The following is a 142,043-nucleotide window of genomic DNA, read 5'->3' on the forward strand; positions in this document are numbered from 1 at the left end:
GTTGCAGAAAGGTAGAGCCAGAGAGAGAGGTCTTCCACCCGCTGATTCACTCCCCAGTTGGCCCAAATGGCCAGAGCAGAGCTGATCCAAAGCCAGGAGCCAGGAGCCAGGAGCTTCTTTTGGGTCTCCCACGCGGGTGCAGGGGCCCAAGGTCTTGCACTATCTCCTATTGCTTTCCCAGGCCATAGCAGAGAGCTGGATCAGAAGTGGAGCATCCGGGACTTGAACCGGCTCCATGGTGCTTTTCATAAAAGGACAACTGTGCTAATTGTTCACTGTACCTTAATATGATCTCCCAAAAACCTATGGTTACTGAAGTCCGGAGAATCAGGATTCACGGGAGATCTGAACAGAACATACCCAACATGACAGGTCAAAGGCCGTCCTTAGCTCTGCAAGCTCTGATTGAACTGTATCAATGGTGATGAATACTGACACAACGGACGACAATGCAGGGCAGTCCTTGAAGAAAGAGAAATTTCTACTTAGTTCAATACCTATTTGGCATCCTCCAGTTTCGTTACAACTTCAAGGAAAAAAGAAATAACAAACTAACACAGTAACGAAGCTGTAAAAGACAACACTGAATTTTTAAGAGAATTCAGAAGCGGTCATTTGAGTTCCCAGAATTCATGCTTTGATCTACAAGTGAATGCAGTTTCAATGGTTTTTGTTTTTTTGTTCTGAACACAGAAGGACACACAGACAGAAATCTCCCATTCATTGTTTAGGGCCGGAACAGGCCACAGCTGGAAGCTGGCGACTCAGTCTGAGTATCACAAATGGGCAGCAAGGACCCAAGTACCCTGCCGCCTCGCAGGGTGCACACTAGCAGGAAGCTGGAGTCGGAGGCAAAACTGACTCACACCCAGGCGCTTCAGTGTGGGATGTTGGCATCCCAAGCAGCGTCCTCATCCCGACACCCAATGACGACCCCACAATTTTAGTTTCATTCTTCTTCTCACTATGAAAGAAAACGCTGTGGTGTAGGAGGGAAAAGAAAGGGTGGAAGACATCTTTGTTGAGCTTAGCAGCTCTCAAGTGAGCAAAATATGGACACGTATTCTTCCATCTGCTAGAGCGTAGGTATGTTCTTCAGTGAAGACCTACGAGCAAATAGACCATAGTCATTGTTCTTACAGCTAGATTTTTATCTGCCATTGTTCAAGTCAGAAGATGCTACAATTTGAAAGTGATGCTATCGACAATGATGATTATCTGTCTGAGTGGGTGTTGCTGAAAAGACCGATACTCGATTACTCCACAGTTGGTGGGAGCAGCAGATTTCTTCCAGGTAAGAATTAAGCTTGGAAGGGCATGTCTGCAGCCTACTTTCAGATGGCTCAAGGGAAAAAAGTGCATACATAAACATATAAAGCTATCAAGATATAGTGTTATAATGTGCAATCTGGGAATTCTTTGTACTATCCTTGCAACTTTTCATTTCAAATTATATTTTTAATTTTTTAAATTTAAAATTTAGATTTTTAAATTATATTTCAAATCTGAAATTATATTTAAGCATATATAGGTGGAATTAGGTTTGTGCAAGTAAAATATAGTTTTTATAGTAATAGGAAATTAGAATCATTTCAATTGAGTTATTGTTCATGCACAACAATGAATCCATTATTATTATCAATATTTATTTGTTTATTTGAAAGGCAAAGTTACAGAGAGGCAGAGGCAGAAACAGAGACAGAAGTCTTCTTTTTTTTTTTTTTTTTTTTTGGACAGGCAGAGTTAGACAGTGAGAAAGAGACAGAGAGAAAGATCTTCCTTCCAATGGTTCACCCCCTAAATGGCCGCTATGGCCAGCATGCTGCACCGATCCAAAGCCAGGAACCAGGTGCTTCCTCCTGGTCTCCCATGTGGGTGCAGGACCCAAGCACTTGGGCTATCCTCCACTGCCTTCCCGGGCCACAGCAGAGAGTTGGACTGGAAGAGGAGCAACCGGGACAGAATCCGGTGCCCCAACCGGGACTAGAACCCAGGGTGCCCGTGCCACAGGTGGAGGATTACCTAGTGAGCCGAGGCGCCGGCCAGACAGAAGTCTTCTATCTGCTGGTTCACTCTCCAAATGGCTGCAATGGCCGGAGCTGGGCTAATCTGAAGCCAGGAGTCAGGAACTTCTTCCGGGTCTCCTACGCAGGTACAGGGGCCCAAGGACTTGGGCCATCTTCAGTTGCTTTCTCAGGCCATAGCAGGGAGGTAGACTGGAAGTGGAGCAGCTGGGACTCGAACCAGTGCCCATATGGGATGCCGGCACTGCAGGCCACAGCTTTACCTGCAACACCACAGCACCAGTCCCAAGTCAATCTTTTTATTTAGTTTTTATTTTAAAAAACATACATGCACATATATAATCACATTATTTTATTATTTTTTAAATATTTATTTATTTGAAAGAGTTACACAGAAGGAGAGAGAGAGAGAGAGATTTTGTAGATGGCCACAATGGCTGTGGCTGGGCAAGGCTGAAGCCAGCAGCCAGGAGCTTCTGGGCATGACACCCACATGGGATGCCAGCTTCACAGGTAGCGCTTAACCCACTATACCACAGTGCAGGCCACTGCAGACATTACTTAAAAAATAACATGGGCTGGTGTTGTGATGCAGTAGGTTAAGCCACCACTTGGGACTCCCGTGGCTCATCAGTTTTCAGTTAGAATCCCAGCTATTCCACTTCCAATCCAGCATCCTGCTGATCATCTGGAAAGGCAGCAGATGATGGCCCAGGTGCTTGTGTCCCTGCCACCCACATGGGAGACCCAGATGGAGTTCCTGGCTCCTAACTGGCCTGGTCCAGCACCAGATGTTGCAGCCATTTGGCAAGTGAACTAACAGATGGAAGATCTCTCTCTCCCTCTCTGTCTCTCCTTCTCTATCACTCTACCTTTTAATAAGGAAATCTTTTCATTTTTATTATTTTTAATAAAGATTTTTTTAAAACATTTATTTATTTATTTGAAAGGCAGAGTTATAGAGAGGCAGAGAGAGAGAGACAAATCATCCATCCACCAGTTCACTCCCCAGATGGCTGCAACAGCCAGAGCTGCGCTAATCTAAAGCCAGGAACCAGGAGCTTCCTCCAGGTCTCCCATGTGGGTGCAGGGGCCCAAGGACTTGGGCCATCTTCTACTGCTTTCCCAGGCCATAGCAGAGAGCTGGATCGGAATTGTAGCAGCTGGGACTTGAACCATATGGGATGCCGGCACTGCAGGCAGCAGCTTTACCCACTATGCCATAGTGCTGGCCCCAAGATTCTTTCTTTTCTTTTTTTTAAAAAAATCTATTTGAAAGGCAGAGCTAGAGAGAGAGAGAGAGAGAGAGAGAGAGAGAGAGATCTTCATCGGCTGGTTCACTCCCTAAATGGCTGCAACTTTTGGGGCTGGGCCAGGCCAAAGCCAGGAACATGGATCTTCCTCCATATCCCCCATATGGATGCAGGGGCCCAAGGACTTGGACCATCCCCTGCTGCCTTCCCAGGCACATGAGCAGGGAGCCGGATCAAAAGTGGAGTAGCCAGGACTCCAACTTGTGGCCATATGGGATGCCAGTGTTGCAGGAGGAGGCTCAACCCACTACACCACAATAACAGCCCCAAATCAATCTTTTTAAATACATGAATCAAGATTCACTAAAACATCAATTAAAATTGTTAGATCCAAAATCATTAGGAAAAGCATGCGTTTTCACTTTAATTCTTTTTTAAGGTTGATTTTATTTATTTGAAAGGCACAGTAACATAAAGTGAGATCTTTCATTTGCTGGTTCACTCCCCAAATGGCCACAACAGCCAGGGCTTGGGCCAGACTGGAGCAAGGAGTCAGGAGCTTCCTCTGGGTCTCCCACACGGGCACAGGGGCCCAAGCACTTGGGCCATCTTCTGGTGCTTCCCCAGGCGCATTAGCAGGGAGCTGGATTGGAAGTGGAGCAGCTGGGACTCAAATCAGTCCCCTTGGGATGTGTACAGGCTCCTAATTCTTTATCTTATGTTTAACAACAAAGCTCCCACTAGATTCTCATTAAATAAAATGCTAGGAAGTAATATCTTATATTTTCATTCACTAGCTGGATGGTCAGAAAACAATTAATATCAAAAATGCAAAATACCAGTGGAATTTAACTTTTTGATCTTCAAACAGAAATTGTAGTGACTTTAGTCTCTTGTGAATAGCAAGATTAACTAAATTCCTCAAGTTGCATTCCTGGCCCAACCACATGCAAGCTGTTTGACCTTGAATAAGTCCTTCATCCTCTCTGAATTTAGCTCTCTATACAATTAAGGAATTATATTAAATTTTCTTAGAAGTTCCTCCCAGCACAAACCTTCTATTTTCCTTTTCTCAAATAGGGAAATTCTAATCTTAAGTGAGGCTCCAGAAGTGAGATGCTAAGAGGAAAGCTTAATTTTAAGAGTCTGGATTCGTACAGCCACAAGGAGCCCATTGTAGAAAAGGTCTCTCAAACTTCCAGAGTACATCTGCTTGTCAATGATCCCTCCCGCAGGGATTCGTGGCCAAACCTCACCTCACTCTCCAAGGAGCCGGGGATTCGGAGCTATAAACCCTCTGGCTAGGTCTTGGGCATGTTTTCCGTCTCTTGTAAGACAGCACATCGCCTGGAGACAGGAGTGGGTAGGAAGAAGAGGCCGAGGAGGCAACACCGTCGCCACAGAGATGCAGAACAGCCATGCCTTGGCCCGAGCAGTGTTGCTACTACAATAGGCCTTGTGTTTTGTTATCCCTTGTAGCTACCCAAACATTTTCTGCTAAACGAGAAAACGCGTTAGACTCATTTGAATCCCTGCCCTTTGTGATTGTAGTGATGGGAAAACGCTACAACAGATGGAGCCCTGATCCGCAGGCTCAGCGGTTGTTCCCGCGGTCTTAGCTTTCTCTGGGCAGTTTGACCCTGCGGTAAGGCGACACCCTGGGGTGAAGTGTCTCTTTCTATACAGAGCAGGAGGAAAGAGGGAAAGCCTGCCTAACTGTACTGTATGAATGCTCCACAGGAAGGCAGGCTTTCTACAGAAGGGTCCTACCTTGTTGCAAAGAGGATACTTGAAATTCTAATAATGGCCGACGCGTTCATGAAGCTTCCACAGTGTCACGCTCTGTTCCCACGGCTTCAATACGTTGACTCCCAGCAACCTCACGTAGTAAGCATACTGTTCTTGCCACTTTGTAGACGGGAAGACTGAGGCCCAGGAAGGCGAAACAGCATGCCTAGAGCAAGCATTTAGGAAGTGGTGGAGACTGGTGGGCCCGAGGTCCCAGGCTCTGTGCTGTTTACTGCCGAGTGACTGTCTTCATGATTTATTAGTGCTAGCTTCGGGCAACAGTGCTCAGGCTTAAGAAAGCATCCAGGGGGTTGACTGTTGTGTCTCGAAGCGTATTAAGCCGCTGTTTGCAATGCCAGCATCCCATACGGGAGCAGTTCCGGTTTCTGCTTCCCATCCAGCTTCCTGCTAATGCACCTTGGAGACAGCAGGTGATGGATGACCCAAGTACTGGAGTCCCTGCCACCCACAGGGGAAACCTGTCCACAGTTCTTAGCTCCTGGCTTTGGGCCAGCCCAGCCCTGGCTGTTGCAGTCATTCAGCTAGGGGGTGAACCAGAGGATAGAAGATCTCTTACTGTGTCTCTCTGTTGCTCTAACGAATAAAGAAATTAATCCTCTTTTCAAAAGAGAAGTACAAGCTCTAAGAAGGAAACTGTTGTCCACAGGATGTCGTAAACGGTTTCACATGTTATGCACCGCGCGGCTCAGGGCTCACCACCCCTTATCAACTCTCACATTCTTCCTTCTCATTCGTTGCTGTCCCTTTCATTCCAGCCAACGGATCTGTTGAAAAGCCACATCCTGCCTTGTTTTCTTTCTGCCACCGGGCTTTTGCTAATGGCGTTCGCCCCACCAGGCTGGCCTTTGCTCTTCAGTCCCGTGTGTTACTCCTCCCAGCCCACTCTACTCTAACATGGGTTCATTAAGTCCTCATTCCGTGAGCACTGCCAGGCCCTCCCTCGCTTTCCTAGAACTTTCTGTATGAAGTTTTAAATCATAGAAGTATCGCTTGGATTCGGCATTGGCTTCGTTGGCCTGTGTGTGTCTATTTTTTTTCTCAACTTGATTCTAAGTGCCGTGGGTTAACTTTTGGGGGCTCTTTTCGAAAATGCTGTGTGTCCATTAAAGTTATTGAATGAATGGATGGATTAATTAATTAATGTGAAACCGGTTTAACTCAGAGGACTTTGAAGAAAGTACTTGACAAGAATGTGGAAGTCATTCTCTAGATGGAGTGCATATTTGGCCCAGCAGCCTACATTGCCACTTGCTGTACCCACATCCCACATCAGTTCACCAGTTCAAATCCTGGCTGCTCCCAATCCAGCTCCCTGCCAATGTGTCTGAGAAGGCAGCAGAAGATGGCCCAAGCGCTTGGGACCATGCTACCCCCGTGAGAACTCAAATGGAGTTCTAGGTTCCTGGCTTCAGCCTGACCCACACCGAGCTGTTGTGGCCATTAGCGAAGTGAACCAGCTCTCTCTCTGTCACTCTCCCTTTCAAATAAATAAATCTTTTAAAAAACCGATTAAGGTAACAAATTTTATTTGTAAAAAGAATTTTTTTTCCTTTTTTTTTTTTTTTTTGACAGGCAGAGTGGACAGTGAGAGAGAGAGATAGAGAGAGAAAGGTCTTCCTTTGCCGTTGGCTCACCCTCCAATGGCAGCCGTGGCTGGTGCGCGTTGATCCGAAGGCAGGAGCCAGGTGCGTCTCCTGGTCTCCCAAGCGGGTGCAGGGCCCAAGCACTTGGGCCATCCTCCACTGCACTCCCTGGCCACAGCAGAGAGCTGGCCTGGAAGAGGGGCAACCGGGACAGAATCCAGCACCCCGACCGGGACTAGAACCTGGTGTGCCGGCGCCACAAGGCGGAGGATTAGCCTATTGAGCCGTGGCGCCAGCCTGTAAAAAGAATTTTAAAAGTGCCCCCAATTTTTTTTTTAAGAAAGTCATTTTTGGGGCTAGCGCCGCAGCTCACTAGGCTAATTCTCCACCTTGCGGCGCCGGTACACCGGGTTCTAGTCCCGGTCGGGGCACCGATCCTGTCCCGGTTGCCCCTCTTCCAGGCCAGCTCTCTGCTGTGGCCAGGGAGTGCAGTGGAGGATGGCCCAAGTCCTTGGGCCCTGCACCCCATGGGAGACTAGGAGAAGCACCTGGCTCCTGCCATTGGATTAGCGCGGTGAGCCGGCCGCAGCGCGCCGACCACAGCAGCCATTGGAGATTGAACCAACGGCAAAAGGAAGACCTTCCTCTCTGTCTCTCTCTCTCACTGTCCACTCTGCCTGCCAAAAAAAAAAAAAAAAAGAAAATAAAAAAAAGAAAGTCATTTATTTTTGGTGTGAATTCAAACATCTGTCCAGTCTGCTCTGGAGCTACACCAGCTTGCCATGTTTTAGGAACAGGAATTCACTCAGGCCGCCTCAAGTCACGGGATAAAGGATACTCAGGACAACGGTGGAGATAAGAATAGCACAGGAAACTCAGAACAGCTGGGCATGAAAATGAACCTGGACCTGGTCAGATCCCATGCACACCTCGAAGCTGGGTACAAGCATCCCCTGGGGCTGCAGCGGGAATGCAGGACGTGACCGTGAGGGTGTGTGTTAGTCATAGCTCTGCTTACTCAGAATTCCGGCTTACTCACAATCTTGGGCTTCTCTCTCCACAAGTAACAGGCTGGTTCTCTTTGTGATCCCAGTTCAAATTATTGTAAAGAGAAAAAAAAAATTCTAACTGGCTGAACTGTGTTTCAAACTTGAATGTACAGCAATATCACTCGGAGAGCTTAAACCACAACCTGGTGGGCTGCTTCCCAGCAGTTGGGGTAAGGCCTGAACATTTGCATTTTTAACAAAACCTGGATTTGCACTCTTAACAAACCAGGTGATGCTAACTGCCACGGGCTGGCAATTACACCTGAGAACCACTGCCATGGCAAGGGCATTTGGCACAGTGGTTAAGACGCTGCTTGGGATGCCTGCATCCGACATTGAGTGTCTGGGTTTGAGCCCTAGCTGCACTCTCAATTCCAGCTTCCTGCTACTGAGCACCTGGGGAGGTACCAGATGATGGCTCAAATACTCGGGTCCCTGCCACCCATGTGGGAAACCCAGATGGCATCTGGGCTCCTGGCTTTGGCATGACCCAACCCTGGCTGTTGTGGGCATATGGGGAGTAAACCAGCAGATGGAGGATCTCTGTCTCTCTCTCTGTCTCTGTCTCTCTTTTTAAAAAAAAAATTTTTTTTTTGACAGGTAGAGTTAGACAGTGAGAGAGAGAGAGACAGGAGACAGAGAGAAAGGTCTTCCTTCCGTTGTTTCATCCCTCAAGTGGCCGCTATGGACGGCGCGTTGCGGCCGGCGCGCTGCACTGATCCTAAGCCAGGAGCCAGGTGCATGTGGGTGCAGGGCCCAAGGACTTGGGCCATCCTCCACTGCCTTCCCGGGCCACAGCAGAGAGCTGGACTGGAAGAGGGGTGCCGGTGCCGTAGGCGGAGGTCTAGTCTATTGAGCCACGGGCGCTGTCTCTCTCTTTATCTGCGTGTTTGTGTCTGTCTGCCTTTCAAATAAACAAACATTAAGGAGAGAATGGAAAAGAGAACAAGAGAACCAGCCTGGTTAATTATTGTTGTATCTGTTTGGACAACATGACCTGGGCAAGCTACCTCTCATTGCCAGGGCCATACTTCTGCTCTGACTCTCAGGCTCATAATTAGACAAGGCTCCCACTTCCGCTCTTCCTGGACTCCTCCTTTAGGCAGACGCCCATGTCGTCCTACTTCTTCAGCTGACTGTCTCTGACCTCTCCTTTTTTAAGTTCCTCGGTCACTGCCTTCATCCGGGGTTTCAGTTCCCCCTATCTTAGAATCTCCAGAAAAGCTTCCTATTCTAAGCCACCATACACACACACACACACACAGCTGCCAAATTGCCTTTCCCACTGCTAGCCCACAAATGCTTAGTTGTCTCTCCAGAACTTTCTCCGGCTCCCTGTGGTTATCACATTAATGTGTGGGATGCCTCAAAACTTCCCTTGCATAAATAGTCAATACTATTTAAATATTTAGTTTTCTTCACACTGGTATTTCCTTCCTTCCTTCCTTCCTTCCTTCCTTCCTTCCTTCCTTCCTTCCTTCCTTCCTTCCTTCCTTCCTCAAGATTTATTTATTTATTGGAAAGGCAGAGTTACAGAAAGACAGAGGCAGAAAGAAAGAGAGAGAGAGGTCTTCCATCCGCTGGTTCACTCCCCAGATGGCCGCAATGAAGCCAGGAACCAAGAGCCTCTTCTGGGTCCCCCACATGGGTGCGGGGACCCAAGGACTTGGGTCATCTTTCACTGCTTTCCCAGGCCATAGCAGAGAGCTGGATAGGAAGTGGAGCAGCCGGGACTTGAACCAGCGTCCACACCGTGCTTGTCTTTTTTAAGCTACTTGTTGGGAGGGGGCATGTGGACAGACGTGCAGAAAGCCACAGGGACCCTGATAAGGTAGGCCTGGGAAAGGCCGGCTGGGGCTTATTGACCAAAGCCACTTATTTGCAAAGCATTGTCTTAGCAGTTTGGAATGTCCCAGGTGAGGAGCTTGTAAAAGCTTTTGGGGCAGCAGAATAGCAGGCAATAAAAATTCCACTAAGTTTTAGATGATCTGTTTGTGCTGAATTTCACAGCATTTGAAATGAACTGTTTCTCAATGGCTAGCGTAGTGGTTCTCAAAGTGTGTTCCTCAGACCAGAGCAACAGCAGCAGCTGTTAGAAGGAAAAACCATTGCCATTTCGGCTGTCAAAAAATAAAATGCATTTAAACTGGCGGGGGGGGGGGGGGGTGTTGTCCATCCTGTCCTGTACCAGAAACTCTAGGTTTGGGGCTTAAGTAATCTGCATTTTTTTTTTTTTTGAAGTCTGCATTTTTTTTTTTTTGACAGGCAGAGTGGACAGTGAGAGAGAGAGACAGAGAGAAAGGTCTTCCTTTTGCCGTTGGTTCACCCTCCAATGGCCGCCGAGGCTGGCACGCTGCGGCCGGCGCACTGCACTGATCCGAAGCCAGGAGCCAGGTGTTTATCCTGGTCTCCCATGGGGTGCAGGGCCCAAGCACTTGGGCCATCCTCTACTGCACTCCCTGGCCACAGCAGAGAGCTGGCCTGGAAGAGGGGCACCGGGACAGAATCCGGTGCCCCGACCGGGACTAGAACCCGGTGTGCCGGCGCCGCAAGGCGGAGGATTAGCCTATTGAGCCGCGGTGCCGGCCGAAGTCTACATTTTTTTTAAAAAAGTTATTTATTTGAAAGGCAGAGTCACAGAGAGAGATTGAGCAAAAGAGAGGGAGAGACAGAGCAAGAAAGCAATCAAGCACTCTGGCCATCTTCCACTGCTTCTCCAGGCACATTCGCTGGGAGCTGGATCAGAAGCAGAATAGCTAGGACTCATGGGATGCTAGTGCAGGCAGCTTAAACAGCTCTGCTACAATGCTGGCCCCCCAGGCAACCTGCATTTTTTTTAAAGATTGATTTTATTTATTTGAAAGACGGAGTTACAGAGAGAGGTAGAGACAGAGAGAGAGGTCCTCCATCTACTGGTTCACTCCCCAGATGGCCGCAAGGGCTTGAGCTGCGCCAATCTGAAGCCAGGAGCCAGGAGCTTCTTCTGGGTCTCCCATACGGTGCAGGAGCCCAAGGACTTGGGTCATCTTCTACTCCTATCCCAGACCATAGCAGAGAGATGGATTGGAAGAGGAGAATCCAGGACTAGAACCGGCGCCCATCTGGGAAGCCAGCGCTTCAGGCCAGGGCTTTAACCTGTTGCACCACAGCGCTGGTCCCAACAACCTGCATTTAAATAATACCTTTCTGCTGCTTCAAGCAGCTGTAACTTGAGAATCATGACTCTAGTTTTTGTTTTCTAGTCTGAAGGAGTAAGGGACCAGCATTGCGGTGCAGGGCATTCAGCTGCCTCCTGCCACGCCAGGATCCCATATGGGTGCCGGTTCCAGTCCTGGCAGCTCCACTTCCTATCCAGCTCCCTGCAAATGCACCTGGGAAAGCAGCAGACCCAAGTGCTTGGTCCCTGCCACCCGTGTGGGAGACCTGGATGGAACCCCTGGTTCCTGGCTTCAGCCTGGCCTAGCCCTAGCCACTGGGGCCATTTAGGGAGTGAACCAGCAGGTAGAAGACTCTCTGTCTCTCCCTCTCCCTCTTTTTCTCTGTAACTCTGCCTTTCAAATAAATAATTTTTTAAAAAAGTGTAAGATAGGGATAAAAAAGTTTTCACTGATTTTGAATGGAATATAAACTATTATGTAAGTATAAAGTGTTCATCTTTTAAATCAGAATGTTAATATCAAATGCTCTTTTACTAGAATTCTGCTATTAAATATGTTTTTCAGGTAGCTTTTTCTTAATTTAGAAAACGATTCTAAAGTAAGAGCAAACTAAACCATTTTTAATTCATTTGTCTCCTCCTAGTGGCAGGTGTTTAAATATTGAGCCCAACAACCCACTTAGATTTCTCCAGAAATTATATGTGAGAATTTTTTCATGATTTCTCTTATTAACTACAATTAAATTAATCTTCCCTTCCAAATTATAAATATAGATTTTTCTCTAATAATGCCAAATGAATCTGCTGAAAACTATGTAATTTGTCTCTAGCATGAATTTTTAAAATGATAAATAATATAGTTTTTTAAAAGATTTATTCATCTGGCCGGCGCCGTGGCTTAACAGGCTAATCCTCCACCTTGCGGCGCTGGCACACCGGGTTCTAGTCCTGGTTGGGGCGCCGGACTCTATCCCGGTTGCCCCTCTTCCAGGCCAGCTCTCTGCTGTGGCCCAGGAAGGCAGTGGAGGATGGCCCAAGTGCTTGGGCCCTGCACCCCATGGGAGACCAGGAGAAGCACCTGGCTCCTGGCTTCGGATCAGCGCGGTGCGCCGGCCGCAGCGGCCATTGGAGGGTGAACCAACGGCAAAAAGGAAGACCTTCCTCTCTGTTTCTCTCTCTCACTATCCACTCTGCCTGTAAAAAACAACAACAACGACAACAACAAAACCCACAACTTAAAAAAAAAAAAAAGAAAGAAAAAGATTTATTCATCTGAAAGGCAGAGCTACAGAGAAAGGAGAGACAGAGAGATCTTCTGCCTACTGATTCACTCCTCAAATGGCTGCAACAGCCAGAGCTCTGTGTCAGGCCAAAGCCAGGAGCCTGGAACTCCATCGGGTCTCTCATATGGGTGGAAGGGGCCCAAGCACTTGGACCATCTTCCACTGCTTTCCCAGGCACACTAGCAGGGAGTGGATCAGAAGTGGAGCAGCCAGGACTACAACTGGTGCTCATATGGGATGGCAGCATTGCAGCAGCAGCTTAACCTGCTGTACCACAGCACTGACCTCATGACTTTTTTTTTTCTTAAAGATTTATTCATTTGGGGCCAGTGCTGTGGCATGGTAGGCTAAGCCTCTGCCGCGCCAGCATCCCAAATGGGTGCGGGTTCGTGTCCTGGTTTACCCTCTTCTGATCCAGCTCCCTGATAATGGTCTGGGAAAGCAGTAGAAGATGGCTCAAGTGCTTGGGCCCCTGCACCTGCATGAGAAACTGAAGACGCTCCTGGCTCCTGGCTTTCGATCAGCTCAGCTCCAGCCATTGTGGCATTTGGGGAGTGAACCAGAGGATGGAAGATCTCTCTCTGTCTCTCTTTTTCTCTGTCTGTAGTTCTATCTCTCAAATAAATAAATTCTTTTAAAAAATATTTATTAATTTATTTGAAAGCAGAGTTAAAGAGAGAGAAAGATCTTCCATCCGCGAATTCACTCCCCAAATATCCACAACAGCCAGGGCAGGGTCAGGCTAAAGCAAGGAGCTCTTATCTCCACCCAGGTCTCCCACATGGATAACAGGGACATAAGCACTTGGGCCATCTTCAGATGCTTTCCCAGGTCCGTTAGCAGGGAACTGCGTGTGAAGCAGAGCAGCCAGAACTGAAAACAATGGCTTACATGTGATACCGGTGCTGCAGGCAGTGCCAGCACCGTCACGGCTTTTTTTTTAATCTGACTTGTAAATGCTCCCTCATCTTGTTACTCATAACTTTTTTTCCTTTTTGCATTTGAGTGATAGAGAGACAGACAGTTCCCATCTATTGGTTCACTCCTTAAATGCAATGGCAGAGACTGGGCCGGGTCAAAGCCAGGAAACCAGGAACTCAATCCAAGTTTCCCATGTGAGCGTCAGGAACACAATGAATGACTTGAACCATCATTGCTGCCTTCCAGGGTCTGCATTGGTGGGAAGCTGGAGTTAGGAGCCAGAGTCAGGAATGTAGCCAAGCACTCCGATATGGGATATAGGCATCTTTGACAAGCAGCTAGCTTAATTAATTAATTTGACAAGCAGCATAACTGCCCACCCCACATCCATAACTGCTTAGCAGTTGAGATTCACTACTCAAAACACATTGCAATGAGCTGTCTTCCCTTACAGGATTTCAGCCACATCCATGTGTCTGTGCATAGTCCTCTCACTACCACTGCCTCTGTTGCAAAGCCCCAGGAGCCACATAGGATGTCCAGGGTACAGGGATAGCTCACCAGACCTTCTTTCACAGGCTGTTTCCAGCCCTTGAACTTCCAAATTATCCAGACCTAGTGTGTGAATAAATGCCTTTGACTCTGGGGTCAGCACCATGGCACACTAGGTTAATCCTCTGCCTGCAGCACCGGCATGCCATATGGACACTGGTTCTAGACCTCTCTGCTCTTCTTCCAATCCCACTCTCTGCTGTGGCCTGGGAAAGCAGTAGAAGATGGCCCATGCACCCGCATGGGAGACCAGGAGGAAATGCCTGGCTCCTGGCTTCGGACTGGCCCAGCTCCAGCCGTTGCAGCCATTTGGGGAGTGAACCAATGGAAGGAAGACCTTTCTCTCTGTCTCTCTCTCTCTCACTGTCTGTAACTCTACCTCTCAAATAAATAAATAAAATCTTTAAAAAATGCCTTTGACTCTTAAAACCAGCATAAAAAGGTTTGAATTTCCTCAAGGATCTTACTGATGTGGCACAATAATTCATCTATGGCCCTCCGCAAACAGGCAGCTAGGCCATTTATATAACTGGGAGTTTAAAAAGAAAAGTTGAAGCTACTTGAAGACCGTGCTTTTCTTTGTTTATTGTTAAAGAAATGATGCTAGATGTCTGGAGGGAAAAGAGGAGACCTGCCTTTATTAAAAACCGTGGGAGATGCTAATGCGCCTGGGAAAGGAAGACGCACCCACATGGGAGACCCGGAAGAAACTCCTGTCTCCTGGTTCCAGATTGGCTCAGCTCCAGCCATTGTGGCCATCTGGGAAGTGAACCAGCAGATGGAAGACCTCTCTCTCTGTCTCTACCTCTCTCTAACTCTGTCTTTCAAATAAATAAAATAAATCGTTAAAAGAAAAACTGTAGGAGAGGACCAAGTATTTGCTACAGGGGCTTAAGTCACCATCTGGGACACTCACATCCCGTATCGGAGTGCACGGTTTAAATCCTGGCTTCTTTGCTTCCAATCCAGCTCCCCGCTAATGCATATCCTGGAGGCAGCCCGCAGTGGCTGACATACTTGGGTCGCTGCCACTCACATGGGAGACCCAGATGGAATTCTGGACTCTTGCCTTCAGCCTGGCCCAGCCCTGGCTGTTATGGGCATTTGGGAAATAAGTCAGTGGATGGAAGATCTGTGAAATGAATATGATATAAAATGAAAGTAAGTTTAAAAACATCAAGAAACAAAAACTGTAGGAAAAAAAATGGAGATTTCCTGGGCTTGGAAAGAATGCGGACTGGTGTGTCCTCATTGTCCTAGCAGTGCCTTGGGGCTGAACCAGGATGTAGTGTACCCCACAGAGTTCCCAAACAGAGCAGGCATTCCCAAGCTCTACTGAAACTGAGTCCTTGCTCTTCAGGGATCTGTGTGACTTCAACCAAGTGCATCTCAGCACTACCCGTGTAGGCTGAAGACACGAGCAGCTTCTTCAAATGCCACGCGTGATCTGGGAGTTAACAGTGAACAAATTGCCAGAGATTAAATTTTCCTACCAGCCCGACGTGGAAGAGTTCAGAGTTGAGGTCTTTAAAAACTTTTTCTTGAGCTATTTTTCACTCACATCATTGATCAATCAGAGTCAAGTTTAATCTGATTTAATGGAAATAAAGATGCTTTAGGAGGTGGATGTTGTCATGCAGCGGGTTAAGCCTCTGCCTGGGAGGCCCACAAGGTGTATAGAAATGTCTGATTTGCATCCTGGCTTTTCCTTTTCTGATCCAGCTTCCTGCTAATGCACCTGGGAGGCAGCAGATGATAGCTCAAGGACTTGAGTTCCTGCCACCCACATGAGCGACTCAGATGGAATTCCTGGCTCCTGGCTTCAGCCTAGTCAGCGTTGCTTGTTGCAGGCATTTGGGGAATGAACCAGGGGATGGAGAATCTCTCTGTCTCTTTTTCTCTGCTGTTCTGCCTTTTAAATAAATAAAAATGAATAAATAAAAATAAATAAAAAACAAATTAAAAAAAATAAAAATGGTTTTTCTTATATTCAAATATCCAAGCTTGTGGTTGCAATTCACACACCAGGAAAGAACAAAGCAAAAACAGATGCAGAAGCTGGCACCGCGGCTCAATAGGCTAATCCTCCGCCTAGCGGCGCCAGCACCCCGGGTTCTAGTCCCAGTCTGGGCGCCGGATTCTGTCCCGGTTGCCCCTCTTCCAGGCCAGCTCTCTGCTGTGGCCCGGGAGTGCAGTGGAGGATGGCCTAAGTGCTTGGGCCCTGCACCCCATGGGAGACCAGGAGAAGCACCTGGCTCCTGCCTTTGGATCAGTGCGGTGCGCCAGCCGCAGCGCGCTGACCACGGCGGCCATTGGAGGGTGAACCAACGGCAAAAGGAAGACCTTTCTCTCTGTCTCTCTCACTGGCCACTCTGCCTGTAAAACAAACAAACAAACAAACAAAACAAAACAAACACAGATGCAGAACTTGGCAAGAAGCAAAAGTTCACAGAACAGAGGTTACTGACCCCAAAGTCACGCAAGTCTTGCCCTAGAATGATGTGGCTGACCTGGCCTTGTGAAGGGCTGAACTCCCCAGTTTTTTGTCTCTCCTTGAATTCCCGGGTTGGATGCTTGATCTCACTCCTCTGACCCTCACCAGCCTGCTGCGGGCTTGGCATCTCCAACAAGACAGCAAGGTCTTCCTACTTTCCTAGTAAGCCAGACAGTAACTTTCCTACTCTCCCAGGTCTGTTTCCTAATGTGAGAACTGGAAATTAGTACAATGAAGGCCACTATTTCGCTTCTATGCACTGCTAAAAACTATACCTGCTGTTAAATTATTTTTATAAAATATTTATTTGAGAGGTAGAGTTACAGAGAGAGGGAGAGACAGAGAGAAAGGTCTTCCATCCACTGGCTCACTTCTCAAATGGCTGCAAAGGCTGGAGCTGGGCCCATCTGAAGCCAGGAGCCAGGAGCTTCTTCCAGGTCTCCTACGTGGGTGCATGGTCCCAAGAAATTAGGCCATCTTTCACTGCTTTCTCAGGCCATAGCAGAGAGCTGGATCAGAAGTGAAGCAGCCAGGACATAAACTGGAGCCCATCTGGGATGCTGGTGCCGCAGGCAGAGGCTTAACCCACTGCGCCACAGTACTGGTCCCTGTTGTTAAATTATTAAAATTCTTCCATATCAGTCAGTAAAATGCAACTGCCCCAAACTCACTCCAGGCCTCTCAACTTCAGCAGTTCTAGGGCCCTATTTCACTGTGGCTGAGTGGCTGTGAGCTTCCAGTCAGTCACTGAATAATTCAAACATCATTCTTGTTAATAATGATCTTCCTGGGGCGCCGGATTCTATCCCGGTTGCCCCTCTTCCAGGCCAGCTCTCTGCTATGGCCCGGGAAGGCAGTGGAGGATGGCCCAGGTCCTTGGGCCCTGCACCCGCATGGGAGACCAGGAGAAGCACCTGGCTCCTGGCTTCGGATCAGCGAGATGCACTGGCCGCAGCGGCCATTGGAGGGTGAACCAACGGCAAAAAGGAAGACCTTTCTCTCTGTCTCTCTCCCTCACTATCCACTCTGCCTGTCAAAAAAATAATAATAATAATAATAATGATCATGCAAGGTGCTGTGAGGCTTAAAGTGGGTTCAGGTAAGCAGGCTGCAACCCTTGACCTTTACCAACGCTTACCCCTCTCAGACATGGGTCCTTAGGCCATCTTTTCTTTTTGGAGCAGAAGCAAATTATACTTCTGCTTTGCAGCTACCATGGTATCTAAGCCTTTTCCTGTGTCAGCCCAAGCAATTTTCTCTTCCCTGTTCTGTTTAAAACTAGCCACTAGGGCTGGCGCTGTGGCACAATAGGTTAATCCTCCGCCTGTGGCACCAGCATCCCATATGGGTGCCAGTTCTAGTCCAGGCTGCTCCTCTTCTGATCCAGCTCTCTTATATGGCCTAGGAAAGCAGTAGAATATGGCCCGAGTTCTTTGGCCCTTGCACCCATGTGGGAGACCTGGAAGAAGCTCCTGGGTCTTGGCTTCAGCTGTTGTGGCCATTTGGGGAGTGAACCAGTGGATGAAGACCTTTCTCTCTGTCTCTCCCTCTCACTGTCTGTAACTCTGCCTCTCAAATAAATAAATAAAATATTTTAAAAAATAACTAGCCACTCTAGGGGACAGCACTGTGGTGGGGAGGGTAAAGCCACTGTCTGTGGCACCAACATCCCATATGAGTGCCAGTTCATGTTGTGGCTGTTCCACTTCTTTTTTTTTTTTTTTTTAAGATTTATTTTTATTTATTTGAAAGACAGTTACAGAGAGAGGTAGAGACAGACAAAGAGGTCTTCCAACCGCTGGTTCACTCCCCAGATGGGGGGGCAACGGCTGGAGCTGAGCCAATCTGAAGCCAAGAGCCAGGAGCTTCTTTTGGGTCTTCCACGTGGGTGCAGGGGCCCAAGGACTTGGGCCATCTTCTACTGCTTTCCCAGGCCATAGCAGAGAGTTGGATCAGAAGAGGAGCAGTTGGGACTCGAACCAGCGCCCATATGGGATGCTGGCGCTTCAGGCCAGGGCTCTAACCCACTGCACCACAGCACTGGCCCCTGCTCCACTTCTGATCCAGGTCCCAACTAATGGCCTGGGAAAGCAGTGGAGGATGACCCAAGTATTTCACTGGCATAATGTTCTCAAGTTCCTCCATGTGTAGCATGTATATGTACCACATTCCTTTTTAGGGCAGAGATGCCATTGACTTACCGCATTTTGGGTATTGCTTCTATTTTCAGGTATCAATGTTGTTAAACAACAAGAAAAATAAATTAAACCAGGAGGTTATGAAGGAGAGGCTCTCGTGCACATAGGCCCTGAGAACAAACGCTATTGTTGTTGGAATCCTAGATCAAAAGTCAGGGACCAGGTTCTTTTTTTTTTAATTTTTGACAGGCAGAGTGGACAGTGAGAGAGAGAGAGAGAGAAAGGTCTTCCTTTTGCCGTTGGTTCACCCTCCAATGGCCGCCGTGGTAGGCGCGCTGCGGCCGGCGCACCGCGCTGATCCGATGGCAGGAGCCAGGTGCTTCTCCTGGTCTCCCATGGGGTGCAGGGCCCAAGCACTTGGGCCATCCTCCACTACACTCCCTGGCCACAGCAGAGAGCTGGCCTGGAAGAGGGGCAACTGGGACAGGATCGGTGCCCCAACCGGGACTAGAACCCGGGGTGCTGGCGCCGCAAGGCGGAGGGTTAGCCTAGTGAGCCACGGCGCCGGCGGACCAGGTTCTTTTGAATCTCAGACGGTGAATTGAATGAGGCTCACACCGACAGCAACAGAAAAAGTTTATTACAGGAAAAGCAAGTAGAGTCCTAATAGAATAAGGATGGACCAGTGGATCATAGATGAGGCTGAGACCCGAGCCCCTGCAGATAATTGGTGCAGTAATTTTATAGGAGCTGGTTCCTGGGTGAGGGGCCCAGGTGTGGAAGTCACCTGGTGTGCCGGCCACCCGGCTGTTATCATGTCTATACATACAGCTTCCAAGTGAAGGCTTTTTAGACAGGCAAGTTCTTGACAAGTCATGTATCAAACAAGGAGTTAGGCTTTGAAAGCTTTTGGGATTTGTTTAGCTGTTATCTTATTTATACAAACAGCCTCTAAGGAAACATTTTTTGGAAATTTTTCCCCTTCAGCTTCCCCAATTAGCCCTTATCTGCTTCCTGCCTATCACCAAAGACTGTGCTAGAACTACAACCTTACAGAAAACTCTTCCACGAGAACATCTGTCCAAAAGTGTCGTCCAAAAGTCTGGTGGAGTTAAGATGGCACTTTTGGGGGCTGGCCTTGTGTCATAGTCAGTAAAGCCAACACCTGCAGTGCCAGCATCCCATATAGGCGCCCGTTCACATTGTGGCTGCTCCACTTCCGATCCAGCTCCCTACTAATGGCCTGGGAAAGCAGTAGAGGATGGCCCAAGTGTTTGGGTCTCTGTCACCAATGTGGGAGATGTGATGAAGCTCCAGGCTTCTGGCTTCAGCCTGGGCCAGCCCCAGCCATTGTGGCCATTTAGAGAGGGAACCAGCAGATGGAAGATTGATTTCTCTCTTTCAAATAAATAAGTAAATCTTTTTCTTTCAAAGATTTATCCATTTATTTGAAAGTCAAAGTTACTCAGAAAGAGGAGGAGAGGCAGAATGAGAAAAACAGAGAGAGGTCTTCCATCTGCTGGTTCACTCCCCAATTGGCCACGATGGCTGGAACTGTGCCAATCCGAAGCCAGGAGCCAGGAGCTTCCTCTGGGTCTTCCCATGTGGGTGCAGGGGCCCAAGCACTTGGGCCATCTTCTATTGCTTTCCCAGGCCATAGCAGAGAGCTGGATTGGAAGAGGAGCAGCTGGGACTAGAACCGGCACCCATATGGGATGCCAGCACTACAGGTGGTGGCTTTACCTGCTGTGCCACAGTGCCGGCCCCAGTAAATATTTTTTTAAAAAATATTTCACCTGTAGGGGCCAGTATTGTGGTGCAATGGGTAAAGCCACCACCGTCCCATATGATCATTGATTCAGGTCCCAGCTACTCCACTTCCAATCCAGTTCCCTACTAGTTTGCCTGGGAAAGCAGCAGATGATGTCCCAAGTGCTTGGGCCCCTGCCACCCACATAGAAGACCCGGATGGAGTTTCAGGCTCCTGGCTTTATCGCTGCCATTTAAGGAGCAAACCAGTGTATGGAAGATCTCTCTTCTCTCTCTCTCTTTCTCTAGTTCAGCTTTTCAAATAAATAAATAAATAAATAAATCTTAAAACAAAATCACTTGCAATGCCAGCAATCCATAAGAGAGTGCTGGTTCCAGCCTAACTGCTCTGCTTCCTATCCAGTTCCCTGCTAACTTATCACAAAGACATCACTTTGGGACCCTTACATCCCATATCAGAATACCTGGTGTCTGGCTCTGCTTCTGATTCTGCTTCATGCTATGTGTACCATTGGAAGCAGTAGTTGTTGACTAAAGTGTGTGGGTCCCTGACAGCCACATGGGAGACCTGGATTGAGTTTCAATCTCCTGGCTTCTGCCTGGCCCAGCCCCAGCTATGGGGGAGTGAACCATGCATAGTTTTATCATCATATGCATTTCTTATGGTCTGTTTTCAAAATCCTCCCTCTGGGGCCCGGCGCCATGGCTTACTTGGTTAATCCTCCGCCTGTGTTGCTGGCATCTCATTTGGGTGCCGGATTCTGTCCCAGTTGCCCCTCTTCCTGTCCAGCTCTCTGCTGTGGCCTGGGAGTGCAGTGGAGGATGGCCCAAGTGCTTGGGCCCTGCACCCACATGGGAGACCCAGAAGCACCTGGCTCCTGGCTTCGGATCAGCGCAGTGTGCTGGCTGTAGCAGCCATTTGTGGGGTGAACCAACAGAAGGAAAACCTTTCTCTCTGTCTCTTTCTTGCCGGGACAGAACTTGCGCACCAACCTGGGCTAGAACCCAGTGTGCCAGCACCGCAGGCGGAGGATTAGCCTAGTGATCCACAGCGCCAGCCTCTATTAACTTTTTAAAACTATTGCCAAAAAAAATTTCTCTATATTACTAGTAATAGATTAGAGAGACATTAACTGCTTACTATGTGTCAAATATTGGGCTAAATCTGTTTTATGTGTATTACTTCATTTAATCCTGTAAGAATTTCTATGGTGGACAGGATGTGGGGCCAGGCCGGTGTCCCACAGGAGTGCCAGTTCTAGTCCCAGCTGTTCCAACCCAGCCCCTTGCTAACAGGCCGGGGCAAGCAGTGAAAACCGCTCACGCGCTTGGGTCCCTGCACCCACGTTGGCGACCCGGATGGAGTTCAGCCTCCTGGAATCCTGGGCGTCTGGGGAGTGAACCAGCGGATGGAAGATCGCTCCCCCTCTCAGTAACTCTGCCTTATACATGAGTGGCTGAATGAATCTTTTAAAAAAAGAAAAGAAAATAAATAAATAAAATTAAAAATAAAAAGAGTGAAATTTTACCTCTCTGTCTCTCTCACTATCCACTCTGCCTGTCAAAAAATAAAATAAATAAATAAATAAAATTAAAAATAAAAAGAGTGAAAAAAAGAAAATAATTTCCAAGAAATGTACGCTGGCTTGAGCACAAGGCCTCTGGGTCCCTCTCCTCCCACACCAGGGCCCCCAGCCAGGCCTCAGCTCCTCGGAGCCCGCAGCCCAGCGGCTCCCGGGGGGCCGCGCCTCTCTCCTGAGGGTCGTCCGCGGAGCCCGGCGAGGCCCGGCCCCAAGCTCTCGCCGGCCCGTGGCGCCCTGGGCCGGGACCCCCAGCCGACGCCATCTCGCGTCCTGGCAGCAGCGGAGCCGCCGGAGCCGGCAGAGCGGCTGCCCGGACTCAAGATGGCGGCGCCGGCGGGCGGGACGGCTGACGCGGGCGCGAGGAGGAGCGCGACCATGGCGGCGGCCGGGCGGCGGCGGCGGGAGGACACGGGCGAGGAAGAAGAGGCCGTAAGCGCTGCGGCCGGGCAACCCTGGCGCTCGCCAGTGGCGGGGATGGCGGCGCAGGCTGCGTGTGGGAAGGGAGTCCGGGACGCGGCCGGCGCGAGGGAGGCCCCGCGGCGCCTCCCCGGCGTCCTGCCCTGAGCGCCAGCCGCCTGCGCCCGGCGGCTTCGAACGCGGGGACGGCGGCTTCGAACGCGGGGACGGCGCCTTCGGTGGCCACCGCCGCTCGCGTCCTGGACGAACGCGGGGCCGGGCTCACAGGCTGGGGCTTGCTTGGTTCCTTGCCTCCTCCCGCCACGCTGGCATGTCTGCCCCTCTTTCCTCCACCAGGAGCAGTTGGTGCTGGTGGAATTGTCGGGAATTATGGATTCAGACTTTCTCTCCAAGTGTGAAAATAAATGCAAGATTTTGGTGAGTCTAATGGAATTGGACAGTGGTGGCTTTCCTTACATGGACAGAAGGGCCAAAGACCGAAGTGTGGGCTTGCACCTCACAAAGCGGGGACCCACTAGGGTCCTAAAGGGTGCACAGGCGGGACTGTAGCAGTCGATTTCGGGGGGAGGGATCCGTGTGTTTGCTTGAGTGCCAGAGTGTGTGGCTACAGAGACAGGTTAAGGTGTTGAGCAGGTAACCTTTTGGTGTGGAATAATATGATGTGTTGAAAAAAATGCATTGCCTTTTTTTTTAAGATTTATTTTTTTGAAAGAGTTACACAGAAAAAGGAGATGCAGCGAGGGGGGGGGAGGGAGGGAGGGAGGGAGAGAGAGAGAGAGAGAGAGAGAGAGAGAGAGAGAGAGGTCTTCCATCCGATGGTTTGCTCCACAATTGGTTGCAACAGCCAGAGCTGCCGTCGATCCAAAGCCAGGAGCCAGGAGTCTCTTCTGGGTCTCCCACGCAGGTGCAGGGGCCCAAGGACTTGGGCATCCTCTACTGCTCTCCCAGGCCACAGCAGAGAGCTGGATTGGAAGTGGAGTAGCTGGGACTCGAACCGGCGCCCATATGGGATGGGCAGTGTTACCCGCTCCGCCACAGTACTGGCCCCAGTGCATTGCTTTTTGAAACTTAAGAGCAGTAGGGAAGAAACACTGAAGGGAAGATGATCAGGTGCACACAGAGGCTAACCCGTGGAGAGGGGGAGAAGATGCCTGTGAGAGAAGACTAAATGGACATCACACCTGCTGTTGGCTGGAGCGTTAGCCTCATAAATTACCATCTGCTTCATCCCTTTCGTTTTTTTTTTTTTTTTGACAGGCAGAGTTAGAGAGACAGAGAGAAAGGTCTTCCTTCCGTTAGTTCACCCCCCAAATAGCTGCTACGGCCGGCACACTGTGCCGATCCAAAGCCAGGAGCCAGGTGCTTCTCCTGGTCTCGGGCCATCCTCCACTGCACTCCCGGGCCACAGCAGAGAGCTGGCCTGGAAGAGGGGCGACCGGGATAGAATCCGGCGCCCCAACCGGGACTAGAACCCGGTGTGCCGGCGCCGCAAGGCGAAGTATTAGCCTGTTGAGCCACAGCGCTGGCCCTCATCCCTTTCCTTTAAAACCATTAAGCTGCTGCTGCTGGAATGTCCTCTGATCTTGCCCTGAGCTGGAAGAGGATGCTGCCTGAAACTTTGCTGCTTGGGTAGGAATCAAGTGGTGCTGAATGTGTAGCGGCTGCTTGGAGGAGCAGTTGTGGTTGATTTTGAACTTGCTAGAACAAGATGCTCCTGAGGTGCCGCCCTTTGGGAAGTGTATCCTTGGTAGCAGGGTTACATGGTGGAAGTTTTTCCCTGATAATTTTTTTATGATCTTTCATTCTGTTGCAGGGAATTGATACGGAGAGGCCCATTCTGCAAGTGGACCGCTATGTCTTTGCTGGGGAGTATGAAGGTTAGGAGGATGGCAGTTACATGGAATTCCTTTTTTAATATGCCTTTCCGAGACGGTACCTCTGTAGCTCTCAACAAGTTACCTTCACGTTGTTTCTGCAGACACTCTTGGGACCTGTGTTATATTTGAAGAAGATGTCGAAAACGGTATGTGATTGTTATGCTAGCCCAACTCTTTTGACTATGAACTGGTTCTCACACATAAGCCTGTATAATTAAAATTAGACTTTTCATGTACCTGTTGTCTGGCTGTAACAGATTCTACCATATGCCAAACTTGACTCAGATTATAGTTTAAAAATAATTCCAGAAGCTGCTATATAACCCCTTCCAAACGTGTTTCCTTCCCTCTGGCTTCAGAGGTAATTACTCTCCTGAATTTGGTGTTTGTCTTTCCTTACTGGATTTTATATTACATAGTGGATGTATCTATTCACAGATATTAATCATGTTTTATTTATTTCCAAACTATATATAAATTATAGTGTACTATAGATATCATTCTGTGTCTTTTTTCACTTCTGTTCTGAGATGTGTACATGCTGAGGTATATAGCTGTAGAGGCCGGAGTTGTGCCAGAGCCTGTTAAGCCTTTGCTGTGACACTGTCATCCCATATGGGAATGCTAGTTTGTGTCACCGCTACTCCTCTGATTATCCAGCTTCCTGCTAATGTTTCTGGGAAAGCAGCAGGTGATGGCCCCTGGCCACCTAAATGGGAGACCCAGATGGAGTTAAGGCTTCTGGCTCTGGCCTGTTTCAGACGTGGCTGTTGCAGCTAATTTGGGAATGAACCAGTGGGTGGAAGATTTTTCTCTCTTCCTCTCTCTGTCACTCTGCCTTTCAAATAAACATTAAAAAAAAGACAGCTATAGTTCATTTTTGTTCCCTGCTCTTTAGTATTCCATTTTGAGACCTTACCACAGTTTATTCTCATTTGCTTTTTTTTTTTTTAGATTTATTTATTTATTTGAAAGTCAACGTTACACAGAGAGAGAAGGAAAGGCAGAGAGAGAGAGAAGTCTTCCATCTGCTGGTTCACTCCCCAGTTGGCCTCAATGGCCAAGCTGCGCTGATCCGAGGCCAGGAGCCAGGAGCTTCTTCTGGGTCTCCCCCGTAGGTGCAGGGGCCCAAGCAATTGGGTCATCTTCTACTGCTTTTCCAGACCATTAGCAAGGAGCTGGATTGGAAGTAGAGCAGCTGGGACTTGAATTGGCACCCATATGGGATGCTGGCACTGCAGGTGGTGGTTTTACCCACTACGGCACAGCATTGTCCCCCCCTCCCCCCTTTATTTATTTATTTTTTAAGATTTCTTTTTTATTTGTTTGAAAGGCAGCGTTAGAGAGTAAGAGAGACAGAGAGAGAGAGAGCTCTTCCATCAGCTGGTTCACTCCCCAAATGGCCACAACAGCTGGAGCTGGGCCAGACGGAAGCCAGGAGCCTCTTCCTGGTTTCCCCGATAGGTGCTGGTTCCCAAGGATTTGGGCCATCCTCTTTCCCAGGTGCGTTAACAGGAAGCTGGATTGGAATGGAGCAGCCGGCACTTGAACTGGCACCCATATGGGATGCTGGCACCGCAGGTCAAAGCGTAACGTGCTGCACCACAACGCTGCTGGCCCCCCAACCCCAGTTTCTACTTCAGGTCTGGAGCCTGGCTGTCATGTCATGCTGAGCTCTGTGATTTTGCCCTCTAGAGATGTTGTTTTTGAATTTAGTCAGTCCTTGGAGTGGTATGTATTTTATCTGTCACTTGCCTGTGCTTGGAGCAGGGAGGATGAGGTGCTGTGAATTTCCAACACTGTCTTGATGGGTATTAGTTTAGTATAATTCCTGAAACTAGAACAGTTGAGACTTGCGGTCGCCATTTTACTTGATGGGCTAACACAGTGCAATAATTGTGTTCATTGCGTGTTCTAGTGGATGCAGATGGCAGTAACAGAACAGTGCTAAAATACAAATGCCACACCATGAAGAAGCTCAGCATGACAAGAACTCTGCTGACCGAAAAGAAGGAAGGAGAAGAAAACATAGGTTTGTTCACGTGCTTCTCTGAAGATAGGTGATCCAGGATTGGCTTTGACGGTGACGCTTGGCTGCCCAGACAGGCCTTGCACTTCGTGGGCATAACTGTGTGTGATATAGTTAGTACATTACAGTTGGGGCTGCTCTTTCAGAAGTAGCAAGCGTACACTTTTCAGAATTATTTCTTTGAGAGACAGGCGGAGCTCCTATCTGCTGGTTCACTATGCAAATGTCCATAATGGCCAGGGCAGGGCTGAAGCTGAAGCAGGGAGATGGTATCAATCCAGGTCTCCCATGTGGGTGGCAGGAACCCAGTTACCTGAGTCATCACCACTGCCTCCCAGGATCTGCATTGGTGGGAAGCAAACCCAGGCACTCTGATAGGGGATGCTGGATCCTAACCACTAGGCTGGATGCCTCCTTCCCCAAGGACATATTTAAAATTCAGATGAATTCTCATATAGTCACAGACACTGTGGACATGTAAGAAATGCACTTTGTATTGGAAAAGACTTTGAGGAGTTTGCCAAGAAATCTAATATGATTTCCCTGTCCTAGGGAATTCAGCAGTCTTTCCCATTCCATATTCCTCTCTCTTTAATAAAAGCTTCCTTATAAGTGGAGTGGATGTAGTGAACTCCCAAGTTGTAACCCTGGGGACCCCTTGGAAACTTGTCAGCTTCAGCCTTCCTAAGGTGCCCACAGTTGGAAGAAGCTGACTTTCCATGTAGGGGAGACTCTGGAACCACAATATTGAGTCCTGACCTTGTCTTTATTTTACTTATTTAAAAGAGAAAGTTCAAGAGAAAGACACACACACAGGCACTCAGAGATCTCCCATCTGCTGGTTCACTTCCCAAATGCCAACAACAGTTGGGGCTGCGCCAGGCCAAAGCCAGCAGTCAGCATCTCATTCCCAGTCTCCCATGTGCATGGCAGGGACCGAAGCATATCACTTGCTGCCCCCAAAGGTGCACATTAGCAGGAAGCTAATTCCTAATTCTTGATTAGTGTCCAGTCTTCTCCAGCTCTTGGTCATCATAGACTAGAGACTTTCAGAGCAATGTTTGCTGCACCTACAACAGTCACGTGTTTGTGGAGCTGGGCAGTAATCTCTTGATGGCTTAAAAGTTCACTGCTCAGAGAACGTGGGCAGTTAGCCTAGCGGTTAGATGCCTCTATCTCATAGAGGAGTGTTTGAATTCAGTTCCTAACTGGCTCCTGATTGCAGCTTCCCACCAGTAGAGACCCTGGGAGGCACTGGTGATGGCCCCAGTAATTGGGTTCTTGCTGCTCACATGAGAGACCTGGATGGAGCTCCTGCCTCCTGGCTGGCCTCAGCCCAGCCCTGGCCATTGCAAGCACTGGGAAGTTTCCTCTTGTCTGTATGTCTACTGTCTATCTCTCTGTCTTTCAAATAAATAAGAGTTCATTGCTCAGTGACATCTTTGAAATTCTAGTAGATAAGATTCTAGTGATGAGTGTTTGTGGCTTACTAGATTTATTATATTTTAAGCAAGGAATAAACATTTAAAAGTTCACTGATCATACAGAAATTGATTATATGAGCAATACATGACTATAACCCTTGTTCTTATCATACGTGTTACAAAACTATTCACTATTCCCTTTTAGGCACCCTGTAAAAATGTAGGAAGAAAGAGGTATTGGCTTCTAGAATGAACTTGAAAGGCAGTTAAATATCCTAAGCTTGGCTATCATTTAGATGCTCTTATTAAAGGAAGTTATCTAATATCTTCTGGTGTTTAATTATCTGATAGATCTTTGGGAGCACTTGGGTGTTTTGTCTAATCAGATAAGTTAGCAACCAACTATTCAGATTGTGGTAGCTATCTGTTGTTCATAACAAATTACCCCTAAACTTAATGGCTTAAGTGTGGGAACCTTTTTCTGCCAAGGGCCATTTGGATATTTATAATATCATTCATGGGGCATACAAAATTATCAACTTAAAAATCAGTGTAGATTTATTGAATTTCTTTTTTTTTATTATTATTTTTTTAATTTTTGACAGGCAGAGTGGACAGTGAGAGAGAGAGAGACAGAGAGAAAGGTCTTCCTTTGCCGTTGGTTCACCCTCCAATGGCCGCCGCGGCTGGTGCACTGCAGCCGGCACACCGCACTGATCCGAAGCCAGGAGCCAGGTGCTTCTCCTGGTCTCCTATGCGGGTGCAGGGCCCAAGCACTTGGGCCATCCTCCACTGCACTCACGGGCCATAGCAGAGAGCTGGCCTGGAAGAGGGGCAACCGGGATAGAATCTGGCACCCCAACCGGGACTAGAACCTGTTGTGCCGGCGCTGCAAGGCGGAGGATTAGCCTGTTGAGCCACGGCGCTGGCCAATTTATTGAATTTCAAGTTCCACCTTTGGTTGCCTTGTATGGCCAGACCAAATGATTTTGTGAGCTGAACATTCCTCACACGTGGCTTGAAACAATAACAAAAAGCCATTGTTTTATGTGGTATCTGGGAGTAGCTGACCTAGTTGGCTTTGGCTTGCGGTCTCTCACGTGAAGGCTGGCCTGCTGCCAGAAGGTCTGATTATGTGATAGCTTGCGCACACGGCTGGGGAGTTTGCGTTGGCTGACAGCAGGTGGCCTCAGTTCCCTGCCATGTGGACCTGCCATTCAGAACTGTTTGAACGTCCTCCCCACATGGCAGTTGACTTCTCTCGGACCCAGTAATCCGTGAGAACAAAGTGGAAGCCCCAGTGTCTTCTGAGAACTGGCCGTAGAAGTTGTACTTGGTCATTTCTGTAGTACCCTCTTCAGTGTGGGAAGGGACTGCGCAGGGCATGGGTCAGGTGAAGATTGTTGGGGACCATCTTGGAGGCTGGCTTTCCTGATATAATGGTGTTATACTGGCAGCAGAGCAAAATAGATAGGAGTTGTGACCCTTAGCTTCTAGGAACTTAGATTCTAAAGTAAATCACATTAAAACACACATGGATAAATGTGACTTAACACCCATTTCGTTCTGTTTATGAATCTATTACGTTCCAATTATTATGCTAAGTGACAGAGTAAAGGATGGTTTCAAGGTTTTGAGCTTGGGTGACTAGGAGAATGGTGTTGCAGTCAAAACATTAAAGTTGGTAGCTGAAGGTGAGTTGCATGAAAAGGACTAGTCACTTTTTTTTTTTTTTTTTGAAGATTTATATTATTTATTTGAAAGACAGAGTTACAGAGAGAAGTAGAGAGAGAGGTCCTCCATCTGCTAGTATGGCCGCAATGGGAGGAGCTGCGCCTATCCAAAGCCAGTAGCCAGGAGCTTTCCCACGTGGGTACAGGGGCCCAAGGGCTTGAGCCATCTTCCACTATGTTCCCAGGCCACAGCAGAGAGCTGGATCAGAAGAGGAGCAGCTGGAACTAGAACTGGAACCCATATGGGATGCTGGCGCTTCAGGCCAGGGCGTTAACCCGCTATGCCACAGCGCTGGCCCGACTAGTCACTTTTTGATTAGAGGGCTATTTTACAGGAATAATATATGAAAAGACTGGGGATCACCGGTAAGGAAATTGCCACAAGCAGCTAAGGAGTGGTTGTTTATGGCAGGGAATAGGAATAGATGGAGGAGTGAATAAGGTGACAGGATCATTGATTTATTTTAGAGATATCTGATGGGATTTTGAAGATGAGAATGGCTGGCTTGAGCTAGCTATGAAAATTTGTGAGGATCCATTGAAAATATTTGGTTGAAAAGGTAATTAGAAAAAAAAACCTGACTGGCACTGTAGGAACAATTCTTGATTGTGGGAGTTCCTTGGGAGATTAGGTCTTTTTTTATTTTTTTACTTTTACTGAGTAAGGGAAGGAACAAAAATATTTTCAAGGTGCTTGTTGTTTGGCTTTGAGAACTCTCTTCTTTCACTATTAGAAAATGAGCTGAGTCCTGATTTGGAAGGTGACAGAGTATAATGTTCCATTTTATTATGAAAATTGAATAGGAAGGGGAAAATTGTAAGCAAGTGACAAAGTTTCTTTTAAGACATGAATTGATTGTGAGAGCTCAGATGATGTCTCAGGATGAGCTGAGAATTGAACTAGGGCAGGGAGAGGGCATGGAGTGGCAAATGGTAATTGAAGTTAATTATTTTAATGATTTTGTTGGTGCATGCCTGATAGGCATTCCACAGTCTCCAGGGAAGATGGAAATTATATGATTTCTTTCTTTTCTTTTTTTTTTAACTTTTATTTAATGAATATAAATTTCCAAAGTACAGCTTATGGATTACAATGGCTCTCCCCACCCCATAACTTCCCTCCCACCCGCATCCCTCCCCTTTCCTGCTCCCTCTCCCCTTCCATTCACATCAAGATCATTTTCAATTCTCTTTATATACAGAAGATCAGTTTAGTATATATTAAGTAAAGATTTCAACAGTTTGCCCTCACATAGCAACACAAAGTGAAAAATACTGTTGGAGGGCTAGCTATAGCATTAAATCACAATGTACAGCACATTAAGGACAGAGAACCTACATGATATTTTTTTAAAAATTGATTAATTTTCTATGCAATTTCCATTTTAACATCAAGTTTTTTTTTTCATTTTCAATTATCTTTATATACAGAAGATCGATTCAGTATAAACTAAGTAAAGATTTCCTCAGTTCGCACCCACACAGAAACACAAAGTGTAAAAATACTGTTTCAGTACTAGCTATATAGCATTACTTCACATTGGACAACACATTAAGGACAGATCCCACATGAGACGAAAGTACACAGTGTCTTCTGTTGTTGATTTAACAATTTAACACTCTTGTTTATGGTGTCAGTAATCTCTCTAGGCTCTAGTCATGAGTTGCCGAGGCTATGGAAGCCTTATTTCATAAGTAGTTCCAGGCACTATGCTGCCTGACTTTTATTGGGGTTTTATTTTGACATGTATTCCTAGGATGAACATTTAAAGAAAAATATACTTAACCAAAATTCCTTTTTCATGTTTCTTGCTTTATCCCCTCCCTTGAATTAGGTGGAGTGGAATGGCTGCAAATCAAGGATAATGATTTCTCCTATAGACCCAACATGATCTGTAGCTTTCTGCATGAGAATGAAGATGAGGAAGTCGCAGCTCCAGCCCCAGAGAAACCTCTGGAGTTGGAAGAGCAAGAGATCCAAATGAAAGACAGTTCAAACCTGGGTTATGAACAGGAGAAACCACAGCACTTGGAGATAGGGAATTCTGGTCCTCCTGCTGACACCTCTTCTGAGAAAGAAAGTTCTGTTTCCTTGGGAACTCAAGACGCTGCCTTAGAAACCACCCCTAGATGAATTGTTTCTTATAACTAGTCATGAACTTTTTAAGTGTAAAATAATTGGCTGTGCAGCTTTCATTTGTTCACTACTGTATTGTTTGTGTTGGCTGTGTACATACTTCCTGCCAAAGCATGGTTTGATGTACCAGAATCGTTCAGAACTGGACATGGATTAAATTTTTTTTTAAAGATTTGTTTGTTTATTTGAAAGTCAGAGTTACACAGAGAGAGAAGGAGAGGCAGAGAGAGAGAGAGAGAGAGGTCTTCCATCTGCTGATTCACTCCCCAGTGGCTGCAATGGCCGGAGCTGTGCCAATCCGAAGCCAGGAGCTTCCTCTGGGTCTCCCACATGGGTGCAGGGGCCCAAGGACTTGGGCCATCTTCTACTGCCTTCCCAGGCCACAGCAGAGAGCTGGATCTGACGTGGAGCAGCTGGGACTCGAACCAGCCCCCATATGGGATGCCGGCACTGTAGGTGGCAGCTTTACTTGCTATGCCACAGTGCCGGCCCCGAATTAAATTTTTTTAAGCTATGATTTAAATGACATTAGAGATCCATTTCTTAAGAGTACTTTGAATGAGTGTTTTTTACTAAGGTAAGGGTACAAATTTTTATTGCAGGTGTCACAAATAACCATAAACTCAGGGGCTTAACACAACACAGGCATATTGCCTACAGTCTTTTAGTTTGGAAGCCTAACACTGCTCTGCCCTGGGCTACCAATCTAGGTGTTGGCAGGATTGTATTCTTTTCTGGAGACGAATCCATTTCCTTGCTCTCTGAGTGGTTGACAGAATTCAAGTCTTTGCAGTTGAAGGATTGAGGTCTCATTTCCTTGTCGTCTCTCAGGTGAGGACCATTTTTAGATTTTAGAGGTTGTTGGCATTCCATGGCTCATGGCCTCTTCAAAGCCAGAAATGAGGAAGGGGTGGGTGGTGTCAGGTCCATCTCCCATTTTGAATATCTCCTGTTACTTCTTACTTCATCCTAACTCAGTGACTTATCCCTCTGCCTTCCACTTTTTTTTTTTTAAGTTTTATTTTATTTATGTGAAAGGCAAAATGACAGAGAATCTTCTTTGCTGCTTCACTGCCCAAATAACTGCAATGATCAGGTCTGGGCAAGGCCAAAGTCAGGAGCCAGGAACTCCATCCAGGTTTCTCCCACATAGGTGGCAGGGCCCCAAGCACTTGAGCCATCTTCTGCTTTCCCAGGCACATCAGTAGGGACCTGGATTGGAATGGAGAACTCCCAGCTGCTGCTCCAGCATCGTTATATGGTGGTTTAGCCTGCTATGCCACATTGCCCGCCCCTCAGCTTTGACTTTGAAAGTTCCAGTTGAGGGGCGGGCATTGTGGCGTAGTAGGTTAAGCCTCTGCATGAGACACTGGCATCCCACATGGGTGCTGACTCGAGACCTGGCTGCTCCACCGCTAATCAGTCTTCCTGCTGATGTGCCTAGGAGAACAGCAGAAGGTGGCCCAAGTGCTTCAGTGCTCATGCTCTCTACCCGTGTGGGAGACCAGAAGAATCTGGGTTCCTAGCTTCGGCCTGGAACCCCAGCCATTGTAGCCATATGCGAAGTGAACCAGTAGATGGAAGATTCTCTGCCTCACTTCCTCTCTTTCTTTCTTTCTTTCTTTCTTTCTTTCTTTCTTTCTTTCTTTCTTTCTTTCTTTCTTTCTTTCTTTTTTATAGGCAGAGTGGACAGTGAGAGAGAGACAGAGAGAAAGGTCTTCCTTTGCCGTTGGTTCACCCTCCAATGGCCGCCGCAGCTGGCGCGCTGTGGCCGGCGCACCGCGCTGATCCGATGGCAGGAGCCAGGTGCTTCTCCTGGTCTCCCATGGGGTGCAGGGCCCAAGGACTTGGGCCATCCTCCACTGCCTTCCCGGGCAATAGCAGAGAGCTGGCCTGGAAGAGGGGCAACCGGGACAGAATCCGGCGCCCCAACCGGGACTAGAACCTGGTGTGCCGGCGCCGCAAGGCAGAGGATTAGTCTGTTGAGCCACGGCGCCGGCCTCTAACTGCCTTTCTAATAAATAAATAAATATATATTTATATATACAAATAAATAAATATATTTATATAAATAAATATATTATATATCTTATATATTTATTTATATATTTATATACACAATATATATACTATATATATATATATATATTTGAAAGGCAGAGTTACAGAGAAGCAGAGAGAGAGGTCTTCCATTTGTTGGTTTACTCCCCAAATGGCTGCAGTGGCCGGAGCAGGGCCGATCCTAATGAAGCCAGGAGCTTCTTCCATCTCCCATGCATGTGCAGGGGCCCAAGGATTTGGGCCATCTTCTACTATTTTCCCAGGCCATAGCAGAGAGCTGGATTGGAAGTGGAGCACCTGGGATTCAAACCAGCACCCATGTGGGAGCTGGCACTGCAGGCGGCAGCAAGACTTTTAAAAAAGTAAGTGAAGTTCCATTTGATTACATTGGGGCAGCCTGGATAAACTCCCTTTTTTTAAGGTCTGTTACCTTAATTCCATTTGCAGAATCCCTTTGCCATGTAATTTATTGTATGCAGGATTAGGGCATGGAAGTCTTTGGGAGGCCATTTTTCAGTCTACCATACTTAGTATCTAGGAAGAGAAAATTTTGAAGTATTTAAGACTAAGGGGCCGGCGCTGTGGCTCACTTGGTTAATCCTCTGCCTGTGGCGCCGGCATCCTATATGGGTGCTGGGTTCTAGCCCTATTTGCTCCTCTTCCAATTCAGCTCTCTGCTGTGGCCCGAGAGGGCAGTGGAGGATGGCCCAAGTGCTTGGGCCCCTGCACCTGCATGGGAGACCGGGAGGAAACACCTGGCTCCTGGCTTTGGATTGGCTCAGCGCCGGCCATAGCAGCCATTTGGGGAGTGAACCAACAGAAGGAAGACCTTTCTCTCTGTCTCTGTCACTGTCTAACTCTGTCAAATAAAAAAAAAAAAGAATAAAGGTTTAATTTCTGCTATCCCAGCTGTAAGTTCACTGTTTTCCCAGTTGAGAAAGATTATTAGAATTCAATTGTAATATTCATTTTATGGTGGCTAGTTCTGCTCTAGTTTTATTTATTTTTTTAAAAATTATTTATTTATTTGAAAGGCAGAATTAACAGAGGGGGGGGAGGGAGAGAGAGCGAGAGAATATCTTCCATCCACTTGTTCACTCCCCAAATGGCTGTAACAGCTAGAGCGGGACTAGTTTGAAGCAGGAGCCAGGAGCTTCTTCCCGGTTTCCACTCTGGTGCAAGATCCCAAGGACTTGGGCCATCTGTCACTGCTTTCACAGGAGCATTAGCAGGGAGCTGGAGAGGAAGTAGATGGGGGTCGCCCTGTGGCATAGTAGGCAAAGTCTCTGCCTGTAGCGCCAGCATCCATATAGGTGCCGGTTCCACTCTTGGCTGCTCCTCTTCCGATCCAGCTATCTGCTTATGGCCTGGGAAAGCAGTAGAAGATGGCTCAAGTGCTTGGGTCCTTGCACTTGTCATTGAGAGAAAAACTGTTTCTTTTACTAGTGCACTATTTTTTGTTTGTTTTTTTTGTTTTTTTAGGGGCCATGTTAATCTCTGTATTGTTCTAATTTTAGTATATGTGCTGCTGAAGTGAGCACCACTAGTGCACTATTGCTCTCAGAAGTGTGATTTTCTCTAACTTATTCAATTCACTTTGCTAGTGGACCCCAGTTGGGTGTCCTGTAACTCAGTTCTGACATTGCTTATCTGGGGTTACTGTCACATCCCACAAGTAAAGGACTCAGTTCCACATGACTGCTCCCCACCACCTTATATGCCAGTCCCAAGTGGTGGGTCCTTAGGTTTCCATAGCTGTCTGGCTTGGCTACACATTGGACGGTCCCATAACACCATCTTCAGGTTCAATCCTTTGCTAGAACCATTCACAGAATTCAGGAAGGCTTGCTTACCAGATTACGGTTTGTTGTAAAAGGATACAACTCGGGAACAGCAAGCTAGAAAGGAGTGCAGAACCTCCATGCCTCCAGGCCACCCTCCCAGCACCTCCACAAGTTCACCACCCCAGAAGCTTTCCAAACCTTATGAGGTTTTTACGGAGGCCTCATTAATAGGCACGGCTAGTTAGATCGCTGATCATGGGTGATTAGGTTAGTCTCTGGTCCCTCTCCCATGCCTGGAGACCAGGGGCCCTGGCAACCAGCCCATTCTGATATCCAGGAGCCTCCAGACATCACTTATCTCAGAATACAAAGATACTTGGCTGGCGCCATGGCTTCACAGGCTAATCCTCCGCCTTGCGGCGCTGGCACACTGGGTTCTAGTCCCGGTCGGGGCGCCAGATTCTATCCCGGTTGCCCCTCTTCCAGGCCAGCTCTCTGCTATGGCCTGGGAAGGCAGTGGAGAATGGCCCAAGTCCTTGGGCCCTGCACCCGCATGGGAGACCAGGGGAAGCACCTGGCTCCTGACTCCTGGCTTCGGATCAGCGAGATGCGCCTGCCACAGCGGCCATTGGAGGGTGAACCAACGGCAAAAAGGAAGACCTTTCTCTCTCTCTCTCTCTCTCTCTCTCTCTCTCTCACTATCCACTCTGCCTATCAGAAAAAAAAAAAAAAAAAAAAAAGAATGCAAAGATACTTATCCTTCAGAGACTCCCAGGGCTTTAGGAGTTGTGTGGTAAGAAACAGGCAGAGACCAAGAATATTCAGCCTACTTGCTTTACCCATCAATTCCTGAAGATACCCAGTTGTGAAGCCACTCTCACCTTAAGACATACAAACCCAAGTTAGCCCTGCTTGTAACCCCACCTAAGAAATGGTAACCAAACCAGAATTTGTCCCAGCTTCCCTAGACCCTTCACAAAATCCTGACATTTTCTTGCTTGTGTGTCTTGTAACTTTTGATTGAAAACTAACCTTTTTATTAATTTGAGGAAAACGGTAAGATCTTCCATTTGCTGATACACTCCAAATGCCTGCAACAGCTGAGGCTGGGGTTTGCCAAGTGTATGGCAGGGACCCGCGCATATGTGCTGCCTCCCAGGGTGCACATTGGTAGGAATCTGGAATTGGAAGCAGAGCCAGGGCTTGAGCCCAGGCACTCCAATATGGGATGCAGGTGTCCCAAGTGCCATCTTATTTGCTGTCTGTTCCCATGATCCCTAGCCATTTAAAATGTTAACAGTGGAAATCAGGTTTTCCCCAAAGCAGCATGAGGAAGGAAATAACATAGACTAGAAAATAATGAAATGGAAGATGGGAAAACAATAGAGAAAATAAATCAAAAGTTGATACTTTAAAAAGATCAACAAACTTTATAAAGTTTTAGATCTGTGAACAAGATTGGTATTGTGCTTATCTGCATTCATGACAAAGTTGGTGGATATATTTCTTCCAGTAGCAGAGTTGAAAGTGGCCTGCGCTGTGGCACAGTGGGTTAACGCCCTGGCCTGAAGTGCTGGCATCCCATATGGGCGACAGTTCAAGAACCATTGCTCCACTTCCTGTCCAGCTCTCTGTTATGGCCTGGGAAAGCAGTGGAAGATAGCCCAAATCCTTGGGCCCCTGCACTCATGTGGGAGACACGGAAGAAACTCCTGACTCCTGGCTACGGATGGGCGCAGCTCCGGCTGTTGCGGCCATTTGGGGAGTGAACCAGCGGATGGAAGACCCCTCCCCCGCCTGCCTCTCCTCTCTCTATGTAACTCTGACTTTCAAATAAATAAAATAGTCTTTTTAAAAAAGTGGTTTTTCCCATCAATAATGCTAAAAGTTGCTATTTTAAGTCTTCTGTTTGTCACTAATTTAAGACAACTGTGCTAGATTAAATTATTGCACATAAGTTCATGTAGGGGTTCTACTTTCATTCTCAATAGGTTTTACATATTTCTTAGGCTTCTTCACTCATTAGTCCATCTGGTTCTGAAGGGCTGCTAAATGTCATCTTGGTCTTCATAACAAGATTTGTTGATGACTCCTGGATTCTCTGCAAGGGCTTCATTAATTTCAGTTACTTCTGATGGAGGAGAACAGAGTTCACTAGCCACTTTCATATTTTCCAAAGCACCAAACTCATCTTGTTTTTTTCAATTTATTTGAAAGGCAGAGTTATAGAGAGGTGTTCCATCCACTGGTTCACTCCTAAAATGTCCCTAAGAGCGGGGGCTGGGCCAGGGTGAAGCCAGAGCCAGGAACTTTACTGTGGTCTCCCATGTGGGTGGCAGGGATCTAAATAGTTGGGTCATCATTTGCTACCTCCTAGAGAGCCTTTTATGGGTTCAGTAGGATTTGTTTCCCCAAATTGTTTTTTTTTTTTTTTTTAACTTTTATTTAATGAATATAAATTTCCAGTGTACAGCTTATGGATTACAATGGCTTCCCCCCCCCCATAACTTCCTTCCCTCCCACCCGCAACCCTCCCCTCTCCCGCTCCCTCTCCCCTTCCATTTGCATCAAGATTCATTTTCAATTCTCTATATACAGAAGATCAATTTAGTATAAAGATTTCAACAGTTTGCACCCACATAGAAACACAAAGTGAAACATACTGTTTGAGTACTAGTTATAGCATTAAATCACAATGTACAGCACATTAAGGACAGAGATCCCACATGAGGAGCAAGTGCACAGTGGCTCCTGTTGTTGACCCAACAAATTGACACTCTAGTTTATGGCGCCAGTAACCATCCTAGGCTGTCGTCATGAGTTGCCAAGGCTATGGAAGCCTTCCAAGTTTGCCGACTCTGATCATATTTAGACAAGGTCATAAAAGACAGAGTGAGGATAGTAACCAATGATCCTAGGAGTGGCATTTACCAGGTTTGAACAATTATACAGCATTAAGTGGGGAAGAGGACCATCAGTACACACATGTTGGGAGTAGAGCCATTGGTGGTAGAGGTTATGATTACAAAGGAATGAGGCCCAAGTGCACTAGACAGGGCCTAGAACAAAGGACAGAGTCATTATTAGAGGAGCTAAGAAAGGTGTTGTCTAAGCTACAATTAAGTTTTCTGATTGAGAGGCAAATAGAACCTGATAGAAGGGGCTTGATAATAATCTGGTGGGCTTCAGGCCTTGTAAATTCAGAGGCCAAGACCCATCCATCTCTTCACATGGGGTATATCCTAAGGGAGGTGTGAACCTCCTAGGGGAAGGCACTCTGTTGACTTTCATTACTTGGCTGGCCTGGGAGGAGAGCTGGCCAGGTAAAGGCAGGGGGCATCTCTAACAAGAAATTTACAGTTCTGCCTGCAATGTTGCTGACCCTACTTGACCATCCCCTCAGCTGCAGTGGTCACTTTGGAAGTTGGGCTGAGTGAAGGGCTTTTCAGCTTAGAGCCAATAAGATCTGTGGCTCTGACCTGGGCATCCTTCGACTCCAGGGCAGGTCCATTTCCAGTGATCCAACTCTTGGCAGAGCTGCCAGGGCTCTTCACAAGCTGACTTCTGCTGAAGCCCAGGCTTACCACATTGAAAGCCACTGCAGTGGACTGGCCTGTTGGGTCTCCTTGAGGGCAGATCACTGTACAGATCAGCCATTAATAGGCCTGCCACCCATTGCTTCTGATGCCTAGCTTTCTTTTCCTCCTGGTTTGTGTTAAAGCAGACCAGAGGATGCAAGTCAAGGGAGTGCCCGTTTCCCATCTCTAATCTTCGGTGGCCTGAACTACAAGTCTATAGTCACAGGCATGTTCTGTAGTAGTTTTTCTAAGGTAGACAATGCCCATGAGGAAAATTATATTCTCACTTTAAAACTTTCTTTCCCTTTGGTCTGAAAGGGAGGTTTTTTTCTACTTACTGTATACTTCGCTGATGGCAAAGTGAATCTAGCTATGAGATTATTATTTGAGTTCTTATTTTGGCTATGCTATTGCAGAAAAATGTTAGCCATCTCTTTTATAAGGTCTAAAGATTAAATTGTGCATCCTACAGATTCCTTCATAATAGAGTTAGTTTCCTACCTTGAAGAGAATAGAGAAATGAAAGAACAAGTTGGGCTTAGAATAGAGAAATGAGGGAGCAAGTCCTAGATCGCTTGCTGACAATTTAAAATTATAAACTCATCAACCAACAAGAGGCACTTGCTTACTTCACAGTATTTTTGAAAGCACCTGTAGGATTTTACAAGTATTTAACCCTTTAAGCCTCTGGGGCTTTCTCATTAAGATAACTATCATGTCTCCAAAATATCTGGTTGAAATAAGATTTCTTAAAATCATGACATAACATAGACCAAATTTGATCATTGTTACAAGGTGATTATTCAAATTTTTGAAAAAAGCACATATTTAAATAACCCATAGCTCTTAATAAAAATTCAGCTGTTTTTGAACAATTAGAATTTAACAGACATCAAGAGAACATAATAGATTACTTTAACACATTGCTTTAACAGAGCATCAGAGTTTAATTCTATGTCAAAGAGAAATTGAGCTTCCTGTGATCTTTTGCTGTGAGGTTTCCTTCCTTTACCTTCTTTCATACTGGTGACCATGTTTCTGTGTTTCTGTGTGTAAGACATCTTTAAGCATCTTTTGCAGGGCAGGATGAGTGGCAACAAATTCTTTCAGTTTCTGTTTGCTATGAAAAGTCTTAATTTCACCTTCATTCACAAATGAGAGCTTTGCAGGATATAGTATTCTGGGCTGGCAGTTTTTCTCTCTTAGTACCTGGGCTATGTCTCGCCATTCCCTTCTAGCTTGTAGGGTTTCTGATGAGAAGTCTGCTGTGAGTCTAATTGGAGATCCTCTAAGAGTGATCTGACGTTTCTCTCTTGCACCTTTTAGGATCTTTTCTTTCTGTTTCACTGTGGTGAGTTTGATTACAACATGTCGTGGTGAGGATCTCTTTTGGTCATGTTTATTAGGGGTTCTATAAGCTTCCTGTACTAAGATGCCTCTGTCCTTCTCCAAACCTGGGAAATTTTCTGCTAGTATCTCACTGAAAATGCCTTCTAATCCTTTCTCCCTCTCCATGCCTTCAGGAACTCCTAGAACCCGAATGTTGGGTTTCTTAATAGTATCCTGTAGATTCCCGATAATATTTTTTAGATTTCTAATTTCTTCTTCTTTTCTTTGGTTTGCCTGTTTCCTTTCCTGTTCTCTGTCTTCTAAGTCTGATATTCTCTCTTCTGCTTCGCCCATTCTGTTTTTAAGGCTCTCTAATGTGTTTGTCATTTGATCTATTGAACTCTTCATTTCATTATGATTTCTAGTCACTATCAGAGTTTCTTGTTCCACTAGTTGTTTCATTTCATTTTGATTCCTCCTTAATATTTCACTTTCACGAGAGAGATTTTCTATCTTGTCCATGAAGGATTTCTGTAGTTCAAGAATTTGTTTTTGAGAACTTCTTAATGTTCTTATCAATTTTTTGAGATCCGCTTCTTGCATTTCTTCGATCTCATCATCTTCATAGTCTTGAATTGGGGTGTCTTTTTCATTTGGGGGTGTCATAGTGTCTTCCTTGTTCTTGTTAGCTTGGTTTTTGCGTTTGTTTGGCATGTTGGAGATATTTGGTTTCTTCACTGTGGTGTTTTTTCTTGTTACACTATGGCTCTATATTAAGTGGACTGTCTGCTTTCAGTGGAGCCTTAGAGGCTTGAGATGAGTGTGGACTGAGAGCTGTGTTTGGTTCCTCAGGGTTGAGGGTGTGTCAAGGATGACACTCCCAGGTTAGGTGTGGTAAATCTCTCTTTCTTTTTTTGATTTAAAAGGGAAGTAATTCCGCACAGCTGAACGTAATTGGAGGTAGTTAGCAGGCAAATGATATACCCACAGGAGCCAGAGATTAGAAGCTCTTTCCCAAGGACCACACAGGGAATCTCTGCTGCCCTCAGTGTGGGCTCCAATTCTCCTGCAGTCTCCCACTGGGTTGCCAAGTTAGATGCTAATCTCCTGTTATTTCACCCCTCCCCACAGAGTCAGGTTTTTCTGCTAGGCTCAGGGCTGGTGCAGACCTGAGGTCGCCCTGCTTATGACGTATGTCCAAAATGGCGCCTGCTCTTTCTTGCTCGCCTTTGAGAGGTGAGCGGAGAGAGAGAAACTTGTGTCCGTATCAGTCACTTTTTTTATTTTTTTCTCTCTCTTCTAGTTAGCCTGGTGAACTTTTCCCCACGGAGTTTCAAGCCTCGTTCCCTCTAGCCTCCTCTTTCTGCTTGCCTGCTGGTGTCTCGGGCTATTGAGGTTCGGCTCACCTCGCGTTCCAGCGCTGGTGCGTTGAGTCTGCCGCTGGTGTCCCGAACTTGGGCTCCCACGCTCTCCACGCAGGTCCACTGTGAATCACTAGTTCCGGAAGAGTTTCCTCTGCTGTTTCTTCCCCTACTCTTCCTTGACCCTGCAGTATCTCCACTTATATTAAACTTTCTCTCCCCCCGGACTAAGTGTGCTTCCTGCCTATTCCGCCATCTTGCTGCCTCAATTCTCCCCAAATTGTTTTGGCTGTTTAAACTCTGATGTCTTACTGTTGATGGAGTAAGGGTGGAGACTTGATCTAACAATGGCATCTCAGAGGGGGAGCTGATTGGAGGTCTTTGGGTCATTGGAGCAGAACCTAGGAGGGTGGTTCTTGTTAAAGGTTTGAGTATTTCTGTTCAAGTTTGAGCTAGGCTTGCTCTCTTCCTGGTTCATGATGTGATCATGGCTGCTGCACCTGCCATAACCATCGTCCACCACATGCTGGACTATGGGAAATGAAATACCACTTCATCCTCATTAGGATGGCTTAAAAAGAAGATGGAGAATAGTACGTTTTGTTCAAGAGTGGGAGCAATTAAAAGTTACAGTAGGTAAAATCATATCCTTTTCCACCCCCAAGCTCAAGGGTGTCCATGCCTTAATCCCAGGGATTTGTTATCTTGTGGCCAAAGGGAACTTGCGTTATGATTAAGGATATGAAGATGGAGAAAACATTCTGGACTATCCAGGTGAGGCCCACGTAACCACAATGGTCTTGTAAGAGGGAGTCAGGAGTGTCAGACTATCAGAGAAAAAGAAAATGTGACAATGTCAGCAGAAGTTCAGTACCCTTTGAAAATTCCAAAGAACACATACAGTCTCCAGAAGCTTGGAAAAGAAAAGAAATAGATTCTTCCTTGGAGCTTCCAGGAATGTCCTATTGACATTTTAATTTAAACCCATTAAATTTTACAACTGCTAATTTCAGACTTCTGAGTTCCAGAACCACAAAACAACAGATATGTGTTATTATAAGCCAGTAAGTTTGTATCAACACAAATAGAAAATGAATAGCAAACTCTCATACATTGTCAATGGAAGTGAACAACCATGCAGGTGCTCTGCAAAACAGCTTAGCAGTTTTTTTTTTTTTTTTTTTGACAGGCAGAATAGAGAGAGAGAGAGAGAGAGAGAGAGAGAAAGGTCTTCCTTTTTGCTGTTGGTTCACCCTCCAATGGCCGCTGTGGCAGGCGCATCTCGCTGATCCGAAGCCAGGAGCCAGGTGCTTCTCCTGGTCTCCCATGCCGGTGCAGGGCCCAAGCACTTGGGCCATCCTCCACTGCCTTCCCAGGCCATAGCAGAGAGCTGGCCTGGAAGAGGGGCAACCGGGATAGAATCCGGTGCCCCAACCGGGACTAGACCTGGTGTGCTGGCGCCGCAAGGCGGAGGATTAGCCTGTTAAGCCACGGCGCAGGCCTAGCTTAGCAGTTCTTCAAAATGTTAAACTTAGGGTTACCTTTGATCTAGCCACTCCGCTCCAAACATATGACACAGAAACTTGTACACAAGTGTTCAGGACAATTTGAAGCCAACATTGTAGAGACCAAGAGATGGCTGAAATAAAAGGGTTTATTATCCAGAAAAAGAAAGGATGAAGTCTTGGGGTAAGTTCCTACAACTACCAGAAACGGCTAGCTAGTAGCCTTTTGGTGGGCTGGCACTGTGGCATAGCAGGTGAAACCACCATCTGCAGTGTCGGCATCCCATATGGGTGCTGGTTCAAGTCCCAGCTGTTCCACTTCCAATCCAGCTCTCTGCTATGGCCTGGGAAATCAGTAGAAGATGGCCCTACACCCACATGGGAGACCTGAGGAAACTCCTGGCTCCTGGCTTCAGATTAGCCCAGCTCCAGCTGTTGCAGCCATTTGGGGAGTGAACCAGTGGATGGAAGTTTCTCTCTCTCTCTCTCTGCCTCTGCCTCTCTGTAACTCCTCCTTTTGAATAAATAAATAAATCTTTAAAAAAAAAAAAGCAGTGGTTGTTAGGGCTTGGTAGGAAGGAAAAATTGGGAGTGATTGTCCGTGGGTTATAAATTTTTCTGGAATTAGATGATGATGGTGGTGGTGGCACATTTTTGAGAATATACCGAAAAACACTGAACTGTAAAGGAAATGAATTTTATGGTATGTGAATTATATGGCAGTAAAAAATGTAAAAAATCACGACCCAGAATATTATTTTTGGCATGTCTTTTATATGCTAGGTAACTGCAGTGTCATAAACTCTGCCTTATTACTCTCATGGTTCAGTAAATAGCACCCATTTTACAGTCATGCTTTTAATGACTGCGAGTACCCACCATGCTATCATCCTTTCCAGCACCCGTTTCTATCTTTTTTTTTATTAGTTTATTTTTGTATAGAAATCCTTCTATTGGCTTCTTTTTTTAAAAAAAATATTTATTTGAAAGAGTTACACAGAGAGGAAAGGCAGAGAGACAGAGAGAGAGACAGAGAGAGAGATCTTCCATCTGTTGGTTCACTCCCCAGTTGGCCGCAATGGCTGGAGCTGCACAGATCTGAAGCCAGGAGCCAGGGAGCTTCTTCAGGGTCTCCCACGTGGGTGCAGGGACCCAAGGACTTGGGCCATCTTCCACTGCTTTCCCAGGCCACAGCAGAGAGCCGGATTGGAAGAGGAGCAGCCGCGTCTTGAACCGGCGCCCACATGGGATGCCGGCGCTTCAGGCCAGAGCGTTAACCCACAGCGCCGGCCCCTCTTTCTTTTTTAGATTTATTTATTTGAAAGGAAGAGTTCAGAAGCCAGGAGCCAGGAGTTTCTTCCAGGTCTCCCAAGGGGGTGCTGGGGCCCAGGCACTTGGGCCATCTTCCGCTGCTTTCCCTGGCGCATTAGCAGGGAGCCGGACAGGAAGTGGAGCAGCAGGGACTCGAACCAGAGTCCGTTTGGGATGCCGGCGCTGCAGGCGGCAGCTTTACCCGCTGTGTCACAGCACCGACCCCACCCAGTACCCATTTCTATCCCTGAAGAATATCCCTGGCTTCTGAATACCCGAATTGAGGTAATACATAACAGTCCTGGACATCAGTGGCAAGAGGCTATGTTACTAAAAGCGTTGCTTAGCACCCGTAATTTCCGGGGAAGAGCCAAGGCGAAAACCCGTAACCAAGGCAACGGGCCGTGAGCCTATCAAAAATGGGCGCCGGCTGCGCGGCGGGGGTCGTCCCAGGAAGTGGCGTCACGCGGTTTCCGGTTCCGCCTGGCGACGCTCGCGGCTGTCTCCGGTTACCGCGAGCTGCACGTGTGCTTTCTTGGCTTGGCTGCAGTAGCGATGGACCCTTTGGATCGGATAGTGTACGTGCGCTGAGTCCTCGTCCCGGGGGAAGTCGAGGACAGGGGCTCTGGTGACGGGCCTGGTACCCCTCTGCTTCCTCCCCTTCCTGGCTGTCGCTCCCCTGCCCGACGCCGCTTCCCAGTCGTTCCTGGTGGCGGCAGATCACCGTCTCCCGTGCCACCTGTCGGAGACGTAGCAGGGAAGCCCACCAGGGGGACCCGCGGGCGTTGGCCGCTTTTGTGCTGGCATTTAAAAATCCGCTGGCTTGCCAAGCGGTTAGGAGCACAGACCTCGGAGCCTGACAGATCTGGGCGACGCTGCGGGTGCATCCAGACTTTAAGCACTTGGGTGTTAACGTAAATCTTGTAAAGTTCAGTTTGTCCTGTGAAAAGAGCTTTCGTGGCAGTTCATCGTAGAGCTGTCAGGGTGGGTTGTGGAACACGCATTTAGCAGTGTTAAATACGTGTATTTATTAATAGCTCCCTAAAAAGTGTGTTTTGTTTAAGTGCTGGAAACCTAACCCGACAATATGTTAGGATAATGTCTGTTGAGTTTTAAGAATTTGCACGTTAGTCAAGCCGTGGTTTTGCAGTGTGAAGAAAATGTTTAAACTGCTGTGCGTTATTATTTTCTGAACAGAAAGCCCAAAACAAAAAGGGCCAAGAGATTCCTTGAGAAGAGAGAACCGAAGCTGAGTGAAAATATTAAAAATGCCATGCTGATTAAAGGGGGCAACGCAAATGCAACAGTAACACAAGTGCTTAGAGATGTGGTATGTATGTGTACTTATTGTTTACTTATATTCTTTTTTAATTTTTGTGTTTATTTGAGAGGCAGAGAGAGAGAGAGAGAGGTGGAGCTTGTGTCCTGTCTTACTCCTTAAATGCCTGTGTGATCAGGCTGAAGCCAGGGGCTGGAAACTCAGTCCTGGTGTCCCATGTAGGAACCCTGTGCCTTGAACCATTGCCTGTGTCTTCCCGGGTCTGCAGTAGCTGAGAGCTGGGGTCAGGAGCTGGGGCTTGGTGTTGACCCAGGGACTGCGGTGTGGGAAGCGGATATCTCAGCTCGTATCTTCACTGTTAGACTGAACGTCCACCCTATGCTTACATTTAAGTGGTATTGAATTAGATTGCTGTTGGAGGAAAATGTTGGTACATGTTTCCTTCCTGAACCTACTGGCCTTAGAGAAGAGCTGAAGTTGGAGATTATTTGCCCTCCCCAAGGCCCTGACTACTGGTTTGCCTTAAAGCAGCCGGTTCCCTTAGTAAACTTAAACTGGTTTTCAGGTCTGGAATTTGGTTTACCCACATTTTAGGAAGATATCTATTTTATATAAAGTAAAATAATCGCATGTTATTGTATAACTTATATGTTCTACAATACTAGTTACTGTACTAGGTGCTGGGAATTTGTAATTAGGTAAGACACAGTCTGGGACCAATGCTGTGGTGCAAAAGCCGCTGCCTGCAGTGCTGGCATCCCATATGGGTGCTGGTTCAAGTCCCAGCTGCTCCAGTTCTGATACAGCTCTCTGCTATGGCCTGGGAAAGCAGTAGAATGCCCCCCCCCCCCCATGGGAGACCCAGAAGAAGCTCCTGACTTCAGATCAGTGCAACTCTGGCCATTGCAGCCAATTGAAGCATGAACCAGTGGATGGTAGACCCCTCTCGCGCGCGCTCTCTCTCTCTCTCTCTCTCTCTGCGCTTCTCCTCTCTCTGTGTAACTCTGACTTTCAAATAAATGAATAAATTTAAAAAAAAGACACAGTCCCTCTCTTTAGTGAGCTTAGTTACACAGGGGCAGGATTGTGGTGTTGTGGAATTGTCATGGTTGGTGGGCAGTAACTGAGCCAAGGAACTGTAGAATCTGCTGCTTACCAAAAGGGGGAGGCAGAGAAAGAGAGAGAATGGAGAGACAGATATCTTCCATCTGCTGGTTCATTCCCCAAATGGCTGCAACAGCCAGGACTGGGCCAGGCCAAAGCTAGGAGCCAGGAGCTCCATCTGTGTCTTCCATGTGGGTGACAGGGACTCAAATACTTGGGCCATCTTCCATTGCTTTGTCAGGCGTATTAGCAGGGAGCTGGATCAGAAGCGAAGCAGCCAGGACTCGGACTGATGCTCTGATATGGGATACCATAGTCGCAGGCAGTGGCTTAATTTGCTGCGCCACAGTGTTGGCCCCAATAAGGCAGTTTTTAATGTGGAAAAAAAAATTGGACATGTTGTGAATTAAGTGCTGTGCTGGAGGCATGCATACTGTAGAATTGGACAATTAAAGTCGCACTGCAGGGGTCCCACACACAAGGCGGGCCTCCCAGCCATCACACTTAACCTTCATTTAGAAGGAGTTGGAGCAAGAAGTAGAAGCGGAAGAGAGGGGCTTCTAAACTGAGGAAGGAGCTTGTGCCAGGGCAGGTGTGAGGGGCGTAAGCATTTGGAGGACAGCTCTCAGGACTGGCCGAAGGGAAGCCGGCCTGTAGAAGCTAAAGGAGGAGGCAGCAATCACACAGTAACAGAAAAACTCTGTGGAGTGACCAAAAGATTGGAGTTGAGCCATCTGAGCAGTTCTTTTAATTGCCTTGATTAGAGATGACTGAGAGCAAAGTAAGAAATGAAAGCTGTTGTGGTCAGCCAGGTGAAGCATATCTGGAGTTTGATGGTGGCAATGAAAGTGATGAGCTGGTCAGACAACAGATGTTGGAAGTAGGAGAGCTTGGTGTTAGTGAAAAGGATGACTTCCTGGGCCGGCGCTGTGGCATAGCTGGTGAAGCTGCTGCCTGCAGTGCCGGCATCTCATATGGGCACCTATTTGAGACCTGGCTGCTCCACTTCCAATCCAGCTCTCTGTTATGGCCTGGGAAGGCAATGGAAGATGGCCCAAGTGCTTGGGCCCCTGTACCCGCCTGGGAGACCTGGAAGAGACTCCTTGCTTCAAATTGGCCCAGCTCCAGCCATTGTAGCCCTTTGGGGAGTGAACCAGTGGATGGAAGGTCTCTCTCTGCCTCTCTGTAACTCTGCCTTTGAAATAAATAAGTAAATCTTGAGAATCAGAGTTAACAGAAAGAGGTAGAGAACAGAGAGGTCTTCCATCCGCTGGTTCGCTCCCCAAATGGCCACAACAGTTGGAACTGAGCCGATCCAAAGCCAGGAGCTTCTTCTAGGTCCCTTATGCAGATGCACGGGCCCAAGCACTTGAGGTGTCCTCCACTGCTTTTCCAGGTGCTTTAGCAGGGAGCTGGATCAGAACTGGAGTGTCCAGGTCTCAAAGTAAGGCTCATTCCGACACTGCAGGTGGAGGTTTTACCAGCTACGCCACAGCACCGGCCCCATAAGACAGATTTTTTTTTTTTTTTTAAAGATTTTATTTATTTACTTGAGAGGCAGAGTTATATATAGACAGAAAGAGGGAGAGACAGAGAAAGGTCTTTGATCACTGGTTCACTCCCCAAATGGCTTCAGTGGCTATAGCTGGGCCAATCCAAATCCAGGAACCAGTAGCTTCTTCTGGGTTTCCCATGCGGGTACAGGGCCCAAGCACCTGGGCCATCTTCCACGACTTTCCCAGGCTATTAGTAGAGAGCTGGATCAGAAGAGAAGCAGCCAGGACATGAAGCAGCACCGCAGGCAGAGGCTAAGCCTATATGCCACAGCACTGGCCCCCCTAAGACAGTTTTAAAGGTAAATTTTCCTGGTGAATTTCCTTTGTTCACAGCTCTGATAGTTGATGAATTAAGATTGTACTATGGGGCTGGCTCCGTGGTGCAGTAGGTTAATCCTCCACCTGTGGTGCCAGCATCCCATATGGGAGCTGGTTCTAGTCCTGGCTGCCCCTCTTCCAACCAAGCTCTCTGCTATGGCCTGGGAAAGCAGTAGAAGATGGCCCAAGTCCTTGGGCCCCTACACCCGCATGGGAGACTGGGAAAATGCACTGGCTCCTGGTTTTGGATTGGTGTAGCTCCATCCATTGTGGCCATCTGGGAAGTGAACCAATGGAAGGAAGACCTTTCTCTCTGTCTCTCCCTCTCACTGTCTGTAACTCTACTTGTCAGATAAATAAATAAAAATCTTTCAAAAAAAAAGATTGCACCATATTTTTCGTTGTTTCATCATTTACTCTTTTCTCCAATGCAAGACATTGCCATAGAGCTTTCTTTTTTTTTTTTTTTAATTATTTATTTATTTTAAAGATTTATGTATTTATTTGGAATCAGAGTTAGAGAGGAAGAGACAAAGAGAAAACAGCCAGAGCTGGGCCAGGCCAAAGCATGGAGCCTGGAACACCATCTGGGTCTCCCACGCGGGTAGCAAGGGCCCATGTGCCATCCTCTGGTGCCTTCCCAGGCACATTAGCAGAGAGCTGGGACTCAAACTGGTGCTTGTATGGGATACTGGCATCACAGGTGGTAGCTTAACCTGCTGTGCCACAACACCAGCCACCCAAAATACCATTTTATGCATTTTGTAAACAATTTTTGTAAACAAAAAGAGTTACAGAGAAAGTGGTGCAACAGCTGGGGCTGGGCCAGGAGGAAGCCAGGAGCCTGGAACTCCATCCTGGTGTCCCATCTGGGTGACAGAGGCCCAGGCACTTGTGTCAGTTCTGCTGGTTTCCCAGGTGAATTAGCAGGTAGTTTGATCAGAAGTGGAGCAGCTGGGCCTAGAACCAGCACTCACATGGGATGCTGACATTGCATGGCACTTGCTGTGCCACAATTGTGAGCCCTGTCATAGATCTTTGATATTCGCTGTGGTAGAGCAGTATTGGCCACATAACTAATTACTGATTATTAGTGGATGGGTTGAAGAAAGTATGGAAAAATAGGAGTAGGTGTTTGACCCAGTGGCTAAGACATGGGTTGGGACGCTTGTATTCTCTATTGGAGTACCTAGGTTAGAGACCCGGCTCCACTCCTGAGCTGAGCTTCCTGCTAATGGAGACCCTGGGGGCCCAGTATTGAAAGTTCAAGTGGTTGGGTCCCTTCCATTCACAGTAGTCGGAGCTGGGCTGATCAGGAGCCAAGAGCTTCCTCTGAGTCTCTCACGTGAGTGGCAGGGGCCTAAGCACTTGGGCCATCCTTCACTGCTTTCCCAGGCACTTCAGCAGGGAGCTGGATCGGAAGCGGAGCAGCCGGGACTCAAACTGGTGCCCATAGGGGATGCCAGTGCCACAGGCGGAGACCTAACCCATTATGCCACAGCACCACCCCTCTTTTGTTTCGACTGTCGAGTTGTTTGCCTGGAGAGAATGGACTAGGTGGAGTTTAAAGAAATGAATCATTTAAGTTGGACAGACTGTTGAAAGGGCTTAGAAACCTTTAATTAGTAAAGTCTCAACTGAAAATGTTAACTCGCGTTACAAGGTATTTTAGTTCATCAAAAGGGAGCTAAACAGAAGTCATCAGAATTTAGGAACCAGGGTAAGCTCGTGGAATATTAGGATACTTTATGTTTACCTCTGCTTTTCAGAATGTTTTGTTTTGAAATATGTTATTTTGTGTTTTACAGTATGCACTGAAAAAACCATATGGTATACTGTATAAAAAGTAAGTCATGATTTCCTTTACTTGATTTTAAATTATTTTGTTCCATTATGAAAGTAGTAACCACTTGTCTAAAATTTTATAGAATTTTTTAATAGAAAGACATTATAATAATTCCTTACATAAAGCTGCTTTGTTTTCATTTGTAGTGAATGTTCAAGAATGCTTAGATATTTTTTATTCTGAAAAAGTTGTGTGTACAGAAAAGTTCCAAAAAATAGAGTTCCTATATATCCTTTGCTTATCATCTTCTCTTTTTATATCTTGGAGAATGTAATGCGATGATCACAATTAAGAAGTTAACATTGGTGCCATGTTAACTAAATTAGATTTAACTAAATTTAGATTTCATTAGTTTTCTGACACCCTTTTCCTGTCCCAGGATCCCACATTGCATTTGGTTTCCCTGTCTCCCCCATTTCCCCAGTTTGTAAGTTGCTTTGTCTCTGACTTCCAGGACCTTGATACTTTTGATGTTGTATCTGTCAGTAAATTATCCCTCAGTTTGGGTTTGTTTAAAGTTTTCTCATGAATAGGTTGAGTTATGCATTTTTGCTAAGAATGTCACGAAACTGTTGTGCTTCTCCCAGGAAATATTACCAGAGACTACCTAGGATGTCAGTATGTCTTCTACTCATGGTGTTAACCTTAAAAAAAAAAAGTTGGCTGGGTTTCTCCACTACAGTTATCGTTTTCCTCTTTGTAGTTAGTAAGTATTTGGACGAGGTACTTGTAGGCTCTCAGTTGGTATCTGTGGGAGATTGTTTCCAAGACACCTACAGATCCCAAAATCTGAGGATGCTCAAGTTACATATATAAAATGGTATAGTATTGCATGGAACTTGTTTGCATCCTTCCAACATGCTTTAAATACTTTCTAGATTACTTTTTATTTTTTATTTTTTGCTTTTTTTGACAGGCAGAGTGGATAGTGAGAAAGAGACAGAGAGAAAGGTCTTCCTTTGCCGTTGGTTCACCCTTCAATGGCCGCTGCGGCTGGTGCATCGTGCTAATCCGAAGCCAGGAGCGAGGTGCTTTTTCCCAGTCTCCCATGCGGGTGCAGGGCCCAAGCACTTGGGCCATCCTCCACTGCCTTCCCAGGCCATAGCAGAGAGCTGGCCTGGAAGAGGGGCAACCGGGATAGAATCCGGCGCCCCAACCGGGACTAGAACCCACTGTGCAGGCGCCACATGAGAGACCCGGAGGAGGCCCCTGGCTCCTGGGTTCAGATTGGCGCAGCTCCGGCCGTTGCAGCCAATTGGAGAGTGATCCGTCAGATGGAAGACCTCTCTATCTCTCTACCTGTCTTCTCTCTCTGTGTAACTCTGACTTTCATATAAGTAAATAATAAAAATCTTAAAAAAATTTATTGATTTGAAAGGCAGAATAATACAAAGAGGGAGATAACAGAGACAGAGATACCTTGTCTCTACTGGTTCACTCCCTATTGTACTATGGTTCACACCTACAACAATCAGTACTACGGCCAGGCTGAAGCCAGGAGCCAGGTACTCCATCTGGGATCCCACATGGTGGCAGGAACCCAAGTAGTTGGGCCATCATCTGTTGCCTCCTAGGTGTATTAGAAAGAAGCTAGATCAGAAATGGATGAGCTGGGACTTGAAGCAGGCACTCTGATATGGGATGCATGTGTCCCAAGTAGCTGCCTAACTTGCTCTACCACAATGCCTGCTCCTTAAGTTTTTTAAAAAAAATTCTTGTTTGAAAGGTAGAGATCTTCCACCTATTGTTTCACTCCCCGAATGCCCATAATAGCTGGAGCTGGGTCAGGCTGAAGCCAGGAGCCTGGAAGTAAGTCTGGTTCTCCCAACATGAGTGGCAGGGACCCAAGGACTTGAGCTATCACCTGTTGCATCCCAGTTGCATATTAGCAGGAAGCTAGAATTGGAAGCAGAGCTGGGGCTCAAACTCAGGCACTCCCAGTTGGGATATAGTTGTCTCAAGCAGTGTTTTAACTGGTGTGCCAAATGTCCCCCCCTAAAATACATTTTTTAATCTGTGGTTAGTTGAATCTGCTAATGTGGAACCTGTAAAGGTGGAGGGCCAACCACATCCTTTTCCTCAAACCTTTGCTCATTAATTTAATTCAATTTTTAAAAAAGATTTATTTATAATTTGAAAGAGTAACAAGGAGAGGGAGAGCGAGAGATCGATCTTCAGTTTATTGGCTCACTCCCCAGATGGCTCTCACTGCTGGGGTTGGGCCAGGCCAGAGCCAGGAGCTTCATCTGGGTCTCCCATGTAGGTGGCAGTGACTCAAGCACTTTGCCATCTTCTGCTGCTTTTCCCAGACCATTAGTAGGGAACTGAATATGATCTGGAGCAGCTAGGACTTAAACTAGTGCCCATATGGGATGCTAGTGTCACAGGCTGCTGCTTTACCCGCTACGCCACAATGCCAGCCCCTTGCTCATTAATTTTAGCATCTGTTGGTAGTCCTTGTCTCCAGCAATTGTTATTGTGGTGCTTTCAGGGTGGTCTTCTGTTTCCCTTATTCCTTCTTTTTATAGAAACTGCAATTCTGAAGGAAAATCTGGCGAATCTCCATCTGTTTAATTATTTACATGAGTTTGAACTCAGATATTTATTGTGTTTTTCTGGGTTAAAGTTCAGCGGTATTATTTATTTTATTGTTTAAATTGTTCTGTCTTGCTGTAGTCCATTCTCATATAGCACACAAAGTGATCCGTTAAAAGGAGAGCTTATGTTTGATCCTATGACTCTCCTGCTTACATTTGACCAATGTTCCTGTTACTCTTCTAATATCTAATCTATATCCCTTAGACCCTACAGAGTCTGCGCCTGGTCTGTACCTGAAGTCATAACCCACCACCATACCCTTTGCTCCCTGAACTCCAGTGACACTGCTGCCTATCAGCTTTGAACCTTTGAATTCTTTTTCCTCTTCTTAGAATAATCTTAGCCTCATAATTTTTAATGGCTAACTCAATAATCAAGTCTCAGTTCAAACAGTAATTTATCACTCTGCACACTGACTTACTACCATATTTTTATTACAACTATTACTATTTAAATTTATTTTTAGACATTATTTCTTTGAAAGGCAAAGTTACATAGAGAGGAGAGACATATTACTTTCGCTCTCGGCTTCTGTGTCTGCTTTGACTATCTCTGAGTTCTTGCTCGAACCCCCAAATCGTCTGTTTATAAAGTACCTAGTGGCGCTTGTCTGTTCCGTTGGGGGGAGAGGGGACAAAAAAAATCCAACTCTTTCCAACTTCTCCAGAACTGTCAGCCACAATTAGAGTAAGTTGATCGGGGCTGGTTTCCACTTACCCTCATCCCTCCCCCCCCCCCCCCAAAAAAAAAAAAAAAAAAAACAGGCAAAAAACTGGTTCACTCCCCAGATGCACAGCCAGCCCTGGGCCAGGTTGATGCCAGGAGTTTGGAACTTCTATCCGAGTTTCCCATGTGGGTGCAAGAGCCCAGATACTTGGGCCGTCTTCTGCCGCCTTCCCAGGTCATTAGCAGGGAGGCGGACCAGAAGTGGAATAGCTGGGACTCAAACTGAAGCCCATATGGGATGCTCATGTTGCCAGCAGCATCTTAACTTGCTGTGCCACAATGCCAGCCCCTACTTTGCTTCTTCTTCTTCTTCTTCTTTTTTTTTTAACAACAATAACAACAAGTATTTCAGAGAGAAAGAGTGAACCCCCATTCACTGGTTCACTTCCCAGATGCCTGCAGGACCTTTGGCTGAACCAGGCCAGATTCAGGAGCTGGGAACCCAATCCAGGACTCCCATGTAATTACTAATTACTTGCTCCACTACCATTACCTGGTACCTCCCAGAGTCCACATCAGCATGAAAGTGGAGTTAGGAGCCAGAGCTGGGAATCGAACCAAGGTACTCTGATGAAGGACAGCAAACATCTTATTTTTCCTTAAAGATGTATTTGTTTGAAAGGCAGACTGAAGACAAACATGCATACACACACAGAGAGATCTTCCATCCACTGATTCACTCCCCAAATGCCTACAATAGCTGGGCTGAGCCAGGTTGAAGCCAGGAACCAGAAACTCCCTCTGGATCTTCAAGTGGATGGCAGGAACTCAAGTACTTGAGTCATCATCATCATTTTTGCTTCCAAGGCTCATTAACAGGGAGCTGAGTTGGAAGCTGAGTAGCCAGGCCTTGAACTAGTGTTATAATGTGGAATGTGGGCATCCCAAGCCGTGACTTAATCTGTTACACCACAATTCCTGTCCCACTGCAAGTGACTTAACATGCTTCCTTTTTTTATTTTTTATTTTATCTTTAAGCTTTTATTCAGTGAGAGAAATGCATAGGAGAGTGAGGGCCCTATCTATAGGAGAGAGGTAAATCTGGGTTTATACCGAGTACCAGGAGCCAACAACGCGGAGGAGCATCTAGGCCAGGAAGCATGGGGCAGGTGGCCCAAAGGCCACGCGCCCTGGAGGCGCAGGGGCTGTGCCAGCCCACAATGGCAAGAAGCCAAAGAGGAAAAAAGGGCTGGGAACATCCTGTTCCAGGCTTTTAGTTCACTTCCAAAGGGGAGTGGTTAATTAACCTGATTGGCTGGTGGGTGCACAGGTGTGGCCAGGTAGGGGCATGAGGTCACACAGGGGTGTGCTGAAGGCGTGGTCTTCCAGTTCGAAAACCTGATCAATTTTATTCTGTATGCTTGCTTACAACATTCTTCCCTGAGAGACTCCATTCCCTTAATCCTAAGGGATGTTGATGGATGTAGAGTCATCATCTCTTCTGTAGCTACTTCCTGCTTATTAGGGGTTTAGTGGAGGCCCTGCCTGTTGGGGTCTGGAAGTCTTAACAGGTTCTTTTAATGCTAGATTAAATGCCCACCCCAATTATTACTTTTTGGAATTATTTATTTTTCCACTGGAATATAAGCTCCTGGAAAGCAAGTATTTTATTTAACATAGTATCGCTAGCTTCTGTAAGTGTGTCTGGCATATAATGAGCACTAAATAAGTATTTGAATGAATGCATGTTCTTCCAGTTTTTAAATAAATACATTAATTATGTTTACTTATTAAGATTTTTTAAATTGTCACTTTTTTAATATTCTTAGGAAAAATATTACAAGACCATTTGAAGATCAGACATCACTGGTAAGTATAAGAATCTGATTTAAGGGCGCATGAAAGTGATTATTTAGACTAATTCCTATTGTACTCCTAATTTGTGATTTTTTGCATTAGAAATCATCATCCTGTATGAGAGAATTTTGATGTGAAATATAGGAAAAATAAAACCTTTATACTTTCAAAAATATACCATAGCTCATTTCACTATGGTTAGTATGTGTATTATTTAATGCCTGCAATCATATTTATTGAGTTTTTAAAAACTGAGTTCCATTTTAAGTGCTGCATAATTAATGAATTATCAAAAGGAAGCTTATTATAGAAGTTTTAATTTTCCCTTTATGGTTACATAATACCTGGCAATATGCCTTGATTTGTTGTGTTTTATTTTTCATTTTTTAAGGATTTATTTATTTATTTTTTATTTATTTGAGAGGTAAAGTTACAGAAAGTGAGAAGGAGAGACAGAAAGGTCTTCCTTTCATTGGTTCACTACCCAGATGGCCGCAACGGCCGGAGCTGCGCCGATCCGAAGCCAGGAGCCAGGTGCTTCCTTGCGGTCTCCCACTTGGGTGCAGGGGCCCAAGGACTTGGCTACTGCTTTCCCAGGCCATAGCAGAGAGCTGGATTGGAAGAGGAGTAGTCAGGACTAGAACCGGCGCCCATATGGGATGCCGGCGCCGCAGGCGGAGGATTAACCTACTGCGCCATGGATCTGGCCCCTGTTTATTTACTTGAAAGACAGAATGACAGAGGGGAAGAGGGAGAGACACGAGGGCACTGTTCCATTTACTGATCAAATGACTGCTACAGCTGGGTTTGAACCAGGCCAAAGCCAGGAGCCAGGAACTCCATCTTGTTCTCCTGCTTGGATGGCACTGGCCCAAGCACTTGGATCATCATCCACTGCCCAGGGGAGACCCGAATGGAGTTTCTGCCACCTGGCTTCAGCCTGGCCTGGCCCATGCTGTTGGTGGCCATTTGGGAGATAAACCAGCAGATGGAAGAAGCTCTTTCTTTCGTCTCTCTGCCTTTCAGATAAATAAAAATGAGTAAACATTTTTTTAAAAAGAAAATTATATTAAGACAAATATTAGAAAAATAAATTTTATTCAGTTTTAAAAGAACACTTTCACTTTAATGTCATGGTTTTTCATAGTCATTTGTTGTAGAGTCATGAAAATATAAATATCCCAGGATTCTCTCTCTTCCGTATACCACTTAATCAAGGGCTTGTTTTGTTTCGAGCCATCATAATGCTATGGTGAAGTACCACTTTGTAGCAGTATTACCTTGTGAAATCTGCAGCACTCTATTCCTGCAGTACTACAATTCCAGTCCAGTGTTAACATGACGTGCCCTCTCTGAACTTCTACCTTCCAGATGCAGAAGTACAGAGTATATTTCATTGACTATAATAAGTCTCAGACCTCCAGAGCTCACAGTGGCTGTGGGTAGAGTGGTTGTGTTGTAAATGTCATTCACTTCCTTCTGATCTTTCTCATCACACATTTCTTTAACCACAGTCTTGAAAATGTGCTTTGGTGTGTTAGAACAGGAGTTGGTAGAAGCAGACTGTCTTTGGACAAAATCCCTGTTTGTATGAAGCCCATGAAATCAAAATAGTTTTTACATTTTTAAAGAGTTGGGGGAAAAAAACAGAAGCATATAAAAAGCCCAGTATATTTCTGCCTGGCATTTCATAGATAATTTTTGACTACTCTGCTCTAGGATTTTAACAAATAAGCAGACTTTGTGGAGAAAAACTGAAGGATGTTTTATGGAAGCTTTGGGGTGCTAATCATAACATGAGAATGTTAAAAAAATTTAAGAAAACATTTCCATTGAGGTAGATAGTAAATATTTTTGAACACTTAGTTTGTACCTGACATATATAAGGTACACTCACATATGACATTCATGTAGTCCTTGTAAGTTTTTGTCCCTGATGATAAAATTAATTCTCAGGAAGGCTAATTTGTCCAGAGGCCACAGTAAGTGGAATTTCTGGACTCTGACCTTATCCCCTTAGCTGGGAGTTCTTCTTCTGCTTGGACACGGGGGTGAATGGTAGCCAAAGTCCAAGGGCCTGCGTGGACTTCCTGGAATGTCTTGTAACCAGGAAGAAAAGCTGAGGTTTCTAGCTGTTCCATCTCTTTTTAAGTTTTCTGTCATTAATTGAAGCTTTCCAGCTGATTTTTGTACTAGAACACATGGCACTAAAATTGATCTCAATAAATCGAATCAAAGTATGGGATGTAGAGAGTGTAGCATAAAAGGAACTGTCTAGAATTGGAACCCTAAACTTACATGTATGCTCCTCTTCAATCTGTAATTGAAGTCAGTACTTCTGAGAGCTGAATGGGAGCTGGAGTATTACAGACCTGCCAGTCGGTCCCTGCTGTGGGTCTACCTAGTGTGGAAGTGCTAGGTCAGGATTCCTGTTTGGATGCAGGTAGCCGTGAAAAGTAGCTGTAAGTGTTACAAACTCCTGAATCTGATATAGATATCCGAAAATATCATATTGATAAATTCATCTAGGCCCATTATATATATTTATGTGTTCTTGATTTTTAAATTTTTTTTTTTTTTTTTGACAGGCAGAGTGGATAGTGAGAGAGAGAGACAGAGAGAAAGGTCTTCCTTTTTGCCGTTGGTTCACCATCCAATGGCCGCTGCGGATGGTGCATCTCGCTGATCCGAAGCCAGGAGCCAGGTGCTTCTCCCGGTCTCCCATGTGGGTGCAGGGCCCAAGCACCTGGGCCATCCTCCACTGCCTTCCCGGACCATAGCAGAGAGCTGGCCTGGAAGAGGGGCAACCAGAATAGAATCCGGCACCCCAACCGGGACTAGAACCCGGTGTGCCAGCGCTGCAAGGCGGAGGATTAGCCTGTTAAGCCACAGCGCTGGCCGATTTTTAAATTTTCTTTTCTTTTCTTTTTTTTTTTTTTTTTTGACAGGCAGAGTGGATTGTGAGAGAGAGAGAGACAGAGAGAAAGGTCTTCCTTTTTGCCGTTGGTTCACCCTCCAATGGCCGCCACGGCTGGCGCGCTGCGGCCAGCGCACCGCGCTGATCCGATGGCAGGAGCCAGGTGCTTCTCCTGGTCTCCCATGGGGTGCAGGGCCCAAGCACTTGGGCCATCCTCCACTGCACTCCCTGGCCACAGCAGAGAGCTGGCCTGGAAGAGGGGCAACCGGGACAGAATCCAGTGCCCCGACCGGGACTAGAACCCGGTGTGCCGGCGCCGCAGGCGGAGGATTAGCCTAGTGAGGCGCGGCGCCGGCCCGATTTTTAAATTTTTTAATAATTTCTTTACTTCCCCCCTTTTTAATTTACTCTCATTTCTTTTTTTTTTGTTTATTTTGTTTTTTGACAGAGTGGACAGTAGAGAGAGAGACAGAGAGAAAGGTCTTCCTTTTACCGTTGGTTCACCCTCCAATGGCTGCTGTGGCCGGTGCACTGCGCTGATCTGGAGCCAGGAGCCAGGTGCTTCTCCTGGTCTCCCATGCGGGTGCATGGCCCAAGGACTTGGGCCATCCTCCACTGCACTCCCGGGCCACAGCAGAGAGCTGGCCTGGAAGAGGGGCAACCGGGACAGAATCCGGTGCCCCGACCAGGACTAGAACCCAGGGTGCTGGCGCCGCAGGTGGAGGATTAGCCAAGTGAGCCGCGGCACCGGCCAATTTACTCTCATTTCTAATACCATTTCTGTGACTGAAAGGCAGAGACTGCCTGATTGATTATTCAAGTGTCTACAGTAGCCAGGGCTGGCCCAGACTGAAGCTGGGAACCTTGATCTCAGTTCAGGTCTCCCCCATGGGTGGCAGGAACCCAGGTACTTGAGCCATCACCTTCTGCCTCCAAGGTATGCATTAGCAAGAAGCTGGGATTGGAAGTGGAGTAGCTGGGACTCAAACCCAGGCACTCTGCTATGCGATACAAGCAGCCCAAGCAGTATATTAACTGTTGTGTCAAATGCCTGCCCCCATGTATACTTTAAATGTATGCTAAGCTGTGCCATTGAGACTAGTAATTTTCCTCTCTGTATTCCTATTTAGTTTATTAAGTCTTCGTAAACTACTGATGAACAAACCTGATATACTTTTTTAGGTTCAGAGGCAAGATTCTTAAGATTCCTGTATTTATGCATTGACTAAATGGGATTTCATTGATTTTATAGGAATTCTTTTCAAAGAAGTCAGATTGTTCTTTATTCATGTTTGGCTCCCATAATAAGAAGCGACCTAATAATCTAGTTCTGGGTAAGTGTCATTTCGTTCCTTCTTTCTTTTTATTTATTTATTTGAAAGAGTTACAGAGAGAGTTAGAGACACAGAGAGAGGTCTTCCATCCACTGGTTCACTCCCCAGATGGCCACAACGAGATTTTTCCAGGTCTCCCACACGGGCGCAGGGGCCCAAGGACTTGGGCCATCTTCTACTGCTTTCCCAGGCCACAGCAAAGAGCTGGATCGGAAGTGGAGCAGCCAGGACTCAAACCAGCGCCCATATGGGTGGTGGCTTTACCCACTACAGCATAGTGCTGGCCCCATGGATTTTTGCTTTCTTTTTTTTACCTTGTTGCCTTGAATAAAGTTACTTTTTAATCTACCTGTCTCCAGGTGAAGAATGAGGCATATACATATAATTCACCAATTTAAGGAAATAGCACCGGTAAGAAGGAATTTGAAAGAGTTCATTTCCTTGGTTGTCTGCTGTTTCTTATAGCGCCATCACCTTCTGTCTCTGTTGGAAGCAAGTTGTGGTTTAAGTAGAGTGTGGCCTCTTGGTGCTCTCACCTCCACCCATTTACTCAATGGTACGTGTGGTTTATGTTGAGTCTCACTGAGCTCCCACATGTCGTGTGTCCACTGAAATTGGGGGAAAATTACCTTACCTCAAGTCATAGATTTTTTTTTTTTTTTCCCAGATTTAATTCTTAAGCAGAGAGAAAGAGAGAGACAGCCAGCTTTCATGCTGGTTCACTCTCCAAATGGCTGAAATGGCTGGGTTGGTCCAGATGGATTCCAGGAGCCTGGAACTCCATCCAGGTTTCCCACATGACTGACAGGATCCCAAATACTTGAGCTATGCTTTGCTGCTTTCCCAGGCACATTAGCAGGGAGCTGGATGGGAAGCAGAGTAGCTTAGACACAAACTGACACTCCTAAATAGGGTGCCAGCATTGCAAGAATTGTTTAACTTCCTGTACCACAACACTGGCCCCGTTTTATTTTATTGCATATTTACTTTTAAAGTTTTATTTGCTTAGGGGCTTGGTTAATCCTCCACCTGCGGCACCGGCATCCCATATGGGCGCTGGGTTTTAATCCCGTTTGCTCCTCTTCCAGTCCAGCTCTCTGCTGTAGCCCAGGAAGACAGCGGAGGATGGCCCAAGTGCTTGGGCGCCTGCACCCGCGTGGGAGACCGGAAAGAAGCACCTGGCTCCTGGCTTCAGATCGGCACAGCACTGGCCTTAGCGGCCATTTGGGGAGTGAACCAGCAGAAGGAAGACCTTTCTCTCTGTCTCTCTCACTGTCTATATCTCTACCTGTTAAATTAAAAAAAAAAAAAAAAAGAAAAAAAAAAAAGATTTATTTGCTTATTTAGAAAGTCAAAGTTACAGGGGCAGGTGCTGTGACATAGCAGGTAAAGCAGCCACCTGAAGTGCCAGCATCTCATATGGGTGCCAGTTTGAGTTTTGGCTGCTCCACTTCCAATCCAGCTCTCTGCTATGGCCTGGGAAAGCAGTAGAAGATAGCCCAAGTACTTGGGCGCCTGCACTCATTTGGAGAGACCTAGAAAAAGCTCCTGGCTCTTAGCTTCAAATTGGCCCAGCTCCAGCTGATGTAGCCATTTAGGGAGTGAACCAGGGGGTGGAAGACATCTCTCTCTGCCTCTGCCTTTCAAATAAATGAATTAATCTTGGGGAAAAAAAAAAAAAAGAATTACAGAGAGAAGGAGAGAGAGAGAGATCTTCCATGTGCTGGTTCACTCCCCAGCCAGCACTGGGCCGGAAGCCAGGAGCTTCATCTTGATCTCTGCACTTGGGTGGCAGGGACCCAAACACTTGGGCCATCTTCCACTTCTTTCCCAAGTCCCACTACATTATCAGGGACCTGGGTTGTAAGTGAAGCATCCAGAACACAAACCAGTGCCCATATGAGATGCTGGCATCTCATGTAGTGGGTTTACCAGCTATGCCACAACACCAGCCTGAATTTTTAAAGATTTATTTGAAAGAATGACAGAGAAGGAGGGACAGAGACAGAGATCTTACATCTTCTGTCTCACTCCCCAAATAGTTTTAATGGCAAGGGCTGGCCCAGGCCAAAGCCAGGAGCTTAGAACACCATCTGAGTCTCTCATGTGGATGGCAGGGTCCCAAGTGTTTATGCCATCTTCTGCCTTCCCAGGTGCATTAGCAGAAACTTGGATCAGAAGCAGAACAGCTGAGACTTGAACCAACACACATGGATTGCAGTCTCACAAGTAGTAGTATAACCTGCTGTGCCATACAGTGTTCCCCTATATATATATATGTGTGTGTATATATATATATATATATACAACAGGCAGAGTGGATAGTGAGAGAGAGAGACAGAGAGAAAGGCTTCCTTTTTGCCATTGGTTCACCCTCCAGTGGCTGCTGCAGCTGGCACATCTCACTGATCCGAAGCCAGGAGCCAGGTGCTTCTCCTGGTCTCCCACGCGGGTGCAGGGCCCAAGGACTTGGGCCATCCTCCACTGCCTTCCCAGGCCATAGCAGAGAGCTGGCCTGGAAGAGGGGCAACCGGGATAGAATCTGGCGCCCCAACCGGGACTAGAAACTGGTGTGCTGGCGCCGCAAGGCGGAGGATTAGCCTGTTAAGCCACGGCGCCAGCCTATTTTTTTGTTTTTAAAGATTTATTTATGGGGCTGGTGCTGTTGCGTAGTAGGTAAAGCCGCCGCCTGCAGTGCTGGCATCCCTTGTGTGTGCCAGTTCGAGTCCCAGCTGATGTACCTGTCTCTGCTGATGTACCTGGGAAAGCAGTGGAAGATGGCCCAGGTGCTTGGGTCTCCCTGCATGGGAGACCCAGAGCAAGCTTCTGGTTCTTGGCTTTAGATCAGCTCAGCTCCAACCATTGTGGCCATTTGGGGAGTGAATCAGTGGATGAAAGACCTCTCTCAGCCTCTACCACTCTGTAATTCTGCCTTTCAAGTAAGTAAATAAATCTTTAAAAAGATATAAAATATAAAAAAGATATAAAAAACTATTTATTTATTTATTTGAAAGGCAGAGTTACAGAGCGAGAAGGGCGAGACGGAGACGGAGATCTTCTGTCATCTGGTTCACTCCCCAAATGACTACAATGGCTAGGGCTGGACCAGGCTGAAGCCAGGAGCCTGGAATTCCATCTGGGAATTCCATGTTGGTGGCAGGGGCCCAAGGACTTGGGACATCTTCAGCTGCTCTCCAGGCACATGAGCAGGGAGCTGCGTCTGGAATGGAGCAGGCAGAAACCAAACGGGTGTTCATATGGGCTGCCAGTAGTGCAGCTTGCAGTTTAACCCACTGTGCCATGACGCCAGCCCCTAGATATTTTTCTAATAGGCGATAGTCATGCGTTAGTGCATGTGCGTGTATGTACATGTCTGTCTGTACACATACAAAAGGTCTTCAGAAAGTACGTAGAAGATGCATATTCTGAAAAAACTATGGATTTGATTTTTGGGGGACCAAAATAAATACTTTAGTCTCATATTTCCCTTGATTCTAAAGTACTCTTGCTTATGTGTGTGTCTGTGTGTGTGTGTAGAGTTAAGCGAAAATAAAATAACCTCTCCCCAACATGAATTAATCCTTCCTTAGTTAATATCTGTTGAATAAATAAACTCGTAAAAGAATCCTTGCCGGGGGCTCACTTGGTTGATCCTCTGCCTGCGGAGGGCGCCGGATTCTAGTCCTGGTTGCTCCTCTTCTAGTCTAGCTCTCTGCTGTGGCCCGGGAAGGCGGTGGAGGATGGCCCAGGTGCTTGGGCACCTGCACCCGTGTGGGAGACCAAGAGGAAGCACCTGGCTTCTGGCTTCGGATCAGTGTAGCTCTGGCCATAGTGGCCATTTGTGGGGTGAACCAATGGAAGACAGACCTTAAAAAAAAAAAAAAAAATCCTTGCCTGTGTCTGTTGAGATTGGATCTGGCACAGGCAAGCCCTAACAGCCGTGACTTTCAGTTATTCTATAAAATAAGGAGTCATACTAAATGATCTCTAAAATCATTTCTGTGACTGCTGTCCTAACAGCATTTTAGATTTGAAAACTTAAAAAGGTGGTGCGTGTTTGGGGGTGTATAGCAAGAAAGCAAAGTTATTAGGTCATTGTGAATGTGCAGGTAAGTAGGTTCATGTAGGCAACTGGGAAAAAAACATGCTTAACATGCATTTTTCTTCTAGGTCGTATGTATGACTACCACGTGCTGGATATGATTGAATTAGGAATTGAGAAGTTTGTCTCTCTAAAAGATATTAAGGTAAGATACTGATGATAAAAAACAAAAACACTTTACAGTGTTGCTTTCAGCCATTGGTGACTTCTTGCAATAAAGAATACTAATAGTATTTTGTGTAAAAAGGACTTTGTTTTTTTTTTATTCTGGCATGCTCTAAGATAAAAATACAACTTTATTTTAACCTTTATCTTTTTAGAAAATTTTCATTTATTTGAAAGGCAGAGAGACAGAGAATGAAGAGACAGGAAGATCCACAGGTTCATTCCCCAAATGCCTGTAACAGCTGGAGCTGGTGCAGGCTGAAAGCAAGCACTGGGAACTGAATCCGGGCCTCCCTCAGGGTGGCAGGGACCCAGCACCCTGAACCTGAGAACTGAATCCGGGCCTCCCTCAGGGTGGCAGGGACCTAGCACCCTGAGCCATCATCTGCTGCCTCCTAGGTTGCGTGTTAGCAGGAGGCTGAAATGGAGAGCAGAGTGGGACTTGAACTAGGTGCCCCAGTATGGAATGCAGGCATCCCAAGTGGCGTTTAACTGCTGCACCAGATACCTGGCCCTTTACTGTAACTCTGAAAGAGGAGTGTATATGTAGCATATAATACATGTGAGTCTTTTGGCAGGTGGACTTCAGACGGCTTCCTAAATCTTGTCTAGGCCAGGGGTGAAAGTGCTATCCCCTCCATCTGCATTTTCACAACATCTATTTTAAGGAATCTCACAAATACCAGAATTTTCAAATTGAGCCCTATTTTCAATCTAGGATGGTCTGACTGATCCCACAATATTTTAGCCATTAGCAAATGAATGGGTAGTTCGGCTCTCCTTGGGGCTTGTATCTGTTTGAAAGGGATTATGGAATAGAAAGTAGTAAGTAGTAGTAAAAATAGTCTCAGAAAAGCAGGAAGAGTGTCCTAATTCAGCTTTTGGGTACAAATTAAGCACCTGCTCCCTCAGAACTCTGCTTCTGGCTCTGTCTGTCCCAGCAAATATATTGTTTGACTTGGACTCATAGCCATGCTGGGTGAGGCTGAAGTAATTTTCCCTACAGCTTAGATTTGGAGATTGAAGCTCAGAGAGGTTTCCTTGGTGACCTAGAGTCACACGTAGTTAGTATAACCAAGATTAGGACTCAAGGGGTTTGAGAGAAAGGACACTGTTAGAATGGAAAATGTATAACTATTGTCAGTTTATGAGCTTTTAAAAAATTTTTTTAATTTTATTTTTAGAATTCCCATCAGCTGGTTCACTCCTCAAATGCCCAGGAGCCAAGAATTCAGTCTAGGTCTTTCATGTGGGTGGCAAGGACCTAAGTTGGTGACTTGTGTCATCACCTGTTGCCTACCTGGGTTAGGCATCAGCAGGAGGCTGAAACTGAGTGTGGAGCCAGGACTTGAACACAGACTCTGATATGGGATGTGGGCCTTTCAATTGCCATTCTAGGTGTTTGGTCCCATTTATGGGTTTTTCAGGCTCATGGTATAGTTAAAAAAAAATTGTAGCAAATATATGATCAATCCTTTTCCCAACTACCTTCTAAAAATGGGACATACCTCCAGGTTTATTAGAATTTATTAGAATTCTTAAATATTCTTATCCTATAGGTTTGAAAAAGGCCTTTACCATATCCCATTTAGTCATTCAGCCCATCTTCCCCAGGTACAGGGCAGGCAGTGCTGTAGGATTGAATGTAGAAGCAGAATACTTGGGGAGGAGCCTGGCTTGGCCTTTTAGGTGACATTTGTGACGTGATTAGCTGATGACTTCCATGACTTTTTGTAGTCGAGCATAAAATATATAACAACATCAGATGAGGTAACACAGGTGAATATGCTTACCAGTGATGAGAACATACTAGAAAGCTTAAACTGTGGTGCTTATGATGGAAACCATCGTATTATTACTGTTTTCCTCTGGGGCTGTATACAGATCTCCATTTCATCTTTGGCACTGTTGCTAGTTTAGCCACTAGCTGAGTGGGCCTGAGCACTGGCTCTAGGTACACCCTCAAGCCCTCTGCCCCTTCTTTTCCACTTCCAAGGTGGTGAAATACAATTGATGGCCAGTGCTGTGGCTCAACAGGCTAATCCTCCACCTAGCAGCGCCGGCACACCGGGTTCTAGTCCCGGTCGGGGCGCCGGATTCTGTCCCGGTTGCCCCTCTTCCAGGCCAGCTCTCTGCTGTGGCCCAGGAGTGCAGTGGAGGAAGGCCCAAGTGCTTGGGCCCTGCACCCCATGGGAGACCAGGATAAGTACCTGGCTCCTGCCTTCAGATCAGCGCGGTGCGCCGGCCGCAGCGCGCCGACCACGGCAGCCATTGGAGGGTGAACCAACAGCACAAGGAAGACCTTTCTCTCTGTCTCTCTCTCTCTCACTCTCCACTCTGCCTGTCAAAAAAAAAAAAAAAAAAAAACAATTGAAAGGGAGGGAATCCTCCCAAACTCCTCCTGTGAAGCCAGCATCACCTTAATTCCTAAACTTGAAAAAGATACAATAGAGAAAGAGAACTAAGGACCAATATCCCTGATGGACATAGATGCAAAACTCCTTAATAAATACTGGTTAATTGAATCCAACAACACATCATTCACTGGGACCAAGTGGGATTTATCTTTGGTACACAGGGATGGTGCACCATTTGCAAATCAATAAATATGATACATCATATTAGCAAACTGAAGAACAAAAACCTTATGATTATTTTAGTAGATGCAGAAAAAGCATTTGATAAAATCAACATCCTTTCATGATGAAAAAAGCAAACTGGGTATCAAAGGAGCATTTCTCAACACAATCAAGGCAATTTATGACAAACCCACAGCCAGCATCTTATTGAATGGGGAAAAGTTGGAAGCATTCTCATTAAGATCCAGAACCAGACAAGGATGCCCACTGTTAGCATTGCTATTCAATATAGTCCTGGAAGTTTTAACCAGAGCCATTAGGCAAGAAAAAGAAATCAAAGGGATACAAATCAGAAAGGAGGAAGTCGAATTATCCCTATTTGCAGATGAGATGGTTATATATATATATAGGGGATCCAAAGGACTCCACTAAGAGACTATTGGAACTCATTAAAGAGTTTGGCAGAATGGCAGGATATAAAATTAACACACAAAAATCAGTAGTCTTTGTATACACAAACAATGCCATGGCTGAGAAAGAACTTCTAAGATCAATCTCATTCACAATAGCTACAAAAAAAATGTAATACTTTGTAACAAACTTAACCAAGGAAGTAAAAAATCTCTACTATGAAAATGATAAAATATTAAAGAAATTAAGACACAAAAAAATGGAAAAATTTTCCATTTTCCTGGATTGGAAGATTAATATTGAAATGTCCATACTTCCAGGAGCTTCTTCCAGATCTCTCATGTCGGTGCAGGGACTGAAAAAACTTGGGTCGTCTTCCACTGCTTTCCCAGGCACATTAGCAGGGAGCTGGATTGGAAGTAGAGCAGCCGGACCTTGAACTGCTGCCCATTTGGGATGCTGACACTGCAGTGGGGAATTTAACCCACTGAGCCACAGTGCCAGCCCCCAGAATACATTTATAAAAAGTTTCACTCCTGCCAGCTAAGGATTTGCCCATATTTCTATAGCTTGTATACAGTTATGTTGCTTCCCATGTAAATGACTAGTTGATAGTTTAGTTAACTGTCATTTACAAATACTCTTAGGGAATAAATCAGCAATCTTTCTCTTTCTACCTCTCATTAAAAAAAAAAAAAAAGCTTGATGTGATATGACAGTAAAGGCACAGTCCTATAAATCAAATTTTTTCCCTGCAAATTAATTTGTTTTAGTACTGGGAGGCAGGCTATTAGAGGCTGTTTTCGTTTGTATGTTTGGGTTTGTTTTGTGGCTTTTTGCAAGTGTAGCTTTTTTATTTATTTTTATTTGAGAGGCCTAGAGAGATGGTAACATAGATGTCGGTCTGCTGAGTCCTTTCCCAGTTGCCCACAATAGCCAGGGCTGGGCCAGGAGCCAGGAATTCACTCCAGGTCTCCTATGCGGGTGAGAGGGACCCACTCCTATGTGGGTGGGTAGCCATCACCTGCTATCCACCAGAGTGTGTGTTAGCAGGGAGCTGGAATTGGGAGTGGATTTGGAACTTGAACCTAGGCACTGCCATAAGGATACAGAAATCCTACAGTAATGAAAGTGAATAGAACAGATTATTATTTTTTAATATAATAAATCTATATGGTTAAAAAAATCCCAACTCTTTTTTAAAAAAAATTATTTGTTTGAAAGAGTTATACAGAGAGAGGAGGAGAGGCAGAGAGAGAGAGATCTTCCATTCCACTGGTTCACTCCCCAAATGACCTCCACGGCCAGAGCTGAGCCAGGAACCAGGAGCTTCTTCCAGGTCTTCCACACGGGTGCAGAGACCTAAGCACTTTTACCATCTTTTGCTGCTTTCCCAGGCCATAGCAGAGAGTTGGATCAGAAAAGGAGTAGCCGGGACTCGAACCAGCATCCACATGGGATGCCTGTGATGCAGGCTGGGACTTTAACCCACTGTGCCGCAGCGCCAGCCCCAAATCCCATCTCTTTTAAAATCTAAAGTCAGTATTTGTAGACATAGTTTTTTTTTTTTTTTTTTTTTTAACTTTTATTTAATGAATATAAATTTCCAGTGTACAGCTTATGGATTACAATGGCTTCCCCCCCCCCATAACTTCCCTCCCACCCACAACCCTCCCCTCTCCCGCTCCCTCTCCCCTTCCATTTGCATCAAGATTCCTTTTCAATTCTCTTTATATACAGAAGATCAATTTAGTATAAAGATTTCAACAGTTTGCACCCACATAGAAACACAAAGTGAAACATACTGTTTGAGTACTAGTTATAGCATTAAATCAAAATGTACAGCACATTAAGGACAGAGATCCCACATGAGGAGCAAGTGCACAGTGGCTCCTGTTGTTGACCCAACAAATTGACACTCTAGTTTATGGTGCCAGTAACCATCCTAGGCTCTCATCATGAGTTGCCAAGGCTATGGAAGCCTTCCAAGTTTGCCGACTCTGATCATATTTAGACAAGGTCATAAAAGACAGAGTGAGGGTAGTAACCAATGATCCTAAGAGTGGCATTTACCAGGTTTGAACAATTATACAGCATTAAGTGGGGAAGAGGACCATCAGTACACACAGGTTGGGAGTAGAGCCATTGGTGTTAGAGTAGAGGTTATGATTACAAAGGAATGAGGCCCAAGTGCACTAGACAGGGCCTAGAACAAAAGACAGAGTCATTATTAGAGGAGCTAAGAAAGGTGCTGTCTAAGCTACAAGTAATTTTTCTGATTGAGAGGCAAATAGAACCTGATAGAAGGGGCTTGATAATAATCTGGTGGGCTTTAGGCCTTGTAAATTCAGAGGCCCAGACCTATCTATCTCTTCACATGGGGTATATCCTAAGGGAGATGTGAACCTCCTAGGGGAAGGCACTCTGTTGACTTTCATTACTTGGCTGGCCTGGGAGGAGAGCTGGCCAGGTAAAGGCAGGGGGCATCTCTAACAAGAAATTTACAGTTCTGCCTGCAATGTTGCTGACCCTACTTGACCATCCCCTCAGCTGCAGTGGTCACTTTGGAAGTTGGGCTGAGTGAAGGGCTTTTCAGCTTAGAGCCAATAAGATCTGTGGCTCTGACCTGGGCCTCCTTCGACTCCAGGGCAGGTCCATTTCCAGTGATCCAACTCTTGGCAGAGCTGCCAGGGCTCTTCACAAGCTGACTTCTGCTGAAGCCCAGGCTTACCACATTGAAAGCCACTGCAGTGGACTGGCCTGTTGGGTCTCCTTGAGGGCAGATCACTGTACAGAACAGCCATTAATAGGCCTGCCACCCATTGCTTCTGATGCCTAGCTTTCTTTTCCTCCTGGTTTGTGTTAAAGCAGACCAGAGGATGCAAGTCAAGGGAGTGCCCATGTCCCATCTCTAATCTTCGGTGGCCTGAACTACAAGTGTAGACATACTTTTAAGAAAGTTAATAAAATGTGCTTTTTAACTTTTTTTTAGGATTTATTTATTTATTTGAAAGGCAGTGTGATTGGGAGGGAGAGGCAGAGAGATTTTCCATCTGCTGGTTCACTCCCCAAATACTCACAACATCCTAGTCTGGGCCAACCTGAAGCCAGGAACCAGGAACTATATTTGTTACTTCCACATGGGTACCAGGTACCAAAGTACTTGAGCCTCACCTGCTGGTTCTTAAAGTGTACATTAGCAGGAAACTGGATCAGAAGCAGAGAAGCTGGGACTCTGTTCTACAATCTGACATTGGATGCTGACATCCTAAATGGCTGTTTAACCTGCTATGCCATGATCTCTATCGTATTATTATTATTATTATTATTTGAAAAGCAGAGAGACAGATCTCCCATCTGTTGGTTTACTTCCTGAATGCCTACAGTAACCAGGGTTGGGCCAAGCCAAATTCATAACAGCTGGAAACTCAAAAAAGGTCTCCCTCATAAGTGGTAGGGACCCAAGTACTTGAGCCATCACCTGCTGCCTCCCAGGAAGCTGGACTTGGGAGTGGAGCCAGGACTCCATTCCAGGCATTTTGATATGGGATGCAGGCATCCCAAGAAAAACTCTAATCTCTGCACCAGATACTTGTCCCCTGATTGCTTTAGAGACAGCATATAAAACAGTTTAGACTTTGATAATTAAGTGATTTTTTTTATTTTATAGAATAGTAAATGTCCTGAGGGCACGAAACCCATGTTGATATTTGCTGGTGATGATTTTGATGCAACAGAAGACTATAGAAGACTAAAAAGTCTTCTTATTGGTAAGTATTTAATGTTTATTATATTCAAGGCATCGCAGGGAATCTAAGACTGTCATTGGTGGTCCTTTTGTCACTTCATTCTAAGTGTACAACTTTGCTTTCTCCTTTTCCTTTTTGATTTTTTTTTTTTTTAAGATTTATTTATTTATTTGAAAGTCAGAGTTACACAGAGAGAGAAGAGGCAGAGAGAGAGAGAGAGGGAGAGAGAGGTCTTCCATTCGATGGTTCGCTCTCCAATTGGCTGCAACAACCAGAGCTGCTGTCGATCCAAAGGCAGGAGCCAGGAGCTTCTTTTGGGTCTCCCACGTGGGTGCAGGGGCCCAAGGACTTGGGCCATCTTTTACTGCTTTCCCAGGCCATAGCAGAGAGCTAGATTGGAAGAGGAGCAGCCAGGACTAGAACCGGCGCCCATATGGGATGCCGGCACTTGAGGCCAGGGAATTAACCCACTGCGCCAGCCCCTCATTTTTGATTGCTTTTTCATGGTTTTCTTTTTCCTCAGTCAGCCTCAAGAAAGCACCCCATTTTCTAGAATTAAAATGATTGTTATACTCTGTAGATGATTACTTCTTGATATTATAGTAATAGAGGTACCGTCCTATTTACAATGTTTTACACTTTATTGAGTGATTGTACCCATCATTATTAGCATCATTAAATTAAATTTAGAGGAGTGGGCATTTGGTGAAGCAGTTAAGATGCCACTTGGGATGTCCACATCCCACATTGGAGTGCCTGGTTTGAGTCCCACCTGTGTTTCCAATCCAGCTTCCTTCTAATGTGTACCCTGGGAAGCAGCAGGTGATGGCTTTGTCACTCATGTGGGAGACTTCTAGGTTTCTGACTTGAGCCTGGCCCAGCCCTGGTTGTTTCATGTTTTTGGGAAGTGAACCAGAGGATGGAAGATCTCTGTGACTTTCTGCCTTTTAAATAAATGAAAATAAGTATTTTTTTAAAGATTTAATTTATCTGATAGAGTTACAGAGAGAGGAAGAGACAGAGAGAGAGGGGTCTTCCATCTGATGGTTCACTCCCCAGATGGCCACAACAGCTGGGGCTGGGCCAGGCCGGAGCCTGGAGCCCGGAGCCAGGAGCTTCTTCTGGGTCTCCCATGTGGATGAAGGGGCCCAAGCACTTGGGCTGTCTTCCACTGCTTTCCCAGGTGCATTAGCAGGGACCTGGATCGGAAGTGGAACAGCTGGGTCTCAAACTGGCACCCATATGGGATGCTGGCATCACAGGCAGAGGGTTAACCTTCTATGCCACAATGCTGACCCTAGTAAATAATATTCTTAAAAAAACTTTAAATTTAGAAGACTCAAGTTAAAATTTCAAGATTGTTATATATCATCCACTTCTAATGCAAAATCCTCTGTTAATTTTTCTTAGTTTGATGTACGAGGGGATTCACAGTATAACTTCAATGTAACTTGTCTTTATTTCCTTGCTCCCTTTCCCATCAAAAGGTTACTTAATGAAAATATGTTATGAACATTCCTTTTTTTTTTTCCCCAAGGGAAAGGGTTTATTGGTGGGGAAACCCGACAGATTGGAGGGAAGGGGCGAAGAAGGAAAAGAGAAGGAGAGCGTTAGAGAGAGAGATCAAAGAGAAAGAGATTGAGAGAGCCATGTGTTCAGGAACAGGTCTTGTTAAACCTTTGCTGGGGCTCTGGCAGGGAAGTAGGAGCAGCGAATCCCATTAGGATGGGGGTGGAGCTGACACTGGTGGTTGGGCCATGTGGCCACCTGGCTTCCAGCAGTGGCGGTGGGAGGTAGAGCCTAGGATGATGGCCAGGGTATAGATTGCGCCATAGATAAGACTGTGCCATTTTACTAATATTCCCCCCTTTTGTTTTTATAAAGCAAGCCCCAAAAGTCCAGGAGAGGTAGAGGGACAATGATCTATCTTTAGAGCTACTTCTTGCTGACATAGGTTGATGAAGTACTCTCTGCTGGCATGGGGTGATGACTCAAGCTGCTGTCTCCTGGGTGGAGAGCCAAGTATATCTTTGTAGCAGTAGTTGGTTCATTCCATTATCAATCCCTGTAAACACTTAAACAGACACAGTAGTCTAAAAGGGTGAGATAGCAACCAATGATCCCAAGAGAGGCATTAACCAAGTAATGAGAGGATTTCATAGAGGAGAAGAAATGGGAGGGGGGTGGGGTATCTGGACCCTTGTGAAGACTGTTTGATGGACATGGTTTAAAGCTGATCCCAACCAAGACTGGGAGAAAGGCCACTCATCTTTTGCGGGTAGAGGGGTTTATCTATAGAGAAATTCTGAACAATCATACAGCATTAAGTGGGGGAGAGGGCCATCAATACACACAGATTGGGAGTAGAGCCATTGATGTTAGAGTAGAGGCTATGATTACAAAGGAATGAGGACCCAAGTGGTCTAGATAGGGTCTAGAACAAAGGATGGAGTCATTATTGGAGAACCTAAGAGAGCTGCTATCTAAACACAAGTAAGTTTTCCAATTGAGAGGCAGATAGAACCTGATAGAAGGGGCCTAATAATGATCTGGTGAGCTTTAAGGCCTTGTCAGTTATGAGGCCCAGACCTATCCATCTCTTCACATGGGGTATGAACCTCCTTGGGGAAGGCACCCTGTTGACTTCCATTACCTCGCTGGGAGGAGAGTTGGCCAGGTAAAGACAGGTGGCATCTTCTGCCTGCAATGTTACTGACCCTACGTGGCCATCCCCGCAGCAGCAGCTACTTTGGAAGCTAGGCCAAGTGAAGGGCTTTTCAGCTTTGCGACAGCAAGATCTATGGCTCTGACCTGGGCATCCTTCGACGCCAGGCCAGGAACATTGCTATTGTCTCTTCTAGTGTCATTTGTATTTGTCCAGTTTCCACTGTTCTTTCAAGTTTCTTTTCCAGACAACTGTTAATAACTTCTGCAGGTTTTTTGTTTGTTTTTAAAGTTTATTTATTTTTATTTATTTGCGAGGCAGATAGAGCTGCCATCCCCAGGCTCACTCCCCTCATACCCTCCATAGCCAGGATTGGGCAAGGCTTAAGCTGGGGGCTCAATCCAGGTTTTTCACAAGGGTTGCAGGGGCCTAACTAGTTGAGCCAACACTGCTGCCTACCAGGGTGCGCACTAGCAAGAAGCTACATTAGAAGTGGAGGTGGGACACAAGGCAGGCACTCTGTGATAGGATGCCGGTGTCCCAAGGGGCAGGCACCATTTGCCTCTACTTTTAAAATTTTAAACTGATTTCCACTATTAGCTGTTTAATCTTTACAAAAGTGCTTCAGTTTGGGAACATTTTATAAGTAGCAGACAGGGCTTCGAGAGGTTAAATGACAGCTTTTTGGATGAGGCCGAATTGAAAGTCGAAGCCTGAGCTCTTGTAAGTCTTGTTCACGTTGCCTGTGGTGAACTTATTCCCTCACAGATGTTTTCCATGAACTAAAATTCATCCGTAAGAGGCAGTGACGATTGTTTTCTTTCGGTATTACATACTGCAAAGTATCAAGGGTATTTTTTCAGTCAGCTTTTTATCCAAGTTCATATTACTGGTTTGGCCCAGATTTCCTGCCGTTTCTCCCTAAGCTCTCTGTATAATTATCATCAGTGAGGGAAGTATTTGTAATTTGTCATAATAGAGAGTGCTTTTGTTTGTCTTCTCTAAATGGTTTTTATAAGGCCCACTCTCTTCACTCCGTGCTTCCACTAGGTGGCAGGCATGACCACACAGTGCTGGGAGGAAGGGAAGGGAATGAAAACCAAACAGGAGTTTGCAGACAGAAGCAGAGAGGTGGAACAGGAACGGAGTGAGACTGTAGAGCACCGGAGGAAGTTGAATTTTCAGGATAAATATGAGTGGGCTTTAGAAAGTTCATAGCATATACAGGTCATCTTCTAATTCCACTTTTCCACAGCCTTTTAAAGGCCCCCTCATGTGAAGTAAGACAGCTGCTCCTTGGTTTATCTTGTGTGTTCAAATGAAATACAGAAGGTCAGTAGGGAAAGAGAAATTTATCAAGGGTTGATTTTCTTGTTCTCAATGATAATCATCCTCCTCTCAGCCCACCTCAAAAACCTCAGACTTATCTTTGATTCCCTCTTCTTTTTCTAAAAAAACAAAAAACAAAAAACGGTTGTTTGAAAAGCAGAGACAGAGAGCTCCCATCTGATGGTTCATTCCCTAAATGCCTGCAGTGCCTGTGGCTGGACTGAGGCCAGAGCCAAGAGTGCAGTCCTGATCTCCCATGCAGGCACGGGAACCTGATGACTTGAGCCATCACTACTGCTTCCCAGGCAGCTGGAGTCAAACCTGAGTCAGGAACCTCTCCCAGATGCTATAGCAGGGGTACCAGCATCTTAACCATTGAGCTAAAACACCCGCATAATCAAACTCTAATTTTTAGAGAGTTTTGTGTTCGTCTTACATTTCTGCAGGTTATTGTGGTACCGTAGCTCTCATTGCTTCTTGCAATGAGTGTTTTGATATAATGCATGTGATTCGAATCTTTGATTCATAGCCCGTATCCACTGTCTCTTTTCTGAGCCATTCCCATGTGTGGACACCTGAATTCCTTGTAGTTCCTCATACCACAAACCTTCTGCAGCTCTTCACACTTGGATGTTAGGAATTCCTCTGGGTTTTCCGAAATAGAGTTAGCTGGATCCGTGGAGATACTCCCCTAGGTACAACCGATTTTCTCTCCAGAATGCTGTGGCCAGCTCTAGTCTCAATGGCAGTACACTAGGATTTCTGTTTGCCACATCCTCACCCATATTTTTATACTGTGAAAGAGTTTTGCCAACCAGAATCTGGATGGATACATATACATACTTTTTTGTGCACCCCCCCACCCTCACCCCCACCCCCAAGCAAGTATGTCCTTTAGATCACTCGCTAGTCCTCTTTGGAGATATTGTCTATTTTTAAAGATAAAATGTCCGGGACCAGCACTGTGGCGTAGCCACAGTAAAGCCGCTGCCTGCAGTGCCGGCATCCCATATGGGCACTGGTTGGAGTCCTGGCTGCTCCACTTCTGATCCAGTTCCCTGCTATGGCCTGGGAAAGCAGTAGAAGATGGCCCAAGTCCTTGGGCCCCTGCACCTGCAAGGGAGACCTGGAAGAAGCTCTTGGTTCCTGGCTTCAGATCGGTGCAGCTCCAGCCATTGCGGCCAACTGGGAAGTGAACCAGTGGATGGAAGACCTCTCTTTCTCTTTCTCTGCCTCTTCTTCTCTCTCTGTGTAACTCTGACTTTCAAATAAACAGAGACAGCCAGAGGTCTTCCATCTGCTGGTTCACTCCCCAGATGGCAGCAACGGCTGGAGTTGGACCTATCCGAACCCAGGAGCCAGGAGCTTCTTCTGTGTCTCCCACATGGGTGCAGGGGCCTAAGGACTTGGACCAGCCTTTACTGCTTTTTCAGGCCATAGCAGAGAGTTGCATTGGAAATGGGACTCAAACCAGTGCCCATAGGGGACACCACCACTGTAGGTGGCAGCTTTTACCCTCTAGGCCTCAGTGCCGTCCCCATAATGTCCTTAATTGTATAAGTGTTCCTAGTTTAATCAACCAGGTTGCTACTGATGGACAGTTGGTTTGTTTCCAGTGTTTTGCTTTACATTCGGTACTCTTATTTTGCCGTCTTTCTTTGCATGGCCTACCTTCTCAGCCACTGTTTTAACCATCTGTGATGACTCCCACTCCAGACATCTTTCAGCAGCACTCTGGATCTAAACCTCAGTGCCTGCTGGAAAGTCTTTCTTGAATATTCCTTTATGACTTCATGAAAGTATGAACACAGTGGAACTTGACACCTTTCCCAATGTTCACATCTGTTTTTCTATCCCATTCCCTATTTCTGCAGAGTCTTATTTAATTCTTGTCTGCCTTGGCCTAAAATACCATTTATTTTCTCCCTCCCTCCTTCTTTCCTTCCTTCCTCATTCATTCATTTACTTGAGAGGCAGAGTTAAAGAGAAAGGTCCTCCATCCTCTGGTTTACTCCCCAAATGGCTGCAAAGGCTGGAGCTGGGCCAATCTGGAGCCAGGAGCTTCCTCTGGGTCTTCCATGTGGGTGTGTGGGGCCCAGGCACTTGGGCCATCTTCTTACTGCTTTCCCAGGCCATCAGCAGGGAGCTGGATTGGAAGTGGAACAGCCGGGATTCGAACCGGAGCCCATATGGGATGCTGGTGCTGCAGGTGGATGCTTAACCTGCTACTCCATAGCACTGGCCCCACAAATGCCATTTCTATGAAATCTTCCCCAACTAAAGCTGATCTGTATCTACTGAGAATTTCCAGAACACTTTATTTTGTTCTTCCTTTAAAGTGCTGCCTTAAATTATAGTTGCTCGCATTTTTATCTGTCTAGAATACGGGGCCCTCAGTAGAAAGAGGCTGTATGTTGTACCTTTTTATCATCATCACATCCAGAACAGTACTTGGTACATAATAGGTGCTCTGGTGCATCATCTGTTAAGGGAATGGATTCTTGCCAGTAATATTCATGTGTAAGCAACTCTGTTCCTTTCTAACCAGAAGGTACCGTGCTACTTGATGTTTGCTTTGGGGTTGCTAAGTGCTGCCATTTATGCCCGTGAGGTTGGGTAGTCTGCACTCCTACCTCCCAGGCCTTCTCATTATGTGTGCTAGTGATCTGATGCGTTGCAGAGTTGAGTGGAGTTTTAGTTTGGTGGTTAAGGTACAGTGTTGGAATAAGAGGGTAACTATATAGTACTATTGGATACGCATTCCAAGCTCTTTTATATTCACAATCTTCAATAATTTGAACTGATAAAGAATACTTTTCCATATGTTTATTTTGTTCTTAAAATTTTCTCCCTGTATTTCCTCTTTAAAGCATATGGGGCAGTACCGATGCCTGGAATTGCTCCTTAGGAAGGCTGTTCCAGAGCTCACTGGAATGCATGTGTTTTGCATTCTGACTTCAGTGATGCTGCCACAGCGTGAGTGGGCCGCTGAAGGAGAGTCAGGTTTGGACAGAATTTTGGAAAGGCTATTGATTAATGATACACTTAGATAAAAATATCTTGAAAAAAGCACAGCCGTGTTTTCTAAAACATCCCTGAGGATTTTTGCTGTGGGGAATAGAGATGGCGAGTATGTATGTGTGCATGCACACTTGTGCCTGTGGGGTTCTTTTAGGTAACCATGAGAGAGGAGGGGCACACAGAAAAGCTCTGTGTTCTTGCAAACATGGAAATAATTCCCATCATCTGGGCTGACAGGAAAAGGGATTTAAAAAGGCTAAATGAGACTTCCTGTTTAGAATTTATAGAATTGTGCTATATTCACGTACCTATCTTTTTCTTTTCTTTCTTTCTTTTCTTTCTTTTTTTTTTTTTTTGACAGAGTGGATAGAGAGAGAGACAGACAGACAGAAAGGTCTTCCTTTTTGCCGTTGGTTCACCCTCCAATGGCCGCTGCGGCCGGCGCATTGTGCTGATCCGAAGCCAGGAGCCAGGTGCTTCTCCTGGTCTCCCATGCGGGTGCAGGGCCCAAGGACTTGGGCCATCCTCCACTGCCTTCCCGGGCCATAGCAGAGAGCTGGCCTGGAAGAGGGGCAACCGGGATAGAATCCGGTGCCCCAACTGTGACTAGAACCCGGTTTGCCGGCGCCACAAGGCGGAGGATTAGCCTGTTAAGCCACGGCACCAGCCAACGTACCTATCTTGAAGGTTAAGATTTTATGCCTTGGGTTAGTTGTTTAGCCTAGCAGTTAAGATGCCCACATCTTCCCATATCAGAGTACCTGTGTTCGATTCCCAGCCCTGGTCCCTGACTCCAGCTCCTTGCTAACATGGACCCTGGGAGGCAGTAGTGATAGCTCGAATGATTGGGTTACTGCCACCAAAGTGGGAGGCCTAGATTGCGATCCCAGCTCCTGGATGTAGACATTTGGAAAGAGAAGTAGTGGATGGGTGCATACTGTTTCTCTCTCTCTGCCTCAAAAAAAAAAAAAAAAAAGGTTTTTTAATGTTATGCTTTGATTAAAATTTTTTAAATGTTAGTATGTATTGTAAATATAATACTCCTATGCTGAACATTGGCTTAGTGGGAGAACTTCAAAGATACAAACATGACAGTGAGCTAAACAAATAGGAAATCATAGGGTGGGTGTTGTTGTACAGTGGATTGAGCCATTACTCAGAACCCCCACATCCCAAATCAGAGTGCCTGGTTTTGAGTCTTGGCTGCTCTATGCTTCTAATCCAGCTTCCTGCTAATATGCCTGGAAGCCAGCAGACAGTGGCTCAAGTATTGAGTCCCTGCCACCCATATTAGAAGAACCAGATGGAAGTCCTGGCTCCTGGTTTGGCCTGGCCTAACCCTGGCTGTTGTGGGTATTTGGAGAATGAATCAATGGATAAAAGATTCTCTCTTTCCCTCCGTCCGTGTGTCTGTCTCTCTCTTCCTTTCAAATAAAATAAATCTTAAAAACTTAAATAAATAGACAAGAGTAAATGGTTGAAACAAACATTCTTCAGGGATCTTTTTTTTGTTTCTTTTATTTGACAGAGTTATAGACAGTGAGAAGTGAGAGACAGAGAGAAAGGTCTTCCTTACGTTGGTTCACTCCCTAAATGGCCGCTACGGCCGGTGCGCTGTGCTGATCCAAAGGCAGGAGCCAAGTGCTTCCTCCTGGTCTCCCATGCGGGTACAGGGCCCAAGGACTTGGGCCATCCTTCACTGCCCTCCCGGGCCACAGCAGAGAGCTGGACTGGAGGAGGAGCAACCGGGATTAGAACCTGGCACCCATATGGGATGCCGGTGCCGCAGGTGGAGGATTAACCAAGTGAGCCACGGCGGCAGCCCCAAGGGATCATTTTTGTACTGTGTCTTACCTTTCTAGAAGCTGTGTTGGTTGTTTTTTGTTTTTCTTTTTTAACTTGTTACATGCTTTCAGATTTCTTCAGAGGCCCCACAGTACCAAATATTCGCCTGGCTGGGTTGGAGTATGTTCTGCACTTCACTGCACTGAACGGGAAGATTTACTTTCGAAGCTATAAGTAAGTGCTTTTCCTTGCGTGCCACCTTCATCCTCAAGGTTGGCATTGTGGTGTGACTGTTTTATAGAGCTCAGACTTAGAACTAGTGTCTGGCCAGAAGTTTGTTTGGAGAGTTGGCAAAACAGCAGGGACAGCAGCTCTGCCCACCTTCCGGGCGTCACTCGCGTGCTAGCCTCTGCCACTGAAGCCTACTTTCCCAGGGCCCAGAGCATCTCCCACTGCTCCCTCTGCGCTCGCTCAATAAGGAACCTCCCTGGTTGGTACAGTACAAGCTGAACATCTCTAACCCAAACATCGATAATCCTAGATGCTCCAATCCACAAACCTTTTTACGTGATGAAGTGACATTCAAAAAATTTTGGTTTTTGGAGCATTTCAAAACATTTTGTTTCAGGTTTACAGCAGTGTTCACCCAGTAAAATCAGGCAGATATTCTAAAATCGGAAAACTGCAATCTGAAACTCTTCTGGTCCTACACATTTTGGATAAGGAATACTTAACTCGTATCATCTTACTGCTCTTGACTGGGTTTAGCCCAGCAGGCCACAAGTCGGGCAGGCCAACACAAATCTGAAAGGCTTGCATTTAAAATATGGACTCTAAATGTAAAAACGAATCATTGGCTCGATTTCATTTTACCATTTTACTGTCTTTATAACCTAGGCCTTCTGCCCCTACCCTTCCACAAAATAAATATAAATCCTGACAAGTAGATTCTGTGCTTATAAAGGAGCTTATTGACATGCATTAGCTGTGTCTTTTGAGGTAAGATAAGGTTTTTTTTTTTTCCCCATTTTTAAAATAGTGTTGGCACTGGCTGATAGAGCCGCGCTTTCTAGAAAATACCTTGACTCCCACCCGCTGACTTTGTTTGTTCATTGAGTTCAGGCTTTGACGTCAGGTTTGAGCTGTGATGTGGCCATGCAGTGTTGACATTGTCTTCCGTGCAGTGGTGCTGTTTGCACAACCTGTCATGCCCAGCGTTTATTTTTCTTTTTTTTTTTTTTTGACAGGCAGAGTGGATAGTGAGAGAGAGAGACAGACTGAAAGGTCTTCCTTTTTACCATTGGTTCACCCTCCAATGGCCGTTGCGGCCAGTGCATCTCGCTGATCCGAAGCCAGGAGCCAGGTGCTTCTCCTGGTCTCCCATGCAGGTGCAGGGCCCAAGGACTTGGGCCATCCTCCACTGCCTTCCTGGGCCATAGCAGAGAGCTGGCCTGGAAGAGGGGCAACCGGGATAGAATCTGGCGCCCCGACCGGGACTAGAACCTGGTGTGCCAGCGCCGCAAGGTGGAGGATTAGCCTGTTAAGCCACGGCGCTGGCCGCCCAGCGTTTCTTATGCAGCTTTTAATTTTGTTTCTTCACAGTGAGATATGTGGCTGGCCAGCTTATGTCTAATGAATGTCCAAATGAAACTAATTGTTCACCTCTTTGGTTGGTTGATGATTTCCATCTTGGTCCCAAGTGTAGAATAACTAAGAATACTTAGTTCTTTTCATCAGATGATTAGTACCACCACTTCTGTGTTGTTTTAAGATTTCTCTCTTTATTAATGATTTGAATGGCAGAGCAACAGAGAGAGAGATATCTTTGATCTACTTGGATGGGCTGAAGCCTGGAGCCAGGAACTTCATCTGAGTCTATTACAAGAGTGGTGGGGGTAGGGCCCCTGGTGCTATGGCACAGCGGGTTAAAGCTCCAGCCTGCAGTGCCGGCATCCCATACGGGCACCAATTTGATTCCCGGCTGCTCCACTTCCAATCCAGCTCTCTGCTATGGCCTGGGAAAGCAGTGGAAGATGGCCCAAGTCCTTGGGTCCCTGCACTCGTGTGGGAGACCCAGAAGAGACTCCTGGCTCCTGGCTTCAGATCAGCTTAGCACTGTTGCAGTCATCTGGGGAGTGAATCAGCAGATGGAAGATCTCTGTCTATCTTTCTCTCTGGCTCTACCTCTCTCTGTAACTCTGTCTTTCAAATAAATAAAATAAATCTTTAAAAAAAAAAAAAGAGTGTCAGGTGCTCAAGTGAATTCAAGTACATGAGCCTTCTGTGCGTTAGCAGAAGCTGGATCAGAAGTGGAACAGCTGGAGCCCAAACTTAGGATGTAGGTACTCCAAGTAGCTGGCTCTGCCCACTTCTATTTTTCTATTTTCCTTTCATTAAAAATAAAAAGACAAAATATATTATAAGATGTAATTAATGATTTCATTTTATTTTTAAAGCCTTTTTTTAAGATTTATTTACTTGAAAGAGTTAACATACACACAGACACACAACACACACACATAGTTTCTATCTGCCGGTTTACTCTCCAATTGGCCACAATGGCTGGAGCTGCGCCAATCTGAATCAGGAGCTTCTTCTGTGTCTCCCATGCAGGTGCAGGGGCCCAAGGACTTGGGCCATCTTCTACTGCTTTCCCAGGCCATAGCAGAGAGCTGGATTAAAAGTGGAGCAGCCATGACGTGAACTGGTGCCCATGTGGGAGGCTGGCACTTCATGCCAGGTTTAAACCCGCAACACCACAGTGCTGGCTCCTTTAAAGCCTTTTTTAATATTTATGTTTTATTTATTTGAAAGATAATTACAAAGAGGGAGATACAGATCTCCCATCTGCTGGTTCACTCCCCAAATGGCTGCAACCGCTGAGGCTTGGCTAGGCTAAAGCCAGGAGCCCAGAGTTTCTTCCAGGTTTCTCACGTGGATGCAGGGACCTAAGCACTTAGGCCATCTCCTACTGCTTTCCTAGGCCATTAGCAGGGAGCTGGATTGGAACTGGAGTAGCTGGGACTCGAACTGGTACCCATATGGGATGCTGGCATCACTGGCAGTGGTTTAATCCCCTACAGCATGATGCCAGCCCCTATTTCAATTTTTTTTAAAAATTTATTTATATGTTTGAAAGTTACAGAGAGAAGGAGAGGCAGAGCAACAAAGAGAGAGATCTTTGATCAACTGGTTCATTCCCCATTGACTACAATGACTAGGGCAAAGCCAGGAGCCTGGAGCTTCATTTGGGTCACTTGCATGGGTGGCAGAGGCTGAAGTATTTGGACCATTTTCCGTTGCTTTCTCAGGTGCATTGACAGGGAGCTGAATCGGAAGTAGAACAACTGGGACTTGATATGGCACCTATACGGGATGCTGGCATTACAGATGGCAACTTAATCCACTGTGCCACAACACCAGCTCCTTAAAACAATTGATTTTTAATTTATTTAAGAACAGAGATACAGAGACAGAGATCTTCCATCTGCTGGCTCACTTCCCAAATATCTGCAACAGCCAGGGCTGGGCCAGGCTGAAGCCAGAAGCCTGGAACTGGAATCAGGTCTCCCACTGGGTGGAAGGGCCCAAGCACTTGAGGGATCACCTGGTGCCTCTAGTATACGCATTAGCAAGAAGTTTAATCAGAAAGGGAGCCAAGGGGCTCAGAGGGTTAAAACCCTGGCAACCCATATGGGCACTGGGACTCCAGTCCAGGCTGCTCCTCTTCCACGATCCAGCTCTTTGCTATGGCCTGGGAAAGCAGTAGAAGATGGCCCAAGTCCTTGGGCCCCTGCACCCGTGTGGGAGACCCAAAAGAAGCTCCTGGCTCTTGGCTTCAGATTGGCTCAGCTCCGGCCGTTGCCCCCCATCTGGGGAGTGAACCAGCGGTTGGAAGACCTCTTTCTCTGTCTCTACCTCTCTCTGTAACTCTCTTTCAAATAAATAAAAATAAATCTTAAAAAAAAAAAAAAAAAAAAAAGAAGTGGAACAGCCACAACATGAACTGGCACTCGTATGGGATGTTGGTGCCACAGACAGTGGCTTTACCCTCTCCACCACAGTGCTGTCCCCTAGAGTGGCTAGTTATTTTTTAAAATATTTTATTTATTTATTTGAGAGGCAGAGTTACAGACAGTGAGAGGGAGAGACAGAGAGAAAGGTCTTCATCCACTGGTTCACTCCCCAAATGGCCACAACAGCTGAAGCCAAGACCCAGGAGCTTCTTCCAGGTCTCCCATGTGGGTGCAAGGTCCAAAGAACTCGGGCCATATTCTACTGCACCTGGCTCCTGGCTTCGGATCAATGAGATGCGCCGGCTGCAGCGGCCATTGGAGGGTGAACCAACGGCAAAAAGGAAGACCTTTCTCTCTGTCTCTGTCTCTCACTATCCACTCTGCCTGTCAAAAAAAAAAAAAACAAAAAACAAAACAAAACAAAACACATTGGAGACCCTGGGGATACAAAGGAAAGTAAGAAATGAGTAGTAACAATAATGTAAAACTCTTTCATGGGGGCTGGCGCCATGGCGCACTGGATTAATCCTCTGCCTGCAGGGCCGGCAGGCTATATGGGTGCTGGTTCTAGTCCTGGCTGCTCCTCTTCTGATCCAGCTCTCTGCTATGGCCTGGGATAGCAGTAGAGAATGGCCCAAGTCTTTGGGCACCTGCATCTGTATGGGAGACCAGGAAGAAGCACCTGGCTCCTGGCTTTGGATCAGCCGTTGCAGCCATTTGGGGAGTGAACCAATGGAAGGAAGACCTTTCTGTCTGTCTGTCTGTCTGTCTCTCTGTAACTCTACCTGTCAAATAAGTAAATAAAATCTTAAAAACAAAAACAAACTCTTTCATGATGAAGAGTTGCACATGTATTTATCGGAATTTGTATTTAGTGTAACAAAAGACATGCAGGGGAAATCAAACACAAGCACAGAGAACTGTCGGCTCAGAGTTCAGAGTAAGAGTAACCCAGCAGTGACTACATTTTTCTGCTGATGAATGTGATCCCTGAAATCACCCTTAGGATGGCTAGGTGTCTTTCATAATGGGAAAAGATGTTTTTGAATCAGAGACTCTGGCAAGAAATTTAGAACAGACATTCTGCATGTGCCCAGTAATGCCTGATAGCTGTGGATTCAAAGTAGAAAATGAGCCATGTGATGTGGAGGAGCTGCTGCTGGGAGGGGTCAGCTTAGCCCCCTGGGGCTGTGCCCCCCTGCAGGATGGGAGGGGGTGTCGTCCCAGGATGAGCATTGCCTGCAGGCCACACTCAGCCGCACGACATGGGCAGGTCCCTTCTCAGGGCCTGCGTTTCCTCCTCTGCTGAGCGGAGTACCATTTAGATGACTGACGTCCTGCCGAGGTCGAGGCAACGCCTTCACGAAGGCAGAGGGGCGCAGGTGTAGGTGGGAATGTGCCAGAAAAGTGAATCTCGCTTACCTTGGCGCCTCAGGCATCTCATGGCTGCACCATGGCGTCCTTGCCCTCTCTCTGGTTGCACATTAGCCCTCGAGTGCTGTACAGAGGGTGGTAGTTAATATTCACACACATTACTTGTGAAGATTAATAAGCTTATAAAGTAGTTCCGGGCTTCTTGGATGAAAGGAGCTCTGAACATGAAATTATGAATTAATGGGACCTTTGACATGCCCTTTGGGGGGAATAAATCATAGTGCTGGTAACCTCTTCCTGTGCATCCTGTAATAATTAATTCCTCGTATGTGAGTGACTGCCTGTTTTCCTTGGAGAGTTTTCTTCACTGGGTAGGGCCATTAATATGAAACAGAAAATCTTTAGTAACCTGCCGCCTACGCCTCTGCCATGGCGTTGGTTAGGTGTTATGGAGAGAAATGGGCGAAACAGGAAATGTTAGCATACCTGAAAAAGCAAACCCACCATTCTAGTAAAGGAGTTTACCCAATGAAAACACTTAGAGGGTCAGACAGGTGTATGGAGGGAGAAGCATCAGGACATTTCTGAACAAGTGTTATAAGGTCATTCTTCCCCCAAGAAATTGATGAGGAATATTTTAAAACGTATGGAAATTGCCAGTGAGCGTATCTACCAGCGTGAGCACACGCCTTCCCCACCCTGGCGCTCCCACCTCCCCACCCCTCCAACCTCCCAGAGGACAGGAACTGGGGTTTGTCTGTTCTGTGTCCTTGACATTTTATCCCATACAGCCTTGTGGAACTGAGTGTTGATTTTTTTTAAAGATTTATTTATCTGTTTGAAAGGCAGAAGCAGAGAGTGAGAGAGAGAGAGAGAGAAAACCTTCCATCCTCCAGCTCCCTCCCTAGATGTCCACAGTAGCTGGAGCTGGGCTGATCCGATCTGAGGTCGGGAGCTTCTTCCGGGTCTCCCATGTGGTTGCAGGGGTCCGAAGACTTGAGCCATCTTCTGCTGCTTTCCCAGGCGGATTAGCAGGGAGCTTGATTGGAAGTGGAGGACACGAACTGGTGCCCTATAGGATGCTGGCATTGCAGGTGGCAGCTTTACCCTCTACGCCACAGCGCTGGCCCCCTGTGTTGATTTTGACTTAGATCTGATGTAGGGGAAGACAGCAAGTTAGGATCTGAGATCAGTTATTGGACACGGGAAAAACATTTGAGATGGTAGGTGTTTGGCTGGAGACACGGAAACCTGGAAAGGAAATATCTGTTTCTAGGAGAAAAACTCAGTATACGTTTGACAGGTAAGGGAGGAGGGAGGTAGTTTTGGTTTTGGTTACTTTCTTACGACTCAGTATTTAGTTTAGTCTCTTCATTTTGCTTAGTAAGGTCGTAAAAACCATTTATAAATTCTCTATAAATACATTTCCTCTATGAGGAAAATAGGTTATTATTTGAAAAGCAGAATGACAGTGAGAGAAGAGACAAAAAGAGAGAAGGAGATCGTTCCTCTGCTGGTTTACTCCTCAGGTGGTTGCAACAGCTGGGGCCAGTCCAGGCTAAGGCTAGAAGGCTGGAAGTCCATCCACGTCTCCCTGTGGGTGGCGGGAGCCCACTGCTTCCAGGCACTTTGGCAGGGAGCAGATCAGAAGTGGAGCAGCTGGGATCTGGATCAGCACTCCGGTCTGGGATGCTGGTGTCTCAAGAGCAGCTTAACCTTAACCCAACTGTGCCGTAATACCCACCTCCAAACAGGTTATTTGTTTTGTTTGTTTTTTTAAGATTTTATTTATTTATTTGAGAGAGAAAGTTGCAGAGAGAAGGAGAGACAGAAAGAGGTCTCCCATCCATTGGTTCACACCCCAAATGGCCACAACAGCTGGAGCTGGGCTGATCTGAAGCCAAAAGCCAGGAGCTTCTTCCCCGTCTCCCATGTAGGTGCAGGGGCCGAAACACTTGTACCATCTTCTACTGCTTTTTCAGGCCATAGCAGAGAGCTGGATTGGAAGAGGAGCAGGTTGTTTTTCAAGGGCTAAGGATTGATAACTTTCATTTGTCATTAAAGAAAAACTCCGTAGTGTGAAGAATGTAGTATTAGGGCTGGTGTTGTGATAAAATTGCTGCCTGTGATGCCACTATCTCATATGGGATGATTCGTGTCCTGGCTGCTCCACTTCCGATCCAGCTCCCTGCTGATGGCCTGGGAGGGCAGCGGAAGATGGCCCAAGTGCTTGGGCTCCTGCCACCCATGTGGGAGTCCTGGATGAAGCTCCCGGCTCTTGGCTTCATCCTGGTCCAGTTCCAGACGTTGTAGCCATGTGGGGAGTCAACCAGCAGGTGGAAGATCTCTCTCTCTGTAACCTCTTTAACTCTTTCAAATAAATAAATAAATAGATTTTTTTTTTTAAAGAATGTAGTATTAAGTTTATAAAAGGAAACTCCCTGTATTCAGATGCTGAGCCTCTTGGTGTGTAGGTAATATATGAAGGAAGGGATGTGGGGAGAAATAAGGGCTCCATTATATGGTTAAACATTGATAAGTCAGTGTTTATTTGTTTTCTGCTAAGTAATTTTAGACCTGTAAGAGAAATGATGATATCTGGGCTTTTAGACTTCACTGGTCAAAGTTTAACAAAGGGGGCGGATGATGGACCTGTCAGCAAAGAGCTCCTGCCGAGACCTGGAAACAGGCGAGCGAGCGAGCATTTCGTCTGCCAGTAAACACGCTCAGTGAGATGAGGATGCGATCAGTGCAGGGTGCGGCACTGTAACTGAATTCCCCAGCGAGATTGCAACATGTGTGGTTATGCTTAGTTGTTTGGAAATGATCTTAATTATAGGTACCACTCAGAAAACTACTTTGTTAGGAAGACATTTTTTATAAATAAAAAGAGGCATTAGAGAAATTTTGGCAACAAAGACATGCCATTGGCTATTGGGGATTGACATGTTTTTCATTTAGCTGAAAATTAGCACTTTGGGTGGGCATTTGGGTAGTGGTTAGGTTGCCTCTTGGGACACCTGCATCCCACATTACAGTGCCTGGTTCGAGTTCTGGCTGCTTTGTTTCCTGTCCAGTTACCTAACGTGCACCCTGGGAGGCATCAGATGGTGGCCCAAGGACTTGGGTCCCTACCATCCAGTCTCCATCTGTGGGAGACCCAGACTAGTTGTAGGCTTCTGGATTCAGTTTGGCCCAACTGTGACTTATTGGAGACATTTTGGGAATGATCCAACAAATGAAAGATATCTCTTTCCCTCCTCGCCCCCCTCCCTCTTTCTCTATTTCCAGTAAAAAGGAAAAAAAAGTAAAAACTGAGTAGCAGAAAATATTTTGTTTAAAAATTTGAAATTTTGTATGTGATTTCCTGGTTCATTTCACAGTGCCCTGAGCACAGCTTTCCCTGATAGATAGATGACCTTTAATGGTTCGATATTTTGCCTATTATTTATTTGGAAGTACTAAAAATGTGCATATGAGTGCAGGAGTGATAGAGCAGAGTCCAGTGTTTTCTGCCCCCTTATGCTATGGATTGGCTCTTAGGAAAGATGCCATCATACCAGCCAACTTCATCATACAGAAAGATCTTTCATTCACTGATTTATCCCCCAAATGTCTGCAACAGCTTGGGCTGTGTCAGGCTAGGTGCAGGAGCTAGGAATTCCATCCAGTTCTCCTACATGGGTGGCAGGGACTTGAGTACTTGAGCCATCAACTTGCTTCCCAGCATTCACATTAGCAGGAAACTGGAAAGAAAGCCCAGGTACTCCAGTGTGAGATGAGAGCATCGCAAACAGCAGCTCTTTCCACTGTGCCACAACAGCTGCCCCCTGTTTTATGGCTTAATGTGAGGATAGCTTTTTTCGTTTGACAGTTACGCTCTTTCTAGATCCTAGCCTGTTTGCTTTGCCTTGTCCAGTTAAGCATAAGTAAATGTCCAGTAGAGTATCTGTTGGCTTAGCTCTCCCTGTAACCAGCAAATGGGCTTCCCATAGTGGACCGTCTTGGTTGAATGTCTGCATGTGAGACGTGTGGGGCCCAGAGAGCTGTTACTAAGCGTTTGGGCACTCAGTTTTGCTTCCTGGTGCTTGCTGCTCGCTCTCTTATATCCTGCATTTGCTTCCCTCTTCTGTTTGTCTTTTCTCGTGTTACCTGTTGCTTCTCACTCTGCAGCATTTGTGTGAAATGGCTAATCTTTTATAAACATTGTCATTGAGTCAGCCCTTTTTCTCCCTGTGGAAACCTGGCTGCTAAAACAATGTCATCTTCAATTTTTTGAAATGTTCTCATGACATCCTTCACAAAAGAAAGTGCAGGTCTTTCCATCTGCACACTCCACATACTGGAAGGTTGTAGTTTTGTTAGGAGTTTTAGATTCACTTCAGGAACCGGCGCTGTAGTACAGCAGGTTAAAGCCCTGGCCTGCAGCTCCAGCATCCCATTTGGGCACCGGTTTGAGTCCTGGCTGCTCTGCTTCCAATTCAGCTCCCTGCTAATGTGCCTGGGAAAGCAGTGGAAGACGGCCCCCAAGTCATTGGGCCCCTGCACCCATGTGAAAGAGCTGGAAAAAGCCTCTAGCTCCTGGCTTCAGATCTGCTCAGTTCTGGCCGTTGATTCCATTTGAAGAGCAAACCAGCGGGTGGAAGATTTTTCTCTCTCTATCTCTACCTCTCTGTGTAACTCTCTTTCAAATAAATAAATAAAAATAAATCTTTAAAAAAAATTCACTTCAGTTTTCAGAGAATCAGGAAATATCTGTGTTGTAGGGAAAGGTTCATTCTGAATAGACTTGTTTAATGGATTCTAAAGGTTCATTCTGAAAGGATTCAATAGTCTGAGGTCTTTGTTCATCGTGGAACAGCCAATACTGTTTCAAGGACCAGGTTTCTTCATTCATTTGGTGACAGAATGATAGAGATCACCTATCTTCTAGTTCACTTGCCAAATGGCCATAACAACTTAGGCTAGGACAGGCTGAAGCCAGGTGCCAGGAATTCCACCCAGGTCTCTCATGTGGGTGGCAGGGGCCATGTACTTGAGCCATCTTCTGTTGCCTTTCCAGGTGCATCATCAGGAAGTTGGATCAGAAGCAGACGTGAACCAGTGCTCCAATATGGGATATGGGTGTTGCAAGCAGCAGCTTCTCTTGCTGCGCCACACACTCATCCATTAAATTATTTTTATGTGTATGTAAATTTATAAGTGAAGCGACAAAATTCAAATCAAAAGATCCTATTTCTTAAACGAATTTTCTATTTCACTTGAAGCTTCTCGACAATATTTTATAATTTTATTTCTGATTTTTTTAAAAAAATTTATTTAATTAAAAGAGTTAGGGAGAGACAGAGAGAGGTCTTCCATCTGCTGATTCACTCCCTAGATGGCCACAATGGCCAGGACTGGGCCAGGACAAAGCCAGGAGCTTCTTCCGGGTTTCCCTTGTGGGTACAGGGTCCCAAGCACTGGGGCCATCCTCTGCTGCTTTCTCCAGGCACATCAGCAGGGAGCTGGATCAGAAGTGGAGCAGCCAGGACTAAGAAAGAAGCTTAACTTTCTAAGCATTTTTATGTCATTTTCTTGAACTGAAGTTCCCTGGAATAAAAAATATTTGGGAAGAAGATTTTCTTGAGTCAAAGTAGCATTTCTTTTCCCCTTATTTCATAAAGGTTGCTCTTGAAGAAATCTGGTTGCAGAACGCCTCGGATTGAATTAGAAGAGATGGGACCCTCACTGGATCTGGTTCTGAGGAGGACGCACTTAGCATCCGATGACCTTTATAAATTATCCATGAAAATGCCCAAAGCTCTCAAGGTACCTGAGCTGCAGTTTGCAGCCGTATTTATTTGTATATTCTGCTCTTTTTTTTCTGAAAAAACAATTGTGTGTTATATTGAAGGATATACATAAAGAAATCCGTAAAATACATAAAACTCGACTCTCAGATGAAGAAAAAAAGAAAGAACCAAATAAGCCAGACAAGAAGAAGTGCAGAAACCAGGCATCAAGTTTAGCTGAGAGCTTTCTGGTAGCCAGGACTGCCGTTTTCAGGAAAAAAAAAACTTTTTGGGCAGTTGTGCAGCTTAGGGCTTAGAGCACAGGGTGTATAATATGTGCATAAAGTATGTTTTGATTTTTAAGTGGTTTTTAAAAACAAGTGGAAATAGTTTGTCTAGAATGCCAGTAGAGATTGAAATGATCGTCACAGTTTCTTAAGGCAAACACAGGAAATTCTCTCCACATATGACAGTGGAAGTGTGGTCTGTAGTCTCTTCTCAGTGTGCCTGGCAGTTTCCCTGGCAGCTTATCTACCCCGAACGTGCTCACTTTGAATTTACGTTTTAACAAAATCCTCAAGTGATTTGTATGCATACTTATGCTTGAGAAGAAGATACATGGGCCTGTATGAGGGTAGTTCAAAAGGTTCTTGGCAAGGCAAAATGCCATTTTCCATGAACTTTTTGAAGCACCTTTATAACATTATTTGACATTGTTGTTAGAGACTAGATTCGTACTAATTCATGGTAGTAGAAGGCCGTTAAATGTATATACACATGCACATATACAAGTATGTGTATTCTTGTTTCATAGCCAAAGAAGAAGAAAAATATCTCCCATGATACTTTTGGTACAACTTACGGAAGGATTCATATGCAGAAGCAAGACCTAAGCAAACTACAAACCAGGAAGATGAAGGGGTTGAAGAAGCGACCTGCAGAAAGGATAACAGAAAACCAGGAGGAAAAATCAAAGAGAGTTAAAAAAGATTGATGGAATTTAGCCAACAGATATGGCTTTATTTTAGTCTGTTTACTTAAGAGAATTGTCAAGCTTCAGTCAATTCAGAGTTTCTTATAAGATTTTATTGTATATTTTTATAACATAATAACTTACTCTATATTATTGTGGACAGTAATGTACTGGTGTTAAGTTTGAGCCTCCTCCCTCTGATGTTACACCCTGGTATGCTGTTTTCTCTCTATGATATGACATCTGCCTTCCTAAAACTCTTCTCTCTCATTGGGTGAGAGAGGAGGGATCTTCACAACCATTGGTGTTTTTAAAAAAATTCTGGATGGGACATTTTAGATAAACAGAGACAGCCTTGGAAAGCAGAAAGAACCCAAAGGAGCTGTATAAACATTTGAGATAAAAACCTAGCCCCATTTCCCAATATGTATCTATGACCTGATTTTTATTTTTTACTTTTCTGTTATTCTGCCTGAAATCCTACCAGTTAAAAGATTGATTTGATATTTTAAGCTTTGTGTCTTAAAATATAAATGTCTGAGAGGGTTGTCCACTACGTGATGTTGGCACCTTACCTTACTATTGATTGTTTCAGTTGATTCTGCCGTTAGGTGGAGTCCCTCTTAGAAAGGAGGTAAAAGGAACAAATGAGTTTTAGGTCACAGGGTGCTTCAGGGAGCTGGTTATTCCTGGACAGCTGCAGGTTGTGTGAAAGCGCTCACAGGCGGAGTAGAAGTCAGCCAAAGCCTGACAGCTTATTTTGAAAAGTTCTTGAAGCCCAGCTCTGTGCTGAGGAAAACAGGAAGAATCTTGCTGGTTTTGCATACTTGCTTCCCCAGAGTGGAGAATTTAAGTTCCTTGATTCTCTGGCAGATACACTTGTTTCTACAAGTACAAGCCAGTTCTGTTGTAAAAACACAAACATACATAAACTGTAATTTGTTTCATGATATAGGAGCGCTCTTGTTTTTAATTCCATGTCAGAGAGCTCCCCAGTGCTTGTGTGTGCATACATTTATGTACAGGTGGTGCTGACAACAAGCAAAAGCTAGAGCCTCAGTTTAACTTTGCATCTCTTCCCTTCTTGTGGGAACCCATTCCTTGGCCTTCCCTCTGCCTGTTCCACAAACGAGGGAGCTGAGGTCAGCGCTGGCACAATGGTTTAAGCCACTGCCTGCAATGCCAACATCCTACATGGGTGCTGGTTCAAGTCCCAGCTGCTCTACTTTCCATCCAGCTCCCTGCAAATGCACCTGGGAAAGCAGCAGAAGATGGCCTAAGTGCTTGGGCCCCTGCACCCATGTGGGAGACCCAGAAGAAGCTCCTGGCTTCTACCTAGTCCAGCCTCGGGGCCATTGTGGCCATCTGGAGTTGAACCAGTGGATGGAAAATCTCTTTCTCTCTCTCTTTCTCTCTCCCTATCTCCCTTCTCCCCATAACTCTTTTAAATAAATCTTTAAAAAAAATTGTGGGAGCTGACATCACTCATTTATACTTGTTGCTTGATTATACGTTTAGCCAAAAGCCGCAAAGCCTTGTGTCTGAACCAGATATTCGCATCTAATGTCTGAATGAGGGGAAATGGGTAACATAGTTCTTTTCCTGAATGAAAAGGGAGTCAGAAACAGTGGGTGCACAGTCCTCCCCCAGTGCCTGGCCCCTGGCTGGTCCAGCTAATGCCCATTCACGAGGCGGCGTAATGGGCCCTCCTCACTGGCCGCTTACGGGACCCCCTCCCTGCCTCGCTTGCCCCGTCAGGAAGACCTCTGCTAGCACTCACTGCCTGCTGACGTGAGCCAGTCTTAACTGAAGATGGCCATCTTCTGGTGTGTGGGGTATTGTCTTATGGCTGGGTTTGTGTTTGTTTTAGTAAGTAACCTTTCTGTTTGATTTGCTACCACATCCATCTGTTTCCTGTGTGTTAGTGTCTGGTAAGTTGAAGTGAGTCCTCTTTGCTAGGCGAAGCCTTACGTAGTATTATTGAAATCTAGCAGACTTTTTTTGTTGAAAAGTCTTTTTCTCATAATTGTTGAAACATCTTGGAACCCTTGCTTCACTGTTTGTGTGACTTGCTATGGAAGGTACATTCTAATTTCCTCCTGACCTTGAACTTGGGACACACCATATGTAAATTGGAGACTGCGTGTTGGTTCCTGTGGAGGCAGTGACTTGCCTGTCTTGAAGTTCTGCTTAACTTTGGATAGCCAATCCCCCATTAACTTTTTATATCTAACTCTTGTGTTTTCTGCAGTGTCAGTACCAAGCTATTTCTGATTTCATCAAATTTTGTTCCCTTCTTAAAAGCTGAAATACTGATGTTGTTTTCTTGGCATTGAACATAACCCGTAGTATGGATGTTAATACTTCATTCAGGAAAAGAAGGGATGGAGCAAAACTTACTCGCGTAGGCTTTGATCCTATCAGAATATAATGACTTCTGCTTTCTCCTTTCCATGTTTAGCTACTTCAGGTCCCCTCAGAAGGTGGGCCATGAAAGAGTGAAACAAAACATAAAGTGGCGGAAGGTAAAAACCGCCAACATCACTGCTGAAGTTGGGCCAACAAAGGAAGTTTTGTTTTTATTGTTAGAAATTTTTTAGAAAATTTGCCTATCATAAAGTTCAGAGTGAAAAACAATAAATGTCTTTATTATGTTCTTAATGCATCCCCTACCTGCATTAAAGCAGATGTATTAGGGCTGTCATTTTGGGGTAGTAGATTAAGCCAGTGCTGGTTCAAGTCTTTGCTCTACTTCTGATCCAGCTCCCTGCTGATGTACTGGGGAAAGCAGCAGCAGATGACCAAGGTGGGAGACCCAATGAAGCTCCTGGCTTCAGCCTGGCCCAACCCTGGCCATTGCAGCCATGTGGGGAGTCAGCCAGCGGATAGAAGATCTCTCACTCTCTGTCTCTCTCTGACTATCAAATAAATAAATCTGTAGAACAGCTTTTTTTTTTTTTTAACATAACCAAATTACCCATTTATGAAAGTATGTTGAATAGAATTTCACATTCATTGAAGTAAATGACTGAGAAAAGATAAAATGAGCATGCTAGCTTGAGGTGTATATTAACTGGGAGAAGAAAGTCAATTTGCTCTCCAGTGTTAGTTGTTTTCCTCATAGCAACAGCTTGAATCATTCCAGTTTAAAAACACCAACGATGGCACAACGATGTATTTCCTATAGCATTTAGAGGATGCTGCTTAGGCCATGTGAAAGATTTTGAACATGTCTTGGTTGAATTGGTGCTATTTTGCATACTTTTTCAATTTCAGAACCCTTTGGGAAAAGTCTTAAAATACGATGTGAATGCATTTTAATTTTGTTCTTGTTCTGCTTCCTTTAAACGATTTCTACCCATCTGTCTCCAGCCAGTCTTGCCCTCACCCCCATCCTCCAGGAATCAAAAAGTACCTTCCAAGCACAGGGAGCAGCGTCTGGTTTTGGTCCCACTACTGAACAAGGCTGGATGTTAGCTTGGGTGCCCCCAGAGGTCCATGTGTTAAAGGCGTGGTCCCCACAATCTGGATGGCAGTGAGAGTGGAAACCTGCTCTGATTTCGAGGGTGCAAGGGAGAGTTTTGGGAAGTGATTGGGTTGGGTTGTTCAGGTGATCAAATCATGGTGGCTTTGCAAGGAGGGTGTAAATCGGCTCCCTTGCCAAGTCATGCACTGTGACACCTAGGAACTCTGCCAGGAAGAATGGCCTCACCACATGCCCAGCTGGTGGGGCACCCAGTCTTGGGTTGTGAACCTCCAGGACTGAGAGGCAAAATAAACCTTTTATGTATGAAGGTGGCTTCCCCTAGGAATTCTGTGAAAAGCTGACTAATACAGGTGGGAATGGCGAAGCATCTGGAATTCAGCAGTTGAGGCTTCTACCCGGCAAAGATCAAAGCCCCAGACCTTTAGGTGCTTCTGTGGACTGGGGTTGATTCCCTAAGCTCAAAAGCATGTTTCTTTTTTTTTTTTTTTGACAGGCAGAATGGACAGTGAGAGAGAGAGAGACAGAGAGAAAGGTCTTCCTTTTTGCCGTTGGTTCACCCTCCAATGGCCACTGTGGCAGGCGCATCACACTGATCCGAAGCCAGGAGCCAGGTGCTTCTCCTGGTCTCCCATGCGGGTGCAGGACCCAAGCACTTGGGCCATCCTCCACTGCCTTCCCGGGCCATAGCAGAGAGCTGGCCTGGAAGAGGGGCAACCGGGATAGAATCCGGCGCCCCAACCGGGACTAGAACCTGGTGTGCCGGCGCCGCAAGGCGGAGGATTAGCCTGTTAAGCCATGGCGCCGGCCAAAAGCGTGTTTCTGAGGGTGCAGACACAAGCTGCTGAGTGGGAAGGCACCTGTAGCCAATGTTAGAGGCAGGCTGAGGCTGAGGCTGAGGCAGGTGCTCGGCCAACTCTCTGTCCATCAAACTGCACAGGGGAGCTCAGGGTTCTGGAAGGCAAAGCACAACCTCTGTAACTGCTGTGTTTGAGATGGACTTTGAAGATGCCTGTTCATCAGCTTGAGCAGTTTGTTTTCCCAGTCCCTGACTGGTTCTCTGAGTCAGCTGATAAGGCAGGTGCATGGTGATTTGGCTGAGACATTACTTGAGGAGACACAACTTCCAGCACCACCTCTGGCTCTGCCTTTCAGAGTACCTGGAGTGTCTGACCCTGGGAACAGAGCATGCAAATTTCCGTTTCCATCCATGGGGCTTGTTCAAAGCCACTGTATGCCACAAATATGTCTTGAATTTTATCCTCAGCATCTCCCTCTATTTAGGCGAAAGATTAGCCAGAAGCTTGGAAAATCAATTAGTAAAGGCCTAGTAGCACAGGAACTTCCTAAAAGCTGACTTCTGGCTGCAGATTCACAATATGGAGGAGGATGTGGGGGTCACGGCCAGCGGGTACTGTGTTGTTGGGACCTGGGTGACGGCACTGAAAGGAACCCACACACCTGTTGCTCTCTGAGAGCCCAGCTGGAGCTTTAAAGGACAGGGACCCCAGGTTATGGGCAGCACCAGTCATTGGCATGGATCCCTAAGAGAAGTGTTTTTTAAAAAAGTCTTTTTTTTTCCAGAAATACAGTAAGTGAAGCTTTGTTTTTATGGTAGCAGTTAGTAGTGTGGTGAAGGGTTTCAGAAGGGGATCTGATAAAGCAGGTGCAATACAATTCTTATTTCTGTTCTTAGCTTTCCGGCAGAAAGTACTGACCTTAACTCAAGGCAGGTGAGACGTGGGATGGAAAGCACATGGCCAAGTCTCATTCCTGGAGAGGCGCAATCACTTAATCCTGAAAGAAGCGTGGGAACTGGAATGAGGCAGGGAACTGGTGACAAGTGGATACCTTCTAGTTTTGACCCTGGCGATGTTAACATGTGTTAGGAGTTCTCAGAGTGGGAGGAGCCACCATGGGTTCCCTGGGAGCTAAGAGTTGTCAACTGAGGGCATTTCCTCTTTTAAAAGGAGGACTGTGCTTGCCTGGGTGATAGGGAAATAGTGTTTTAGGCACTGTGATAGAATTATATTGCATTGCTTATAATTTAGAATGCATTTTCTTTAAGGATTTTTTTCCTGAATATAAAAAGCCATTTTTCTTATTATTAAAGAGAAAGTTGTATCTAAAAGTCAACTATGATTTCACCTCTCAAAGATGTATTTTTTACCTCTTTGAAAATATAAATTTTTAAAATAAAATACGACCTTGGTATATTATTTGGAATTCTGCGCTTTTTTTTTTTTTTTTTTTTTGACAGGCAGAGTGGATAGTGAGAGAGAGAGAGAGAGACAGAGAGAAAGGTCTTCCTTTTTGCTGTTGGTTCACCCTCCAATGGTCGCCACGGCCGGCGCACTGCGCTGATCTGAAGCCAGGAGCCAGGTGCTTATCCTGGTCTCCCATGCGGGTGCAGGACCCAAGGACTTGGGCCATCCTCCACTGCCTTCCCGGGCCATAGCAGAGAGCTGGCCTGGAAGAGGGGTAACCGGGACAGAATCTGGCACCCCGACCAGGACTAGAACCTGGTGTGCCGGTGCTGCAGGCGGAGGATTAGCCTATTGAGCCGCGGCGCCGGCCAGAATTCTGCTTTTTTAAGAAAATATTTATTTGAAAGGCAGAAATACAGAGAGAGAGGGAATGACAGAGACAGAAGTCTTCCATCTGCTGCTTCACTCCCCAAATGGGCACAGTCAATGGGGCTGGTTCACGCTGAAGCCAGGACCCAGGAGCTCCATCTGGGTCTCCCCATGAATGGCAGAGGCCCAAGGACTTAGGGTATCATCTCTTCCACAGGCACATTAGTGGGGAATTAGAGTAGAAGTGGAGCAGCCAGGAATTGAACCAGTACTCCAGTACAGGATGGTGGTGTCACGGTGCGGCTTAACCTGCTACACCACAGCACCGGCCCTGGAATTGTGCTTTTATTAAAGTACGTTTTTCTGGGGCTGGTGCCATGGCTCACTTGGTTAATCCTCCACCTGCGGTGCCAGCATCCCATATGGGCCCTGGGTTCTAGTCCTGGTTGCTCCTCTTCCAGTCCAGCTATCTGCTGTGGCCTGGGAGGGCAGTGAAGGATGGCCCAGGTGCTTGGGTCCCTGCACCCGCATGGGAGACCAGGAAGAATCACCTGGCTCCTGGCTTTGGATCAGCGCAGCTTTGGCCGTGGCAGCCATTTTGGGGGGTGAACCAATGGAGGGAAGACTTTTCTCTAACTCTATCTGTCAAATAAAATAAATAAATAAAGTATATTTTTCTTAAGCTAAAACCCATGTACAAGAAATATGAGCAAAGCATGAATTTTTACCAGATGAACACACTTGCTTTGTCATTACTGCGATTAAGAAATGACAATATTGGGCCAGCTTTGTGTAGCAGGTAAATCTGCCACCTGTGATGCTGGAGTCCCATTTGGGTGCTGGTTCATTTCCCAGCTGCTCCACTTCTGATCCAGCTCCCTGCTCATGTGCCTGGGAAAATCGACAGAGGAAGGCCCAAGTGCATGGGGCCCTGCCACACACGCAGGAGATCTAGATGAAGCTCCTGGCTCCTGGCTTTGGCCTCTCTTTAAAATCATTGTTACAAGCATTTTCCTGTGTCATTAGCTATGTTTTTGAAAACATGAGTTTGATGACCATATAATTTTTATATGAATATGTTTTATTTTACTCATTCTGTTGGGCATTAATGTCATTTCCTCTTGGCATTATTACAAAGAGTGTGAATATCTTGGCACAATATTTGGGAAACCATGTTCACACGATTATTTCATTTGATAGTAAAATACTCTGTTTTGTATTGGGCCGGTGATGCTATGTATAATTTTCAGTTGAAGAAACAGGCTCAGATATCAAGTGACTTGTCTGAAGTTATACAGCCAAGAGAAAGCTGGACCTAGAACTCATGTCTTCTTTTGCACTTTAAAAAAATTTATTGAAATACAGTGTATGTATCAAGAAATGCAAATAGTGTTCAAATAAAGTAGTTTTCTATCCTGTCAGCACACTCATAACCAACATCATATTAAGAGCAAAACATTACTAGTACCCCATGAGTCCTTGCTCTTCCACCCTCTCTATTTCTTTATTACTTTTTTTTTTTTTTTTACCATGGGAAGGAAGGGTATAGTGTCATTTACATGGTATGAGTCAGTGGAGCAATATTTATAACTACCAAATTATATGACATCAGCACAATTTTCATACTCTATATTAATTTCCACAAATCAGAGAAAACATGATATTTGTCTTTCTGGGTCTGGCTTATTTCACTTAGCATAATGATCTCCAGTCGCATCCATTTGGTTGCAAAAAACAGCATTTCATTCTCTTTTCTGGCTAATATTCCATCATATGTATATATATACCACATTTTCTTTATCCAGTCATCAGTTAGTGGGCATCTAGGTTGATTCCATTTCTGTAATTGAGCAGCTGGGACTTGAACCAGCACCCATATGGGATGCCAGTACTGCAGGTGGACGCTTTTACCTGCTTCACCACAATGCTAACCCCTATTTCACCCTTTGAAAAATGCCTGTCTGGCTTGCTCATAAAACAAAAGAGCCATCAGAAGGATGGGATACCTAATTTGTTTTTTTAAAGATTTATTTATTTATCTAATTGGAAGAGTTACAGAGAGGGACAGAGAAAGAGATCGTCCATCCACTGGTTCACTCCCTAGATGGCCGCAATGGCCAGAGCTGCGCCAGGAGCCAGGAGCCTCTTCTGGGTCTCCCATGCAGGTGCAGGGGCCCAAGCACTTGGGCCATCCTCCATTGCTTTCCCAGGCCATAGCAGAGAGCTGGATTGGAAATGGAGCAGCTGGGACTCAAACTAGCACCACAGGCAGCAGCTTTACCTGCTACGCCACAGCACCGCTGCTGACTTAATTTGTATTGCAGTAAACTGGGAGCTCGGAAAGGTGGAATCACCATTCCCTTGCTATCATGATAAGATTGGAAGCTCCCAAGGAGTGGGGCAGGTACTTTTGACTTGCTAAAGGTAACTTTCAGGTGAAGAAAGCATTTTGCACCCTAGATTTCCACTGGGACCAATCTGACTGCCTTTTAACCCGTCTGACTCCTCACATTCCCTCCCCCAGAAGAATGGACCCTAACTTCTGTTAGGCGGTAAGGGATGATGACTGCTCTGGTTCCTACAAGCTGAGTAGGGGTGGAGTAGGGGACAGCAGTCAAGACAGGGTTCCAGCAGGAGGTGGCCTCTCAAGGGGGACGCAGTGCCAGCTTGTAGAAACTGCTTCCATCCGAGGTTTCATGTGCACGGCCATCTAGCATTTCACTGTTTTGAGTCTGGAGAAAATGAATCTAACAAGCAGATTAAGCTCATAGGGTCTAAAACAATGCTTTGTTCTTTCGTGAGGAGGTTTTCTGCCTTCACATTCTTTCATGATGTTGATTGTCTTTGTTTCTGTGTGTAGTACATTCCTAAGTATCATTTGTAAGGCTGGCCAGATGACAACAGATTCTTTCAATTTTTGTCTTGGGATTTTTTTTTTTAAGGTTTATTTATTTATTTGAAAGGCAGAATTACAGAGAGAGAGAGGGAGAGCTAGAGAGAGTGCTAGAGAGAGAGAGAGATGTCTTTTTTTTTTTTAAAGATGTATTAATTTTTATTTGAAAGTCAGTTACACAGAGAGAGGAGAGGCAGAGAGAGAGAGAGAGAGAGAGAGAGAGAGAGAAAGGTCTTCCATCCATTGGTTCACTCCCCAATTGGCTGCAACGGCTGGAGCTGTGCTGATCCGAAGCCAGGAGCCAGGTGCTTCTCCTGGTTTCCCATGCAGGTGCAGGGCCCAAGGACTTGGGCCATCCTTCACTACCTTCCCGGGCCATAGCAGAGAGCTGGCCTGGAAGAGGGGCAACTGGGACAGAATCCGGTGTGCCGGCACTGCAAGGCAGAGGATTAGCCTGTTAAGCCACGGCGCTGGCCTCTTTCTTTTTTTTATTTTTATTTATTTTTTTTCATTTATTAAACTTTTATTTAATGAATATAAATTTCCAAAGTACAGCCTATGGGTTACAATGGCTTCCCCCCTCCCATAACTTCCCTCCCGCCTGCAACCCTCCCCTTTCCCGCTCCCCCTCCCCTTCCATTCACATCAAGATTCATTTTCAATTCTCTTTATATACAGAAGATCAGTTTAGTATAATTAGGTAAAGATTTCAACAGTTTGCCCCATATAGCAACACAAAGTGAAAAAACTACCGTTGGAGTACTAGTTATAGCATTAAACAACAGTGTACAGCACATTAAAGACAGAGATCCTACATAATATTTTTTTAAAATTAATTAATTTTCTATGCCATTGCCTCTTTCTTTCTTTTAAATATAAGTTGTTTCTCAGTCACATTGTTGTCATTGTATGAGAATGCTGTTGATTTTTGTGTGTTGATTTTTTTATCCTGCATCTCTACTAAATTATCTTACCAGTTATACTGCTTTCTTTTTTTTTTTTTTTAAGATTTATTTATTTACTTGAAAGTCAGAGTTACACAGAGAGAGAAGGACAGGCAGAGAGAGTGAGAGAGAGAGAGAGAGAGAGAGGTCTTCCATCTGCTGGTTCACCCCCAAGTTGGCCACAATGGCTGGAGCTATGCCCAATCCGAAGCCAGGAGTCAGGAACTTCTTCCGGGTCCCCCAAGTGGGTGTAGGGGTCCAAGGACCTGAGCCATCCTCCACTGCCCTCCCAGGCCATAGCAGAGAGCTGGATCAGAAGTGAAGCAGCCAGTGCCCAAACTGGCGCCCATATGGGATGCTGGCACTGCTGGCGGCGGCTCTACCTGCTATGCTACAGTGCCAGCCCCACACTGCATAGATTTTCTAAGCCATCCTCTTTCCCCCATACCTTCAGGAACTCCCAAGACTCATATATTTGGCTGTTTGATGGTATCCCATAGATCCTGAACTCTGTCTTTGGTCTTTCTTGTCTGATTGAGACTTTTCAAAAGGCCTATCTTCTAGATTTGATATGCTTTCTTCTGCCTCACCAAGTCTATTGTTTAGGCTTTCCACTGTATTTTCAATTATCTTATTGAATACTTCATTTCTGACATTTCCCATATGGGAAAAAGAATGCAAGTGGACCTTCTAGGTTGGTTTGTGTCCTGGCTACTCCACTTCCTACCCAGCTCTGACCATTTGGGGAGGGAACCAGCAGATGGAAGACCTCTCTCTCTGTCTCTCCCTCTGTCTCTCTCTCTGTCACTCTGCCTCTCAAATAAATAAGTAAATAAATAAATCCATAAAGATGCAAATGATTCTTTATCGCTGCAGCTCCCCCTACCTCAAACCCTGAGTGACCACTCACCTGTTTTCTAGTGAGCCAGGGCACCGGCCAGGAGTTCATTTTGCTGGTAGTGTTCTATCATATGGATGGATTGCATTTTATTTATCCATTCATCTGTTTATGGACACTTTGATTGTTTCCAGTTTGTTGCCATTATGTAAAGAGATGCTATGTGCATGGATGCTACATGTCTTTTTGTTAGGAAGTATTTTCCTTTCTTTCAGGTAGTGCCTAGGAGTAGAATATCTGGGTCACATTGACTGCTCAGTTCCACTAGGAACTGAACAAACAAGAGAGACAGGTTCCCAGTCCCCAGGGACTCGGATTCTGGAGGAGGGAGAGGGGTGGTTAAACATGTAAACAGATAGAATAAATAGAGAAGGTGCCAGGTGGCGCGAGGACAATGAGATGGCTAGTTGGAGAGTGACTGAGTAGCAAGGGGGACCCCTCTGTAGAGGCCACACACGAGCTGCGCCGTCATCAAGGAGGTGGTGTGAAGATCTGGAGGAGCACGTTCTGGGAACTGGGAGGTGCTATGGCAGGTCATGGAGAAAAGAAATCAACTTCAAAACTTCAAAAGTAGTTGTCGGCCGGTGCCGCGGCTCACTAGGCTAATCCTCCGCCTGCAGCGCCAGCACCCCGGGTTCTAGTCCCGGTCGGGGCACCAGATTCTGTCCCAGTTGCCCCTCTTCCAGGCCAGCTCTCTGCTGTGGCCCGGGAAGGCAGTGGAGGATGGCCCAAGTGCTTGGGCCCTGCACCTGCATGGGAGACCAGGAGAAGCACCTGGCTCCTGGCTTCAGGTTGGTGCAGCACACCGGCCGTAGTGGCCATCTGGGGGGTGAACCAACGGAAGGAAGACCTTTCTCTCTGTCTCTCTCTCACTAACTGCCTGTCCAAAAAAAAAAAAAAAAAGTAATTGTCTCCAGATATCAGGACAATCAAGTGGAAAAGAAATTATGCTTATTCCAAGAGATTTCTTTCTCAAATTAAAAAATGACTTGAAAGGCAGAGCTGGGGGAGGGGGGAGAAGAGAGGCAGACGTATCTTCCATCCCCCTTTCCATTCCCCTAATGCCTGCAACAGCAGAGGCCAAAGTCAGGAACCTGACAGTTAATTCAGGTCTCCCACATAGGTGGCAGGGATCCGAATACTTGAGCCACCATCTGCTGCCTGCCAGGGTCCACATTTGCAGAACCAGAAGTGGAGCCAGAACTCAAATCTAGGGACTTTGATAGGGGATGCCAGGCTGCCAAGCACTGTCATTGCTGTGCCAAACGCCTACTCCCATTCTATTAAACTTCAAAGTCACACTTGTGACTAGTGAATGAACGTTAGATGGAAAAAGGTTTCAGCTGAGTCGAACCTTAGAATTAAATTACCTGTGCTTGGAGAAATGTCTATTCAGGTCCTTTGATTATTTCTCAAATGAGGTTATTTGTATTCTCATTATTGAGTTTAAAAATTCTTTTTCTATTCTAGGTACAAATCCCTTATCAGATATTTGGCTTGCAAATATTTTCTCCCGTTATATGGGTTGTCCTTTCACTTTCTTGATGATGTCCTTTGATGAAGTTCAGTTGCTGCATTTTTTTGTTTTCTTGCTTGTGCTTTGGTGTCATATCTAAGAAGCTATTGCTCATTCCTAGGTTACTCTTTAAATTTTTTAAAGTGATTAGGTCTTATTTATTTTTAAAAGATTTACTTATTTATTTGAAAGTCAGAGTTACACAGAGAGAGAATGAGAGGCAGAGAGAGAAAGGCCTTCCCATCCGCTGGTTCACTCTCCAATTGGCCGCAATGGCCGGAGCTGCACCCATCTGAAGCCAGGAGCCAGGAGTTTCCTCCGGGTCTTCCCATGTAGGTGCAGGGGTCCAAGGACTTGGACCATCTTCTACTGCTTTCCCAGACCATAGTAGAGAGCTGGATTGGAAGTGGAGCAGCAGGGACTAGAACCAGCGCCCATATGGGATGCTGGCACTGCAGGTGGCGGCTTTACCCACTACGGCACAGCACTGGCCCCTAGGTCTTATATTTGAGTCTTTTTTTTTTTTTAAGATCAGTATTTATTTATTTATTTATTTATTATTTGAAAGGCAAAGAGACAGCAAACTCCCATTCACTGGTTCACTCCGCATATGCCCACAACAGACAGGGCTGGGCCAAGCCAAAGCCAGGAGCAGGAAATTCAACCCAGGTCTCCTGTGGAGGGCAGGCACCCAACTACTTGAACCATCACCTAATGACTGCTAAAGTCTGCCTTGGCAGGGAGCGTGGGTCAGGAGCTAGAGCTGGGAATCAAACCAAGGTACTCTGACATGAGGTGCCAGTGTCCTAACTGGCAGTTTGAATTGCTGGGCCAAATACTGCCCCACATTCAAGTCTGATCAATTTTGAGTTAAATTTTGAATACGGTGTGAGTTAGAAGTTCCATTTACATATTTTTGCATAATTAATATCCAGTTTCTCAGCAGCCCTTTTTGAGAAGGCTGTTCTTTCCCCCTCAAAAGCCCTTGGACTTTGTCAAAAATCAGCTGATAGGAGACAGGGGTTAGCCTAGCAGTTAAGACACTCACATCCCACATCTGAGTCCCAGATTCGACTCCTGGCCCCAGTTCCTGACTCCAGCTTCCTGCCAGTGCAGACCCCGGGAGTCAGTGGTGATGGCTCAAGTAATTGGGTGCCTGCCACTGATTAAATTTCCAGTCCCCAGCTTTGGCCTCAGATTAGCCCCAAGCATTGTGGGCATTTGAGGAGTGAACCAGCAGATGAGGGATCTCTATTTGTATATCTGTTTCTCTCCCTCTCTTCCTTTCTCCCTGTCAAATAAATTAAGTACTTTTTAAAAATTAAAAACAAATCAACAGACAATACATTTGAGCACTTATTTGTGGACTCTGAATTCTACCTCAGTGGTCTATGTCTGTCCTTCTGCCAGCACCACATTGTCTTGATTACTGTATCTTTGTAGTGATTTTTGAAATTGGAAAGTACTGGGATGTAAAGGTGATACCTTAAGTAATTAGACTCCTGCCACCCGTGTGGCAGACTGGATTGAATTCCTGGCTCCTGGCTTTGACCCTGGCTCAGGGCCACTGCAGGCATTTGGTGAGTAAACCAGTAGATGAGAGCTCTATGTGTCTGTCTATAAATAAATAAATAAATAAATATTTTTTTAAAATCTCTTTTGACTATTCTGAGTTTCTTAAATTTCTATGTGAATTTTAGGATTAGTCTGCCAATTTCTGCAAAGTCAGCTGGGATTTTAATTAGGATTGTGTTGAATCTATAGATCAATTTGAGGAATATTTCCATTTTAACCATGCTTTCTGATCCATGAACATAGGATGTCTTTCCATTTCTTCAGGTCTCCTTTTAATTTCTTTGATATTTTGTAGTTTTCTATACACATGTCTTACCCTTCCTTTGTTAGTTATTCCTAAGTATTTATTCTTTCTGATGCAATTGTAAATGGAATTGTCTTTTTTTTTTTTTTGAGAAAAACCAGCATAAAGGACTTTATTGCAGTAATAAAACTCGAAATATGTGGTGCCAGAGTGGTGGTGGTGGAGGCAGCAACAGTTTGTCTCACCAAATCACCACACAGGAGAGCGGGAAAGGCTGAGATCAGTGGAGGCAGACAAGCATCAAACGCCGCTGCAGGCTGAAGCCGCGATGAGCAGCATCACTATGTCAAGAGCACGCACAAGGATGTGTCGTGAGGGCCACAGACAGCACCGTCAATTTAAACTTTCTGGTAGTTTCTTAAAATTTCGCAAGTAGCGGGGTCTGGACAGCTAGGAGGTTGTCAAAGTCCTGAAAATCCACTAGGAAAATCTGGATGGCGCTGGCGGGGCGGGGGAGGAGCAGGCCAGGTCATGAAGAAGGAGGCGGCAGCGGTCCCTGCTGGCCCAGGGACAGGCACCTGCAGTGGCCAGCAGCGCAGGGACAGGTGACCTGCTGTCAGAGGCAGAGGGCTTGGGGCAGGCTGGGCTGGGGCTGTGGCGGCAAAGGCTCTGGCGACCCCTCAGCTGGGCAGGGCTGTTCACCACCGCCGGACACTCAGCCCTCAGCAGGGCTCGGTACACAAGAGGTGCACATCTCATAAAAGAAAAATAACACAGATTCCTGCCACAGGAATCCAGGGCTTGTGCTGTTGTTAATCCCCTGCCACATCTCCCCTGGAGACTTGAAATGGCACTTTAGCCCCAAAGCAAGCCCCTTGGGGTCTATGTGGTTCGGGTGAGCCCGCGGGGAGGAGGGGAAGAGGAAGTGGGGCCGAGTGGCAGGGCGCTTTCAGTCGCCCCGCTGTGTGTGTGAGGGCGGAGTGGAGCCGCAGGTGGGAGCAGATCCAAGAACCTCGAGCTGAGGGAGGGGACGGGGTGGTGCCTGGCGCTCGGGTCTTAGAAGCTCCGCCAGAGCCGGTGGCACTGGGGGCACGGCCCGGGGAGATGGCCAGTTTGGCTCTCAGACCCACACTCATCCGGGCAGCCTCCGATCGCCTCCTGCCTGCCCAGCGTCAGCTTGCTTCTGCTTTCTTGCCATCTTCGGGCGTCCAGGTGTGGAGAGCCACAGGAGCCTTGGGCTGCACCTGCACTCCCACAGCGGGTGCGGCTCCACCTGCACTCCCACGGCGCGGTTGCTTGGTTGCTTGCTTCATTTCCTTTTTGGTTTGCTCATCACTCCTGTAAAGAAACACGATTTATGATATATACTGATCTTGTAATCTCCAATCTTCCCGAACATGTCTATTAGTTCTAACAGGTTTTTTAGTGAATTCCTTAGGATTTTCCTAAATGCAAGATCATACCGTCGACTAACAGGATGGTTTTACTTCTTCCTTTCCAACTTGGGAGTCTAATTATTTCTAATTCTTGCTTAATTACCCAGGCTGGAACATCCTTCTCAATGTTGACCAGAAATGAGGAAGACAGATATCCTGTCTTGTTCCTCATCTTAGGGGGAACTCATCCAGTCTTTCCCCATTAAATGTGATGTCAATTTTGAGGTTGTTGTAGATGCTGCCTATTAGGTTGAGAAAATTACCTCCTCCTCCAAATAAATATTTATTTATTGGAAAGAGTTACAGAGAGAGAGAGAGAGAGAGAGATTGATCTTCTAGCTGCTGATTCACTCATCACATGGCCACAATGGCTGGGGATGGGCCAGGCTGAGGCCAGGAGCCAGGAGCTTCTTCCAGGTCTCCCACATGGCTGTAGGGACCCAAGGACTGGGGATATCTTCCACTGCTTTCCCAGGCACTAAGCAGGGAGCTGGCTCAGAAGTGGAGGAGCTGGAACACAAACTGGCGGCCCTATGGGAGGCCAGCACTGCAGGCAGCGGCTTAACCTGTTATGCCACAACTCTGGCCCAGGAAGATACTTTTTACTACTAGTTTTTTGAGTGTTTTTCTTTTTCTTTTCTTTCCTTTTTTTTTTTTTTAAATCATGAAAGGATGTTGAACTTTGTCAAATGCTTTTTCTGTATCTAATGAGATGATTCTGTGGCTTTGCCTTTCATTTTATTAATGTCTATATTTTATCGATTGAATTCCACTTGGTCATGGTGTGTAATTTTTTTTACATATTGCTAAATTTCTATTTGCTCACACTCTGTTGAGGATTTTTGCATCTTGTGTATGAAAGCTATTAATCTGCGGTTGTCCTGTGATCTCTTTGGTTTTGGTATCCTCCTAGAATGAGTTGAGAAATGTTTCATTCTCTTCTTTTTTATTTTTAATTGTGGCTAAATACATATAACACTTAAACATTTCTATCTTAACTGTTTTTTAAATTTTTATTTTTTTTGGAAAAGGAGAGAGATCTCTCATTTGCTGGTTCACTCCCTAACTGCCGTCAATATCTGAGAGTGAACCCTGCCTGGGTCTCCTGTGTGGCTGTTAGGGATTCAATAACTTGAACCATCTGCTATCTCCCAGGGTGTACATTAGCAGGAAGCTGGAATTAAGAGTGGATCTGGGGGCCAGCACTGTGGTGCAGCGGATTAAAGCCCTGACCTGCAGCACTGGCATTCCATATGGGCGCCAGTTTGAGTCCCCCGCTGCTCCACTTCCGATCCAGCTCTCTGCTTTTGTGCCTGGGAAAGCACTAAAGGATGGTCCAAGTCCTGGGGCCCCTGCTCCCACACGGGAGACCCGGAAGAAGCTCCTGGTTCCTGGCTTCAGATTGGCTCAGCCCCAGTCACTACAACCATTTGGGGAGTGAGCCAGTGGATGGAAGACCACTCTCTTTCTCTCTGTCTCTACTTCTCCCTATAACTGTCTTTCAAATAAATTAAATAAATCTTTAAAAAAAAAAGAGTGGATCTGGGACTCAAACTCATGCACTCTGATATGGCGTGTAAGTGTCCCAAGCAACATCTTAACCATTATACCAAATGCCTTTCCATCTTAACTATTTTAAAGGTACAGTTCAAGGGCAAGTACTGTGGCACAGCAAGTTAGGCTTAACTTGGGAAGCCTGCCACCCCACACTGGAGTGCTGATTTGAGTCCTGGCTACTCTGCTTCCAATCTAACTTCCTACTAATGTGAATAGGAAGGCATTTGTTTTTAAGATTTATTTATTTGAAAGGCAGAGTTTACAGAGAGAGAGAGAAGGAGAAGCAGAGAGGGAGAGAGAACTCTACCATGTGCTGGCCCACGCAATGGCCAGAGATGCTAGGCTGGTCTGAAATCAGGAGCCAGGAGCTTCATCTGGGTCTCCCTGTGTGGGTGCAGGGACCCAAGCACTTGAGCCATCTTCCACTGCTTTCCCAGGTGCACTACCAGGGAGCTGGATCAGAAGTGGAGCAGCTGGGGCTTGAACTGGCGCCCATATGGGATGCCAGTGTCACAGGTTGCGGCTTTACCCACCATGCCACAATGCCAGCTCCATGGGAAGGCAGTTGAGAATGGCTCAAGTAGTTGTGTCCCTGTCACTTTTTCAGGAGGAATTCCAGGCTCCTGGCTTGGGCCTGGCCCAGACCTGGCTGTTGCAGACATTTGGGAAGTGAGCTGGCAGACAGAAGGTCTCTATCTCCTGTTCTCTCTGCCCCAACCCTCTTTGTCACTTTGCCTGTCAAATAAATAAATCTTTTATACATATACATACATACACATATACACAATTCACTTGTAAGTATATTCACATTGTTTTGCAACCAATCTCCAAAATAGTTCATCTTGCAAAACAGAAACTCCACGTCTATGAAGCAACTCCCCGAATCCCCCTCCCCCAGCCCCTGGAAACCACTGCTCTGTTTTTTGTTTCTACAATTTTGACTGCTCTAATGACCTCATACAAGTGAGTCATGCAGTATTTGTCTTTTTGTGACTTTGTTTCACATTAGCGTAGTGGCCTCAAAGATCATGCGTGTTAGAGCCTGCAACAGCACTTCCTCCCTTCCTGAGGCTCAGTGACACTCCATCCTATGTGGTCGTCACTTTTCCTTTATCCATTCACCCTTTGATGGATGCTTGGATCGTGCTGTAGTGTGAACGTGTGCTCCACAGTCCGTGCATTGGAAACCGAGTCCCCAGTGCAACAGTCAGTGTTGAGAAGTGGACGTCTGAGCGGTGATCAGGTCACGAGGGCTCCTATCTGCCAATGAATTAATGTTATCGCAGGAGTGGGTTCCTTATCGCAAGTTCATTCTCTTGCCTTTCTGCCTCCCACCATGGGTAGACACAGCGGGAAGGCCCTCATCAGATTCTGGCCCCTCGGTCTTGGGCTCTTCAGCCTGCATAGCTGTGAGAAATAAAACCTCTGTGCTTCGTAAACCAGGCGGTCTCGGGTGTTCTGTTATAGTGGCACTGAGCAGGCTAAGAGAGGGCGCTGTCACCTTTTGGCTATTGGGCAGTAGGCAGCCGTGGACATGAAATAGATCTTTGAGAGCACACTCTCAATTTGGTTGAATATATATCCGGAAGTGGAATTTCTAGATTTTATGATAATTCTGTTGTTTGATTAATATCATGATAAAATAATAACCATTATGGTAGTCTTTCTTATTTAAATGCTTGGTAGAATTCACCAGTGAAGTCTGGACTTTTCTTTTTTTTCTTTTTTTTAAAGATTTATTTTTATTTAGTTGAAAGACAGAGTTATAGAGAGAGGTAGAGACAGAGAGAGAGAGAGGTCTTCCATCAGCTGGTTCACTCCCCAGATGGCTGCAACGGCTGGAGCTGTGCCGACCTGAAGCCAGGAGCCAGGAGCTTCCTCCGGCTCTCCCACGTGGATGCAGGAGACCTGAGCCATCTTCCACTGCTTTCCCAGGCCATAGCAGAGAGTTGGATCGGAAGAGGAGCAGCTGGGACTAGAACCTGCGCCCATATGGGATGTCGGCGCTTCAGGCCAGGGCGTTAACCCACTGCGCCACAGCACTGGTCCCAAAGCCTGGACTTTTCTTTATGGGTAGTTTTGTTTTACTATTAATTCAGTCTTTTTACTTGTTATATACTCAGATTTTCCTGGTTTTTTTGTTTGCTTTCTGTTTTTCTTTTTCCTGAGTCAGGTTTGATTGTTTGTGTCTTTCCAGGAACGTGTCCATTACATTGAAGTTATCTAATTTGTTGGTGCACAGTTGTTCATAGTACTCTATTGCTATTCTGTTTACTTCTGTAAGGTCAGTAGAAGTGACTCTTCTTTTGTTCCTGATTTTAGTAATCAACTTTTCTCTGTTTTTTTACTTGGTCAGTCTCCCTAAAGTTTTGTCAATTTTTTTTTTTTGATAGGCAGAGTGGACAGTGAGAGAGAGAGACAGAGAGAAAGGTCTTCCTTTGCCATTGGTTCACCCCCCCAATGGCCGCTGCGGCTGGTGCACTGTGCTGATCTGAAGCCAGGAGCCAGGTGCTTCTCCTGGTCTCCCATGTGGGTGCAGGGCCCAAGCACTCGGGCCATCCTCCACTGCCTTCCCGGGACACAGCAGAGAGCTGGCCTGGAAGAGGGGCAACCAGGACAGAATCCGGCACTCTGACCGGGACTAGAACCCGGTGTGCCGGCGCCGCAGGCGGAGGATTAGCCTATTGAGCCACGGCTCGGGCCCTGTTATTTTTAAAGAATCAACTTTCAAAAATAGCTCTGAGAGGCAGAGAGACAAGAAGCTCAGAGCAGAGAGAGGGAGCTGACCACTGCTGATTCACTCCCCAGATGCCTGCAACACCCCTTGGGTGAGGCTGAGCCCAGGCCAAGTCGCCCTCCTGGGTAGCAGGAACTCAAGCGCTGCCTGCTGCCATCACTGCTGCCTCCCAGGCTGTGCATTAGCAGGAACCAGAGCTGGGTACTGAACCCAGGCACTCGAACGTGGGCTATGGGTGTCTTAACTACAAGGTCAAGTACCTACCCCAAGAGTCAACTTTTGATTTCATTGATTTTTATCTTTTTTTTTTTTTAAGATTTATGTATTTATTTGAAAGTCAGAGTTACAGAGAGGCAGAGGCAAAGAAAAAGAGGAGGGTGGGGAGGGAGAGAGAGAGAGAAAGAGAAGAGGTCTTCATCCATTGGTTCACTTCCCAAATGACCGCAACGACCAGAGCTGGGCCAATCCGAAGCCTGGAACTTGGAGCTTCTTCTGGGTCTTCCACGTATTTCCTCTACCATTTGAGAGGCGGAGTTATAGACAGACAGAGGGAGAGACAGAAAGAAATGTCTTCCATCCGCTGTTTCACTCCCCAAATGGCCTCAATGGCCAGAGCTGGGCCGATCTGAAGCCAGGAGCCAGGAGCTAGGAGCTTCTTCCACACTGGTGCAGGGGCCCAAGGACTTGGGCCATTTCTACTGCTTTCCCAGGCCATAGCAGGGAGCTGGATCAGAAGTGGAGCAGCCGGGATTCGAACCAGCACCCATATGGGATGCCGGCATTGCAGGCGGCAGCTTTACCTGCTATGCCCTATCGTTTTCCTATTCTTTTCTGTCATTAATCTCTGCTCCAATCCTTACAGTTTTCTTCCTTCTACTTGCTTCTGCTTTTTCTCTTTGTCTTTTTGGCTGTATGTTTTTTGGCAGAGATTAGTGCATGTGAGACAGAAGTCGTCTTCAGAATCCATTCACTAAGCAAGGGTTCCTTTAAAACGCTGCTGCTGGCTGGCACCGCGGCTCACTAGGCTAATCCTCCGCCTGTGGTGCCGGCACCCTGGGTTCTAGTCCTGGTTGGGGCGCCAGATTCTGTCCTGGTTGCCCCTCTTCCAGTCCAGCTCTCTTCTGTGGCCCGGGAGGGCAGTGGAGGATGGCCCAAGTGCTTGGGCCCTGCAACCGCATGGGAGACCAGGAGAAGCACCTGGCTCCTGGCTCCAGATTGGTGCAGTGCGTGCTGGCTGTAGCGGCCATTTGGGGGGTGAACCAACAGAAGGAAGACCTTTCTCTGTCTGTCTGTCTCTCTCTCTCTCACTGTCTAACTCTGCCTGTCAAAAAAACAAAAACGAAAACACCCGCTGCTGCCTCCCGCTGACCTTTTTGGAAATGAAGTGCTCAGGGTGGTAATGTCATGGAAAATCACCATCAGTGTGAGCTATTCCTCAGGTACCTTTTTTTTTTTTTTTTTTTCTTTTTCCCAAACACCTAGTGTGGTAATTAGGAAAGGCCACCTTGTGGAAATATGGGAGTTTGCAAAGAGGGAAAAGAGGGGGGTAGAGGGGGATGGCCAGGCCAGGAAGGGCGCCAGCAGCAGCCTTATCTGGCTGACATTTGGGGATCTGCTGAGTAGCAGTGGGGAGGGGAGGCAGGGGAGAGGGGGAAGCTGAAGGGGACAAGGACCTTCACCGCTGGCCACCCGGTGCTTCCTGCACCAGCGCCGCTCGGTCAGCAGAGGTTAAGGCGTTTCCACCGCGGCTTGAATGCCCTGCGTGTTTTTAATTTTGCCAGCTATTTACTATTTTAAGAATGATGAGCAATCCTGAGCTTCTAAATCCTGATTTTACAAATACATAGCAAACGTTTGCATTAGGAGCATATCTATTCATAACGCCAAAAAAATTCAGTACAGAGATCTCCAACATAGTTGGCATCTTCCAGACATTAGATGACGCCCTTTCCAAAAACCTTTGAGGAACATGATTTTTTAAAAAAAAATTCCCTGTTTTTTAAATATTTATTTATTTACTTGAAAGCACAGTTACAGTGAGAGACAGAGAGAAAGAGAGAGAGAGAGAGAGAGAGATCTTCCATCTACTGGTTGACTCCCCAAATGACTGCAATGGCTCCACCTGGGCCAGGCTGAAGGCAGGAGCCTGGTGCTTCATCTGGATCTCCCACATAAGTGGCAGGGGCCCAAGCACTTGGGTCATCTTCCTCTGCTTTTCCCAGGTGCATTAGCAGGGAGCTGGATTGGAAGTGAAGCAGCCATATGGGATGCTGGCATCCCAGGTGGCAGCTTCACCTGTTAGGCCACAGTGCTGGCCCTGTGCTGGTCTTTTAAAATAAGCCATGCTGGGGCAGGCGTTTGGTGCAGCAGCTGATTCACCACATTGGATATCAGACTGCCTGGTTCTAGTCCTGGCAGCCCTGCTTGCAATCCAGCTTCCTCCTGATGCTCACAGGCAGGCAGCAGATGGTGGCTCAAGTACTTGGGTCCCTGCCATTCAGTTGGGAGACCTGGAGTTCCTGGTTTCTGGCTTTGACCTGGCCCAGCTCTGGTTGTTTCTTCCACTTGAGGAACAAACCAGCACATGGAAGATCTGTCTTTGCCTTTCAAAAAAAATTGGAAATAAATAAAACTTAAAAAAAGTAAGTCACACTTTAACGCGTAAATAAATATTTAGATTTCATTCAGAGGCAGAAGCCCTGACTTAGTTCTTGAGGCAGCTGGCCACTTCCGTCCACATTTTATCCATTCATCAGAAGCATGCTGACATATTTGTGCTCTCCCAAAAGATGCTGAGAGAGAAACCTTTGGGAACAGAGGCCACAGATGACTTCTTCTTCTTCCCCCCCCCCCCCCCCCACAGGCAGATTTAGACAGTGTGAGAGAGAGACAGAGAGACAGAGAGAAAGGTCCTCCCTCCGTCGGTTCACCCCCCAAGTGGCTGCCACAGCTGGCGCACTGCGCTGATCCGAAGCCAGAAGCCAGGTGCTTCTCCTGGTCTCTCATGCGGGTGCAGGGCCAAGGACCTGGGCCATCCTCCACTGCACTCCCAGGCCACAGCAGAGAGCTGGCCTGGAAGAGGAGCAACCGGGACAGAACCGGCGCTCCAACCGGGACTAGAACCCCGGGTGCCGGCGCCGCAGGCGGAGGATTAGCCTAGTGAGCCGCAGCGCCGGCCCCACAGATGACTTCTAAAGTAGAGTTTATTAACAGAATTAATATTCTTGTTACACCGTTAGTTTTGATTGGTCTGCCTGCCTTTTCACAAACTTAGCTGTTTTGCCATAATGTGGCGCTGTTCCCACACCGGCGGACGTGGTTTCTCAAAGGAGATGCTTAGGGCCAGCAGGGGCAGGGCGATCTCTGCCCTGAACCTCCAGGTCCACACTGGGTGTGGAGCGCCTGCTGGACTCCTCTGCTCCTGCCTCGATGTTGAGAACTTGGAGCAAATTCCACTTCCATATGGCCGTGCTTTGCTGAGCGGTCCGCCTTTGTGATACATGCTGGTTAGACTAACCTTCCCCTCCACATAACTGTCTTGTCTTTCTTCCCTCCTTCCCTCCTCCCTCCCTCCTTCCCTCCTCCCTCCCTCCTTCCCTCCTCCCTCCCTCCCTCCCTCCCTCCCTTCCTCCCTTCCTATTTTTTTTTTTAAGATTTATTTATTTTATTTGAAAGGCAGAGTTACATACAGAGAGAAGGAGAGGCAGAGAGAGAGAGAGAGAGAGAGAGAGAGAGAGAGAGGTCTTCCATCTGCTGGTTCATTCCCCAGTTGGCCACAATGGCCAGAGCTGCGTCGATCTGAAGCCAGGAGCCAGGCGCTTCTTCCAGGTCTCCTACGCGGGTGCAGGGGCCCAAGGACTTGGGCCTTCTTTCACTGCTTTCCCAGGCCACAGCAAAGAGCTGGATGGGAAGTGGAGCAGCCCGGACTCAACCGGCGCCAATATGGGATGCCGGCATTGCAGGCGGTGCCTTATCTGCTACACCACAGCAGCGGCCCCTCTTTCTTTCTTTAGAAAACTAGAAATCTACCTTATTTAATCTTGGCATTTTTAAACACTCAACCCAATATTAACAAAGAGAAAGGTAGTACTGAGTAAAATGGGATGCATTTAAAATTCCTTTCAGGAAGCTGCGGGGTGGCTAATGACTGCTTCTCGGTAAGCTTGCAGTTAATTCTGTACCTGCCCCCTTCTGGGCTTCTGTTTTTGCGAAGACCTTGATTCAGTTTCCTCTCTCGGCTGCCTGCCCTTTGGCCTCTTGGGCTGCCTGGCCGTCAGGGTGAAACCTGTGATGCAGCTGGACCAAGCTGGTGGCATCGTTGATTAAATCTGCTCTATCAGCAAACCATCGACCCTTTTCTTATTTACGGAATACCAAGCCGTTCCACCTAAATGGCTTGCTGAGGATGAAAGACCATTCTTTGCACGTTGATCTGTATCTTCTTAGGTCTGGTGATGAACCTTGATATGCTCAGTGGAATCTGGGAATCCGAAGACCTCAGCATGCCGATCCTGGCTCTGCATGGTCTTAAAGTTTTCTTCCCTGAAAATTACTGCAGGCAGAACTCTACGGCCTTCTCTTGGGAAATAAACTCATATCATCCGGTCCTGTTCTTCCCAAGAGCCTTCGCTGCTTGGTTTTCTGACAACAGTAAAGCGCTCCTGGGGTGGTGTGCTATATGATGTATATGGCGTATATGGCGTATTTGGCTGTTTCTGTTCCTTCCAGAATCTCTTCTTCAGCTGACACATCATTTATTGGCACTCATTCTTCTAGAGCCGGTGGCAGTCTCAGTCGTACTTTAGCTGCCTCGGCTGCCTGTCCTGTAGCCTCCTCCAGCTGTGCCTCTGCATTAACTTATAGGTTGGCGGCTTCAGTTCTTGTGTGGCTGCCTGAGCAGTCTTCTCCAAGTTCAAGCCTGTCGTCTTGATGAGCACGCTTTGGACTTCATCATCCGTCGGTCTCTGAAGTACCAGGTTCTGCCTCAGATGTGAGCAGGTGGCGTGGCAGCCCCACCTGGAAGGGCCGGGGCAGTAGCTAGAGCAGACCTCTCAGAAGGGGCCACAGTGACACAAGGATTCTAAAGTTCACCGTGATTATCTGAGGCTACAAGTGCGAGAAGTCTGCCGTGCCATTTGCTAAATAACTTGCTTTATGTGTTCTACTTTTTAAAAAAGTTTATTTTTTATTTATTTGAAGAGAAAGTGACAGAGAGAGAGAGAGAGACAGAGGGTCAGAGATCCTCCATCTCCAGATGGCCGCAATGGTCAAGTCTGAGCCAGACCAAAGCCAGGAGCCAGGAACTCCACCCAGGTCTCCCACGTAGGTGCAGGTGCACAAGCCCTTGGGCCATCTTCTGCTGCTTTCTCAGACACATTAGCAGGAACTGGATTGGAAACGGAGCAATTGGGACTTGAATCGGCATTCATTTAAGATAGCAGCATTGCAGGCAGTGGCTTAAACCTCTGTGCCACAATGCCAGCCCCATGAATTTTATTTTTTTGTTGTTGAATTATTACATGGGGAATACATAGGGCAGGAGTGCATCTGGATATCTTCATTGTTTGAACTGAGTGGAGTCTGGGCTGGAGTTAGAAGAGGATGCAGGGCTGGCGCTGTGGCGTAGCAGGTTAAAGCACTACCTGTGAAGCCAGCATCCCATATGGGCACCCATATGGGTTCTAGTCTCGGCTGCTCCACTTCTGATCCAGCTCCCTGCTAATGCACCTGGGTTGGCTGGCAGTGGAGGATGGCCCAAGTGCTTGGACCCCTGCACCCACATGGGAGACCCTGAAGGAGCTCCTGGCTCCTGGCTTCGGCCTGGCCCAATCCCAGCCATTGTGGCTGCTTGAAGAGTGATAGAAGAAGATCTCTCTCTCTGTGTGTGTGTGCTCTCTTTCTATCTCTGTAACTCTGCCTTTCAAATAAATAAAATAAAGCTTAAAAAAAAGAGAGAATGCACTATGGTGAACCTTGTACTTTTTTTTTTTTTTACAGGCAGAGTTAGACAGTGAGAGAGAGAGAGAGACAGAGAGAAAGGTCTTCCTTTCCGTTGGTTCACGAACCTTGTACTTTGATACGGGATGCAGGCATCTTGAGTGATGGCTTAACCCTCTGTATCACAACATCCACCCAAATGGCTGCAATGGCTGGGGCTAGGCCAGATTGAAGCCAGGAGCTTCTTCCACATCTCCCACAAGGGTGCAGGGTCCAAGGACTTGGGCCATCTTCCACTGCTTTCCCAGGCATATCAGCAGGGAGCTGGATTGGAAGTGGAGCAGCTGGAACTTGAACCGAGTGCCCATATGGGATGCTGGCATACAGGCTGTGGCTTTACCTGCTGCACCACAGCACTGGTCCTCAGGTTTACTCTTAAGAGGGGTGGAGGGGCCATTGTAGTGGGTAAAGCCACCGTGATGGGTAAAGTGCCGGCATCCCGTATAGGCGCCAATTCAAGTCCCAGCTGCTCCACTTCCAATCCAGCTCTCTGCTATGGCCTGGGAAAGCAGTGGAAGATGGCCCAAGTCCTGGGCCCCTGCACCTGTGTGGGAGACCCGGAAGTAGCTCCTGGCTCCTGGGTTTAGATCGGCACAGCTCCAGCCATTGAGACCAATTGGGGAGGGAACCAGTGGATGGAAGACCTCTCTCTCTGCCTCTCTACCTCTCCTTCTCTCTGTGTGTAACTCTGACTTTCAAATAAATAAATAAATATATTTTTTTTAAAAAGGGGGGTGAAACCACTGGAGGATTTTAGCAGGAGCTATGTTTTGGGGGTTTTATTTATTATTTTTTTTGAAAGATACATTCATTTATTTATTTGAAAAAGTTACAAAGAGACACAGGATGGACACACACACACACACACATCTTCCATATACTAGTTCACTCCCCAGATGCTTGCAACATCCAGGCCTGGGCCAGACTAAAGTCAGGGGCCAGCACTCCATCCAGGTCTTCTATGTGGGTGGCAGGAACTCAAATACTTGGGCCATCATCTGTTGCCTCCCAGGCACATTAGCAAGAAGCTGGATCAGAAGCAGAGTAGCCAGGACTTGAACCTTGTGCTCTGATATGGGATGCAGGCATCTCAAGTGAGGACTGAACCCTCTGCACCACCACATCCATCTCAGGAGCCACGTTGCAAGTGATGTGGCAGACACTTCTAGATAACATTTCTTAAAAAATATTTATTTATTTTAAAGGAAGAGTTACAGAGAGAGAGAGAGAGAGAGAGAGAGAGATATCTTCCATCTGCTGATTCATTCTCCAAAGGGCTGCAATGGCTGAGGCTGGACCAGGCCAAAGCCAGGAGCCTGGAACTTCATCTGGGTCTCTCACATGGATGGCAGGGGCCCAAATACTCGTGTCATCTTCTGCTGCCTTCCCAGGTGCATCAGTAGAGAGCTAGATTAGAAGTGGAGCAGCCGGGACTTGAAATGGCACTCATACAGGAGGTGACTTTACCTGCTTCCCCACAATGCCAGCCCCATGGATCTGATTTCTTTAGTAACAAAACTGTGATTTCTGTCAAGGTATCAATATGCTTATCCAAAAATGCATATTGACTTGGTTTCTTTGGTATGGGGGTTGGCCAAGTGATAGGACAAGTGGCTGAGATCTAATTCAAAATTGACTGAGTGGACTTCAAGTCTGTTTTTTTTAAAGAGGGGAAATTTTATTTTGTAAAAATGTTTTACAAATTATTTATTTATTTTTATTTGAAAGGGTTACAGGGAGAAGGAGAAGGAGAGGGAGAGGGAGGAGAGGGAGGAGAGATCTTCCACCTGCTAGTTCACTCCCCAAATGGCCACAACAGTTAAGGCTGGGCCAAACTGAACCCAGGAGCTGGGAGCCTCTTCTGGGTCTCCCATGTGGATGCAGGGCCTCAGGTACTTGGGCCATCCTCTGCTGCTTTCCCAGGCCCACCAGCAGGTAGCTAGACCAAAAGTGGAACAGCTGAGACACAAACTGGCACCCATAAGGGATGCCAGTGCCACAGGCTTGCAGCTTAACCTGCTATGCCATAATGCTGGCCACTCAAGTCCATTTTTACTGATGAAATGATACGTGCCTTTGCCCTGTACCCTTTCTCCTTTTTGTTACCTGGGGAAAGGATATGATGGCTGGAGGTGCAGCATCCATATTGTAACCGTGAAGATGACTGTTTCATGCCAAGGCTATAGAACAGGAAGACAGAGTTGCTGTATACACTCTAGTCTACCCACACCCCACACTCATGTTTACACGAGGAAAGTAGATCTCCTGTGGTTTCCACCACTGCAGCAGGGGTTCCTCTTACAGTTCAGCACACTCCCAGCTGGAGCGGGAGAGGTAACAGCAGTGTGGAGGTCTCTGCAGTGGTCCAGACCAGAGATGCTAAGGACCCCGGGGTTAGAGTTCTGGCAGGGTGCTTGGAGCAAAGTGGATAGATGCTGGATACATCGCCTGACCAGCCACACAAGGGTACCAAGAACTTCCCCTCCCTTCTCCAGGGCTGCTGAGTCCCCCTTGCTTTCACAGGCTGTCTCCTAAAGCCCCGTGGGGCACGCGCCCTCAGCCTGTATTTTTGGAGCACCTGTTCCGTGCTAGGTCCTGTGCTTCTGGGGGCCTTTCCCCCTGCGCATTCACAGTGATAACCACTTCCAGTGGTCGCCGTTGTTTTCAAACTCGGCGTCTGTAGTCCCTAGTGGCAAATAACACATGCAGCTTGATATGGGATTTTGTAAAAGGTTCACAAAACAATGATCAAAACATGGGCCACATGCTGTAGTATTTTCTGTTCTGTTTACAAAAAGATTCTGGGGGCCGGCATTTGGCACAGTGGTTAAGCCACCACTTGGGGCACTCATAGCCCAGATCCAAGTTCTTGGGTTTGTGTCCTGGCTCCATTCTCCACTCCAGCGCCCTGCTAATGTGCTCCCTGGGTGGCAGTGGATGATGGCTCAAGCGATTGCCTCCTGCTAGCCACGTGGGAGACCCAGGTGGAGTTCCTGGCTTCTGACTTCGGCCTGACCCAGCTCCAGTTCTTGGGGCACTTGAGGAGTGAACCAGCGGATGGAAGGTCTCTCTCTGTCTCTGTCTTTGACCGTCCATCTGCTTTTCAAGTGAATAAATAAATAGAAATTTACAGAGCAAAAGAAAATGCCAGCAAGATTGAACCAGGGCAGAGGCTGTTTCTCCAACTAGGAAATGTCAAGAAAACCAGGAGCGGGTCCATGGCAGAAGAGGGCGGGGAGAGGATCCCAGGCCAGGTGGCCTCTCGGTCTTGTCTCATCGTCTTTGACTCGCATCCTAGTGTCACTGCCATTGCAGAGGCCGGAGGCCCGGGCCGCGGTCGGGGGCATCTTGGGAAGTTCTGAGGAGCCGTGGACTCACAGAAGCCAGTGAACAAGAGGCAGAGAACAGCCTAGTTTCTGGAGCAAAGTTCAGTATTCCAGTGTTGTTTTCTCTGGCCGCACTACCACCATTTATTAACAAGGGACATTCCTGCCTCCTGGGCTTCTGCGTATGCTGCCCCCAGGAGTGGGAGATGGCAATCTCCCGGTTCACATTCCTGGCTCGCATGGGCACCCCTGGCAGGCAGGCAGGCAGGCCGGCCGGCCTCTGGCTTCCTGTCGCTTTAGCTGCCCCGGCTGGAACAGGCACCATTTGTTACCCGCCATGGAAGTTGCTTTTTCAATAAAAAGAGCAAAGCAGTTTTAATTTAGCAACCTGGAACAGGCTCTAAGTGAAGAAAACGAGGCACAGATGGGATGTGTAGCCTGCTGCCAGGAGGCGGAGAAGAGGGAAGAATGTTTGCTTGTAAATGCATAATTGCCTGTGCACATGGACTGAAAGAAGCTTGTGGAAAATGCAAGTGAAAGATAAGCTTATGTTGGTGCAAGCGATTTTTTTAAAGGAAGGATCTTCTTTCCCTGCACCACGGATGTCTGTCTAACGTGGCAGGGCCCGCAGTTCCTAGCTGGATGTAGCTACTCCTCACAACTCTTCCTATCCTCTGGGATCACCTGCCCACCCCTGCGAACACCTGCTCCTCTAGCTTCTTCCTGGTTGGAAGCTCATCATCACACACTCAACTCCTATACCATCTGCTAGTGTCAATGTTTTTTTTTTCCAGGCAGAGTGGACAGTGAGAGAGAGAGACAGAGAAAGGTCTTCCTTTTGCCGTTGGTTCACCCTCCAATGGCCGCTGTGGCCGGTGCATTGTGCTGATCCGAAGCCAGGAGCCAGGTGCTTCTCTTGGTCTCCCATGCAGGTGCAGGGCCCAAGGACTTGGGCCATCCTCCACTGCTTTCCCGGGCCAGAGCAGAGAGATGGCCTGGAAGAGGGACAACCGGGATAGAATCTGGTGCCCCAACCGGGACTAGAACCCGGTGTGCCGGCACCGCAAGGCAGAAGATTAGCCTATTGAACCATGGCGCCGGCCTTCTAGTGTCGATTTTTAAAAACATTTATTTACTTGGAAGTGAGAGAGAGAGCGTGTGAGTGAGCAAAGTCTTCTGTCTTCTGCTTTCCTGTCTAAATGCCTGCAACAGCCAGGATTAGGATTAGGACAGGTCAAATCCAGGAGCCAGGAACTCCATCTGGGTCTCCTATGCAGGTGGCAAGAACACCCCGAGTACTTGGGCCGTTAATTGTTGCCTCCCTGATCCAGCTAGTGGAGGAGCTGAGACTTGAACTTGTGCTCCAATATTGGCTGCTGGTGTTCTAATCAGCAGCTTAACCCACTGCTCCACCATGCCTGCCCTGTAGTGTCTGTTTAGATTCTCCACCTGCAGGTGCGTCCCCACCTCTGCTAAATGTCCCCAGCTTCTGCCCACCCTGTATCTCCTGGAGAGCACCCAGGCACACAAACAGGTCTGAAGTGAACCCACGCTTCCCACGCCGACCCTGCTGCCCTCTGTGTACCGCTCGTGTCTGTTAGCAGCACTGCCACCCGCCCACCCACACGTCGGTCCTTATCCTCTGTTCTCTCCACACTCCCTGCCTGTCACCCTTCACCCTGCAGTCCAGTCTGTCACTTAAGTAAAAATCTGATGCGGCAGCTCTCCCGCTTAACAACTCCTAGGGGGGCTGCACTCACATGCTGTCCAAAATCTCTCGTGTGCTAGGAAACTGTCGTCACAATCTCCTCCCAGCCGCCTCTCCGCCATCACCTAAGTGACACCGGGCTAGCTTCTTAACGGCCCCTGAACAAAATATGTTCTTTACAGCTCTGTATTTTCGTCCATGCTGTTTTTCATAGCTAGTGATCTCCTATTCTTCTTTCCAGGGTGGTCTGATTTATCACCTCCTCTCTGAAGCCTTCCTGACTTCCCACAAGTGTTGTCTGCACTTCTGTCCTCTGTGTTTTGTGCAAGCTTTATTCCCACTATACAAGGGCAGGATTGTATCTTCTTATTTTTTTTTAAAGATTTATTTATTTATTTGGAAGGCAGAGTTACAGAGAGGGAGAGCCAAGGAGAGAGAGAGAGAGAGAGAGAGAGAGAGAGAGATCTTCCATCTGTTGGTTTACTCCCCAAATGCCCAGAGATGGGCAGGTCCAAAGCCAGGAGCCAAGAGCTTCTTCCAGGTCTCCCACTTGGGTTCAGGGGCCCAAGTACTTGGGGCACCCTCTGCTGCTTCCCCGGGTACATTAGCAGGGAGCTGGATCAGAAGTGGAGCAGCGAGGCCGGTGCTGTGGCATAGCAGGTAAAGCCGCCACCTGCAGTGTTGGCATCCCATATGGGTGCCGGTTCAAGTCTCAGCTGCTCCACTTCCGATCCAGCTCTCTGCTATGGCTGGGAAAGCAGTAGAGGATGGCCCAAGTCTTTGGGCCCCTGAACCAGTGTGGGAGACCCAGAAAAAGTTCCTGGCTCCTGGCTTCAGATTGGCGCAGCTCTGGCCATTGCAGCCAACTGGGGAGTGAGCCACTGGATGGAAGACCTCTCTCTCTCTCTCTCTGCCTCTTATTCTCTCTCTCTGTAAACCTGGCTTTCAAATAAATAAATGAATCTTTTTTTTTTTTTTTTTAGAAGTGGAACAGGTGGGACTGGAACCAGCACACCTATGGGATGCTGGCATTGCAGGCAGCAGCTTTACCCATGACGCCACAACACTGACCCCATATTTTCTTCTTTACATCCTAGAACCTTCCTTATACAGTGCCTAGCATACAATGGATACTGAATGCACTGAATGAATAAAAGTTTGCATTTCTTCTGCGGTCTTCCTGCGCTGCGCTGTCCCCAAGGGTTGTCTTGTTGCTGGGCATACAGCAGTGCGAGGACGAGTGGAGCTTTCAGCAAAGAAACCTTCCCTGCCACCAGTCCCCTGGTCCTGCCTGTGCAGCCGCTCCTCCCCTGCTCCCTCTTTGCAGACCTGGGCTGGGTGGGGGCTGGGCTGCCCCGTAAAGCACCCAAGCCTTGGATGTGATCCTGCTCTGCATTTTCATCCAGTTCAGCTCTCTTTCTTGTGAAGGCTTAATACAAGGGCATGCGTTCTCTCTTGCATTAGGCTGCCACTGGAGCGAGAGATTCTATTACAGCTAAGACTCATCTGAACGCAGTGGGGGGGGAATGTCAAACTTGTGTTGGAAGGAATGTGCCTTTTAGGCTCCTGGAAGTGAGTTGCCTGCCCTGATCCTCTGGCTTTGATCCTTAGGGTTCCAGGAGAACAAGGTATTATCTGTTAATCAGCTCCGCAGTTCTGGGCGGGAATGCGGGCCAAGGGGTCACACTCAGAGACAACAGGAATAATGGCAGACGGCACACCTCCAGGAGGTGGGTGCTCCTGCAGCAGGGACAAGAAGCAGGGCCAGCTGTGGCTGGGACCCAGAGCCAGGAGAGGAGGTGCCCCTGGCTGCAGTTCACCAGCTCCCCTGGACGCTCAGCCCCTCCTGACCAGAGGTGACCCCGCCCAGGACTTCCTGAAGCCAACAGTGATTGCTGCCACCTACGAGGATGATCTCCTTGCAGGCCGAGTAGGCACCGGAGATTGGGGAAGTCAACAGGTGGACCGAAGGGTATTTTTAAAAAGATTTATTTATTTATTTGAGAGGTAGAGTTACAGACAGAGAGGGAGAGACAGAGAAAGGTCTTCCATCCATTGGTTCACTCCCCAGTGGTCGCAATGGTCAGAACTGCGCCAATCCAAAGCCAGGAGCCAGGCTTCTCCTCCCAATCTCCCATGTGGTTGCAGGGGCCCAATCATCTACTGCTTTCCCAGGCCACAGCAGAGAGCTGGATTGGAAGAGGAGCAGCCGGGACTAGAACCGGCGCCCATACAGGATGCTGGTGCCGCAGGCAGAGGATTAACCTACTGCGCCACAGCGCCGGCCCCCCAAAAGTTATTTTTTAAGGCTTCAGCCTGGCTCAGCCCCAGCTATTGTGGTCATTTGGGGAGGGAAGCAAAGGATGGAAGATCTCTTTCTTCATGTCTGTCTGTCTGTCTCTCTCGTTACTCTCTGCCTTTTAAGTAAATAAAATAAATCTTGAAAAAAAGTTTTTCTCTCCCACCCCACTTATTTTAAATCAAACTACGTCTCTGCATCGTATTTCCGGCTATCACCACCTTCCACCTGAGTCTGCTGCAAACCATGAAAAAGAGTGGAAAGAGAGCTCCGAGGCAGGAACACGTTCTGCTGACCAGAGGCACGCGCGTGTGTGTGTTTTTAAGATTTATTTATTTTATTTGAAAGAGTTATAGAGAGGCAGAGGCACAGAGAGAGAGAGAGAGAGAGAGAGAGAGAGAGAGAGACTTCCACTCAGTGGTTCACTCCCCAAATGGCTGCTGGAGCTGAACTGATCCAAAGCCAGGAGTCAGGAGCTTCCACCAGGTCTCCCACGCTGGTGCAGGGGCCCAAGAACTTAGGCCATCTTCTACTGCTTTCTCAGGCCATAGCAGGGAACTGGATCAGAAGTGGAGCAGCCAGGACTCCAACCGGTGCCCATATGGGATGACAGCACTGCAGGCGGTAACTTTACCTGCTATGCCACAGTGCCGGCCTCCCAAAGGGTATTGTTGGGATGAGAGGCCCGGGTGCTAAGCACTCCCATCATGCCACACACACACACACACACACAGGCACACATATTTCTATTCACGTCACTACTGTACACACACACACATGCACACATATTTCTATTCACGTCGCTACTGTACACACACATGCGCAAATATTTCTATTCACGTCACTAGTGTACACACACACACACACACGCGCGCCTCTGGTCAGCAGAACGTGTTCCTGCCTTGGAGCTCTCTTCCCACTCTGTTTCATGGTTTGCAGCAGACTCAGGTGGAAGGTGGTGATAGCCGGAAATACGATGCAGAGACGTGGTTTGATTTAAAATAAGTGGGGTGGGAGAGATGAAACTTTTTTCAAGATTTATTTTATTTACTTAAAAGGCAGAGAGTAACGAGAGAGACAGACAGACAGACATGAAGAAAGAGATCTTCCGTCCTTTGCTTCCCTCCCCAAATGACCACAATAGCTGGGGCTGAGCCAGGCTGAAGCCAGGAGCCTCGGACTTCATCCAGGCCTCCTCCCACATGATGACAGGGGCCCAAGCACTTGGCCATCTTGCACACCTTCCCAGGTGCTTAGCCACGAGCTGGATCGAAGCAGAGCAGCTGCGACTCAAACTAGTGCTCTGACATGGGACATTAGCCTAACTCCCTGCACCACAATGCCGACTCCTTTATTTTTGAGCCCAAGACAGACCTTTAGCAGTCAAACCCACACAGCCATCCAAAGAACACACCCCCCTCTAGCATGGCCAAGACCAAGCTCCTCTCCTGCCCTCCTGAACTTCTGAACGCTTCACCCCAGCACCTCTATTTCCTCCCCCACCAGCTCCCTCTTCTCGCCTTCCCTGGGGAGACAGCCAGACTCCCGAACCTTCTCCCAAGATTCGTTCTGGGGAGAATGGCCTTGCTAGGCACAAAAGCCATCAGGAGGGATGTGGCCTCCCCACAGTGGGGCGGGGTGGGGGGTGAAGAGGGACCTTCAAGTGACCTTTGCTCTTTGGCGCATGTCCCCCACCCACCAGCCCCAGTAGAGCCCAAGGCACAGGGAGTCCAGGCTCTCAATAGCTTCTTCCAAGACATTCATCTTTCCTGCCTGATGGAGCTCAAAAAGTGGGAGGAGAACACGGCTGTCCTCCATCCCAGCATTCTGGAGGCTTCCAGTCCAGAATCAAGGTGGCTCTGGGGTGAGACCCCCATGCCTCTCCTAGCTTCTGGGTGCGTGCTTCCTTGATGCTCCTTGGTTCATAGATAAGTACTCCAGTCTCTGTGACTGTATCTACACAATATTCTCGGTGTGTGTGAATGTCTGTTCCTTTTCTTTTTTAAAAAAAGTATTTATTTTCACTTTACTTGAAAGGCAGAGGGACAGAGCTCTTCCACTCTCTGGTTCACTCCCCAAATGCCTACAACAACCAAGGTTGGGCGAGGCTGAAACCTGGAGCCCACAACTCCATCCACATCTCCCACGTGGGTGGCAGAGACCCACGCAGCATCCCCTGCTAGGTGCATTAGCAGGAAGCCAGATCAGAGGCAGAGGCGGGGCTGGACCCCAGACTCTCCCATGTGAGATGCAGGCCTCCCTGTGCTGCTGCCTCACAACGCCTTCCTCCTCTCCATTTTCCTTTAAGCCCCCCGGTCACTGGATTTTGGGCCCACTCTAATGCGGTGTGACCTCGGCTTAAATAATTATGCCGAAAAAGACCATTTTCCCAAATAGGTCTTGTGTGGAGGTCTGAGATCTTGCATGGGGTCGAGCTTTTGGGGACACTCTTCAACCCGAAGCTGAAGTAGTCCCCAGAATCTCCCAGCGGTAACAGTCTTGCTTCTCACGCGTTCCCTCCGCTGCTTCCGGTCCCCGGGCTCCACCTCCTGCCTCCCGACCACGTCAGGCCAGGTCTGGCCTGGGACCCCGCACTGCCCGCTGGCCGGAGACCTGAAGCTCTGCCCCTTCGCCCACTTCCAGGTGCTGACTCCACGCCAGACCCCTTGGCTTCTGCGGTTAACCAAAGGAAACCACGCTCCTTCCAGGGCCTGGTCCACGGCACAATCTGTCTACAGAGGTGGTGGTCAGCCCATCAGAGGTCCTCCATGTAGAGCTGACAAAGGCTCACGGCTCTCCCAAAGCCCCTGGCCCAGCCCTTCACCATACTCTCCGGGGCACTGATGGCCCACTGTGCGGAGACAACCAAGCAGCTACGAAACTTCAAGGACCCGAGCAAGCTGCCCCCCTTCCTCTCCACCTGTATTCACAGCTCACCTGGTCTCCTGTCCCACCTCACAGGCAGAGCTGCTCCTCTGTGAGGGTGACCCCCGCCCCTAGCCCAGCCCAGCCGTCACAGCACCCGGGGCTCGTGCCTTCAACCACCTCTGCCTGGCCCCTCAGCCTCCAGCGGTGGGCAAGGCCCTGGGCCACCACCCCTTCACGTCCCTGCCCTCACCAACTCAGGCTTCCCGGAGCTCCCCAGGTCCCGCAGTGGGATGCACTCACTCCTCCCTCCCCTAAATCCCAATGCCCTGTGTGACCTCTCAAAGCCAGATTTGTAGCAGGTGGAGGAGAGGGCTTTTTTTTTTTTTTAAGATTTATTTATTTATTTGAAAGTCAGAGTTACACAGGGAGAGGAGAGGCAGAGAGAGAGAGAGAGAGGTCTTCCATCTGCTGGTTCACTCCCCAGTTGGCTGAAACAGCTGGAGCTGAAGCCAGGAACCAGGAGCTTCCTCTGCGTTTCCCATGCAGGTGCAGGGGCCCAAGGACTTGGGCCATCTTCTACTGCTTTCCCAGGCCATAGCAGAGAGCTGGATAGGAAGCAGAGCAGCCAGGACTCGAACTGGCGCCCATATGGGATGCTGGCACTGCAGGCGGCAGCTTTATCCACTATACCACAGCGCAGGTCTCTCTCTCTCTCTCTCTCTCTCTCTCTCTCTCTCTCACCCCTCCTTCTCCTCCTCCTCCTCTACTTGTCTCTCCATCTCAAATACACAAAACTTTAAAAAATAATCATAAACCTCAGCCTTGGCTCCGGCCTCCATTCTCATCCTGTCTTCTGTGCCCACAGCCTCTGGTCTCTGGGCTGAGGCAGCAGCTGCATTGTTCACCCCAGGATCTCTGCACGTGCTGCTCCATCCCTCAGGGCTCAGCTCACACGTTACCTGCCTCTCTAACCACCCAGCGGTCCCTGGTGCCTGCCACCGTGTTGCCAAGAGTGCCTGGCCGGTAGATGCTCAGTAAATACTTGTTAAGGAGTGGACCCTGGCCGCTGTGGGCGGGGAAGGAGGGCCTTGTTTCTTTGGAGTCTTAGCTGTCCTCACACCAGCTGTTTCTCAGCTGTTTGCAAGGTGCTCTGAAAGCTTTTAAAACTTGGAGGTGGATCTGAAAGGTACTGATTATCCATTCCAAGCAAACAGAAAAGGGGAAACAAGCAGGCCTGTTTGTGAGGCTGCCTTCCTGAGAATTGCTTAAAATGGTTTTGCCACCCTCTGGACACCACTCATTTCCTGGTTCTGCCTGTTGATCTCGCCCTGGGAGCTAAATGCTCATCAGATTAGCTTATGGTTTCCACTGTTACGTTCTAGGTTTCCTGGCTTGTTGCTTTCCTGGCTCCTCATCTAACCAAGAAAGCCCAGGCACGTAGCTTTCCTTTGTGGCAGTTGCAATAGGAGCGATCACGTTGGTATCACGGTCAAGCTGCCAAACTCTTCCTTGTGAGTTGGTTGATTAAAGAAATGGGCCACAGCAGGGCTGACCCTCTGTGTCCCTCACCCAGAGGACATTGGCGGCCAAAGCAGTCCCAGGAGAGGAACAGGGGCTGCAGGTCTGGGGACTTCTGAGGAATGGGGGTGTTGCCCCCTGGGTGTTCTTAGTTCTTGCTCTTCAGGGAAGAAGGAAAGGAATGGGAACATCAGAGCTCTTCCAAGGTGAAAAAGAGTTCAGGAGAAAAGCACGTGTTTGACAATCCTATGACAACTGAAGACAGCAGAGACCAGGGCTCTGAGGCTTTATGTAGCCACTCGGTCTCATGTTTTCATGCATTCCACAAACATGTATTGGGCAGGCACCAAACTAAATCCCAGATGATGCAAGCATGAATCAATCTCCATTTTTAAACTTTTTTTCAAAATATTTATTTATTTTTTTATCTGAAAGGCAGAGTTAGAGAGGAAGAGGAGGAAGAGAGAGAGAGAGAGAGAATCTTCCATCTACTGGTTCACTTCCCCAAGTGGCTGCAGCAGCCAGGGCTGGGCCCAGGCCAAAACCCGGAGCCAGGATTCTCCTAGGTCTCCCACCTGGGTGCAGGGGCACAAGCACTTGGGTCCTCTCCCACTGCTTTCCTAGGCACATTAGCTGAGTCGCAAGTGGAGCAGTCGGGACTTGAACCAGCATCCACATGGATTGCCAGTTCCACAGCTCCAGCCCCTGTGTTCTTGACTTTGACTTTGTTTTTTTTTTAATAAATAAATAAACAAACCTTTTTTCTTAAACATTTGTTTATTTACTTGAAAGTTGGAGTTAAACAGAGAGAGAAAGAGAGGCAGAGGCAGAGAGAAAGAAGGGTCTTCTATCTGCTGGTTCACTCCCTGATTTGCCTTAGCAGCTGGATCTGCACCAATCTGAAACCAAGAGCCAGGAGCTTCTTCTGGGTCTCTCACACTGGTGCAGGGGCACAAGGACTTGGGCCATCTTCTACTGCTTTCCCAGGCCATAGCTGAGAGCTAGATCGGAAGTGGAGCAGCCAGGATTTGAACTAGCTCCCATATGGGATGCCAGCACTGCAGGCGGCAGCTTTACCCACTACACCACAGCCCTGGCTCATCTTGACTTTGAATAGCTTATGATGTGGGCAAATGATAAGATGTTTGTGAAAGAGACTTGTAAATGGCACAGTGCTACAATGTGTTAGTTATTCTTCTAACACTTGATGACGGGCGTGGAACAGGTGCTCAAAAATGGCTGTTGAATGAATAGGGAGCAGGAAGGCATTGGCACCCGGACATCAAACTGTAACATGAGAACTGGAGGCTGTTGGGACTGAAAACTACAGGAGGCCTCTGTGTGATTCAGTAAAACACTGTGAGGGAATGTCAAAGCACTCATGGGAAAATGGAATTAGAAAACAGGATGATTTGGGTGCAAAGAATTTTGAAATCCATGCATATGTGTAAACAAAGCTCCTTGATTATTCCAGAGGCGAGGACTTCACGTTCTAGGCCTTGCTCTTCTCGTAACCATGTGACCTTGGGTGACTTAACCTAGCTGTTGCTGAGTAAAGGATCATAGCCATATATCAGCTCTCCTTTGATATATGGTGTTATTTATACATAAAATTCGCGCAGTGGGCTCCATCCTAAAGTTGAAGAAAGTAGCTGGAGTTTGAATAATTCATGACTCTTCTCACATTGTAAATCTCTTCAAATCCCAAAGAAGAAAACAGATAAAACAGTTGCACAAACATTTCCTTTTCTGTGTTGGCATGTGGTCATCTCCAATGAAACCGCTAGTTAAATTATAACCTTACGCTGGTGCTTACGTTAGCTTCTGTCTTTCCGCTGTTGACCTTTGGGAAACTACAACGATGATTTAATATCCAATTTGGAAGTTAATTAGCTTGTTAGTTTCTAGACTCACTAGTTTCAAGAGACTTAAAAATCATGGTGCCAAGTTGACTCCCTCAAGTTTTTAAATCATAAATGGTGACAACAGTTTATACACACACACACACACACGCACATAAAATAAATAGAAAGGTTTCAAAGTCTGGCTATCAAAGCCCATTCTTAATTTGTGCCAAGACAGGAAAGAAATCCCAGGCTGAAACGTGGCCAGAAACCACAGCGCAAAAGGGTTTAACGGTCCTCTTTCAGTGCTAGAATGAGTCAGAGAGAAGTCAAAATTTAATCTTAAAATCTCACAAGTGATTTATGCTTGATTACTCAGAGCCATCAGGTAGCACAGTCATGCTACTATCACAGAACGTGATTAGCACTTTTAAGTTTTCCAACAGAACGATGACTTTGAGGAATCGTTGATTGCAAGTGGCAAGCATCCATTTTTCACTGGAGCATTTCAATGTATGTCCTGATACGATACACAAATGTTCATTACGGAAAACTCAGAAAAAAAGCGCTCAAAACCAGATTCCTATAAGGAAAAGCCATACACATACTTTCTAAAGTGAAAAAGTAGGATTATCCTATTTGTAATGGGAAAAATAGAATATAAGGTCAAAACTTCTTTTTCATATTCCTATACTAGAAGAAGCAACACCCAGAAAGGAGAGGAGGTGGCAGCCGACACTTATTTTACAAATTTCAAAACCAAAGCTTGTTTCGTATGTTGCTTCTATTTGTATGGGATTGCTCAAGGTCAGAGAACTTGAGTTCCTTATTTCCTGTGCTCAGTCCTCATAAGCATTTATTGGATTGCTTTCTGACTATTAATGTTCAAGCCCTCTACTTAACCCATTGACTTCAGCAGTCACTATTTTACCCAAGAACTAAGCTGACTCTCCCAGAATGGAGAGCTGGTTCCTTTATGATGCAGCCTGTTCTGCCTTTGAACAGCCCTGATAGAGAAAGAATTCTTCCTTTGCTGAGACAGAAACACTTTTCCTTCTAACTCTGACCCTTAAGTCACACATGGCAATTCTCATTCCTTAGCCACAGGATAGCCTTTCAATATTGAAAAGTGATACACATCCCTACTGAGTTTTCTTCTTCTCAAGACTAACTGTTCTGGTCTTTTGAACAATACTTCAGATGACGTCTGTTAGCTTGCATTATTTTATCTTTAGTTTTTTACTTGTTTTTTAATTTGAAAGGCAGAGAGACAGAGACAGAGCTCCATCTGCCAAGTTATTCCTTGAATGCCTACTATAGCCAAGGCTGGGCCAGACCAAAAGGAGGAACCCAGAACCCAGTTAAAGTTTCCCACCTGGGTGACAGGGACCCAAGTACCTGAGCCGTCACCTGCTGCCTCCCATGGTGTGCATTAGCAGGAAGCTGGATGGGAAGCGGAGGAGATGGGACTCAGACCCAGGCCTCTGCTGTGGGATGGTGGGCATCCCAAGTAGCATTTTAACCCCTGAGCCCAAAACTTTAAATAGCGGTGTGTGACCAGTGGCTATCACCTTGGGGAGTAGAATTCTAGATGTTGTACTCTAATGATGTCATCAAGTTTTACTCTGTTTTGGAGTGACTGTAGGCCCATTTGGGGCTTATTTCTGTGACAACTCGTAGTCTTTACTGACAAGCCATTGTCACTTGTTATATAAATATGCCTGGCAGAGGATGGGAGAAGTCCATTTGGTATTGATCAGGGAAAGGACATTTACTGCTGCTCTTTATTCTGACTTGGGGCTGTGTGTATGTGTGTGTGTGTGTATGTGTATGTGTATGTGTATATCTACATATATGAGGCTTCTTCACAAAGTTCATGTGAGAAAATGGAATTAAAAAGTAAATGTATTTTGGTGCAAAAAACCTTGAAGTCATGTGGTCTTCAAAAGTTCACAAGAATGTGTATTATGAAAAAACTACAAAGATTTCAAAAATTGTTGCACCCATATTTTTAAAAATTTTACTTATTATTTATTTATTTGAATGGCAGAGAAAGAGAACAGGCTTCCTTGTGCTGATTCACTCCCCCAAATGCCCACACCAGCCAGTGCTGGGCCACACCTGAGAACTGAATCCAGGTGTCCCACGTGGGTGACAGAGACCCAAGTATTTGAGTCCGCACCTGCTGCCTCCTGAGGTTCCCATGATCAGGAAGTGAGAATCAGGAGTGGAGCTGGAAATACAGCGTGTGTCCTTGGATGTGGGATGCTTGTGTCCCAAGCAGTGTCTTAACCTCTTGGCCAAACATCTGTTCCTTAACCTTATCTTTTGAAGTACCCTGTTATCTGTGTATATCCATGTACCTGAGTCTAGCCAGTTCTGTCTCCTTATTGTACTTCTTGGTCTCCTGGTTCTAACACTGAGTCTGAAATCCAGAGACCAAGCTGATTTGCTATAGGCCTCTTCTTGCTTTTCCATTACATACATCACACTTACTTGTTCTGTGAGCATATTGGCCTGCCTACCAATGGGTGCCAGTTCCAGTTCCAGCTACTCCATTTTGGATCCAGCTTCCTACTAATGGCCTAGGAAAAGCAGCAGAAGATGGCCAAAGTACTTGGGCCCTTGTTTCCCTTGTAGGAGACACAGAGGAAGCTCCTGGCTCCTGACTTCAGCCTGGCTCAGCCCTCTGGTCATTGTAGCCATCTAGGGGAGTGAACCAGTGGAGGGAACATATGTCTCTGTTTCTCTCGCTCTGTAACTGACTTTCAAATAAATAAATCTTAAAAATAAATAAATGAAAGGCAAGAGTTATAGAGAAGGAGAGACAGAGACATGGAGGGAGAGAGAGAGAGAGAGATCTTTTGTCTGCTGGTTCACTTCCCAGATGGCTACAATGGCCAGGGCTGGGCCAGGCTGAAGCCAGGAGCCAGGAACTCCACCTAGGTCTCCCACATGGGTGGCAGGGACCCAAGCACTTGGGCCATCTTCCTCTGCTTTCCCAGGCACATTAGCGGGGGAACTGGATTGGAAGTGGAACAGCTGGGACTCGAACCAGATGGCCTCTGCCCAGAGGCCAGTTCCTTGCAGGACCTCCCCATTCTGCTTCTCCCCATAGAGAAGGGCCATTCTTACCCTTCATCCAAGGCCAAGCTGCGGGTGATCCTTCTCAGGGATTGGCTAACTCCTTTTAAGAAAACCTCACAAACACAAGGAGAAAGGATGTTTATATACCCCCCATAGGGTGCTGTCCTCTGGGGTGACTAACATGTGAGGCCCTTGGGGGAGGAGCCCTCAGGGACCTCAAACTGTACAGATGGAGTGATGAGGAGGTTGCCAGGTGATAGGATGGGAGGCCCATGCAGCGGACTCCCAGATGAAGGTTTGATATCTTGCCCTAAAAGAGATATTAGAAACACTGCTCTGTACACATGGAGGTAGGAGAAGCTACAGGAGGTGCTGTAGGAAGGCCATGGTGAGGGTCAGGGAGCCCGGGGCCTGGGCACTATCCGTGTGTGTGTGTGTGTGTGTTCAAGGAGTAGTCATATGACAGTTGTTTCATCATTCCTGGTCTCACCTTCTTCATCTGTGGCCTGGATCCATGCTTTTCAAACTCAAATCTATCAGCAGAATTTTTACCAACAGGAGTTTCTTTGTTTAATGAAACACTCCAATGGATCAAAATGTACAGCCTTGTATTTGGTCATGTAAAAGTTGTTTGTTAGACTGTTGTTCCAAGTTGTGTGTGTGTGTGTGTGTGCGCGTGTACTGGATTATGACATCAAGTGAGTTGCTAACTATGAGTCACAGTGACAACAGGACTCTGTTTTTAAAAACACAGGACTATGGCTAATCCTCCGCCTTGCGGCGCCGGCACACCGGGTTCTAGTCCCGGTCGGGGCACCGATCCTGTCCCGGTTGCCCCTCTTCCAGGCCAGCTCTCTGCTGTGGCCAGGGAGTGCAGTGGAGGATGGCCCAAGTCCTTGGGCCCTGCACCCCATGGGAGACCAGGAGAAGCACCTGGCTCCTGCCATCGGATCAGCGCGGTGCGCAGGCCGCAACGCGCTACCGCGGCGGCCATTGGAGGGTGAACCAACGGCAAAAGGAAGACCTTTCTCTCTGTCTCTCTCTCACTGTCCACTCTGCCTGTCAAAAAACAACAAACAAACAAACAAACAAAAAAACCACAGGACTGTGTGTTTCCCAAGGTTCCTTGCACCTGGTGTGTTGGGCTTCCCTGTGCCTGCAGTAGGCTCCCTTAAGGATCCACCTCCTCTGTGACTTGGGAGAACACGTTTCCATGACACCAGGGTACACTCTCTCCCCAAGCCGGTGGTCTTTGTTTGCGATGAGCTTGTGATGGGCATAGCCCCTCGGAGGGTGAGCTGAGGAGGAGCTGAGGGGGACCTGGGGGCCATGGTGTTCAGCACTGCCGACCCCTTGGCTCCTCCTGAACTCTTAGAGACCCTCACACAGCTTCCCTAATGCTCCAGACACTTTGGGCGAGATTCTTGCATGAACAGGAGGCTGGATGCGATGCTGCGCTCCTTTCTCTAGGGGTGGTGTTGTAGGACTCTGTAAGAAGTTTCCCGCACTACTTATAACTAACGATGCATCCAGCAACACCAGTGACGTCAGCACCTCTGCAGCCAGGCACGGGGCACTGAGGGCTGGGGGTCGCTCCTTCAGTCCTCAGCAGTCCTAGGGCCCAGGTCAGCAGCTTGTGTGGGGTCGAGTCAGGACCTGACTTCAAATCCCCTTCCTCCAGGATCCTCTGAAATTGCATTACTCCACATGGAAAGGGATTGTTGTTGCCAAATGCAAATGATCAAAGATGTGTTCGTTCTCCTAACAGTAGATGTGATTCTATCCCACAGTCCACTTGGGCAGTCGCTGGCAGGGAGGGCTGGTGCTGAAAGTGAGGCGCTGCACTCGACAGGTCTTGGTTGAGTGGCTGTGCTTTGGGCCATTTGGTGCAGATGGACAGTGTGTGGGGAGCCCCGGGCTGCCGACAGCACACACTCCTAACATTTGAGATGGGATGGACCACGCTACGTTATGCAGAAAAGACGATTACGTATGAAGCCACAGAGGTCATTTCAGAATCTTTTCAGAGGCAATCCTGACCAAAGACTGGGTCTTCTGGGGTGGGTGGTTGTCCTAGCAGTTAAGATGCTCTGCTCCTAAACCCAGCTTCCTGCTGGTCCAGGCCCCTGGGAAGGAAGAGGTGTTGGCTCAAGTGACTGGGATTCTGCCACCCACACAGAGGACCTGGATTGGTTTCCTGGCTCCTGGCTTCAGCCTGGCCTGGCTCTGGCTGTTGTGGGCATTTCAGAGGAAAGCAGCAGCAGATGGAAGATTCTCTCTGCCTCTCTCTTTCTTTATCTGCATTTCAAATAAAATGAAAATAAATAAATAAAATGAAAGAATTCAAACAAATAAAAACTAAAGGTGAAAAAAGGGGCTTCCTCAGACCTCATGAATGGTGCTGAAATATCCCGAGATAAGCTGTAGGACCACTGACGTGAGATGGTCAAAGTGCCACGATGGAGTTTGGCGCGGATATTCTGAGGCTAGGCCCTGAGGGTTTGCTTTGTTCCCCAGCCCTGACCTGCAGATAGGCTCTTGAAAGTGAGTGACTGGGCCGTGCTCACACGGATGGGAGGTGAGAGGAGCTGGTTTTCAAGTGCTGTGGCCGCTACAACCTGTGTCTGTCTTCTGTAGTAGCACAGGGGAAACAGGGCACCATAGCCCAGAGACATTTGCTCATAAAACCATTCAATCCTCTTAACCTGGTTTAGGATTCTCTAAAAACCATTTGATAGTAATAGGTTTTGTCACACAGCTTTTTCCCCCTAGGAAAATAAGGCAGTGTGCAACCCATAATAATTTTGAACTTGGTCTGATGGGACATGAAATTACATTTAAAAACTCCATTGCAGGTTCTCAATTAGTTTTATTGTGAATTTGTATGGACTAAACCACTTCTTAGAGGCCAAATGGCCCTGGAAAGGAGAGATAATTGGGTTCTGGAACACAAAGAGCTAGAAACCAGACTGTGGGCACACGTCACACCCCCGGGAGAGACAGAGCCCAGCCTCCAGCCGGGTAGTATCCAGGGCACTGGAGGAACCCCACAGTTCAGGACCCCAGAGTCTGGAGGAGAATCCAACATCAGATGAGTGGACTAAGCCAAACGCAGAAAGACAAATGAATGCCATGTGTGTTTTCTCTCATACGTGGGAGTGTATGTGTGCACACATGCACAGTAAAAATTAAAGTGGATGCCATATTATTTGGCATATGGAGATTTATATATGTTGTCTTCTCTGAACCATACCCCTTAGATTATATGCCCTTTTTCCTCTTTTTATGATCTTTATGATGAATTTCACATGATGCCATATTAATACACCCAGCCTGCTCTAAAAAAATAGCATGCGTGTGTGTGTATATATGTATATATATATATATATATATATATATATATATATGGTGTTCACATAGGAAGGGAATGTCAAAATGTTAAAAAGTGTTACATCTACATGAGTTTATTGAGCTCTCTTTTGTACTTTTCTGTATTAGTTGAAATATTTTAAAATAAAAAGACAAAATTAAAAAAAAATAATAAAAACCCAGGGCCGGTGTCGCAGAGTAATAGGTTAAGCCTCCGCCTGCAGTGCCGGCATCCCATATGGGTAACAGTTTTTGTCCCAGCTACTTCTTTTCCGATTGAGCTCTCTGCTATGGCCTGGGAAGGCAGTGGAGTATGGCCTAAGAGCTTGGGCCTCTGCACCCATGTGGGAGACCTGGAAGAGGGTCCTGATTCCTGGCTTTGGATCAGCTCAGCTCTGGCCCTTGTGGCCATTTGGGGAGAAGCGGATGGAAGATCTTTCTATTTCTCCTTCTCTCTGTCTGTAACTCAGCCTCTTAAATAAATAAATAAAAATCTTAAAAACAAACACAAAACATAAAAAGAGATAAAAAACATTTTGCTTTTAAAGACAGTCTCTTTATTATTATTGTTTTAAGATTTTTTAAAATTTATTTGAAAGAGTTACATAGAGAACTCAAGAGGCTTTCATAGCCTTGGCAGCTCATGACAAGAGCTTTGGGTGATTACTGACGTCATAAATAAGAGTGTCAATTGTTAAATCAACAACAGGAGTCACTGTGCACTTACTCCCCATGTAGGATCTCTGTCCTTAATGTGTTGTACTATGAAAATTAATGGTAAAACTAGTCTTCAAACAGTACTTTATACTTTGTGTATCTGCGTGGGCACAAACTGTTGAAATCTTTACTTAGTATATACTAAGTTGATCTTCTGTGTATAAAGATAACTAAAAATGAATCTTAATGAAGAATGGGATGGGAGAGGGAGTAGGAGGTGGGATGGTTTGTGGGTTGGAAGGTGGTTATGGGGGGAAAAACCGCTATAATCAAAAGTTGCACTTTCAAAATTTATATTTATTAAATAAAAGTTTTCTAAAAAAAGAGTTACACACAGAGAGAAGAAGAGACAGAGAAAGAGAGAGAGAGAGAGAGAGAGAGATGTCTTCCATCCACTGGTTCACTCCCCAATTGGCTGCAATGGCCGGAGCTGCATTTATCCAAAGCCAGGAGCCAGGAGTTTCTTCCAGGTTTCCCACACAGATGCAGGGGCCCAAGGACTTGGGCCATCTTCTGCTACTTTCCTAGGCCATAGCAGAGAGCTGGATCGGAAGTGGAGCAACCAAGGACTCAAACTGGTGCTTGCATGGGAGACCTGGAAGAAGCTCCTGGCTCCTTGGCTTTGGATCAGCCCAACTCCAGCCCTTGCAGCCATTTGGGGAGTGAACCAGTGTATGGAAGACCTTTATCTGTGTCTCTCCCTCTCTCTCTAAAACTCTGCCTCTCAAGAAAATAAATAACTTAAAAAAAATGTTGAAGTTACTTTCCATTAGAAATGTAAAATGGGTAAATATGTACATATAGTTAAAATGTATCCATTTAAGATGTGGAATTTGGATCTAATGCAAACTGTAAAATGGCAAAAGTTTTGTTTTAAGGTTTATATTGATGTCTTAATCTAGCAGAGCAGTCTTTACTCTCCAAGTCAGATCAAAGTGATACAGTGGGTTAAGCTGCCAGTATCAGAGGGCCAATTTGCATCCCAGCTGCTCTACTTCTGATGCAGCTTCTTGCTAATGTGCCTGGGAAGGCAGGAGAAGATGGCTAAAGTACCTGGGCCCCTGCCACCCATGTAGGAAACCAGGATGGAGCTCCAGGCTCCTGATTTTGGCCTGGCTCAGCCCTGGCTGTTGTGGCCACTGAAGGAGTGAGCCAGTGGATGGAAAATCTCTGTGTCTCTCCTTCTTGCTATGTCACTCTGCCTTTCAAATAAATAACTGAATCATTTTAAAAAAGAGTTATTTAATCACAATTGAAGCAATATACTATAAGTTTTGAAGTAAAGCAATATATTTAATGTTTCTCAAAAATATAATGCACTACAGTGGTAAGATCAGAAATAATATTATAACTTATTACCAGCATTAGTAGTAACCAGTTAGACGTTCTCTTGGAAAAAATGCATTCATAAAAGCATTAACAACAACAGCATTGGTTAGAAGAAGAGCAACAGGAAAAAAAAATGCCGGAGGATAATTCTAACACAAAATGCATGGGACCTACATGGAGAAATCGCAATAAATATCACTGGAAAGTTCAGTTGCCTGCTGCAAAGTGTGGAGAATGACCAACAATGGGAAGTTTTCAAAAAAGGACATAGAGAGACAATAAATATGACCTTTCTCACTGAGAACCAAAGATTTGCGAAACAAACGAACAATGAAATTTCATCTTAATCTTAAATTGACAAAGATTTTGAAGTAATTCTATTATTCAGTCCTCACTAGATTGCATGAATATGGGCATTCTTATACTGCACTGGTGAGAGCCATAAATCGATAGTCACTTTATAATCTAACACTGCACTAGGCCCTAGAAGTAGTCAAATGGTTTTCCCCAATAATCCCACATCTAGAAGTCTATTCTAAAAAATTGCCAATTATAGAAAGAGATCTGTGCATAGCATGTTTATTGCAGTATTTTTTAAAATTTATTTATTTGACAAGTAGAGTTGTAGACAGTGAGAGAGAGACAGAGAGAAAGGTCTTCCTTCCGTTGGTTCACTCCCCAAATGGCCGCTATGGCTGGCGCTGCACTGATCCAAAGCCAGGAGACAGGTGCTTCCTCCTGGTCTCCCATGTGGGTGCAGAGGCCCAAGCACTTGGGCCATCCTCCACTGCCTTTCCAGGCCACAGCAGAGAGCTGGACTCGAAGAGGAAGCAACCAGGACTAGAACCCAGCTCCCATATGGGATGCTGGCGCCACAGGCGGAGGATTAACCAAGTGAGCCACAGCAGCAGCCCCTATTGCAGTATTATTAACAACAAATCTGAAATGACTTCCAGGAGTATGTGTGGTGACGGGGACATGATCAAGTAAATTGTGGCCCACCCCTATTAGTGAAATGCTTTATAGCTATCAGCCTCACGTGTTGGAGCATATTTAGTCACATGGGAAATGATGATAAGTTTTACAAATGCAGGATATGAGGTTGTGCTTAGCTGTGTGCCTCAGTTCCGTAGGGCTATTATAACAAAATGCCTGTCTGAGTGGCTCAAATAACAGAAATTCGTTTTCTTGACAGTCCTGGAGGCTGGAAGTCCAATAGCAAGGTGTCAAAAGCAAGCCTGGTCCTCCTCCTTGGCTGGGAGGCGGCCTCCTACCTCCTGCGTCCTCGGGTGGCCTTTTCTTATCTCTTTTCGTATGTTTCACTCTCCTCTTATGTGCACAGGCTCATAGGGCTCACCCTAACAACCTCGTTCATTTTATTGCCCCATTGAAGGCCCTGCCTTCCAAATACAGTCATTGACTGTGGCACTTCTGCAGCACGGGAATTCTGGTGAGCTGGACACAAGTCCCTGAAACACTGTTTCTGATTTTGTTTTAAAACGTACAGGGGAAAAAGACTGGTAGGAAACACAGTAGGTCCCTGGTTTTGTGAGTCACCCTGGAGATTCATAAGTTGTAATTAGTAGGCAAGCTGGCCTAGGTACAGATGTGAGTCACAGGGACATTTGGAGACGGCCTGCAGCAGAGCCCCTGGTTAGTGACTCCAGCTGTTGCCCAGGCATTCTTATCAGGCTCCTTTGTATTTCACGTATCATCTTGGATGCAGCAATTTTAGCTGAAAAATCGAAACAGTTACTTAAAGGCCAGCATGGCAGAGTGGTTTAAGCCACCACCTGTGATGCTGGCATCCCCTGTGGGCACTAGGTTCAAGTCACAGCTGTTCCACTTCTGATCCAGCTGCCAGCTAACGCATTTGAGACCGCAACAGAAAGTGATACAAGCACTTGGGCCCCTGCCACCCATTTGGGAGACAAGGATGGAGTCCTCCTGGCTTCAGCCTGGCCCTGCCCAGGGCCATTGTGGCCATCTGAGTGAACCAGCAGATGGAAAAATCTGTCTCTCCCACTCTCTAACTCTGCCTTTCCAATACATAAAATAAATCTTCAAAAAAAAGTTACTTACATTTTTGGGTGATACTATAGCATATTTTATAGAGGAAATATACTACAAAGGTATTTATGAAACTGATGCTGTAGCTGTCATGAATATGTTAACAACAAAAATTATGAGCAGTTATTTGAGTGGCTCTACAAAAGCATTTTCTCCTTTATTGTGTGTATATGTGTGTGTGTGTGTGTGTATTTTAAGGATTCATTTTATTTATTTGAAAGGCAGAGTTACAGAGAGAGAGGGAGAGACAGAGAGAGCTATCCTCCATTGGTTGGTTCACTCCCCATATAGCCAGGTCTGGCCAGGGTGGGCCAGACCGCAGCCAGGAACCAGGTGATTCCTCCAGGTCTCCCATGTAGGTGCAGGGGCCCAAGAGCTTGGGCCATTTTCCTCCACTTTCCCAGGCACATTGGCAGGGAGCTGGATCGGAAGTAGAGCAGCCAGGACTTGAACTGGCACCAATTGGGAATG

At 46.6% G+C, this 142,043-nt stretch overlaps 2 protein-coding genes and 1 pseudogene across 6 annotated transcripts; 2 read left to right on the plus strand and 1 right to left on the minus strand.

Annotated features, from left to right (window-relative positions):
- The first annotated feature begins 21,937 nt into the window (after window positions 1-21,937).
- GTF3C6 (general transcription factor IIIC subunit 6) lies at window positions 21,938-31,412 on the plus strand. The gene is made up of 6 exons (XM_062187662.1): window positions 21,938-22,045; window positions 22,370-22,450; window positions 23,847-23,910; window positions 24,012-24,056; window positions 25,829-25,942; window positions 30,932-31,412. Exons 1-6 carry the CDS (start codon window positions 21,938-21,940, stop codon window positions 31,228-31,230), a joined length of 711 nt encoding a protein of 236 aa, XP_062043646.1. The 3' UTR covers window positions 31,231-31,412.
- A 13,237-nt stretch (window positions 31,413-44,649) lies between these two features.
- RPF2 (ribosome production factor 2 homolog) lies at window positions 44,650-97,113 on the plus strand. 5 transcript variants are annotated; one of them, XM_062186611.1, is made up of 10 exons: window positions 44,650-44,740; window positions 45,360-45,492; window positions 50,228-50,265; window positions 55,359-55,398; window positions 59,556-59,637; window positions 63,808-63,884; window positions 70,565-70,664; window positions 79,575-79,677; window positions 90,500-90,644; window positions 91,422-97,110. In XM_062186611.1, exons 1-10 carry the CDS (start codon window positions 44,718-44,720, stop codon window positions 91,599-91,601), a joined length of 921 nt encoding a protein of 306 aa, XP_062042595.1. In that variant the 5' UTR covers window positions 44,650-44,717; the 3' UTR covers window positions 91,602-97,110. The 5 variants fall into 5 exon arrangements, with proteins under 5 accessions (XP_062042595.1, XP_062042596.1, XP_062042599.1 ...); XM_062186615.1 differs by lacking the exon at window positions 44,650-44,740 and adding an exon at window positions 44,778-45,076 and having other exon boundaries at window positions 91,422-97,113; XM_062186613.1 differs by lacking the exon at window positions 44,650-44,740 and adding an exon at window positions 45,091-45,146.
- Window positions 97,114-115,561: 18,448 nt separating this feature from the next.
- Window positions 115,562-119,582, minus strand: LOC133756621 (small ribosomal subunit protein mS22-like; annotated as a pseudogene).
- Window positions 119,583-142,043: the final 22,461 nt, after the last annotated feature.

Source organism: Lepus europaeus, chromosome 3 (assembly GCF_033115175.1).
Source record: "Lepus europaeus isolate LE1 chromosome 3, mLepTim1.pri, whole genome shotgun sequence".
Classification (NCBI taxonomy): Eukaryota; Metazoa; Chordata; class Mammalia; order Lagomorpha; family Leporidae; genus Lepus; species Lepus europaeus.

What these genes read in the sequence shown, in the direction of transcription:
- GTF3C6 (XM_062187662.1), top strand. Translation starts at nt 21,938, where the DNA reads ATGGCGGCGCCGGCGGGCGGGACGGCTGACGCGGGCGCGAGGAGGAGC. An exon ending in CGGGCGAGGAAGAAGAGGCC is followed by an intron (nt 22,046 to 22,369) that starts GTAAGCGCTGCG and finishes TTCCTCCACCAG; the next exon opens with GAGCAGTTGGTGCTGGTGGA. An exon ending in GGAAGGAGAAGAAAACATAG is followed by an intron (nt 25,943 to 30,931) that starts GTTTGTTCACGT and finishes CCCTTGAATTAG; the next exon opens with GTGGAGTGGAATGGCTGCAA.
- RPF2 (XM_062186611.1), top strand. Translation starts at nt 44,718, where the DNA reads ATGGACCCTTTGGATCGGATAGT. An exon ending in ACTAAAAAGTCTTCTTATTG is followed by an intron (nt 70,665 to 79,574) that starts GTAAGTATTTAA and finishes ACATGCTTTCAG; the next exon opens with ATTTCTTCAGAGGCCCCACA. An exon ending in ATTTACTTTCGAAGCTATAA is followed by an intron (nt 79,678 to 90,499) that starts GTAAGTGCTTTT and finishes TATTTCATAAAG; the next exon opens with GTTGCTCTTGAAGAAATCTG.